This window comes from Syngnathus scovelli, chromosome 9, assembly GCF_024217435.2.
Source record: "Syngnathus scovelli strain Florida chromosome 9, RoL_Ssco_1.2, whole genome shotgun sequence".
Taxonomy (NCBI): Eukaryota; Metazoa; Chordata; class Actinopteri; order Syngnathiformes; family Syngnathidae; genus Syngnathus; species Syngnathus scovelli.
Window position 1 is genome coordinate 13417501 of NC_090855.1, and position 122500 is coordinate 13540000.

Consider the following 122500-nt stretch of genomic DNA (forward strand, 5'->3'; position numbering starts at 1 on the left):
GGGCGGTGGTGCCACCTGCTGACGGTGCTTGGTCAACGTGTTTGTCTGACTCTGACTTGTCAGATTGTTGTTAATGTGCGTCTTGGGTTCCCCCCCTCCCGCCCGTCTTCCTGCTCTGGCTTGGGGTTCTGTTTTTGGGACGTCGGGAGTCGTCCCTTGGGGGGGGTTCTGTCACGTCCCTGCGTCACCGGACTCCCAGCCAAGCCCCAATGAAGGAATTGCCAGCACCTGCTACAGCTCGTTAGGTCCACTACTTAACCTCTATGCATTCTGCCAGTGGTTGTCAGTTCGTCTCCTTACCCTGCCCGTGACACCACTGCCTTTTGGTCCCCTGAACGATCTCTGTTGCCAACTGTTTCCGTAAACTGATCGACCACGCCTGATCGCCGCCTATCTTGACAACCTGCCTGCCTCCGACTACGACTACGCGCTGTGCTCTGCTGCTCAGCCACGCCAGACCGCAAGTCCAATGTTCCACTTCCCCTTTCCCCCTTTTCAATAAAGGATCGTGTGCACTTGGTTGTCCTGTCTCTGATCCGTGACAGGTTCAGAAAATGGATGGATGGGTGGATGGATATGTGTGTGTGTGTATATATACATATATGTGTATATATATATGTGTGTATGTATATATATATATATATATATATATATATATGCACACACGCAGGCAGACATACCGAAAGACCGACACACACACACACACACACACACCTTTCCTGGTCCACATTCAGCACCTTGCATAGTCAATCCAGTTAATAAAACCTTTTTTTTGGAGTCCTGAGATTTCCAACTTTGTGTGTTATTTTCTTATCGCATCCTTCTCTAATGACTTGAAATATGGAACATGGAACTAATCCCAGAACAAGTCTAATTCCCACAAACACACCAGCATCTATTCTCTTTCATCCCTCTCATTTCCAAATCGACATGCAAGACGATTTGAGTAAATGAGTATGGATGCTTTAAGGTACGTGTCAAACTGGAAGCCTGCGAGCCCGATCTGTAGGGCAATTTTTTTTTTTATGTGACCTACTAAAGCAAATCAACAGCGTCAACGTTATGGTTCGTGCGAAATGGATTTGTACTTTTCATTTTGTCTGAAAATCTGTACTAACATTGTGATTTCTCTTTTTTTTTTTTTTTTACAGATCATGCACGTTTTTTTTCTTCTTCACCAAACCCTTCTTAACATTAACTGAACAAAGGTGTTTGCCATCATATCCTTGATTTCTGATTTCAAGTTCTATTTCTTACTAAAAATATGTTTCATAATGAAAAGTGGGACCATTATATAATTAGGTGATAATTTTTCTACAATTTTCCTCGAACTAAAATGTGGCCTGCCATGAAAAAGAATTTGACACTCCTGCAAGGGGGTAAAATAGACAACTCTGCTATACAAATGAGAGCCATGTTAGCAAGCGTGTTGCATTTTGGGACATCATGTGCACAATATTAGGACTGCGCGACAAATCGCAGGTGCTTGCACGGGTCACATGAGCGGCAGCTTCGGAGTGACAAACACGAAGGATGACCATATGGGACGACAGCATGTCACTTAAGCAAACATTCTTTTGCTGGGCATCACTGCCACATGCGGGTCATGCCACCTTCCCGCTTCTTACCCTTTTGTTGCTGCAATGTGTCAAGGAAAGAAGTAGCTAGCCAAGTGGTAATGTTTTAACATTACGTCCTAATATTACGAGTTCAAAGCACATAGAAGAGAATAATGTCAAGTTAGGAAGAAAAAAGGTTCTGTCAGCAGAAATGTAAACCATTCTCACCTGTGCCGGGCCGTCCCATGATGATGTCCTTGCGCGGCGCTGGGTGAAGGCTCTCCACGGGCAGGATCAGGGGTAGCAGTGCTGTGGGCGAAGGGTGGCAAGGGACGGGGTGCTGCACCTCGCCCTCAAAGCCCCGGGCCTGCCCTCCTTCTCTGGAGCAGTCCGCGCTGCACGGAACAGGTCCGGCGACCGTCGTGCCGACAGCGACAGATAGGGCCGCCAGCGGGGCGACGTCCGATGTGGGCAGAGAGGACGGCGACGGGGAGACTAGTAGCAAGGTTTGGGTCAGACTTCGCAGAAGGACGGTACCACTGGGGACTGGGGCTGCTGCAGCGTTGATGGGGACAGGAACCTGGAGGCCAGAAATCGGTTGGGGCGCGAAGGTGGTTATGCTGTTGTCTTTAGGTACAGGAGGCTGCACCCCTCCGTCTTTTTCGCCCATTTTTCCTAAGGGGCACTCAATGAATTTTGTCAGTGGAACGTCAGGGTTCCTCACAATGACAGGCGAGTCCCGCAAATTCTGATGGGACACAGGCACCACGCGACGAGGCCCTCCGTCGGGGGTCAGAGGGGACGGAGGCGCCGGCGACACGAGGAGAGGAGGAGGGGAGGCAGCAGTGGAGGACGGAGGCCTGCTGGAGGAGGGGGTGGTGGACCCCTTCGGCCTCGAAAAGGTGGGCGTGTGGGAATGTGACGCCGGTGTCTGCGGGGACAGCACTCTGAAAGAGTTGTTGAGGTCGCTCTGCTCCAGCTCTGTCTTGGGCGTGTAATTGTGGTGGTGCAGGGGGAGGGGTGGAGCAGGGGGTGCGTCTGTCTTTCGTTTACTGGGGCTCATAGGGACCGTAAACGTCAGGTTGCTGTGGAATGACGGCTGGATGCTCGAAGAGTGTCTCTCCCGTTCTCCTCCCCCTGCTGGGGTGGTCGCCTTGCCGCCCCCTCCTCCCCCCGTGCCGCTTGGTTGTCTGTGCCTGTGCCGGTGTTGAAGAACCGGGGAGGCGGTGATCGGGGAGAAGTTTGCCGGCCTGAAGCCAAACAGTGGGGAGGGCGAGGGAGAGGGGGCAGGGGAGAACGGGGACTGGTTGGAGATGGGCGAAAAGGATGGGGTGCCTGAGCGGGAGCTTCCTAGCGACACCAGCATGGTGGCCGCCTCGCACTCGTCAAAGTCGAAGCGTGCCGACAGGTCGTGGGGGAGGAACAAGCGGGGTCTGGAGTCTCCCCGGCTGCTCGTCTCACTGCTTTCCCTTGACGTGTCATCCCACTCAAATTCACTGCCAGCTCTCCCCCGCAGGTCAGACGGCGTCACGGTCCCTGAGCCGACGCCGCCTCTGGCCCTGTCCGCTCCCCCGGCGGCTTCGATCTCCTTGGTCCTCATGGACAGGTGTCTGGAGCAATAGCCGCGACGCTGAGACTCCTTCATGCAGCCCTCCCTGGAGCACAGCCGCCGCCACTGCTTGCCGTTGAACTTTTTCCGGATACCGTTCTGGGTGCACACAACGTCGCCCTTCTTGTATTTCTGAGCCAATGAGAGGGGCGTCCTGGAGCGAGAAGAAGTAGTGGAGGAACCCCCCACGGACAAGGGTGTTAGGGTCTGACTGGGTGTGATCTTGGATGGAGGTAGATTTGGCACAGTGTTCATTTCGGAACTGAGTAAGGCAGGTGAAGGAGGAGGCTGGGGGTTTGCTAGGTTGGCGAAATCCGGGGGCCCAAAACCCCTCACCACAGAGAGGTGGGTCGAGGATGATTGGTAGCTACTGGACTTGGAAATTATATTTCTGTGGTGTGACGTGGCAGGGCTCATCTTGGGCACAGCAGACATGTTTAGACGACATACCTCAACATCTTCCTCTGGGATGTTGATGTGTTTGGGTCTCTCTATGTCTGAGTAGATTGTGCTGGCCCCCATATTAGCAGTTATGGTGGAGGGATGCAAATTTCCGTAGGGATGCCCGGCGGCGAGCCCTTGATGAGACAAGCCATGGGTCAGCCTTGCTCCCCCTCCCAGTACACCCATTCCACTACTCAACTGGCAAACCTCTCTCTCCACCTCCATCTCCTCCCTCCACTCTCGTTCTTGTCTTTCCCGGTCCCGCTCCCTCTCCCGCACACCCCCACCCTCCAAGTGCGGGACATCCCAGGGAGGGGTGAGGAGTCTCAGACTTTGTCGGGAAACCCACACGGTCTGAGCTTTACTTTTATCTCCCTGTTGACGGCCAGTGCCGTTGCCCAGCGTCTCTCCGTCTTCACTCAGAACCACCTGGTAAGGGAACGAGACACCGGGGTGCGGGTCCACCAGAGAGACAACCCCCTCTCTGTACAGCAGTGGCCCCCCCTCATCTCCCCCAAAGGGCACACACACTTTTGTACTAACAGCTACAGTCGAGATGCCAGGTGGGGGCGCATCCAAAACTAATTCCACAACGCTCGCGGATCCTGATGCTGTCATCATGGTTCCGCCTTCAAAAGGATATTTAACAATGGTGTTCTTTCCTTGGAGCTGGACTTGGACGCTACGCCCACTTACCTCCCTTACCACACCAGGTGTGAACACCGGGGACAGGGAGCACAAGTCTTTCTCCTGCCCTGTCGCGCCGACACCAGCTTCGACAGAGTTCCTTATTTGTCGAGCCAAGACTCTCTGGTTTTTCAAACCTTTGTCAAGTTCTTCAGCAAGTGCTTCACCAAGTTCACCGGTATCGCCGGCCCCCTTGGGCAGCGAGTTCAGAAAGGGAGCAGGGGTCTTTGGGTTGCTCGGTCCATTTGCCTCCGTCACGTCGAGATCAGCCGAGTGCTCGCTGGCTGTGTCGGTGGAGGAGGAGCGCACTGAGTTGGGGGCGGCCTCTGGTTCATTCACCCCCACCTGGGGCTCTTTTTCTACGGGGGCTAGTACTGGCCTGAGAGCCCCGCCATCTTCTGTGCCTTTACTGACAACTTGTTGAACTGAAGACTGATTATCTGAGCACGCATTACTTCTGCTATTGGCCATGGTAATGTTACTCTTTATAGGAGCATCTGTTTTGATGTTCATGATATGGCTAACATTGGTACAATTCTTTAGATGATTAAGAGTCAGATTCACACGGTCACCGATTTTGTTGCCTGTGGGTGCATGGCTGGAGGTAGGAAGGGTGGCGGGAAGAGTGGCGTTGTTGGCAAAGTGCTCATAAGTGTATTTCTTCTTGGGAACGCGAGCTTTGAAAGTGGCCGTTTTTCTGCTTGACACCGAGGCTGGGCCTGGGTTGTGGTTGGCGGTCAGAGAGGTAGGGAATGCCGCTGAGCCTGCCGACGCACTTTGGCACTCCGTCAAATTTTGTGCCGTCTTTGCCGCGTCCTTATCGGACAGTTTCCTCGATCCGATCGACTCGCCCCTCCCGGGTGTATGCTTGTCTGCGATCAGCTCCTTGTGAAGGTCGCCCGCCGTGGGTGGGCTCTGCTTGGAGAAAGTGCTGGGTGTGTTCTGTGGGCTTTTGCAGAGTGACTCCCGCTTGATTCTTTTGGGGTCTGTCTCTTGAGGAGGCTTAGCGCTTGCTTTCCTTCGCCCTCCTCGGCCTCGGGATGACGAAGGGGATCGCCCCCGTTGCTTTTTGAATGGACTCATTTCTATTTAGATACAGATTTCCTTTTCTTTTTCACGCTCTCCTTTAAGGCACTTCTGTCTTGCTGTCTTCTCTGTACTGAATATCTAAAAGGAAAGAAAGAGACACACACGGTCATTTACTAGCTTAATGCATTCATCTGTTTTTCAATTGCATATTTTCCGGGCTAACCTGGATATACCCTGGAATCACAGGCTAAATACAAACACTCACAGACTCACACTCAGAGAATTTACTATTGTGGCCTCAATTCAACAGACCTCGCCAGATGCATGTTTTTCGGAAGAAAATGGAGTAGGTGCAGCTGACGTATGCGAAAAGCCACTCAGTCGATATTTGAAGATTTGAAACGTCAACTTTGAGGTAAACCACACGCACGCACCACTGTGCCGCTCTAACTTCAATCCAAAATGTAATAATTGGCTTGGTTGAACATTTGACATTTACTGCATTGCAGTCTGTCGCCTTGTGATGAGGATTTATGAAATTCACTCATCAAAGCTTCCCTGTGCCATATGCACTCTTTTTTTGGGGACGGGGGTAAAGAGAGAAAGAAAGAGAAATAAGGAAAATCCCTTTTTTGATACCTTTTTATGGGCACAACCCTCCTCCATGTGGAACTACTGAAATACAAACTTGACAAATATATAGACTCTACATTTGTGGCAGTAAACTTTTAGTAAATGTTCCTGGCTAAAAAAGTGTTGACTCACAAACACATATAAGACACCCGCGCTCGCACAAACACACACGCGTAAACTCCAAGTCTCCTAGTACAGGTCGCCAGATCTCCCCCGAGCGACTTTCACCCGCAACGGAGAGTTTTACTCAGGCTAGGCTCCAACCTGCGTCTTCAAACTAAACGTCGCAACAACAAACGGTCTACTTTGCCTTGCGAAAGCGGCCTGTGGCGGCGGGCCCCGCTGAGGTCACCCAACAGCACAAGTGTGTGAGGGAGAGCGAGAGGTGGTGGCGTGCGAGGCGGATGTTTGTTAAGAGCCTTCTGGAGGAGTCGCTGGGAATTTCCACAGCCTCTCTCACTCGCTCTCCGACACACACTTTTCTCCAGCCATCTTCCTACACCAACATTTCAGCACAGGGGAAGCCAATGTGGAATTATGCTGAGAAAAATGGGAGGAATGTCTATTTATTTCATTATTTCTCTTTAAGTCTGGCACAGGACGCTCCACGACAAATACAAACTGTGCAAACACACAAGCACATGTTGTCCTTCCGCGTAATCATGTTTAAATGCACGCCTCTTTCCAATTATAACACGCAACAAATTACACAAAGTTACACACATTTGCATGACGTGACCTTGCGGTCAAAGATAACGTCAAATAAAACACAGCAAGAACTAATCCCGTTTCTCATAAGAGAGCAGCAAAAGGACTTGTTTCTTTGACTCACTTGCACATTTTTCAGCTATTGTCATCACAATTGTATCTTTTCCTCATTTCCATATGTAAGTATTGAAATACTCTTCATGCACAATCCCCTGGGCACATTTAGCCGTTCCTTGAATGCGACAAAAGGTCAAAGTCACAAACACAAGTCGGCCACAATAACAACATTCAAAAATGACTTCAGCAATTCCGCATTTAAGTTAATGAAATTCATATTTATTATATTTAAGATATGTTTTAGACAACACCTTGTTAATTTTCTTCATTAGAAATTTGGAGTAGGCTGGAACGAATTAATTGTATTTCACTTTATTTCAATGGGGAAAACTAATTTGATACAAATAAAAAGGTTTTATCACGTAAAAAATTTATATATCAATAAATGATCATTTGTGGTGACTTTATTCTTGTAAAATTATATTTTCCCCCTTTGTTATGGTTCAGATTTTTGCTCCCCCAATAGTCCTCTACACGTGGATTTAGGTCTGGGTTCTCACTGTGAGGGCATTCTTCTGTTCATTTTTGCAACGGTGAAAGGTGACGTCCGTTTTTAGCTTCATGCCATTTTGCAGACTTATTTTGCATACCGTTTTGTTTGAATATAGTATCTCCCTCCAATTTGTTGCTTTTCAAATTGGTGCGGCACACAAGTTGAAAACCTTGCGAACATTATGTTATTTATTTCCATGCGAGCTATTGACAGAGGTGAAAACACATGATCAGCCTCCACCCATTGCTACACACCGATATGACTTGAGGCAAATTAGAAAAACAAAAGAGAAAAGCAGGAAGGAGACGCCAGCTCTCGGCTGACCAACCGCTCGGCCGAATCGCTGCTTGATCTTCGCTCGGAAAAATCTGCTCGGTGGTGCTTGTGGCGCCGTGTGTGCGTGCGCGCGTGTTCTTACTCTGTTAGTACACAAAGGAGTTTACGGCCATCTTGACCCTTCTCTTTATTTTCACTGGAAAGTATTTAGATTTAGTTATGCTGTAGCAGTCCGTCGAGTTATAAACCGTCGAGTTGTCCTAACATTTTTTTTTCTTGAGTCATCTCATTGTGTTGTTTAAAACTGAAAAAGAGACTTTTTAAAAGCCTTTCTCCTAACATTGACTTTAGTCTCGTAATATGGTATTTTTATTGACAAAATGCAGCAGATTTGCATAATGTCCATGACCAGATATTTTTCTATCCAAAATTTGACATTTTTTTTCACTAACAAAGTTCCAAGATTTTACATTAAGATTTTAAGATGCAGATGATTTTTTTTGTCTCTTTTTTACTTGTCTTGCAGACTTGAGTCTCTTAAGATTGATATTTGTGTTTTTCCACTCTTTTCATTACATGCAAAAATGTCCACTTGAAGCCTCATTACATGATTTTGTTTTATGCTGGTGAACTTCTTCCGAGACTTAGATTAAAACAGCGTGTGTACAGTTTTTAATGATGTGTCAGTATGAACCTGGAACAGATTAATTCAAGGCTATAAAGACTGAAATGACTTGCACTATAAAAACATCAACAACCTCACATTTTTATCACAAATGCTAAGGTCAACTCTTCTCCGCTTCTTTTAACAAATGTCCGTCCTTTTTCTCCAACGCTTATCCTTCCATTTGTACGTCATCTAAGCGAAGCCTGATCAAGGTGTTAGCCGGAGAGCTGGAACTTTTCAGTGATGAGACAGACAAATGGTGGGCTTGTCGTCGCCTTGCTGTTCGACAGGACAAACAACGTCACCTCGGCGTCCTCCAAACACGTCAAACTTTACACACACATTGAAAACGCTTTCGGTCTCTCTCTTTGCGCAATTTACAGTGCACTCGTGCACGCGTTAAAATCTCCCTTGTCTCTCTCACGCACAGAGACACATGCAAGCATGCACTCACACGTTTACTGAGAAGCATCAAATAGGACATTTTTGGTTTAATCCGTACACGAGATGAAAATTTATTAGTAAGAGTTCAAATGTAGAATTTAACAGAATTGTTTTCATTAACACAAGACATGGTGTGCGCACGATATTTATATCTGCCCTACTTTGACGCCCGAACACCGATACTCGTACTGGTGTGGGGGGAAAAAAAGTGGTATTGAACAACCCTACCAAAAATTGGATCAATACCATTTCGGATCAAAGCAGTCATTTTGTGGCAAATGCCACTGTGAATTGCCCTATTGAGTATTTTGGACCGAAGGGCGATTGGGTGCACGTCCACCATAACAGGACACATTATAGTGTTGCTTGGAGATGATTTGCCTTGAAAAATGGGGTGCCAAGCCCGTCTGTAGCTTCTTGCAGATTTTTTAGAATTTTGCTCTTAGAAGATGTGTGGGGACAGCTTTTTCCTTTAAGTGGGTCACGATGCAAGGCGCAAGCTGGCGTGATGAAATATGACACGGTGAATGATCGTTTTGATGCATTATGAGTATTTTGGGGCATGACAGGCCGCATTTAAATGCTCTCAGGGGTCCGTCTAAAACCCACGGGCCGTAGGTTCCTCTATGAGATTCTGGTTTCTATTGAATCCATGTCCTTTTGGGCATGACTGTACTTGCCATCGTGGACATCAATGTCCCTGCCGGAATCAAATTTTAAAAATGTCTAAAAAGCTGCATGATTGAGATGATTGCAATGTAAGCTGTGATGGTGGTGATGCAGTGCAAGAAAAGACCGTAGCTAGAGTACTACTATCATGTCTGACTCAAAGGCCAGCTCGTAAACAACACCTAAAAAAATTAAAAGTCAAGTGACGTTGTTTTAGGGGATAGCTACAGGACAGTCAAAATTCCCACCTCTAAAACACAAAATTCACTGGCTATAGTGTTATTAAACTTTGCAAAAAATGTCAGCAAGCTAAAGGAAAGCTACTCGGTTGTAAAGCCTTCGTAGTACGCACGACTTACTACACACAACAACGACGACGGCAGCGAAGGCGGCCACGCTAAAACCGTCCAAATGCCTGTATTCCTCACGTCTATGCTGCCGTTCCTCGTTCATAAAAGAAAAATGATGTAAAGAAATAAGTGGACAAAATGTCCTGTCGTGGCGGGTTTTACTTCGGACCGCAGTGCCGCGAAAAGAGGTCGACGTGCTTTTTGGACTCGACCCCAACACGGAAAAGGTGGTAAAAAAAAAAAAAAAGTAGCGAAAATCCACTACCACGTTGTAGTAAAGCCGTAGTCGTGTTCTATTGTGTGCCGGTTGTCATTCGTGGTGCGACATTTCGGGAAAGTTTAAAGCTTGTTGTTTAGTGTGTGTGCGTGTGCACAACAGCCCTCCGCCTCCTCCCTCGTCCTGCCCGCTGAGCGGTTCGTTTCTCGTGCAGAACCATAACAACAACCCGGTCGTTATCCTCCCGTAAAGAAAGCGTTTAAGTCGCCTGAGCTTCGCAGCCTCCCCTCCGCTAACTTAGTTAGGACTCACCCGTGCGGAGCCTTTTCCTCTTCAGCAGGGAAGGGAGAAAAAAAGATTTACGGTCTTATTTGGAGGAAGAGGTTGCCCGCACGGCACCTGCGATCATTCCCTTGGCTGTCGGCTCGGAGGACACTGAAGTCCTCGGGATGAGTTACTTTTCTCTCCTGTCAAACATCACCAAGGTCCCTGCACTGAAACTCCAACAAGGATACGCAAAAGTATCGCTCGTCTCTTTTCCACTACAGTCACAAAATGGTGAATGAACCACTAACAGCTGGGGGCAGCAGCCAATCAGAGGTCGCTGACAGGTACAGTAGCCAATCGGCGGCGGTGCCCCGAGAAGGGGGGGCGCGGTATGCTGTCAAGGTCCACTTTACGGACGGAGGGAGCCGGCCAATAGCGGCGGAGATGCTCAGACAAACCGGCGTCCCGTCCCAAACTTTACAGTTACCAATGAGAGCGCTGGGAACCATAGGAACAGCATGAGGGAGGGCTGAGAGGCGGGACTATGCAGAGGAGAGCCAATAAAAAAGCACAAACGCTACCTCCCTTTGTGAGTATGATTTACCATAATTGGCAGCGGCATACGAGGACAATAATTCTTTAAATCAAATGTGCAATACTTACGGGTATTCTACACGGTATAAAACGCTTCCGTGTTTTATACTCTATAAATTGGAGCTAAACGCAGCTGTGTTACTTCAGGCTATGACTTTTTACCCTTCCCTCTCTTTTTACTCTCTCAGCAACAGAGCCCCGCTTTCACCGCCGCTCCAGCCAATCATAACGCGGCACAAGCTCCCGGTTCTGCCACTCGCCCCGCCTACTCCACTCAAAGTGAACAAGGCCGAGCCTGGTGACGTCACCACAATAGTAGGCGATTGGCCAACCGCAAGACGTTCTCCTGGCCAATGGAGGCTTGCGAGGGTGACGTCACCAAGAGTGTTGCCACCAGCTGGTCGGAGGGGGCGTGGCCTACGTACACTCAGTTAACCTCTTGTTTGTAAATTGTTGGACGATGATTGACACATTGGGAGACGACGCCTTTTTAATAATAATTTTATTTAATATTTTTTGTTGTTGTAGTAAGAAAGACAAGAACACGACGAAGAGAAAAGCAGACGTTACACAATCGCCTTTTTTTGTGTAGTAGCGATACCCAGACTGGGACAGACAATAGCGCCCCCTCCAGTGCCAAAACAGTCATAAGGTAACAAATCAAAATTCATGAAAATAATCAAAATTTCTTCAGAGGTGGCAAAAATATTCACACTCAATGTTTCTTTGGATGTACAGATACATGTGTAGAAAACAGTTTTGTAAAAAAAGTACTGATTCAAGTCCATTAAGTAAAAGTTAAAAAGTGTAAAATAAAAATATGTATACCAGTCTATCTATGCATCCATCTATCCATCCATCTATCGATTAACACTGCTTATTTTAAGATTTTAACTTAAGAAGACGTGACTTATTTCCATTACTCGTAGGCGAGGCTGTCTGCTAGCGTTTAAATGTTGTTTTGGGGCAACATCTACTGGCCATCTAGCAAAATTGCACATAGTTGGAATCACTCGCTTTCGTTGGTTGTGTGCCCTTTGTTGATTGATTGTGTACAGAAGCCTGGCACGAGTTATTCTCAGGGATCAGTTTACTCAATAAATTGTAACGCACAACATTTTCTGTCTTTACCTTCATCGTTACACACTTATCTCTTCGTGGTTACACACTTATCTCAAGAGTGTACAATCTAAATAGTAGTCCTTAATGGAATGAATGCCATTTAACATAAAAAAAGAGTCGAAAAATAAAAATATCTTCCTCATTTTGCGTGTCCGTCTTTGTTAAACCTTCTTTACATTTCTTCAAAACGTCAGTCCCCCACCAATTGTCTCATCTCGTTAGCAAGCCCCCGACCTAACCCTCACTAGGAGACTGAACTTGGACCTTCACCCCTCACCCCGCTGACCTCACTCTTGGTTGTTAATCAAACACCAAAGACACTTTCCCCCTATATCCCCTTTTTTATTTGAGGAAAATGTGCCTCAAAAGTCGTGCGCGCGCGCGCGCGCGCGCGCGCGCGTGTGTGTGTGAGTGTGTTTAATGCTCACTGAGTCATGGATATGATCACATAATTAGGTACAGCGGTAAATAAGTGTTTAAAATTCCAAATATATCTATGAAACGCCGCTAGGTGCCAGTATCGCTCTGCATAAACCTTCACCCTCTCTATTACTAGTTTTAATTGAAGCCTTCTTTCAATCATACATAAAGCACAGTGGTTAAATACTTTGTATACGTTCTAGCAATACACATAAAAGGCCACTTGGTGACAGTATTGCTGGATTTTTTTTCTTTATCAAATCATTCCCATTAGCATGTAACTTGAAAACTTCACCTGTACAATTCAAAGAGGTCTTCACAGTTTGAGCCTGGGTTGAATTAATTCCCTTTAAATGATTTCCTAAGAGATATCACGTTGTTTATGTTTAGTACCTTTAACCTGAGCTTTAGGCTGACAATCAAGTTAATGAAGGAATGAAGGAAGATAGTGTGCTCAGTGTAGTGGTAGTGTCCGCCCTGAGACTGTAAGGTTGTGGGTTCAAACCCCGGCCGGGTCATATTAAAGACTATAAAAATGGGACCCATTCCCTCCCTGCTTGGTATTCAGCATTAAGAGTTGGAATTGGGGGGTAAGATCACCAAATGATTCCCGAGCGTAGCATCGCTGCTGCTCATGCTCATCTCTCCCCCAAGGGGATGGATCAAAATCACACGGGGATGGGTTAAATGCAGAAGACAAATTTCACCACACCCAGATGTGTGTGTGACGACGATCATTGGGACTTTAACTTTAAGTGTCCCCGTACTTCACGCTGTGGTGCCACCTCTTCACGGTTAAAGATTTAGAAGAAGCACCTGTGGTAAAACTCTTTTCATTATGGAAAAACATTTGCGCGCTTATCCCGTAATCTTGATATCCAGTTTAAAGTCCGTGGACTACTTCAACACACCGGCACAATGACTGTTTCACGCTGGAATTATTGTCCACTACTAGTGCCACATTTGTCAGACTAATATGCAATTAAACTTTACTGGCAAACTAAGACACTGCATTATTAACATGGCTAAACCCAAATAGTGGGCATGTGTCACACACCCTTATTAGTGAGGCATAGCAACTTTATATAGCGCATTTCATACACAAGGAAGCAAACTTAAATGTTCTTCACATACTTATAAATACGACAACATTTACAAAAGCATTCACAAAAGAAACCTAAGGACATTTAAATGTATGTCTTACAGGGCAGTGAGGACAAAGAGCAGTACTTGCGCTACTCGTGACTTTCTACGAGTTGACGTCTAGTGGTTGACTATTAGTACTTGTAATACGTGGATGACAACTTAGCATTTTGCAAAACTTAAAAGCTCAAGAGGAGACGACAGAGTTTAATTAAAGCATAATAAAGTGGGTGCAGAAAAGGTACGGCCAGCCACGTGGAGCGGAACAGTTGCTCCTTGTGTGCTCGCCGCATTCTTGTAACGTTACACCGCTCAGCTGCTCCCTACATCAGCTCCACCTTCACATCCATGACAGAACGTTCATTTCACTGCCTTCTTGCATGCCTCCGCTGTACCAACAACATCGCCATGACCATAAACGTGACCAGTACAGTAATCATGCACACATGGCTGAGTTCAAGTATTAAGGTCTGGAGCTTATGTTAGATACCAGCAAAATACACATTTTGTCACACCCGTAATATATATAATAGCCTGATGAGGTCAGCAGAGAAGAAAACTAAAACGTGAGTAGCAGACTGTCAAACAAAACCTCAAGGTTGTGGTTATCAGGTTGCAAGTGTGCACAGATGTTGCTTTTCTCTGTAAGCTGCAGGAAGTGGCGGCAAACAAAGCTTGTGTGCTCTAGTATAGGGGCACACGCACCCCCCCCCCCCCCCCACACACACACACACACAAACACACACACGCACACATCACCCGAGCATAGTTTATGTTCGAAGCAGGGCTGCAAACCTTTCAACCACATAGTATCTTGCAAACATAAGCTATTGACTAGAACATTTCCTCACCCTAACCCGAACACTTGTGACCTTGCTTTTTTCATCCCTCCCCAACTCATCCCTCACTTGTTAAATATCTTTCCTCCTCTTCTTTTACCTCCTCCTCCTCTTTCCCTCCACGCATGTCACAGTAGGTGGATGATTAGGTAGGATGATGCTGGAGTGTGTGCATTCTAGTGTGACAGCACGCGCACAGCCACCTCCACGTTGACTCACGCACCAACCATGGCCATCATGTGATCCTATCACCACGGCGACTCGGGTAGGTAGATCTGGCCTTGTCTCCTCCAAAATCAAGCGGCACTAAAATGTTTACTTTGGTTTTGTGGACAGAAGGAGCAGAATTCAGTATTCTGACTAGCAACAAGTGGTCCCATGCACTTTTTTTTCCTAGAGTAAATGTCATGAAAAGAAATAATAAATAATAAAAGTTTACTGTCAAACCAAACATAAAGGCAAGAGAATTATACAGTGTGCATTTAAAGCAACCATGTAGCCTCCATCACCGGAATGCTAACATACATAGGGAAACTTCATGAGCACACAGGCTAACAGCTAGCATCTAAGTGGCAAACTTTAAGCAGTGGATGTCTGAACACAAATGATGCTGCAACACACCAAAACAATATTCACACATACAAGTATATATATATATAGAATGCGGGAACAATGGCAACTTCAATACCCACAGTCAACACTATCGGCCAAGCAACTAGTAGCTCAATGTTCCAATATCCATAAACGGCACCTGCTATCACACCTCGAGATTGATGAGATACAACACAAATGCCATAGCGAAGGCCAACCAGAGCACCAGGTCAGAGACGAGTTAAATCCATGTAAAAGCCCAGAGGTTGGGTACGAAACCCCAATAAGCACAATCAAGCTGAACGAGGCAGCAACTGACCTGAAGAACAAGATCACGGTGAGAATGAATGCTCGGGAACCTAGATACACAATGCAGAGGCTAAGTGAAGTACCCTCAGAAAGTCTCCTAGAAGATGTGAATGCAGCATTGACAACAATTCCTACGGCTACCATCACTGAAACCAATGAGCTGATATACACCTCAGCAGCAGTGATCCTAGAAATGCTTGGCTACAAGAAGAATGACCATATGTGACCACAACAGTGCCCACCATGGAAGAGAAGGCTGGAGGCCAAAATCAAGATAGCACGGAGAGAAGTGAGCCAAATGACAGAGGCCCAGAAAGGTGCAATGAAAAAGCAAGTTCCCAAGAAATACAGCCATATGCCCATACCTGAAGCACTCGAAACTGCCAAACAAAGACTCCAAGCCTTGGCCAGCCGCCTAAAGAGGTACACAAGAGAGAATGAAGCCAGACGAATAAACAGGTTGTTCACAACACAACCAGCGAAAGTGTACGCTCAGTGGCAGGGGAATAATAGCAGAGCAGACCCACCAAGGCTGGAAACTGAACAGTACTGGAAGGATATATGGGAGCGGGAGGCATCACATAAGAAGGATGCACAGTGGCTGGTGGCTCTGAGAAAGGACCACAGCAAGCTCCCTGAACAGAACCCAGTAACCATCACAGTGGCAGACATCCAGAGAAGAGTCTCAGGAATGAAAAACTGGACAGCACCAGGCCCTGACATGATCCACAGCTACTGGCTCAAGAAACTTACAACTCTCCATGAGCGCCTGGCAGCACAAATGAACCAGCTGCTAAGGGATGGGACTCACCCTGAATGGCTAACCCAAGGGCGTACGATCCTGATCCAGAAGGATCCATCAAAGGGTACAGTCCCATCCAACTACCGGCCAATCACCTGCCTCTCCACAACATGGAAGCTGATGTCGGGCAAAATATCAGATAAGATCAGCAGGCACATGGATCAATACATGAGCACTGCTCAGAAAGGGATTGGTAAAAATACCAGAGGAGCAAAACATCAACTCCTGGTGGATAGAACAGTCACCCAAGACTGCAGAACTAGACGTACCAACCTGAGCACTGCCTGGATTGATTACAAGAAAGCATATGACTCAATGCCACATACTTGGATCACTGAATGCTTGAGGCTGTACAACATCAATGGGACTCTGAGAACCTTCATCGCCAACTCGATGAAACAGTGGAAAACCACACTTGAAGCCAATGGCAAGCCACTTGCACACGTGACCATCAAATGTGGTATATACCAAGGAGACGCTCTGTCCCCAATGCTGTTCTGTATAGGACTGAACCCCCTCAGCCAAATAATCAACAAGATGGATACCAACTCAGGAATGGGGCCACCATCAGCCACCTCCTCTACATGGATGACATAAAGCTGTACGCTAAGAAAGAGCGGGACATTGACTCCCTGATCCACACTACCAGGATCTACAGCTCTGACATCGGAATGTCATTCGGACTTGAGAAATGTGGCCGCACGGTGACTAAAAGAGGAAAGGTAATCCACACAGAGGGGGTCTCACTCCCAGAAGGAACAATAGCAGACATTGAGGACAGCTACAAATACCTTGGAATTCCACAGGCAAATGGCAACCTTGACGAGGAAACAAGGAAAGCAGCCACAGCCAAATACCTCCATCGAGTAAGGCAAGTCCTAAGAAGTCAGCTCAATGGCAAGAACAAGTCCCTAGCCATTAACAGCTACGCCCTACCAGTAATCAGGTACCCTGCAGGAATCATACGGTGGCCAAAGGAAGATATACAGACCACAGATATCAAGACACGGAAGCTCCTAACCATGCATGGAGGGTTCCATCCCAAGTCCAGCACCCTGAGACTGTACACTAGCCGTAAAGAAGGAGGCCGAGGACTGGTCATTGGAGCACTAGGGGCAGTAATCCCCAAACTGGAGGAGTGGCTGAAACAGATCCCAGGAAAAACATCTGACATCTCAGTCCAGAAAAGTGCAGTACTAGGAACAGCAAAGATACTGCGTAGAACCCTCAAGCTCCCAGGCCTCTGGTAGAGGACCCGAGCTTGAAGGGAAAAAGAGACCACCCACGGGGGGTGAGGAAAAGTTTTTTTTTTTTTTATATATAAGTAGCACAAAAATGATTTTGAATTATATTTCATTTTGTCACCGTATGTTTTCATCAAGTATAATAAGTATCAAGTATAATAATATAATAACTGATAATATCCTCATTGAAAAAACTCATTACAAATCATTTTGTATCTCGAGACACCGCAGTATTTGAACATCTCCTGTGGTCAGACACCAGGGTTGCGGCTTGATTCAAATCCACAAACATGTCTTCTATGTACCACTTTGTGAGGAAGGCAACGACAGGTCAAAGGGTGAGTCAGCGGCAAACACACAAACACAACTTTGAAACACATTCACTCGTGTTCCGGGGGAGGGAAACCAGATCTGTCTAGTGGCACTTTATCAGCGTCTCTCATTGGCACCAATCTAATACGCACACAGCCATCCTAGTTAAAGCAACAGCTGGCACACTGATGTCTGCTACCAGTGACACACTGAGGCCTGATTCTTAACAATTTGCACCTTTCCTTGGCTCCTTCCAGTACCGGTAAACACATCCGTGTTCAATTGCGCCTGTCCCGATTTGAGACTTTCATTTATATAAGAAATGAATTCATCTGACCCCATAAAGGTTCCACCGTTTTAAAGACTAAAGTTCTGTTGGATATTACGACGGCTAAGGGTGGCAGCCACACTGTGGTCGAGCTCCTCCATCGCGCCGAGGTGACGGTTTACATGCTGGAACAAAGCCACGACTGATTATGACACATAACTATGCCACCCACGGCGCCCGTGCCTGTGCGCAAAGGCAGCGCACATCAGACGCGGCGGTGTAACACATGCTCTGTGTCCGCCCGCCCCAGCCTCCGCTACGCTGGCATGTGAAGCGTGACGCATAGCTGAGACACCTACAGGCCGGCTGTCTTGAACTGCGATGATGATGGTGGGGAAAGAGGTTGCCGGCAAACAACAACATTTGGATTATTACGACATTCAAGTGATCAGAAAAGTCTTGTTTATTCATGAAAAATGATTTGGAGGAGGGGTGAGGCTTGGCTTAGGTTTGTGGGACTTCAAGTTGGGAGTTTACCGCAGCGTTAGCAAGTAAGTTAAGGACGGGTAGTTTTGAGAGGTCAGGAAAGGAGTGCTCAGAAATTCAATTGAATGGTTCGAGCTGTTATGCTTGGGCCTCAGTGGGTTTGGGAGGTAGGCTCAAGGTTATGGTTGGTTGGTTGGTTGGTTGGTTGGTTGGTTGGTTGGTTGGTTGGTTGGTTGGTTGGTTGGTTGGTTGGTTGGTTGGTTGGTTGGTTGGTTGGTTGGTTGGTTGGTTGGTTGGTTGCGTTAGGTTCAAGCTTATGTGTATTACTGGGTTAAGAGATAGCCTTAACGTATTTGGGTGTTTGGGTTATGTTGTCCGGTTTCAGGTAACAAGGTTAGGGAGCTAAGGTTCTAAATGGGTGGCTTTCTGGTAGCTAGGGTTTTGTAACAAGTTCAACAACACCGAATTGTGTTGGGTTGGTTAGCGTTAGCATCGGACTGCTCGGTCGGCGCAAGCACGGCTGCACGCTTGCGGTTCAACGAGTGCACATCTGCTGCGTCCTCGTCATGCATGTAACTTCATGTTGGTCGCTGGTGTCATGCGGCAGCAGGGACATGTGTCACACACTTGGCGTCTGTTCGCATTCTCACACACGCTGTCGCAGCTTCGAGAGGGCTCGGATGTAACTCGCTCATATACTGACGGGTGCCTGTTACTTGATAGGGCGAGGCTGACCGCATACACAGGCTATGTACTATGTATATACTATATGGGAGTCTAAGCGAGGATTGGCTGTGACACACTAACACATATGGACAAGAAAACACTGCACTTAGCATGCTGCAAGAAAAGACAAGCAGCATTTATGGAACAGTTCTGCTTGTTACCAAGGAATTAGCATTACATAGCAGTCGATTATTGTGGAGGATATGTTACCATTCCATCCTCGATAGGTGAAAGTCCGCAAGATTATAATATATTCTAACATTTTACCCCAATTGATTTGCGTCAAAATGACCTGAAAATGAAAATAGAATTGTCTTCTAATGCTGATACACCACAGAGATGAGCGTGTTAAAAACAATGGCAAATTTGAAGCAGATGTGTATAAGAAAACAGATTATAAAAAAGAGCAATGGTACAAGCAATGGTACAAGCAATGGTACAAGTGGCGGGATGTATCGGAATTAGGGCCCAGAGACGATTGGAAGAAGAAGCCGCGCTCGGTGCCAGCAGGCGAGGAAGACTTTGTTCCTGGGTGTGATGCAGCAGATAGTGTCAACACTCACGCTGAGCTCAATATAGCAACTGTCACCCGGCCAGCATTCCGTTCTCCCCCTTTTCCATGCCGACACTTCCTGGTTCACCTTCCCCGACACATTTCCCCCATGAGCCGAGCCGAGCGAGTCTCTACGCCACGGTCCCGTCCATCAATGTCACGTCGCTAAGGGGGGGTTAAGAACTGATCCCCTCCCTGCCCCCCCCCCCCCCTGTCAGCGGGCCAAGATGTTTAATATAACGTGTCCACCCGCTCTCACGTTACCCGCCACTTACTTTAGCCGCCTTTGCGAAAGGCTTTTTTAGCCTCTGTACCTTCTTGAATAGCTCCCTCATTGCCATGGTGATTGGAAAGAGAGAGAATGCGGTTTGTCTGTCTGTCTGGAAATAGTAAGTCACGATATTTTTTTTTTTTTGAGTGGCCTCGAATCCGACAAAAGCAAGCACAGTTAATTTGCACTTGTCGTCTCAGAAGCTGTAAAGTTTAGCGTGCTCCCCGTGCCGACCTCGGCGCTCTACTAGGTGGAACTTGTCCATCAATGTCAACCACCCACGCCATGTGCCTCCATCCTCATGTTTGGGAGGGAGGGTAAAGATTAGGGTTCGGCTGGTAGTATTACGGGGTCCTGGAGTTAGCGTTGGTCATCGATAGTGAGCTGCAGGTCAGTATCCAAATTAGGGAAGGAGTGGTTAGAGTTCGGTTCTCGAGGTAAGGTGTCAGACTGTGGTTCAGAAATTTAAAATTACAGTAAAACTAGGTTACTAAGATGCGTTAGGATTAAGTTCTTAGGGTTCTAAATGACGGGATGTAGGTTCTGGGCTTTGGCAGTTATAGTGAGTTGTAAAAAAATTTTGTGCCTTGGAGTTCTTGAATAACTTTCTCATCGCCATGGTGATCCGACAGAGAGAGAGGGAGTGCGATTCATCTGTCAGACACGACGGCTTCTGAAGCGGACAAAAATCAACTGCCGCTAATTTGCACTGGCGGTGTAAGCAGCCGCAACGTTTAACAACACTTTCCCAACCGACGCCTGACTGCCCTCTACTAGGTGGACCTCCTCCTGCCGCCAACCTCGCTCGTCCTCCAGTGTCAGCCCCTCTGCCACCAGGCCCTCCACATCCACCACGGCCACAATGGCAGTCTCTGTGATAATCCCATTACTCATGTGTGAATACCAGCTGGGGAAGAGCGGGAGGCGGCCTCGGGGAGGAGCGGGAGGCGGCCTCGGGGAGGAGCGGGGGCAGCAGGGAGAGTGCGGACAGAGGATGACTGTGTGTGGAGGCCTTTCGGGCTCAACTAGATGCTTGGACACTGAAATATAAACAAGATGGAAGAAGAACAGCGATGCTAATTACCTCTGCCAAGTTGATTCTTTTTTTGGGAGAGAATTAGGGAAATAACTCAAACTCTTTTTGACAAGGGTACACATTTTTGTGAAACATTTTTGGGGTCGCCGTTATGCCAGTTGGTGATTTTATGGTACAGTTTCTGACTCTGTTTTGTTCTTCAGCCCATTTATTTTGGGTGCATTTTCACTATTGACCACTAGAGGGTATACTCATTTGTTTGATCTGAATTAAGACTTTAGCTGGGCCTACTGTTTGCTTATTGAATGACAAATCCGCTTTAATCCTGCTTTTTACACCTGAAGAAAGGTTGATTTTATAATGGACAACTTTGGCCATTGTTATTGATGTAGAAGTTAAGTTTGTTAGTTTAAATGTGCTCGTATTACTTTAAAAGCGTGCGTAGTGTTGTAATAATATAAAAACATGGCAATTGGGTATTTTTGTATCGTGGCTTTGACTTGTTTGAATGTAAACCCCGCAATGGAGGTTGGATACACAAGTTAATTGGACCTTCTACCATCTAGCGGAACAGCCTATCATTGTTGTGCTTGTCACTATAGGTCACTGATATAGATTGATGCACAAATTACATTATTTGTATGAATAAATCATTTTCACTGCTTCTTGCTATTAGATGTCATACGTATATTTGTTCTTGCTTGTAGGTTTGTGCCATTCTTGTTGAATGTCTTCATCTATTGAATCTGGGGAGGTTTGTGAAAAAGAGAAAGGGAGGGTGAGGATGACATGAGGTCTTCTCTGTCTTCAGGCGATTGGACGTGAGCGAGCTTGAAAATAAACAAGTTCTCAGATGACAAAGCCACCATTGACTCTCTCCTGCTCCTTCTTGTGCCCCCCCCCCCCACACTCCAGTCGTGGTTTCACCAAGGCTGAAGGGCGGGGGGTCATTAACCGCCAACTCGCCACACTTGTTATCCCCTCAGCTGCTACCCAAACTCTCTGTCCCTCAACACTTTCTTTTCAGTACAAAACGTCTTTACTTGTATAATACATTTGCAAATTGAGGGAATTCTGGGTGTTTTTATAAAGTTTCTAGGGGACTATTTTTTTTTCTCAGTTCATTTTGTTAGGAGAGGCCAGTTTCAAAAGGGAAAGTATCTCAAGGCCCGAGTCGTCAGCATCAGTGCACGTTGCACTTGTGCTGTTTCCTGCCTCGGCTCTGCTAACACAAACACATTGTGATGATGTGTGTGTTGCCTGCGGTGCGGCTGCATCGTGTAGTCTACTGCACCCGACGGCCACGCTAATTGCACCTACTCTGAGCCATCTGTGTTGTAAGGATGGTTCTGACCTTCTGTGTTGTTCTCTTGTAGGCAATAGGACGTCCTTCCTTCGAGGAGGGAGGCGAGCTCTGAGCCGGACCCCCGTTTACATGTGTCATCGGATGCCGGGACATGGTTGTGAAGTTTTGTGTAAAAGGCAAAGGTGGAAGTGAGTCAAAAATACAAAATTCCCATAAACTGACAGCTGATATAGAAGTATGTGAAATGTGCATCTGATTTGAATCATACAAATGGGATCTTTTTTTTTTTATTTAAATACTTATAATCTTGTTCAAAACATATCTAAGATATGACGCAAATGTAATGAGAAAAACAATCTTGAGGAATATGTCATTTTTGGTGACACCGATGATAATTCTGTTCCATTTGCACATTGGATTTGAACTTCTTTTTGGATTATTATTATTTTTTGGGCTGGCGGTGCGGGAGTGTCACGAGTCGGACCATTAAATCGCTCTGAGTCGGAGCGCTGAGTGAAGTGGATGACGCGCTTGGCAGGCAGATTGTATCACAAGGCGCGCCCTTGTCCCGCCTGTGTCATCCCGTCTCGCTCTTTTCATGCAGCCGCCACCCGTTCCTAATCGGCATGACAGGCAGACGCTGGCTGCAGAAAGACGCAGCCAATGAAAAGGAGCCGAAAATACTTTGTCAGATAATCACACTTGAGGCGGGTGCCGATCAACCCTGAGTATCTTGGGATTCTACACCGCTGTTGCACAAACAGGCTTTTAAAAAAAAAAACGGATCCCAAGGAAATGACTCAATAAACATCATACGGTAAAGCCCCATTCATTGGAGGCGAGACTATCTTATTTACACGTGTTCAACACAGGTGTGTAACGACTAATATTAGTGACGTATTGTGAAGCCGGGAGAAGAGCTGAACCTCCAGTACAGTATGATCACACTTTTTAAGCACGTATTTTAAGTTAAACAACCTGCGAGTATTAAATGTATAGAATATACATGCATTGTAAAGTCTGTGTACTTTTAAGAAGCGGTGCCCGGTGGGGTGGAGTGGGACATATACCGTATTTTCCTGACTATAAGTCACAGTTTTTTTCATAGTTTGGTCGGGGTTTCGACCTATACTCAGGAGTGACTTATATGTGAAATGATTAACATTACTTGATCATTGACACATTACTTACTTCACACAATGAGTGAGTGTTTATGAGTAGTTATATAGGCCTGTGGAATAATTGGAACTGCATCTGACGATGAGTCTGACATCAGCACTGCATGTACTTCTGGAATCAGCAGCGGCGTTGTTTATAAGTGACACAGAGGACGAAGATTTCGATGGATTTAATGATTTGGAGTGACACGGATGGTTAGATAAACTTGATATTTATGTTATAGTTATTTGAATAACTGTTAACATGTTACGTCAGGCACGTCCTCAGTTCTTTGTTTGTGTTTATGTAACATTAGCACACCGTATCATTTAGCCTGTTGTTGCCTATTCATGTCTGTTCTCGGTGTTGTATTTTGTCAAATAAAGTTCCCCCCCAAAAAAAGAGTTGGTGCGACTCATATGCTTTTTTTTCTTCTTTATTATGCATTTTATGGTTGGTGCAACTTGTACTCGGAGCGACTTATAGTCCGTAAAATACAATATATACGGTCGCCGGCGCTACTATACCATTAGCTTCAATGTGACTTTCGTTGACTAGAAGAAAAAAAAAATCACCCATCGTCACTCAACATCAATCCTAACAGGGTAACACACATCTGTGCAAGCGGGTTGAGAGCAAATGTGAGCGGCTAAAGGAGGACGTGGGGGAGGAGGTGGAAGAACAGGGAGACAGCTTGTTTATCAGCGTTCAGAATGTTCTGTGCTTGAAATGTTACCTGAAAATGTCATCGACTTCCGCACACACGCACACAAATGCACACGCGCGCACTTAATAGTTCCATCACCGTGACTTACTTCAGCATATCCTCGTGTTCCCTTTTTTTGTTTAATTTCCTCTCCCGGGTATAAACTCTTTAGAACATGTGAATACACAATATGGACAAAAGTATTGGGACACATGTCGCCAACCAGTGGTACGTTTAGTGCTTGGGCCTTCAGTGAGAGTCTCTCTGGATGACTCCAATGCTTCAGACGTAGCTGAAACTATCAATACTATATAAAAATGCAATACAACAACCATGTGGCGCAGAGCACGTTTCCAGCGCCAGTCAGAGACTAGACAAGCGAGCGGGGAAGAAAAAATCCTATTTGTAAATCTCACTGCAGGGGCGCTAGTTGATTTTACTAGCAGCATCATGCTGTCAACAGGGGCCACAGGGCAAGTGCTGCACTCCATGAGGAGGCCCGCACGCACTTCACCTCTTGCGCAGGACGCCCACCCTTCAGCGTTTAATAAAAAAGTTTTTTTTTTTTTTTTTTTTTGCAGTGGCAGGATGGACCCAAGTGCTCCATGAAACATTTGCTTGACGTATCTCTCAAAGTGCGTCCTTCAAGGCCTAGGGGATTTACATATCATGTACTCTTTGGTGGTACACGTACCCTTAGGGGGAACACGTGACATGAAAAAAAGAGCAATTAAGGTAACGCGATGCCCTCACAGGTGGGCAAGGTAAGCCGCAGTTGCCGATGCAATTTATACTATTTATTGAAATAAATACTGACAGTATATTTAAGTTATATTTTCTTAATTATTTTTGAAAAATCATTATTTTAAAAGCATAATCACACCAGTCATTGTTTAAGATACAAACTTATATTACTCATTTAAAAAGTAGCTTCTGAATTGATTAATTGAAATACACGATTTTTACCTTTAAACCTGTGTAAACAAATAATGTATTAAGTATATTGGTAAGTAAGTAATTGGATTATTTTAATTTAGTTATATTCCCAACTAATAATTCAACTCAAACATCCTGGTACGTTAGAGTCCACTCGCACAGTCCCAAACCGGAGGCATGATGACGTCAAGGCGAGGTCCAACATCGCATGTGACGTCATTACGTTGGTGCGCTTGGCCTCGTGTCCATGGCAACGGCATCCGCGTTTGACGCCCATTGCGCCACCTAGGGAGAGAAAACGAGAGAGAGAGAGAGAGAGAGAGAGAGAGAGAGAGAGAGAGAGAGAGAGAGAGAGAGAGAGAGAGAGAGAGAGATTAGCCACGTTACGTAGCCCTCAGCCAGGTTACGTAGCCTTCCGCCCTCGGCATCCCCTCCCTCCCCGGCTCCTAGTCAGTGTAGGCGGGCTTCGCGCAGAAGGCGAAACACGACACCCAGAGGACAGAACGAGGCGAGAGGGTAGAAGAAAAAGACAAGAGGGGGCGGGACGGACGAGTAGGAAGAACAAGTAGAGTACCTCGAGTGGCGTGAGCGCTGGAGAAGCGGGCGGGCAACAGACGTGGGGGTGGGGGGGCGAGTCCGACTAGTGAGACGTCCCAGCACGGAGAAGTCACGTCAAAGCTCGGAGGAGACATGTCGAACGGCGACGAAGATGCGGCCGAGGCGGAGTAAGCACTCGCCGGAGAGTTCGCCAAACAGGTTCCTGGAAGAGTGAAAGCGCTTCTCAGCTCGCCCTGACCCCTTTTGTTGGCTTGTCGAGTCTGAGACGAACTTTAAGAAGCAGCGACGAGCACTACCGGACTTTAGGCACTTAGCTCACCGGACAGCGAGACCCCTCGGTCGGGCTTGGAGGGAGAGGCCAAGTTCTCCCCCACAGAGCGGGGTGAGGAAGTGGCCGAGAAAAGCGCACTCCAGTCGGCGGAGTTTGGTCAACTTTTACGGACAAAATGAAGACCCCCGGAGACAATGGCAAGTGCACTTTTTCCACTCTTACCGTTTGTTTATGTAAGTCGACTTCCCCTCCATGTTATATTGTGACCCTATACAATTCTAAAATGTTACAAAAATCCACAAATTCCAGCAGATAAAACTTATAACAATCTGCCATTTTCCTCTTTCTCGTCTACACTTTGCAACTTCTTTTGTCTGTTTTGATCATTAAACATGCTGCATGACAAACAACAATTTCCCAGCACGTGACAGCTTGCTTTTTGTCTAGAACGTTACTACACTTTTACTACAGTATTTACTGCTGTACCGTTTTGGCAAGACGCGGAAGTGGATCGTGTTGTCTCCTGCTGGTGCTTGAATTGCTTCACGTATCGAGGCTAATATTGACCAAGTGAGCGCAATAGGGCTTGCCTATAGTCAGCTGAGCTTTCCAGTATGTTAGCTGTATGTTGGAGTGCACGTGTTGCTCTAATTCCTGAAATGCCCAAACAAATGCGACCTACCCCCTTCACAAAGTCCACGAGCAGACGTGAGCATTTGTGCCACTCGTTATTACGAGTTTATTACGCTCATCAATTTGGCCCCATCCCGCTAAATTGACAAAGTCCTTTCAGGTTGAGGCAGATCACTTACGACAAACATTTTCGGGGCGGCAGCGCGTGCATACTTAACACATTTTTCTCTGGAGTAGTGGGACCACTTTCTGCTCCCTTCCCCCCCGCCACCATGTCCCCTTATGACTCCCCCTGCACCCATGATTTGCCCCCCCCCAACCCTCCACATTCCTACACACGCACCCACACACGCACGCACACACACTGGAGCAAGACGAGGCTATCGGGGCATCCTCATGGTGAACTTGTAGACCTTTTATTACAAGGAACTCCTTTAGTGTGGCCTTCTGGGAAGCTATTAAATATTGATTGTGTTTAGAGGTCTGATGTGTACAGCGGACGTGTGTGTATGTGTGTGTTGTACCATACACTTAAAGCAAAGAAAAAAGTCTTTTTAGATCAGGGAATCATCATGTGCATCAGGAAAACATCAGGAAGGTGTTTTTGCAGAATGATCGGCCTGTGTTTGTTGAGATTTTATGTGTCATAAGTACTAGTGGTATCGATACTTGGTGTATGACTTAAATTAAAAGTTAAAAAAAAAGTTAAAAACTTAATTCAAGATTCAATTAAAAAACTCTGATACAAAAAGCCTATTTGCAGATCAGAATAAAGATGCATTGCAACCCCGGAAGGCGTTATTCCTTTTTTGTTCCTCAAGAAATTGTTTGCACTGTGATATCTCGTGTCATCTCATGTCAATTTTTCATATCTTTAGGTCGCTTAATTCAGGGGTCCCCAACCCACGGTACCGGTCCGCGGATCAGCCACACAGGAAACATTTTTTTTTTTTCGATGATCAATTCATTCCGGTCAAGATGCTCGTCCCGGTCACGTGACATGTTTTCCCAGTCAAGCCCGCAAAACTAGCAAAAATGAGTAAGAATTTATTTTGAAAAATATAAGAAATTTGGCAATTCTCTCCCAATTACATCCGTCGCTGTGTCTCTTGATAAGCTCATCTCGGTCACGTGACATGTCACCCCAGTCGAGCCCACTAGGCAAGCAAAAATGAGCAAGAAACAGAGAAGTTTTGAAAGCTTCTTCGGAAAGGGAAAAAAGCCCAATGAGGAGACTGAAGAAGAAGAGGCTACCACTTCTAAGAAAAGGAACGCTGCATTTAAAAGAACATTTCTGGAGTCCTACTTAAAATATGGATTTATCGCCAAGCCCCGCCAAGCCCACTCTGCATAATATGTGGCGACAGGCTAGCTAACGAGGCAATGAAGCCTTCAAAACTGCTTCGGCACATGGAGACCAAGCATCCTGCATTAAAAGACAAACCTTAACCACTTCGGGTGTCATTGTTTCCGATCACGCCTAGATGGGACCGGCTCGTTTCTGAGAAACAAGCCCGGTGCTCCCAATAATTCAACGTAATGGTGAGTTTTATTTTTATGTGGTTTATATTTGTTTTTATGCCAGTCGTATCATTTTATTTCATCGTATTTATATATTCATTATAAATGTATTATTTATTTCTATAAATGTATTATTTATTTCTATAAAGGCCGCTCCGCAAAAATATTTCTGACGCGTAACCAGTCCGTGGCGCAAAAAAGGTTGGGGACCACTGGCTTAATTGATGAATCTCGCGTGGGTGCGTCTTGGAGGCATTGGCAAACAACAAAGCCCTTTGTTGCGGCCTTTATTGAACGATTTCATCCAATCTGCTCCCGCTGATCTTCGCTGTTGCCCGCGTTTGAATAAGAAGGCTAGTTTTAACCCATGACCTCGGCCTTCTCTCGTCGAAAATGATGCTTCTTGCGTGAAGCGTTGCAAATCCGACTTCATGCGTGAAGACCTAACATATGAAACGACGGGGTTGCAAACTGCACATCATGAACTCCTCAAGGCAGTGGAAGTAAATAATCCATAAAGCATCCAAGTAATAAACGTGTTGCTTGACCCTGGCCGACAAAACGGACGTGGCTCCTGGTAGCAAAGCGGTTCCCCACCTACATGCCTTTAAAAGCCGCCTACTGTATTTGTTGGGCCTCCTGCCTGTTTTCCTCCTCCTCCCTCATCTCTCTCACTCACGGGACCAGTGTTGGTCTTTCGGATGGCATGGTCACCGGACCCCCGGCTCCGGAGTAACCATTGTGTGCCCGGGACAATGGCGGGAGCTGGGGCGGCCCCCGAGGCGATTGTGAGAGGACTCGCGGGGGCCGGGGACCTTTCATTGTCCTCGCCTGCATGGCGAGCGGAGTGTGTGGCCAAGAGGGCGCATCCTTGACTGATTCCCGTCGTTCTACGATTAACGGCACCTCAGGTGGAGCGTTAAGGCAAGGCTTGTTGATCATGTGTACGTATTGCTGACCACGACAAAAACAAAGAAACTCGGCCAGCCATTATCCAGATATAGTTTTATTGCCCGATTTACGGGACGGGAAGCCCTGCCGCGATCCGACTCGGCCAACGCGGCTAAAATAGATGGAGTCTTGGGAAAAAAAACACTTATCTTGTGTTTGATCAGCAGCCAGCAACACGCAAAACCTCCTCGGGGGGTCATCTTGTGTTTTTATCTCCTCTTATTGTACACAAAAGCATGTGTTTTATGGAATTGGAAGACAAACGCCTGCAAGCGCTACTTTCAATAACGGTTTTTCATCAAAGTTTGGTCTTGCGAGTCAGTTACGCTCGCCCAAGTACAAGGGCGCTTTACAAAACAAAGATACTATCATCTTCACCGCTCACCGAAGAAAAGATAAAAAAAAAATCCCTGTTGCCTTCACGAGACATTTAGCAATTCAACGCAAAGCCAGATGAACTCGATTGACACTCCAAACGATGGTCAATGGGAAACGTACTCTTGCAAGAATGTGACGAGTAGCGAGGTGACAAAGTCAAGCGACGCAAAATGGAAACGCAAAGCAGTTGATCTTTTCATGCTTAGAAGATTTGGCTGACATATTTTATCCGGAACATTTACGAATGATGACATGATGATGTTTGAAGGTGTCTAAAAATAGCTCACCAGTGAAAAAAAACAGCAAGGCCGGCAGTTTTTCCTTTTGCGGCGCGTGGGCCAATTCAGCTGCGAGTCACTGACAGTGTTTTCTTTCCCCATGATTGTCCAGTTCAAGATGCCCATTTTGATAAGCAACACTTTTCATTGGGCAAAAACGCACTTTACATGTAAAAAACATGTACAAAACCAAGTTTGAAACAAAACCTGTGTGTTCTAGCAATTCGACAAATGACTTCCGAAAGAGAGAATGGGGGCCCGTGGGGGTCAGCGTGGGGGGGTTGGGTGGTTGTGAAAATGTCTGTATTTAGCCAGGAATGTGGCCAAAGGGAACAATGTGCTCAGCCAGTCGACACTAATGGATCTCCCTGCTATTAGTTGTCCTTGACCATCGGGACCACTGTGGGGGGGAGGAGGGGTACACACTCAATGACCAACAAGGTGGCGTCACCCTTGACAGAAGCCACATTAAGATCCCATCTTGCTATTGAAGTCTTATCTTCTCATGTTTCTCGTGCCTCCAAAGCAAAACATTTTGCGCATCACAGCTGAAAGTGTCCTCGGGCCTGCGCCGCCATTGATTGCAAGCGCAGAGCGTCCTCTATATTGGCCGCTAATCGGCCGACAGCATGGGACGCTGCTGTTGACAAATAACTTTTGGCCAACACACACAGTAATAGCGCACACATGTCCACAGTCCCGTTTGCTTTGTTTTTTTGGTTGCAGTTCTCGGGCCTACCACATTCCCGCTTGGAAGGTTAATAGTTGCCTGGTCTTGCATCAAGCATGAGGGGAAACGCAACGGTCGGAGTGTCCGCCGGCCGTTCCAGGACCCACTCGCAGTTGAATCACGGGAGGCGTGCGTTTGTGTTCCAGCTGCCTCCCAGAGACGAGAGCAGCTCGCTCGACTGTGTTCTCCGAAACGGGCGGCGTCCCTCCCGTGTGGCATCTCCACAACGCCAACGAGAATTGGGAGATGCCGTTGTCCGCACTATCAACTTTCCACCAGCAGGTCGACGAATTTGACTGTTGTTTGCAAAATAAAAAATGTTGCATGCAGAAAGTTATTCTTCAGTCTGCAACATTTCTGGGCTACGCGCAGCAAGATGAACCCGCAGCCGCCTACCCGTGTGCGTTTGCGCGTTGGCGTGTAACGTGACACGGGGCCTTTTACGTTGTCGCGGAGGTGACTGTGGTGGCTTGTTTTTGTAAACGTAGATGGGGTGTGGACACAAAGGAGGCCGTGCTTTTCTGGCTGGGCAGCTGGGACATGCGCCAGGCAGTGCGTGTGAAAGCTAGCACAACGTATGTGTGTGTGTGTGTGTGTGTGTGTGTGTGTGTGTGTGTGTGTGTGTGTGTGTGTGTGTGTGTGTGTGTGTGTGTGTGTGTGTGTGTGTGTGCGTGTGTTTGTCACAGGTGAGCAAGGGGCCACTGAAAGCGATCTGGGCAATATCACACAGCTATGTAGCACAGCGTAGCCCTGCGATGATGAGTGCTTTTATTGTGTATAGCAACAAGACAATCATCTGGCCCGAAGACTTCATGACAATCAACAAAGATGGTGTTTGTCACACCATCTCCAATGACATCACAGCCCCCCGGGTGCTCCCAATCCTGCCCCAGTAGCCAGAGCCGCTGCACCGCCGCTGCGCCACCGCTGTTGTAATGTATACTCCTAATCCTCTTGGATTATGCCCAATAATCCCGGTCACGCCGAGGCCGCGGCTCGACGGCGAGGCCCAACGGCGAGGCCCGAACGATCACGTGCAATCCAAGCAGTTTGGCACCCTTGAGAAGATAAAAGAGAAGCTGCTTGCTGGGAAATGAGATTTAAAGGCCTCTATGATGGGACAGTTTGGAAAGCGGCCAAAAATAAAAGCAACAATTTTCTTTGGCTTTGTTTTGTTGACAGGCTTTTTATACGGCAGACAACTTCTGGCCAATAATTGGACGGCTAAAAAAACTTTACTTAAGATGACGATCCAACCGAGCCACTGTTGGCCATCACGGCTGCGAGTGGCGCTCCTAACCCGTCTCTCACCCCTCAAGTACACCCCCTGCAAAAGACAGCGCTGTCGGAATCGTTTCCCTGGCTATTTTTATCTGGGAAACTGCCTCTGTGCTGGCTCGCCAAAAAAGAAGAAAGGGGAAGGGGGGGGGCATGTGTGTGCGTGCTTGCGTGTAGGACAAATATCTCTCGATGTAATTTTGGCCGATGGGACATCACTAAAAGAACGCTCACATAGTGGCAAGACTTTGTGTGTATTTGTGTGCTTGGCTGTCGGGGTAACAAAATGCTGTCCGGCGCCAAGTTCAACTTTCTCTCCTGTCAGCCTCACTTTTCTTTGTCCGCCGACCCCCACCCTCCCTCTCCGCCGCGCGCAAGGAATGCGAGCTCACGTTTGTACTTTTCTCAGCTTTCCGTCTGAACCTCCGTGTTCAGACCCGTCCCCTCCCTCGGTTGGAGCTCGGGGCTGAACGTGTTCTCAAAGGCGCCACCGCTATGTCAAAGGTAACAACAAAAAGATTACGAGCGAGCCAGCGGGCGGCTTTTGCAAATGAAAGCCGGGCCATTTGTGCGAGTTCAGGTGCAGATGCCATGCGTAAAAATGCCGTTGGGCCGGCCGGACTGCTCCTGTTCTAAAACTGTATTTATAGCCACATTTCCACACGCGTCAGGGTCCGCTGGATTGCACGTTGCCTTGGTATGATTTGGAACGCTAAACTCTGATCTGGCTTGATGAACCTGATCTGAGTTTCCACTGCAGGGAGGCGAAACGGCCACAACTGCGTCATCGGCGGCTCTAACTGAAAGCAGACGGTTCTCTTTCATGCATCGCTCGATGTGGCCTACTAATTGATTTACGACGGTCGATTCCTCTCAACGAGTTTGCTGTCAGAACAACGTCCACGCCACAACCATTCCAGTTCGCAACGGTCAAATAATGGTGTGGAAATAGGAGTTCAGAGCCTTCCTGGTAAATTGGTCAGCCGGAATTTTTTTTAAATATTTGCACTATATTTGTTCAACTATTCAGAGCCACACATCTACTCTAAGACAATTTGTTGAATGTCAAAGCAAGTCTTGCTGGGAATGTGCCAAGACTTAATCCGGCGACCCTCCGACTCGCTGTGGCTGACGGAGCCGACAGAGCCGTTGGGGTGCGCGAGCTGCAGTTCTGGAAGCCAGTCTGCTGCATTTGTGCGTGCTAATCTTGGGATGGGAGTGAAACCTTTTTAAGCATCGAATGACCTTCCCGTCCCACCATCCTCCGTAGCCACCCGCGTGTCACCAATCCGCGCGGGAATCCCCCAGTGGCGGCTCCTCTTGCATCAACCTCCTCCTCTTCCCGGTGCTCTCCCCTCCCTCTGGAGGGGGGAGCGCCCCCTCTTGTTGCATGTCTGGTCTCGTCCACAAGCGCTGATTTACACGCTCGTTGATGTCTGTTAATGTTGGCCCGTCACTCGCAACAAAGGATGCAGCCGTAGACCGACAAGTAGAGTTCCAAAACTGTTGTTTGGTTAGTACAGAGCGCCGCTATTTAATAATGCTGGCACGTCTCGCAATTGTGATCAATGTTTTATTTTTTGGGATAAAATATTGTTCAAAAACACTTTTTGGCCACACGTTTGTTCCTTGGTTTTCCCTCAAATACAAAACTTTACAGTAGCAGTTTGTCATTACTGCCAATTAAACATGCAACTATGTACTTGTTTTGTTCGTCCACTTTGACGTAAATATAGCACAGAATGCGAGGTGTGAAATAAAACAGAGGCAGGACAACTGAAGTCCTATGTTATCGTACTATCGCTTAGGCTTAGGTTCGGAGCATTTTTATTTTTAATGATTTTGAGTCCATAATGTACTGGCACCTATGTATATCGGTATCGCCGCATGCCTAGCACGGCTAGCATGCCCAGCACTGCTAGCATGCCTTTGCCCTTCATATTCCTTGTCAGTGACGTTTATACACAACAGAGATTTGGGTTAAAGAGTTAAAAAAAAAAAAATAATCCAGGCAGCGTCAAGGGACGTTGGCAGCCTCTCGAACTCAAAGGTAAAGCCTGAGGCCACTCGATGTTGTGGACCTCCAGCTGGTAGCCGCTCCGCATGCCTCTGAATCTTTTTACAAGGCAGCCCTCCTCCAAATGCTGGTTTTGTTTTTGTTGACGCCTTTTGCTTTTCAGGTGTGCGTTAATGCGTTAGCATATTTGCGTGCGTGCCGGCCTAAGACAAGCTGAATAATGCATCAGATCATTGCAAAGGTATTTATAGGAAAGCAGAGCGAATAAAGTTTAACGAGCGTGCTGGCCATCGGCGGCGAGCATCGTGTCGGCAAGCTAACAGACACACAAATGTACGAGCCTTGTACAAACATCTCTGGGAGTCTGGACATAACTGCTAAGTCACTCGCTGCCACGGCCTTTGCGGAAATGTTGATTACAGCACATGGTTTGATGAGACCAACGGTAACTAAGCATACAGAATTCATTCTCCATTTTTTTGCATTCCTTAAGTGTAAAAAAAACTTGTCTAAAAATAATGAGCTTTCACTTTTGAATGTACACTTTGCTGGACGCATAGGGCAGGTATTCGTTTGCCACGCCGCCTCTGTCCAGTAGCGCTGACCTGCAACACAATTGTTTTGACCACTTCCATTTTTAGCATCAAATGCGGCCTGATGAATTACGTAACTGCCCGACAGTCGCAGACGGCGCGCACACACACACAGTGCAGGCTAAGCGAACTCACGCGCAAAGTCACTTAGATGTCAGGTCGTCATTTCATCAAGCGAACAGAGCGAGTGTTTTATGCCCTGATCAGTTGCAAGGGAGGCAGCAGGAGTGCTGGAAAAAGACAAACTGCCACAACAGGTGTCTCACATTTAGCTTGGAACTAATAGAGTAGATGTGCCGTCTTTCATGTTTTTTGAGGCACCTATCATACTTTCATTTTCTCAAAAGCTGAATACAGTGGTTTGTAATGCTCCCTATGGCTTTGCCACCCCTGGCATAGAGGAATACAAATTAAGATTAGACTAGATTGTTAGATATAGGAAGAACATTTTTGCGTCAACTTCAACAAATTCTTGTTATAGACCAGCAACACACACACAAAAAAAAAAAAAAGGGAGAAAAATATTTTGCTGGCAGTGTGAAAGGCGAGAGGCACGGCGTCTAAGGACATGGCAACAAATTGAGCAGGATCAAGCATCTTCATAAGAGGCCGTTGACGTGTTGACAAACACTCCATTAGTAAAATCCGTGTCGGGCGCCGCTCATTAATAAAAAGGAGCAATCGCGGCGTAATTGACTAAATGCACAATTACAAGGAAAAGCTTTCACGCTTCGACTACATAGTGGGAGCGATAAACGGCACGGCGCAGTTTGTGTACACGTCGTCGTGGAAACAAGTGCTAAACGCAGCGCGTTGTGTTCTTTCAGAGAACAAGGAAATAAATGAGCCCTCGCGTACAATTGAGTGAGTCACACCGGCCGGCATGAAGGTGTGTGGGATCTTTGCTTTTCACCATATTAGAAACACTGCCAATCAAGTTTATACTGGAAGCTAAAGCATGCTCCACTAACAAAAGCTCCCGACGAACAAATAGAAAGAAAGTCTCGTGCCGCTTTTGCCCGAGCAATGATGCCAGGAGAAGAAGCCTGCAAACGCAACCTGTTGCCTGTTTCCCCCGGAGCGCTTGAAGATTAAAATGGCTCTCGCTTGCGTCATCATTTGATGAGCTGTGTTCAGACTACCTACAGGCTGCATCCAATAAAATCGGACACGTGTCGACTGCCGGAGCGACGCCGGTGTCACATTTGTTCCAAAGTCTGCACATTACACATCAAACACGCACAAGCGAGGTCGTGCCACATGTTGGTCGGGTAATTGCTCCGCTCTGCTCTGTGTGTACACGCTGGACTATTACATAAGAGCCCCCGACAGAGGGGTTGAAAGTTCATTTCTCGCTATCTCCTCTCCCTCCATTTTTGCCAGTCAAGCTTTTATCTCCGTCAACTTCCTTCCTCTCGTTCGCTTCCTGCCGAACCTCTTATCGGCTCACACCTGTGCTTTTTTTTTTTAGAATACATATGGTAACCATTTTGTAGGGTTCCTCTACCTTGTCGCGATTCATGGCAAATGTTCAAAGGATTTTGCATTTTCTTGTCGTCGTCGCTCGCGATATGGCAGTTCACGTTTTTGCTATTTCTCCCAACGTCACAGATACTACAGTACAAGTGGACAAAAGTATTATGTACCTCATGTGCAGATATGTTCGTGTTAAATGCATGGAACCTTCGACTATATACTGTATGGAAGTATTAAACAAAATGTGCGGCCATTGTTGATCTGGTCTGGCAGGTCGATAAGAGCGTTGTGACGGGGCACGGTACCCGAAGGGACAGCCCTCACTTGTCTGCTCCCTCCATTGAGTGTCTTTTGCGCAACGGTTATGTCACGCTCAGCCTTTCTATCGGGTTCTTTCTCTCGCTCACTTGCTTGCTCCGTTGAGCTCTTGCATAACACCCAGCTTTATTTTCCTCCATTGGACGATTTTAATCTTGCTCATGAGTCAGAGCGGTGCTGACCTGCCGCTACTTATTGAGCTCGGGGTGGGACAACTGGTTGATAAAGATACTGAAGGTAATCAATGATTGAAAAGAAAGTATTTTTACGGTCAAGTGTCACAATTTGAGTCGTCTCAAGATTAAAATAAACGCATTTATCTTGCATGTTATCTTGCAATAATGTACTGAATTTGATGATTTTACTGAATACAATACACTCTCAGCTAAATTATGACTAAGATAAATATTTCATATAACATATGACGGTGCGCTAGCTTAAAAATACGGTTTGATGAGTTATTAGTTTGGCATAAAATTGACACGCCGTCTTGTCACATGGCAGTCAGTCGAATTGTGTTTTCCAATCTGTAGTGCACTTAAAACTATTGGGGCAAGTTACGGTGAGCGTGCCTTCTGTCATGTATAGAAAAATTGTCATTGTTCTTCCTGGCACGACATGGCTTGGGCGTGGAAAGCTGAACAAAGAAATTATTTGCGGCAAATAAATAATTGAGCCAATTAAAAGTAATTGAGTCATTGGGCCGGCACTCCTGATGGATGATTATGGTCTTTTGCTGCAGCACAGCGGTTGGGAATCGGCGTTCTTTGACACGCTTCCAATTTGAATTCTCGTCTCAAATGGAAATCTCGGCCTGTTTCTGCCTCACCTTTGTGGTTTCAGTGAAGCTCTTCAGTTGGTCCTGGCAGAGAAGATCCGCTCTCAGACCGCATATGCCACACGCGACTGCACGAGAGAGCAATTCACCACATTTTGTTGTATTCAAAGGGATCTAAGCTGTGACGGCCGTGGCAGTTCTTTGACAAAATCTGTCAGGGCATCCACGGCAATCAAGATCCTGTCGTGGTAGCCTTTTTGTCAACGGTAACTTGAAATGTGATTCCGTGGCATCCGAGAACGGGATGTTAACCTAGCAATAAACTTGTGGAGTGAATCAACAGTCAGCTAGCGCACGTTCCAAACGCAGTTGCTTGGTGTGTGTGTGTGCGCCAAACACTGACGCCTTCATTCATGCCTCCGATTTCCTCTCAAAGGTTTCACACACACACGCACGCACGCACGCACGCACGCACGCACGCACGCACGCACACACACACACACACACACACACACACACACACACAAGCGAGTGTTGTGGCTGACACGCTGGAGGGCTGGCAGCGATGTCTGTGCGAGGTGAGTATTGCGTAAGGCCGATCAACACTACTTAAGCTCGTCCCCCTAAAGCTGCTTAACGACGCGGCTGAGCAAGGGAACGCGGTGACAGGCGGTGACACCGAGTGTTTAAGACGGACGCATAAACACGCGGCACTCTGGCCCTTTGTGGCGCTTGGCGTGCACTCGGAAATGCGTCCACTTGAGTATTCTGCTGTATGGTAGCGACAGGTAAGCTGAAGATACTCGGCACTCATCAAGACAACCAATATGGTGCACATTTGTTTTTTAGCCATCATTTTGAGAACGTTTTGATAACAGTGCCCAGAGACGTGATTGCAGTGTAAAGTCATGCAGATGCAAACCAAGAATAGAGCTCCTAGTGGCTCAGTAAGATGCTGTCATGAGTATTTTTTAAGACTAGACGCTTGCGTCTGTCTACGTGTGTTGCTCCGCAATTTGTGTTCAAATATCCATGGCTCAATTGTAAAGCCAGTCAGTACTAACACATCGGTACTAGCACGTTAATGGCGACTTGCATTGTGTTTAGAATTGCCAAACACGATGCTAATTGTTAGCTCATCAATGTCATTTTAAATTTTATGTTTGCATTAAGCTCGCTATGCCCAGCTGGACAAAGTCAAGTCCAAAATTTCACTTTTCACTTGGATGAAACTTTGACTTTTTCAATTAATTATCTATGACGCAAGTCGACGTGCTGCTAAGTTTCTCGCTTTTTCAGCGTGACCTTTTGTCATTTCTCTCCTTTCAGCTCCCACCCCGCACCACATGCTCACATAAAATGTACAGACACACACCTTTCCCAACAGATGTGGCCGGAGCCTTCTCCCTCTCCTAAAATTAGCTGCAATAAAAGAATGGCAGGAAAGTGCACTAACACTAGTGATGGACAGAAGCTTGAGAACTGGAGGAAGGAACAGGTTGATGGGACTGGTGGAAATAGCCTGTGTGTATTTTGGGCACTGTTGACACATGCTGCTGACGCACAGGAAGCACGGCGGGCACAGACGCGACTCCCCATTTATTGCCTATTGTTTGTCAAAAAAAAAACCCAAAACATCTCATTTGAGTGCCACCATGCCTGTGAAGCGCTTCATCGGGTTCGATATCATCATTTGAGCCAACATACAAGTCACAACGAGGCAGTTCGACAGGCGTCACAATCATACGTTCTCGTAGACATTTTTTTTTTTAAACAATTTCCAAGCTTGTGGCTTGCTCTGACTTTTATTGACCAACAGCCACGTGGCCTGTTTTCTTCCTCCACCACGGTGGTGACGTAAAGCTCCTGCCAGAAAGTCATTTTTCTAATTGTGTTTCTATTAGCGCCATTAATGCCGCACGCCCGTCGACGCCTCCTCTTCCCCCAAGCGTTGGGACAACAGCACTGGTGGATGTCCCAAGGGTCCCGGAGTGCAAAGGCCCCGTTTTAACTTGGCCACATCTGTCCCGCTTGATGATGGCCGGGAGCATCGCAACAAGTCTTATCGCCACCTTGTTTTCCATCATTGTTTTGTCACATGCTTGTGTTTTTTTTTGTTGTTGAAAGAAACACTCCAGGCTCCCCAGGCCCCAACTGTTCTGCTCACAATAGTGCAAGGCTCATAACAAGAAGCACATGCACAAGCCAAGCATGTCATGCGTCCTACAGCTGTCCGGAATGTCGTCATCTGATTTTTGCAACAAGACGGAAAAAAGTGGGTGATTAGGCGGAAAGACATATTCATTAATTGAAGACGGCACAGGTGTTGCTAGCACACCTCACGTGTGGGCAAGGAGAGCCACGCTCGCCGATGCACTTACTGACCGCAACAAACGCACAAATGGAAAACAAGGACACGCTCAAGGTGTCGCTGTCGGCCGCAAAGACGTTCACATTTAATCCACTGGGCCATGCCCCTTCAAGGTACACATACAACATAGATGTATGCTCAAGACTGCAGTCTGATATCCATGCACTTCAAAGGCCATTTTGTGTCCACTTGCTCTAGTCTGAGAACAGCTCTAACTTGCTAAGAAAGCTTTCCCGTTGGCCCCGCTTCACGCTCCCGTTCAAGAGCGCTTCGCTGCGACATCCAAGGAAAAAAGACAATTTTCACAGTATTGTGGAAACTGACGCATTGGATCTATTAGCGAGTGAAGTTATTTCTGCAAATTTGCACTAATGTCTCGCCACTTAGTGGACGCCACAGGTCACGTGCAAAAGATGTGAAAAGAACACACGCTGCAAATAAATTAGACTTCCCGAGAGGCAATGCACGTGAATCACAGCTGGAGCGCTCAACCAAACGCTACATTTCGTTTATGATGCGGAAGGACCTTGTGGGCTTGATGCCAGAGAAAGCGGCGTGATAAACTTCTCAAGACGCTGCAGAGAAAAGCCCAGATGTTTGTTGGCAACGCTGGAAGTTAACGGCTGATCGGTTGGTAATGAACAAAAAATAAACAAGCGGGCCTTTCCGGGGGCTAGCTTCCCAAAATTAATCATGTAAATTGCTGAGTTGCATAAATGCAAGGGGGTGGGTCGGCCCGTCTTCCAAATAAGTGGGCAATTTGGCATAGAAATGATTGATGGAGAGCGAGACGCATGCATCTGTTGAAGCAGACGGTGTTTTTTTGGCGTGACAGCAGCAACTGAAAAGAATTAAAAGAACGAGAACAAGAAAAACGAGTCGCTGGCTGGCAACGCTTACAAACAAAACGCTTTCAAACGTCAATTTGCGTCAGCACTGACTCAGGGCACCAATGCGTTTGAAATTTCGCTCTTGACGACGCAAACTCTCCCCCGTTTGCTTGGCTTGGCGCTCTCGACCGGCGCGGTCTGGTCTCCTAGCAACCGGACACTTAAGGCCTAAAAATAAAGCCCTCTCTTGCCAAAGAAACGCACTGAACAACAATAACAAAATAAACGCTAAAGACCATTCGTACCCGTGGGAGCGGCATTTCACAAAGCGGATGGGAAAGGCAACAGGTCGTTGTCAGGAGACAGTTCTGCGCTACATACGCGTACATACTACAGTGCGTGCGTGTGTGTGCGTGCATGTTCACTCTCCTCGATGCTGGCGCTGCTCAAGGCAAACAAGTCTGAGCGAGTGTGCAACAAGCTAGCAACAAGGTTGCTGTCTAGCAGTTTGAACGGAGGCGAGCTCGACAAGGCCTCTTGCTTTCTCTTTCAGCACGCTGGACTCTTTTTTTTTTTTTTTTCCTCTGACCGACCCGATTTTCCAAAACGTAACATGATTAAACAAGACAACCGAATCACAGGCGCAGTCTGGCGCCTGAAGACGAGGCGGGTGAAATGCCGCTAGACCTTTGGAGGATGTTAGTGAAGTAACACAAAAAGGAGCAAGAGTGGACAGATCAAATCCCAGGGCCCAATGAATATGGAGGCAAAAATGCAAAAAAACATTGCCAGGATTTGTCTGAATCTAATTCGTTCCGTGGTTACGTTCGCTCAAAACATTCATATTTAAAATCTTTTCCCTTAATATTTGAATAGGGAATCCATTAATCTGCTCCACCGCCCCCCCCATATTTGCAAAGAAATTGCATTTAATGAGGAAAGATAGTCCATAATATAGTAAATATAGTCCATAATACTGCACTTCATAAAAGCACACGACTGGCATAATTTAATACAATTAAAAATAATGAAACTGTCATTCAGTTAACTGATGAGAGCAAGTCATGTCCAGACAAGTACAATAAAATTAGCGACGAGCTCGGTGCTTTTAAGCAATCGTGTATTGTCTGGACTTGGTGATTGCGCTCGCTTTGTCATCACACTGATTTGAGCAAATGCGTTACGACTCGGGAAACGGATGTGCCGCTGTACTGCAGTGGCTCACTTCCCGTCCATCTGGTAGCAGCGGCGCATTCCAGGAAGCCTCGGAGCCTCCCCCAAACTTGGTTTAGCCCGCACGTTAACCTTTGTCGGTACCTAACCTCCAGCATCATCTAATTGACATCTGCTGCTCACGGAAATGATTAAAATAATCTGTTCTGTCACCATACAAGCAATTTTCAGCTAAATACTGAACTGCTATGAACGTAAAGATTTGTGTACTACAATTTAATAGTGATGAATCAACATTGAGATGTCACATATCAAATGTACAGCACGGCCACCATTTATAATTCAAATCGGGCGATTTTGATTTGATTTAAATAAGCTGCTGCTGTTATCACTTTTGTCAACGTGATGAGTCCAAATGGATCAAAATGACAGCAGTGCGGAGTGCTCAGCAGCGTCCTTACGTGCTCCTCCGCAGTCGGGGCACGGTGGCGAGTGTAGGCAGCGTGTTGTTGAACCAGAGGTGAAGTGTTAACGGGCAGCTCTCAAGCTGCTGGTTGGAGAAGTGTATTAACACCCGGACGCCAGCTCGGTAGAGCCACTCAAAGCGAGGGAGCCGGGGGGGAATTATGGCGCCTGTGTCTTGTAACGTGCTCCTGTTAGGCCTTAACAGCGTCGCCCTAAAACTAACTTGGAAGGAAATTAGAAGCCCGGCACAAAGAAAGAACAATTTTTTTTTAGTAGGCACTCTTGAAATAGCTTCATTTTGCTTGATTCCGTCATTTTTGAAGACTTAGCTATGCATCAAGTCAAGTGGAGTGTTTGTGAAATCGTTTCTCATTTCTGTGGCCGTCAGTCACACTTGACTCAATATGAGAGAAAACCAAATTGTGCTTCCGATGTTACAAGTCGGCAAAATGGGACGATACTGCAGCCGTTGTGCCTCGAGAGCAAAAAAGGCTCTTGTGCCAATGACACAATATTGTTATGTTCTTCTTAACACACTCGGGGGAGCGCATTGGCACACAAACACGCACTCCCACCAGGCTTGTTTAGGAGCATGATTATGCGCCTAAAAAAAGTAGTGGTCCGATGCACCTGAGTGCCGTCTCAGGTGTGATGCCGCGGGGACACAGAGCGTGTTTGCTCGCATATTTTTTTTCTTCTGTCCGCTTGTGCTCTTTTTAGCTGTATCGTTCCCGTGTGAAAACACCAGCCCGTGTGTGTGCGTGTGTGCGTGCGGGTGTGTGTACTGTATGCGTGTGTACGTGTTGCGAGTTGTGCCTTTAGTCTTCCCAGGAGGTCGCGGCCACTGCGTCGCCACCCATTTTAATCTCACCGGTGAGATCGTGCATCAAAACAGCTGTTTAAATATTCACTCATTTTGACTGCACTCGTTAAGCGTTCATAATGGTTTTTCCTGGTCGAGTTTTAACATTTCAGACACATCAGAAGGGAAATCTTCACACTGTTCTTTCAGTGTGTGACTAAAACAGCAAACGTGAGGAAAATAAATCACAACCCGCTTTAAATGATAGTCACGCAATGCAGGACAATCCAAAGTTGGGCCTTTGAAAATGCTCAAAGTAGGTTTGACTGATCGGTACGTGTGTAATCGATGTAATCAGCTCCATTGACAGGTAAAAATTCAGATCACCTAATTAATTGACCACGTCATTAAAAAATATGTAGAATGAATCAAATAACTTATTTTTGGGTCCCTTGACACTTACAAGTTGAGTTACAGACGATATGATTGTCAATACAAGGTCATACAGGTCGAGCAATTGCCTCATTTCATTTCCAGAGGTTGTGAACGTTTGTCATTGTCTTTGTTTTATGTTGTAATGCATTTAAAAAACAGGAAAGTATCTTCCGATTTGTGCTGATTTTGAAATCGTCCAATTTAAAGGGCAGGAACGATTAATTGGTCAAGCTCGATTGTGTGAGAATCGAGTGTTTTCTGACTTTGATCACAAGGGAGAGAAAATGGCCAAATTTGTCCCAATTGTCGATTCCAAAGTGAACTTGGCAGGCTTTGAAACAAGTGTGTCAAACAACGGCTACTCCAAGTGCAGTTCCCAGTCGGACACAAGGGCTGAATGTTCGGGAAGAGACGATCCTTTTTAGGCCTTTTTTCTCTGCCTTTTAATTCCCGCCGGCTGGAAGTGTCACTGTCCAGAGAGCGACCACATCTTACAGCGTTGCCATCCTAAATCTTCCGTCCTTCTCCTCCCTTCCCTCTTTTGCTCATCCTCCTCAGAACAAAAACGCCACTGTGTGTGCATGAAGCTATTTTTGTCCCTTCCCAGGCCACAAAGACTTGTGTTCTCTATGGGCTGCTGGCTCTTCTGGGGCAGCCAGTAAAAGGCTATAGATGTGGATGACCTCGAGGAACGGCTGAGCGGCTTCCATGTTTTTACTTCCCGATGTGCGTTGAACTGGACCCACTCCCCTTTTATCTGAATTATTTAAAAATAGACATGCTATACGGTATATCATTCCAAGTTTTGTAGAATTTCAAAAAGTCCGATAGAAACTAGCATTGGTGGAAAAAAAATCCCTTTGATTGGCTTTTTTGAAAAATGCACCTCTAAAGTTGCATGACAGTCGTGAGTTGTAACCAATGCTAATTCACTCGATGAGACCTCAGCAGATTTCTCCACAGTTGTTGTTACTTTACAGTCACAACACTGTGTGAAATTGAAAAAAGTAGTTCTCCAAAAAATGACTTGAGTATTGAGTGAAAAGACAACTGCTGAGTAACTTTGGATTATTAATTAAAACCCAAACAAGTATTGTATGTTGCGTCAAAGCGACTCTTCCAAGTCCAATGACTTGCGTCAATGCAGCGCACCTTTGCTTGGAATGCTCTCGGTGGGGTGGGTGGAGTCGGGGCGCCGAGGTATTGACGTCGATGAGCTCAGACGACCTCGGCACGGCAAGTGCTGGCGAGCCCACCTTGGCAGCAATGAAAACGAAGGCTACGGGCTACGAGCGCGTCTGGCACTTTTGAATGCTTTTTAGCGACTCGCTGAACCGGCGGTGACCTTCGGCGTCTTCACGCGCCGTAGTTAAGCAAGCACCCGTTGCGTAACAGCGTCGTGAATTTCTCAGTTGATTTGCCCCCGGGTTTCTCATGTCTGCTGGCCTATCGCTCTCTCCTCTTTTTCCCAACAGCATTTTGACACTTTAGCATCTGTGTTCCGGACCGTCTTTGAATGACCTGCCGGGAGTCTTTATGTACATGGCATCATTCTGTCACAAGGCCGTTCAAGGTGCCTAGCATAAAACAGGCCAAGTTGCAAATATTTTACCTGTAATCGAATAGCCAATTAAAACTTTTTTCAAGCGTCTCTCAAAACTATTTTGCCGTTACTGTTGGAACAGACAAAGCGTTCAAAAGGCCTTTATGGCCTTCGCAGAGGATTTAGCTACAGGCATGTAAAAATACGCAAAATCAATTCACTGTTTGGGAAGAATGTAATATTGTCGCACAGAATCTTCATGTTCGGATTTCAGAAAGTGGTTCAAAAGATGTTCATGTTTTTGACTTGCTCGCATGTATTTTTTTCACATACTATATGGGACGCGTATGAGCTAAGAGGACGAGGCGAGAGCTAGTGACCTAACCCCCCTCGTCTTGTCTTTGACCTCTTCTCTGCCTCTTTCAGCCGCCTCCTTTTCTCCCGGGGGGAGATACCAGATAGCCATTACACTATACGTGCACAATCTGCATCAATAATGCAGAAGCGAGTGTGTGCGCAGCCCTGACGAAAGGGCCGAGTCTAATCTCTGCCCTGGGACGGGCGGAGAGTGCAAGAGCATTACGAGGGGCAGGTGGTCGAAAGTGATGCAAAAGGGGGGTAAAGAGTGGGAGGCAGGGAGCACTCCAAGGGTAGATGAGATGGGGCGAGCAGCGGAACAGGCAGAGAATAGAGAAAAAAATAGTGGGGTGGGCAACAGCGGGGGAGGGACATTTGGGAAAAAAAGTGGGAAGAGTGTGGGACAATGGTGGAGGTGGGGGCGGTGAGTGAGGGGGATTAAGGGAGCGATGAGATCATAGCTCGTCTGCTAGTCTGTTGTCATCCAGGTCAGAATGCACCCCCCCCGCGCGCGCGACCACCACCAACCCCCACCCGAATCCTGCTCTCCCGGAGTGCGGATGCCTCTCTTCCTCAGTGGGGGGGGGGAGTTAGAAAAGGAGAAAGTTGGGAATTCAAATGTGAGCTGGCAATTGTCACCGCACAACTTCTGGCTCAGGATGCAAGAGCTCGCTCACGAAATGTGGACAGACATGCATGAGATCGAATGTTGCGGTCATAAAAGCTTTATTAAGCCGACGGCAGAAACCTGCAAGTCAGCATTCGAGAACGTTGCTCATTTCTCCCTCTCAACCTGATTGGAAATTGGAGCGGCAAGCCCTCCACTTGAGTGTCCGGCAACATCGGGCGAGAGACATCAGCGCTTTAAAACTGTGACTGTCTGAAGAAAGTATGCCAGCGACGCAAATTAAAAGACTCCGCATGAACGTGAGTAAAGAAGTGCTCCAAAGCGCCGCGCTTCTGTTTACATTGCGTAAGCGCCCAAAAATGAGATTCACAAGAGCCACTAACATGATTGCGTTACGCAAGCCACCAAATGGTTCTGGGCGCAGATTATCCGAGCCATCCATCTCGCCTCGGGCTGCTAAATCCAGTGACATGTATAATCTGACGAATAGGGCCTGCTCGTCTCACCGTTTCCAACCCAACTTGCAAAACGGCCGTGTTTCTGCAATCTGACTCTTGTCCGTCTGAGCAGCAGGTGTTTGGAGATGAGAGATGAACGGTTTGTTTTTTCTCCGCTCGTAGGAAAGGGTGAGTGGCAGGAACAAGGCGCAGGAGGCCGAGTGCCCCGCAATGGCCGCTAACACAACTTTGAGCACAGTGCGCTCACTGTGCTTCCTGTGAGGAGCAGGCGGTGGCTGTTAACACAGAAATGGGCTTTGTACAAAGACCCGAGTTGGTCATCCGAGCGTCATGGGCCTCAGGTGCTCGAGCGCTTTGAGAGCTTTGAAGGTGCCAGGGCTGGAAGCAACTAAAAGATTCAGTTTGCTGATCGCCATAGTTTGAATAGCACAACGTGTGATGACTTTGCAATCCAAGAACAAGAAAATGCGTTAAAACGCAGACCTCTGTCAAGGTGGCGCTCTTGTGGGTTGCCTTGCAACAAAAGACTTCTGACAGTAGACAGTAGCTTAGGCCAGGTATGGGCAAACTACGGCCCGCGGGCCACATCCGGCCCACGGGACCGTTTAATCCGGCCCGCCAACCCTAAATAAATTGGATTATTAAAAAAAAAAATTTCTGTCATTTTGCCTGCAATGACTGCGTTTCCCCAGTAGATGGGGAACCACTCGCCTGCGCATTTACTACCAGAAGCCGTGTCAGAAAGCTCGGTGCACACTCACAAGTGCGTATACGTACTCAGTAGTACGGAAATGGCGCACTCGCGCTCTATTTGTATCAGTGCCGAATTTAGAGCGTGGACTGTGACGACAGCATTCTTGTAATTTGCGCGCCGAGCTGCCGGATACAGTTTTACGCTAAAGCCACCGACAAACCTTCCCCTGGAATCCTTCCATTAAAAGTCGCCCAAGGAAAAGCAAGGTGGACACTGAGTGCCGAGTGTTTAAAAAGAGTGGCCAATTTGGCTCGAGGTACGCAACGTGACGTTCAGCCACATGAACATCAACATCAACCCGTCACAGATCTAGGTAAACGGACCAACACCTCGGATCTCTCCTAAGAATTGCCACAACAAATTTTACTCCAGACTATGACACACTAGCAAAAAAAGGGAGACCAACAACACTGTTCCCACTGAAAATGAAGGGGAGGGTTTCAAGTTTGTTGTAAAAAAATGCATTTTGAATATGATCTGTACAAATAGCAGGGATTGAAACTAGCGACCATTCTCATTTTCAAACAATGCAGGATGCTCAAGGACATTGATGCACCACCTGTTTGTGACTAATCTTAACCTGTAAAGTTCTTAAGGCTTACTTTAAGGAAGTGTTTCCCGTTTCCTCACCTCTGTTACCAGGTGTTTGTGAGTTAAAACTCTGCTCTGATTTTCAGATACCCCTCACCGTGTTGCCGTTTTGATTACTTTATTTGGATGTATGCTTTCACCGATTCTTCAAGATGATATATTTGGTCAGAATGTTTGCCGTTTGATGTGATCTCATAAGATAAACATACATCTTTCATTAATCTGACCTGCAGGCACTGAAGTGATGGAGACTGTTATTCATAATAACAGTGTCGTATTTTATAAGAATCACCGATAGCAGTTTTTTAGGGATTTTTTTTTTTAATGCTGTTAATAAATGCATTTGTTTTCAAAAAACTTTTTTTTTGAATATCCATGCTTTACTACCTACTAAAGGCCCAAACCTTTTATGCAATGACCTTTACAGGTCGTTTATATTACTTCACACAAACACTACATCCATCTGCTCCTGGTTCGGCCCCCCCGGTCAAAATTTAGAATCCAATTCGGCCCGCAAGTCAAAAAGTTTGCCCGCCCCTGGCTTAGGCTTTTTTTTAGAATGCTAAAAAAAAACTTGCAAAGAAAAATGAAGTGACTGTAAGCTGACAAATTGGAAACCACAATTGACAGCAAGGTCCCAACGACAGGAAATCTCGGTGTGGCCCAGGAAGAACGCGCCACGATGTTTTGTGACGTCACGGCTGGCTCCATGTCGAGAATATTCTACTTGATCAAGGGGTGAATCGCTCAAACCAAATTGATCTTCTGATTCTCAATTTTGTCGCTCCTGCTTTTGGCCACGACAGGTTTCGCTTTCCCGGACTGGGCCTACAAGCCCGAGTCGAGCCCGGGCTCGCGGCAGATCCAGCTGTGGCACTTCATCCTGGAGCTGCTGAGGAAGGAGGAGTACCACGACGTCATCGCCTGGCAGGGCGACTACGGCGAGTTTGTCATCAAGGACCCCGACGAGGTGGCCCGCCTCTGGGGGGCCAGGAAGTGCAAACCCCAAATGAACTACGACAAACTCAGTAGGGCACTCAGGTAAAATATTCTTGTCTTTGCCAGTTCCAACGACCAACCTACGAGGAGAATCAATAGCGTACACTTTGGCACTCTTTGGCGCCAGACATTCCGTCCGTCATGTCTGTTTCCATCTAAATAGCAACGAGCCAACCCTGGCCATGTGCCCTCACGCTCACTATCGACCCGTAGCGGGTCGGTGCCCCTTGTGCCAAGTAAAACACTCACTGCCTTCTGTTTAGACTTTTAATTTGCCACCGTGAGGCCGAGATTGTTGGTGCCTTGCGCATTTGTAGCGCTAATGTGGTGGTTCCACGTTGTTCGTCTTGTAAGATTGATATTTGTATTGATCGATTACTGAGGTGAGAGACGAGGTCTCAAGATGTTGATCAATGTTCAATTCTTGTTCAACTCTTCTTCCTGGGAATGACCTCGAGTCAACTCGTTCGTATCCAAACTTAGACTAAATCCCTTTAAAAAAAGCTACGTGTTCCAACACAAATAGAGGTTGGAGGCTTTACTTTGTTTGAAATAGAAGGGGCTTTCGATGACTTGCTATTTAGCTTTGAGATTACAAGCCACGCAAAGTCATGAGTCGTCATTTAGCATTAGACAGACAGAAAGAATGCGTACTCGGACCGTCATGCCGATTATTTTTAGCACATCCGCGTCCATCCTCTGGAGCTGTGACAAATTGCAAGCTTAAGCTCAGCCAAGTGCTTAAATATAGCCAGTCTTAGCATCCGCCCGTCTCTTTTCTCCATTCTTGTTTGTTCCTCTGAGGATGGATGAATAGAGGTAAGTCACCTTTCAGCCACAATCAAGCGGGTGGGTGTGGCCACCTGACGTGACACCCGATCTGTCCTCAGAGCCTGGCCGGCCGAGCGGATGCGCATCAGTAGGAATGTGGCGCCCTGAAAGATTAAAAGGCAACGCGCGCACACGTGTGCTTGTTAGCGCGGCGGCGTGATGTCTGTCGGCGGCCCGGCCGGCCGTCGTATGGAAGAAAGCTGCCGTCTTGCTATTGGCATGTGGCAATTAGCGTCCTCACACCTTCAAGTGTTTTCAAGGGTTCCTTTTCATCATTGCGCACCTTTTGCTTTTCATACCATGCCTGCCTGCTGAACACATGCCGGAATATCTTTTCCCACACTTTTGCTTTTGATTGGCTTTTATTGCTGTGGGCAGCTGATCATTTCAACTAAGGACGGCTGTAGTACCGCTATTAAGAATTTTTAGAATGGAACCAAAGTCCACCGTAAACAGTAAAGCACCTGCCCCTCATTTTCCTCCCTCCCGCTTTGTACAGTTCCCAGCCCCCTCGGTTTTCCCATCTAACGGTCAGTAGCGGCGCATGGGTTCTCTACGCGCCAATCAGAGGTCAGAGGGGCCCGCACACCTAACGCACACAGCTGGAAAAGATTAACAAGGCAAGGCATCTGCACAAGCGCGCCATTGTGGCAGCCGGCTGGCTCACGTCTGCGTCATTGTCAAGTGGAATCGAGCGGCCGCCACTTGATAAAAAAACTAAACATGCAAAAGTGGAATCAAGTAAAATAGAAAATGGTGAGTGTAACCCCCAAACGAGATACATTTTCCTGTAAGAAATCGTGTCAAGTAGCATCGAAACGTTTTTGGGGAGGGAAAAAATGTATCCCTTATCTTCAGCAAGCCAATTTTTCAAGATGACTCACTCTGCTTTTGCAACTTTTGAAGTTGGCACTTTACGAAAAGACGTCGCAACAGAAGCGTGCGTCCACGTCAGCCCAGCGACTGCGTCCGCGCAATGGGCTACAGGAAACGCACCCACTCCAACTCATCCGGCCAGTTGCGGGTCACGAGGCCAATGTGGCAGCAAAGTTCAAGGCTGGCGGCCTTGCATGCACGTGCACGCGCGCATGTGAGCTCCCCATTGTGTGTGTGCGCTGCATTATCCTGACTGAATATGGCTTTTATGCGCTCACTTACACACACGCTAGAGTACATGTTAGCATTTGCAGGACATGTGATCAGCATAATCTAACCATCACCAAGAGAAACAGAGAGACAGAGAGAGAGAGTAAAGGTCAGGGGTTCGAGGCCCAGCGCAGGCAAGTTTTGATCCTCAGTGTGGAGTTTGCAATGTTGTCCCTATGTGACATTGTATGTCTATCATGTCTTTATTTTTATTTTGGAGGAATCAAATACTGTTTAAATGAAGTATTAGTCTAACCAACAAATTGCATATTCTTGCCAGGATTTGCACCTGGTATCCACCACCCCAAAGAATGAGTGTATTACTATTACACCACAATAGTTATGTTTTTTTGTTGGGTTTATTTTATTTATTTTTTGAGTTTCAACAGCTATTATACTTAACGTTTCCCCCTTTAGTTTAGTTCAACTTAAAATAATTCATAAGTAAAAATCACTTTTTAAATAGCATATATGTCATAAACAATTATAAACAATCAAATAATTTAAATAAACCCAGTAAACCTAACTTAAAAAAAACATAATAACTCTTTTGATGTAGTATATAAATAATGAATATTATACAGGGTCCGGCAAAACGATCTGACACATTTGTTGGGTTAATAAAATGCAAAAAGATTAAAGAAACAAAAAAGTTTTTTTATTTTTAAAAAGTACATACGTATAATGCCGTTTTGTTTGTTTCATTTCATCTCATTTTCGTTTCGTCTTCAAATGTTATTTTGGTCTTACCGCTGCCACATTTTCTGGAGTTCTGGCGGTGCGAGGTCAACCGGTTGATTTTCGTTTCACTGCTGATCCACTGGCTCTGAAGTTAGTAACCCATAACAAGATTGTGTTTCGAGCAGGTACAGGATCATGTCTACCAAGTCTGAAGCGCAAACGAAACACCCGTTGTGTTGCAGTTACAGATTCGTTCTTGATAAACGTTTCCACAATGAAAGCGCGATGCTCACCGGTCCAATTCATGTTAGCAACATATTAACATTATTCAAAAACGAAACAAAAATGAAATGAAACGAAACAAAACAATATAGCATTATATGTACTTTTCGGAACTAAAAAAAAAAAACATTTTTGTTTCTTTAATTCATTTGCATTTCATTAAACCTACAAATGTGTCAGATCATTTTGCCAGACCCTGTATTAATATGAATAAACAAATAGTAACTTAAAACAAATATAGCACTGGCTGCTTGGTGGCGCACTGGGTAGCAAGTCCGCCTCACAGTTAGGAAGGTGCGGGTTCGATTCCACCTCCTGCGTGGAGTTTGCATGTTCTCCCCGGGCCTGCGTGGGTTTTCTCTGGGCACTCCGGTTTCCTCCCACATCCCAAAAACATGCTTGGTAGGCCGATTGAGCACTCCAAATTGTCCCTAGGTGTGAGTGTGAGTGCAAATGGTTGTTTGTCTCTGTGTGCCCTGTGATTGGCTGGCAAAGGGTTCAGGGTGTCCCCCGCCTACTGCCTGATGACGGCTGGGATAGGCTCCAGCACACCCGCGACCCCCGTGGGGACTAAGCGGTTCAGAAAATGGATGGAGGAAGTATAGCAGTTTGATAAACACAAATAATTATTTTTAGAAAGCATCACAGAGAGAAAAACTCAACAATCAGTCAATACAAATTCTATACAGAGTAGAAACCAACACAAGTATTGAACACAAACACTTGCAAAGAGCTTTTCTACTGAAAGCTCTGTCCAGACGCAGTTGTGAATCTCCAGTTGCTTTGCTTTTTGGCTTCCCACACAACTTACTATAGTGGTACACCTCTTTCCTCTGTCGTTTCTTTTGTGGCTTACCTCTTCGATCTCGCTCTTGGTCCGCAAGGTTTGCTTTCTGTAGCCTCCATTGATGGAAACTGTTGAGGGGATCTGGTGCTTCTGGACCTGCCTGGTGGGGAAGCCCTTGCTATGGTGAGTGTGGTAGAGGTGGTCTCTTCGAAAAATGTGCTGGGGGTGCCTGGTGAGTGGAGAGGACCAGCCCTGGAATTGCAAGAAGGTGCCTCGTGGTGGCAAACCAACCTGGGAGGGTCCATGAGGGCCGGTGGGGGACCAGGTCTGGGAGGATGCAGGGGGATGTCATGAGTTACCTCATGTTAGACGCATTTGGAGGGGATCTTTCTTCAGTTATGTCCAGGTTGCAGACACTTTGATCAGGAAGCGGTGTCAGAGGACATTGTTTAATGTTGTCCAGCGTTGATCTCCATCTTCTGGCTTCAGGCTTCTGTCCACATGGAAATTTGTATTTTCCCTGAACAAACAGGGACGTTACACTAGCCCAGTAGGAATCCTGTTGCACAAATATGGTTATTAAACGCACTGAACAGTCGTGAAGTGACCCCCCCACACACTGCACACACACACACACACACACACACACACACACACACACACACACAAACAAACAAACAAACACACACGCACGCACGCACACACACACAAACAAACAAACACACACACACACACACGCACACACACAACACACACGGAATACACGGGCACATAACTATTATGTGGATTTTTACAGTCTGTAAAAGTTTCTAAAACAGGTTTGAAATGTGGGTGGTGATCTGCTGGTCCGGTTCGTATACACCTGCCTTAGAGTTTAGAGCGCACTACCTTCTGCATGTTAGCTAAGAGCTACGTTCGACGTTTGTGTCACGTTGCAATTCTGCATGTAATCTATCGTTTGGACGACGTCGCGAGTATTCTAAAACATACAAACATACAATGTAAGTCCGCTTACTTTTAATACTTTTGTAGTTTGGACTGAAGAGGGAGCAACAGCAATGTGTAAATACTCTTATTAATTTATCCAAACATAGTTGCTCCATCAGAGCACAGATACGGCACACAGCTTGGTAACTTTTCCATTACACATAAGGCACAGCTCGTTAACGTCATGACACATAGATACAAAACATTCAGTAGATAACAAGACATTCAGGTGATAACAGAACAAATGTCTGCCTTATGAGGATATGTTTTTCATCCTTTTCCCCTCCCTTTTCTTCTCTTCCGTATTCTTGCTTGCAGAAAGTATAAAACCTTCTGAGCTGGAGTCTGACGTTGTTGTTTTCATCTGCTGAAGTGCATTGTGTACTGACTGCCGTAGAACAATCCAAGATCTTGCAAATAAAGAACCACCTATTACTCCACATCTTTGTTTTCCTTGCTCAACGACGGACATCTTGAACAAATGCAACAGTACTTATGGAGATGGCGACGAGCCGCTAGTAAACGTAAGTGCTGCAACGAGATAAGCTATCTCGCTTGCCGTCATCCACAGTGCGTGGGTCTGGGCCATCTGATTGGTTTCCTTTACCCCCGGTCTCCCATCCTTGTTCTGTTAGGAACTTGTTAGGAATTGTTAAGAACTGCTTAGGATGTGGTCAGGACTTACTGAGGTTTGTTAGGACTTGGTTAGCAAGTGTTAGGAATCATTTTGGCAGTCCATTCAAGGGCAAGGAAACACCCAAGGCTATGGCTACAAACACCCTTCACTCACACACAGCACGTGACACCACACACACAGCAAGCCAGCATCGCCCCTTATTTCAGGTGAAACACTCAATGTTCGTTGATGAGACAAAAGGCTCACGCGTTCATCTTGCGCACATACCTGAGTTTGGCGTGCGTACGAAAGCAGCATAAAATGAGTTGGCCTGCTCTTGTAATCGGGACTTTCTGTTACAGTTGGAGCAACAATGGGCAAAGGCCGAGCCGGTGCATACGCTCGCTCACTGGCCGGTGGCTTCCACAAGGCCTTTTGTGTGTGTGCGTTTGTGGTGTGCTCAGGCGCGTGTTGCTGGAAAAGGGAACTTTGCTGAAGAGGTATGCTGCCATGTTTAAAAACCGGAGCAGAACTGAGAGGCAGCGATCGGCCCTCAGCGCAAGCCCAACCACTTTGAGGAAACGAGCAGTTGTGAGTCAGGCAGTTATTCTGAAATATCACTGAAGGTGCAACACCCTTCACCGGATGCCGATCAGCCTCTGATTTGTTTGGACTGACAAACTAAGTTCCCATTCAATAAATTTTGAAATCATTTTAACTCTTGATAACAGGACTGGAAGTTCAACATGAACTGTGGTTTGTTACGTGTAAAAAAGAACGAAAAAGGGAAAATGCCGCATCTGCCAGAGCTGACTTTAGGCCAGAATTTTGGTGACAATCACAATCAAGACATTTTTTCGGATGACGTTTGGGTCTGGGGCCAAGAACACCTGTGGATCCATCCCGATGGATCGGGGCGGCGACTCGAGCGGCAAGCACGCCAAGAATCTCTTTCTTCTCTTTTGAAGTGAGTTCAAATGCTCTTCAAAGAGCGTCTGCCCGCATGATGGCGCGGGGGGGGGGGGGGGGTGTTCAGGAAGCCAGCGATTGACCACGTGCTCGCTACGCAGCCTCGGGCGCTGCAGCTTCAAATAAGTCATCTCGCTCCGATGCAACCGAGATGGCGAAGACACTGCCTTTTGGATTGTGTTCCCCCACCATAGCAGCGTTTTTGGGGGTAGGGGCAAACTAGGAAAAAGCTCTCTTGCTACTAAACATTGCATAATTCACAGATGGTGTTGTTATCGTACATTATAGCGTCATGCACCCATCATGTTCAAATCACTAATTCATGCAATTACAAAAATGCTCACTTATGACGCTATAAATTGATGAAAAGGGTTGGCGGCCTGTTAGCCACATCAAAGTCTACATTGACGCCGGCACCTTTCTGACCGCACAAAACGCTTTTCAGACTTCACGACCGGTTTCATTGTCTTTCCAAACTGCAATAAATAAAACCATAAGAGGACTGAGCACTTTGGTTGATGACTGATGCACTTCCTTGTGCACCCAAGTACTGGCTGCGCTGATCTATTTTGAACAAAACAAGGGTCCCCGATTTCAAGATTTTCACTCATTCAGAAATCCAAACTTTAAATGTTGAGGCAACTTAATGCCTCATGACTCCCACCAACCAGCAGAAGAGGCGGAGTTTTACCGCACACTCAAGTGTGGGCGAGCGAATCGATGGGTTGTAGCATGCATTTGGTCGGGCTTGAATAAGTGACAGACTGAAGATGGTGTCATGATAGATGCGACGCCGGGCTGTCATTAGCTCACCTGCGTCGCCCGAAGGCTGGACTGAACTGAGCCAGACGTGTTGCTCTGACACAGCAAAGGGGGCAGATGTGCAGCGCCGCACGCAGCGCTGCACGGAGGCTTCACTCAAAGCCGTCCCCGTCAAAAAGCTTACATAAAGAAGACGGAGAAAGCAAGCGGTGTTACATAAAGAGATGGAGCTGAACAAAGGTTAATAAAAATGCCCGCAGTGGCCACGGGAGAGGGAAAGCTCGCAGATCACAGGGGGAAAGAAAAACAACAACAGTGAATGGAGGTTACGTAAACAAAGAAAGATGGGCCAAATTATGAGTGGCTTTGCTTGGGCGTTACATAAAGAGCTGACTCCATGCCGCAACACGAAGAGCAGAATGTTTGCATCCCACGAGCAACACGCACACGCCTCAGAGGGCCTCAGGCTGCGTCCGTCCACTGCTTCTCATCAATCTGTTGCCATTGCACCCTGTTGTCTGCGCTGCCTTCCCTTTTGCGGGTGTCACGCAACACTCGCTCATATGCACGCTTATTAAAGCCTGCGTTTGATTGTGTGCTGTGCAAGACAAAGATTGTCTTTCGCTGGCAGGTGGGGAGAGAGGAAATGCAAGCGGATGAAAATTCAACAAAAGCCACCGCTACATGCTCAATAACAGCATCCGTACGGTCCATTTCCTGAATCGACAAACTCGCGCGTGTCCATGAAGACACTGCCCGATGAATTGTTGAACAACGCAAAGGTCAACTCAAGTCTTATTCGTTGCTTACTGATTTCCTTGAAAATTCTTGACAGGCTGTAGTAAAATCATTTGGAGTAGAACAAGTTGGAATCACTTTACAACTTTGTTTTCCTAGCAGCTGCGTCTTTGGATGCACCAAATGTATGCTCAGGCCTCATTTCAGTTGAAGGCTGGCTAAGCTGCTCCCAAATATTCGGTGCCATGCTTTTCCAGTGCGTGCGCAGGTCAATGTGGTCCTTTTTGCGACTCTTCCTGGGATATTTGGTTCCACTGGCTGTGTCTATATAATTGGAGTGTGTCCTGACGATTGTTCTTGATAAATTGTACGTTGGTATGTGGTATGGAGGCCGCTTGACTGCAACTTAGGACCAAGAAATAAACAAACCTGGTGCACGCACTGTTGTGTTGTAATCTGGCCTTGAAGCACCACTTTGCATTGCTACCCTTGTTGTATTTCCACCAAAATGTTGCTTAACTATCCTTGTAAAAATTGCTTTCCAATGACTTTGAAATTCTTTTGTTCAACATGTATTGGTGTTCCTACTGCCCTATGTTGATACTTTGGTAGCTTTACTGCGGCTAATCTTGCATGTGCTGCCGTTTGACACCAGATACTACTACAACAAGCGAATCCTGCACAAGACCAAAGGCAAGCGATTCACCTACAAATTCAACTTCAACAAGCTGGTGTTGGTCAACTATCCCTTCATCGATATGGGCTCCACCGGTAAGCCTGGAAAGCCGAGCGCTGTGCGCTTGTTTACGTGCCTCCTAATCACACAATATGACGGCGTGATAATAACGGATTAGACGAGAAAGCTCTGTTGTTTTTTTAATATCCTCATCTCGGTTGTCTCCAGGAAATGGCGTCCCTCAGAGCGCCCCGCCCGTGCCCTCTGGTGCAGGGACCCACTTCCGGTTCCCTCCCTCCACGCCCTCAGAGGTTCTTTCCCCGAACGAAGACCTGCGCAGCCCCGGAGGCTTGTACAGCTCGGTGGCCCGCCGGGTGGCCCGCGGCTCCGTCAGCGACTGCAGCGACGGAACCTCCGTCAATTCGGAGATAGATGACAGCGGTCCGGGCGGCGGGGAGGACAGGCTGGAGCGGAGTTGCGGCTACAGGAGCATCATCCACCCCCGCATCTCTCACGAGTCTCTGTTCCGCATCTACGGAGGAGCTGGCAATCCTGGCGCTCACCCGGCCTCCCGTGGCCCCGCCGGGCACCGTATCCACCCGGAGTCTTTGTCCCCCTTCCCCGTATCGCCCCTGCCCGGGCCGGGAGCGGCGGGCCTCCTGGCCCCGCCCCTGTCCCCGGCTCTCAACATGACTCCCGTATCGCACCTCCCTTACACTCCCTCGCCCACTCTCTCACCCATGTTGGGCTCCCACTTCTCCTTCAACCCCGAGGACATGAAACGCTACCTTCAGGCTCACACCCAGTCGGTGTACAACTACGGGCTGAGTCCCCGGGCTTTCCTGCAGTACCCCAACATCGTCATCCCACAGCCTCACCGGCCGTCCGCCGACAAGGTGGACCCGGGCAGCGACCGAGGAGCAGCCGAGCGAGAACGGGGAGGTGAGCGGCACCACCACCACGCCTCACTGTCTCACTCGGCCCAGCACCACCCGCACCCACCTCACTCGGCCCACCCGCACCCCCATTCTCACCCCTTGCACCACACGCTCCACCTGGGCGAGGACGCGTCCCCTTTCAAGTTCAAGCTGCAGCCGCCGCCGCTGGGCCGCAAGCAGAGAGACAGCCAGGGACAAGGCAAAGCCCGGCAGAGCTCGCTGTCGTCCGGCTCAGGCTCCATGTCATCCACGTCCGGCCTGGGCTCCTCGCTGTCCTTTGGCAGTGACCTGAGCTCAGCTAGCGGCTCGGGCCTCATCTCTGCCTCATCCTCAACGCAGTCCCTCAACAGTGCAGGCCTTCCTAAAATCAAGGTAAGAGGCCTTTGCTTGATTTAGTTGTACAACACACCACCAACCCATCCCCACACTTCAAAGACCTCGTACATAGTATGTCTTCCATAAAATTAAATCACTTTTGACAGAATGTCATCTTGTCACGCTGCAACTGATAGTTCATGATTACAATGTATTGTGTTCAGAGAACCTTGAATATTGTGTTGCCTCTTTTTACAGGTGGAGCCAATTTCAGACGTCGAATCAGAAGAGGAGGTGGAGGTTACTGACATTAGTGATGAAGACCTCGACGAGCGAAGCGAATACTTTGAGCTGTTTGCACAGCGCCTCTCCGGAGCCACAAACCACCGCCGCCACCTCCAACAGCAGCAGCTCATCTCAAATGGCTTGGCCACCCACCCGCCCCTTCCCGACGAAGATCTTGACGAAGACGTGTTCAAAGCACCCGCTCCTCCCCCGCCCAGCCTCATGCCCTTTTTGGCCTCGCAACGTGGGCCGCCCGCCCTCAAGATGGAGCCCGGCGAGCCGGTGGACGCCAGCCCTCCCCCGCACGCGCCGCCTCAGACCAAGTGCATCCCCCTCAAGCTGCGCTTCAAGAGGCGCTGGAGCGAAGACCAGCGCCTGGAGGCCTCACAGGAGGAGTCCGACGACAAGAAAGTCCGGCCTCAGGAGCAAAGGGACCGTCGAGGCAACGGCCAGATGGACACGGAGGAGGAAGGGCCCGGGCACGGGGACAGCCCCCCTCTGTCGACGTACCAGAGGTCCATAGCGCCGCCCTTGCCAGTGCATGGGCGGGCCAGCGCCGAGCTGCATCGTGCCACGGCGCAGCTGTCCCTGGAAAACAAAGACTGCTGATGGGATTGGATGCCGGAGGTGTGCAAATGGTTCCTCTGTACGCCCCAAAGCCTCTGTGCCCGGCCACTCCAAACACTGCCTTACTCTGACAGAGGCCCCACCGACAAGTTCGCTATTACGATTCTTCTGGGACATATTATTTGGGAGTAGGTACTTCCAAAAGCGCAGGAACACTGACTGTCAGGCCACGTTTCCACCCAGCGGTTTTGTTCCGTGGTATGCCTAATAAAAGCCGATAGGTGGGACGGCCAAACCGACACGCATATCATACCGGAAAAGCCATTTTGTCCCTTTGTGTTAGGGATGAATACCTCTCACATTCAAACTGGTTCCTTTCCAATTCCCGTTATGCCAACGGTTGGCCGCCGTAAGGCTTTTAAGATTGCGCGGTATCCTTGTGGTTAGCGCGTCACTGTTTGATTGCCCTGTGATTGACGTGATGGGGGAGAACGCAGCAGAAAACCGACAAATAGGTGCTAATGCAGAGAAAAAGCGGACATACGGAAAAGAAACGTCGGGTGGAAACGGGCCGTGCGTGGACTGCAGTCAGACACACTCGTGGGATGTTACCAAGGCCAGTCACACTCCAAAGCGCAGCTCCCACCTCTTGTCACATGTTCTTCAGGGCTTTTTCCTCTCCCAACCTGCTCACTGTAAATAGGCGCCGATGACAAGTGCCTGCATTTACTGCCTCTCTTGGCAGGATAATGAGGAAAAGAAGGGCAAAGGGTTTTTTTCGGGAGCGCATGGTGTCGTGGTTCTTCAAAACGGCCCGCTCGCGTCAGGGAAGCCGGTCGCCAAAAACAGAACGGGCGTCCATCCTCTCAGAAATCCCTTGTGTCCTGCCTGACCTTCCTTCTTCTGCTTACAGTCCACTCTCGGAGAATAGCTTAACACCTACCCCAGCCAGCCTACACGTTGACGACCAACGACGACTTTGCTCGACACACTTCACCAGCCTGAGCTCCTCTAAAAATCAAAAAACATACACAAATTATTAGCACGAGTGCTCAACTCAGCACGCGCGCACACACACAAACACTGACATGCTCTCACAAACTAGAGCAGTGGTTCTTAACCTGGGTTCGATCGGTGGTTCGGTCTCGGGGGTTCGGCAAAGCCTCCATTGCGGAGGTCTGATCGCACCTGATGTATCGTGTAAATTCGTGATGACGCATTTCTGAACTGGTCTCGCAAAACAGCAGAAGTCACACTGATTTGCAGGTATGTAATTTGTTGTGAGTTCATGCATTGTGTTAGTTTTGTTCTTTGAACATGCTTGGCTCATTTTGTGCTCCAGTCTTCAATTTAAAAAAAGAAAATCTTATTTTTCACTAAAGAGGGGTTCGGTGAAACGAATATGAAACTGGTGCGGTTCGGTACCTCCAAAAAGGTTAAGAACCACTGGACTAGAGAGAGAATTAGATTAGGGCAATTCATGAAACTATTTATCTTGTTTTCTTCAATTATCAGTAATTTTTTCAACACTTCAAGGTGAGAGCAAGATCATTTGGTGTTGGATTATTAGTGAAACGCTTGATCTTGTTGCTACTTGCAGTCAGTCCCTTTCAACTTTGTGTTCTTCAGCATCGCCTCTAATGTCCTGTTCCCATGACTGTGCTGGTGTGTGGGACTAAACCAAGTTTACGTTGAATTACTTAATCATGTTTCGACTTTTACTTTATTTTTCGGCCACACCTGTCATTGGGGTCTACATCACCTTTGCAGCTAAGTGTGTGGTACCGCTCAGGGTGAAAAGACAGCAAGTGAAGTGTTGAGGAGGTTAATTATTAGCATCTGACGCATGTCCTCAAATGCCCCCTCTCCTCAATCAAGATGCACGTGTGCGGGATCAGACGGATCCATAAGAGCTCCAGGCAGCGCTGTGATTGAATTCCTCTGGCGTACTCTGTGTCTGCACGAGAGCATGTTACACGCACACATACAGTACATGCACACACAAGTTGTAAGTAACCGCTGCCGCCTTACGCTTGACTTTTCCTAACCCAAAGCATCTTTTCCTCGCTTTTAAACAAAACAATAAATAACGCAGCACAAACATTCTCAATCAAGAGGATTAAAGTTTATTTTTCTGATGTTAATATTGTTCCTAAAGTCCCCTCCACTTGTAATTATTATTATTATTCCATAGCTTTTTTGCCCTGTACATCAGAAGCCTCTTTTACTGTTATGAGATTTAACTGTATTATAACTCAAATGAGTCCAATCTTACCTATTTTATCTCTTTTTTTCACCCCATCCCCTAAAGTCATTTGTATTTTATAGTTTTTACCTCGGGGGAGGTTGTGTTGAGGACAAAAAAAAACCCGTTTGGACTATTGTTAGTGTAAATGTTACCAACTTGTTACGTAACACTTCTGACACGGAGATAAGATGAGCTGAGTTGATCCCGTGATGTAATGTCATCATCCTCACTACCCTCCCCCCCCCTTCCCTGTGGCTTTTTTTTCGCTGCCTCCCCAAAAAATTGTAATTACGATGTAATCAGGGTTAATTAAAACCAGTTAAAAGACAAAACAAAAGCTCATGTGTGTATTTGTTTGTCTTACTTGAATGCAAATAGTGGTCTTCAGTTTTAATTACCAGCTTGTTTGTCAATAACAAAGTTTAATTTTTGAGCAACCCACTTTTCAATTTGATAGACTTGTAAACTGAAGTTAACACATAATTTACTGTACTGAAGTTACTTTCCTGAATACGGTTCTCTCTGAATATTGATAAGGGTTACAGAACATTTGTGGAGTTAATAGAACCATGAAAATAAGATTTATCTCACTATACTTTTGCTGAGGTGTCTTAAGTACAATTAAATCAAAAATGCCAAATATCTATCTTAGATTCAATTTGATTAATTTAGCTTTGCCATAAATGTTAAGTAATTCATACAACTAATGAAAAAACTTTAATATTTTTAAATTAGATTTGCAGAATTAAAAGAATTTTTTTTTTTACCTATTTTAAGTCTTCTAGCGCTCTCTGGTGGTCCGATTGTGGCCCTACAGCTTTTGGTGCGGTCTGAAGAAGCAGAAGGCAAGAGTCGGCGGGCAGCAGGGGTCATCTGTACAGTTTTTGTTTCCTGTTTTTATTTGCATGAATTAAACACGTTCAGTTACAAAAATGACTTAAAATGAACAACACTGTACAATGAACAAGCAGAGTTAGTCTTTTTTTGTTGTTTTTCTTTTCAAGATAAACACTCAAATTCGCTACTACAAGGGTTTGGGCTGACATGATAGAAGACACAATAGGATGTTGTGGGGGCGATGTCATCCACCCATCCATCTACACACATCAATTGACAGGGGCAATTAAAGCTACATGAACGAGGAAGTTGGCAAATGACCACTCCCAGAGAAACCCCTCGCAAACACTCACACGGAAATCGGGGTCAAAGGGGGTGGAGGATGGGGTGTGGCTAACTTTGGCAGAAAAAAGATGAGAACTCAAGAATCAGAACAGCTACAAAGATATCAAGAGAAACTTCATTATCATCGTCATCAAGATCATCATAATTCAGATGATGACAAATAGTCAAAAATATACATTTCATCATTATCTTCATTAGCATCATTATTATTTTCCTTTGGATAGCAGAGGTTGTAAATGAGTGGCAGGTCGCCAGGTGAGACGTTTTGAGAGAAAAATCAATAAAGTCGGAGCTCTTTGGTTTGATACTTTAAAATCTGGGACTCGTTTAGGGATGTGCGTTTGTGAAAAAGCTGTGGACAAAAGCTGCACTGAGAGAAAACAGAAAAAGAAAAGCCATGACAGAAGTCAGAGAGAAACCGCAACGTGTAAATTAGCTAATCTCGCTTTCTCCCAGCACTTTCATTCCTTTTCATTGCCTGAAACACTTTTAATCATATTAAGCATCTACTTTTTCAAGGAAGGGTCCAAGATTTTACAGGATTAAAATTTAAAGAAACCATTATTTTAACATAAGAGCAGTAGCAATAGGTTGAAGCTAACCTGAAACAAAAGAAATTCAGCAACAGTCTAAATTGTAAAAATAAAAATAAAATGGGGGTGGAGGGGAAAGTATTTAATCTGGGACTGAAACTGCCGGAGTCCGGCGGAGGCGAAGCGGCGTCAAATAGACGTCTGAAAGCGGGAGCGCCGCGTTCTCTGGGGCGGGGCGTAGACTTTGGTATCATTCACTAAGGGGTTATCCTCACCCCGAGGTGGCCCGAAGTCCACCTCCACGCCCGACGGTGATTCTGCGGAGGACGCGTCACCTGGCGACCGTTCGGCTGCCCTTCCCCGGTTCCCCGGGTCGCTTTCTGATTCGGAAAGCTACGGAAGCTGCAAATCGCAGCCGTGTCTGAAAGGATGGAAGCGTCCCGGTTAAGAGAAGAGGGCGGCCTTCAAAACTCAAGGCGGACACCAATGGTGCAAAGGGATTTTTCAAGGGAGGAGGTGCCCGGGCTCGCACGAGTTGCTGACGAGAGCCTGGATCAGTCCAAGCCCCTCTCACACCGAGCAGAAATTAACAAAACTTGAAAATACATTTTTGGCGACAGAACACTTTTTGATTGGGGGGACGCAAGTGCTGGTAGGTAGTATCAGAGCAAGGAGCGAAAAAGGATCGGATGCAGGATTACAGGCGCTTTGGGCAATGCCGAAACAAAGGCTAACGCTGACCATGCACGTATTCCAGCAATTGCGTCTGTCAAGTATCGCATACGACACTGGCCTCCGAATCTAATTGGGAGATGCTTGAGAGCATTCGGATCGTGTCTTTGCTGGCTGCGGAGTAAAACGCAATTTGCAGTACTGCCACCTCCGGGACTGGAGTACGACTTCACTCATTTCAGCAAACTTCCGATTTTAAGAAAGGGGAATGCCCTACTACCAACACTCACTCTTATGCTAAAAACAATTTACAATTGTCCATTTTTTTTATTTTTTTTTTAATATCGGAGCCTCCGATGCGCCGGTTTTTCAGGATCCCAGTGTGAAAGAGGCACGTGATCACGTCGGACTCTTAAACTTGCACCAGCGCAACATGCTGTTCGCCTGGCCAGACTCACCTCCCACCACTCATCCCTGTGCACGTTTTGTTTAAAGCATTCATCTATTTGGTTTATCATCGAAGAATATGAGGTATATGATGAACTATCTCTCTTTGAGATCCAACACTGGATGAAGGAAAACAACAAAAGTTCAACAAAGCAAAAGGAAAGGTTATAGGACGAAACTGAGTAACAAACATTATTTAAAAAAAGCTTCCTTTCTCGTGTTTTGCTTCTTTTTGGTCACGCAGCAGTAAAGCTTTCAAAGTTTCTCCCTGTGGAGAAAAATGTTTTAACGCGTCTAAGTCAACTTTTTGCTCAGCTGTAGAAAAAGATTAATCATTTACGGGGGGGGGGGGGGGGGGGGGGGAGGGAGGTGGTCCTTGGTTTACGACAATGACCGAAAGCTTTACGCTGTGGTTAATAACAAAATTTAATACTAACACCGTAATGGCAAACGACAGAGAAGATTTCAATGAAAAACACTTGGAGGCCATCACTATAAAACAAGCGTAAAACACAAAGCACGGGGATGACTGCGCAAATTCTTGTGCCGCGTGACTTCGTTCAGTACGTGGAAAGCTTGTGCGCCGGAACCGTCGTAAACCGAGGACCACCAGCGATAGCAACATCAAGGGAAAGCAAGCGTGTCCTCGTAACCTTGGTGGGGTTATTTGGTTTCGAGAAGAACGTTGAGGGGAGGGGCACAACATCACATCCACCCCAGAATATTCAAACAAAATAAATTAACAAATAAATAGCAACTTAAACCTACCCTGAATAAATAGTACAATCAAAAGTCTAACTTTAAAATTAAAAAAAAGAGAGATAGTTTAAATTTTTGGTCTAAAATCAAGTCAATGTTTTCAGGATCTCTTTTTTTCAATACATTGGCAATAAGTAAGCAGTCGTAGAACATAGATATTTTTTTTGGTACTACAAAAATCTATAGAAGCACTAACAGATACATTCCGTCTAAAGAGTCCACGTGGACTAAAGGTTTCACCTTTGAGGCGTCAACCTCCACGTCGAAGCCCAGTCGTCTTTGGGTAAACGCCCGCCTGCCACTTTGGGGGTGAAAGCGAGCCTGCAAAGTGGTGACAAAGACCATCTTCAATTGGGTGCCCACCAACAGCCCAAACACAAAATTGCTCCATTTTGCCAGACTGTCACTTGATGTCAATATGGTTTGTTTGCTTTTTGGAAAAATCTGGAAGCAAAATATTCAGGTTTTTTTTCCCCACCCATCCACTTGATAAAAATTTCTAGCACGTCTAAAAAAACTAAATGAAAAGAAGGAGCTTTTTGTGGTAAGCGAGTGGGGAGAGCACTAAAAGGTACAGAACAATAAAAGGGCATGGCAGCGACCCAACAAACGAAGGATTTCTTTGAGAAGATTCACTTCAATGAGATTGTTTGCGTTTGCTTCCGTGCGCTGGGCTGGAGAGGGAGGCCGAGGTGGGGGGGGGGGACCCTGCCTGGCCGCCAGACTTTGGGCGCTCCACCTGGCTGTGCTATACACTTTGAGGGCAGCGGCCCAAAGACCCCCCACCACCACCACTACCTCCCTCCAGACACATTTTGGTTGGTGATTTTTGGTTTGCTTCGCTCAGTCCTCGAGTCGTTTGTCTCTTTTTGGTTTGGGTTTATTTTTGGTATCCTTTTCGGAAAGGTGTGATGTCACAGATGTTTGTCCCACCCTTTGCCTGCTTAGCGGTCCATTGGGCTAAACGGACCCAACTTCCCCCACAGACGATTCAACAAACCTGACTCATCTCGTTTGTTATTTGACAGGGAAACTTTCCTTGTAGGGATTTCAAGTTGCGCCGATGACCCCAGTCGTGAACGGTTTGTGGCAGGCGGGGGATGAATATCTGGTCTCGCTTTGAACCCGCCGCCGACCCGTCAGGGTGTCAAGTGTCTTGGACGAGACTCTTCAAGAAGACCTCCTTGAGGCCTTGGTAAAAATGCTTTGGTTTTCATTTTGAGTGTTTAATGGCAGTGGGACGTGGACGGATGGCGGTGGCAGACGACGACATGGACAAAACACGCAAAGTTGATTGATGAAAGGGCGGCGGCAGCATCCGATTGCGGCTCCCCATCTGAGAGGTGCCTTGGTTCTTACGTTTGGAGCGTGCCACTGGTGGTGGTAGTGAAGATGATGGTGATGGTGGTGGTGAGCTACATGTAAATGCGCAACAAGGTAACTGCAGCATCTTCATGAAATGGATGACATGGAATGCAAGCGTTGCAGTGGAGTCCTGGTCCTGGATAGCTTGACAATTTATTTACATGTCCGTGGAATAAAGCTTTTCTCTCCGTACTTTTTGGTATTTGAGATTTTGGTATGGTTGTCACTTTTTGTGTGTTCCTGTTCCTCCTCCTCCTCCTCCTCCTTGGGTATATTTTTGGTTTCAAACACTCCTGTTTCGCTTTCCTCATTCGACACGCAAAATAAATACTTTTGAAAGTCCTCCTTCGTCTTCTTTTGTCATTTTTAGTTTAGACACCGGTTGGCAGGCCTCGTTGCTCATCTTCTCTTGCTCAGAGTCTCGAGGTGCCATGCTGATGCTGACGAAACAAACAAACCAAAAAAAAAAAAAAAAAGATTTTTGGTTTTGGTCTTCCCCTTCCTGCACCCTCCCTTCACTCCTCTTCCATTCTGTGGGGGTTTTTGGCATTGGAAAGCGCGGGAGGGAAGGACAAAGAGGGCCGGGAGAAGAAGAAGAGTGCAAGAGAGAGGAAGAGCTAGCTTTGGTGTGAAAGGCTAGAGTTGCCCGCTTCCTTGCTTCTTTCTGATTGCCCGGCCGCCCGCCCGCCCGCCGCTGTCACTCCATCTTGGGGCTGTGTGCCATTTCGCTGGATGAGCAGGAGGAGGCGGGGCTGGAGCAGGGCGAGCAGAGGGTCGGGCTGATGCTGCTGGCCGAGGGGGCGAAGGGAGAAGGGCGCGAGGCCGCGTTCAGCAGGCCGGCACCCAAGCTCTGGCCCATGTGGAGGAGCGCCGGGTGGTTGAGGAAGAGCGAGGCAGCCAGCCCGCTGCCCTGGCCGCCCGACGCCCCCAGCATCATCTTGCCACCGCCCTCAAGACTGGAAAGGGGCAGCTGGCAACCACTGGCTGCCAGGGCTGAGGGGCACACACACAGCAGAACATGTTTAGAAAAATACATGCCCTTGCGTGTTGAAAATGTATTCCACTTTGAAGCAGATCACGCTCCCCTCTCAATAATTTGCAAACGCGGCTCGTGCTCAAAATCAAACAGCAAGCTCGTGCTCGGACTGTTTGATGATGATGATGATGATGCAGGGGGGAAGGAATCACATGAGCAAGACAAACACGCACGCACGCAAACATACGTTCACACGACAACAACTCGATGGATTTTGATTGGAAATGCTACAAAGGAGCATTAGGGCCACACTGAAAACAAAATCAGGACCCATCATCTTACCAGGCAAGCCAGCAATAAAATTCAACATTTGAATTTCAGAAAAAATTATACATCGGAGAAAAAGCTGTATAATTTCGACAAATTTTGAACAGATTGATGTGAAAAGAATTGCATACATAACATAACTTTAAAAATATTTTTTTAAGACGATGTGGGGGATAATCGATGGACTAATTGATGGGCTGATGGATTGTAAAAATATTCCTTTGTGACAGGCCTAATAGTTTGGATGATGAAAGCTGTGCTGCGTCGCTAAACGTTTTTGTTTTTTGCAGCCATATAACAATTTCTTTTCATGGCCGTAAAACACGTCAGTAAAACAGAGCAAGTGCGCTGAGGTCTGAAAGGAACCCGAATTCTATTCTGGCAAGCACACACCTTGAATAGTGGCCAGGGGATTGTTAGCGAGGAGGGCTTGGTTCATCCCAGTGTTAACACCCATCACAGTGTTCCTGTTGTGATGCACGCAGGCGTGAAGCACACATCAAGACAGGCATCCAGGCAGAAGAGAAAAGATGAAGAGGCAAGGTTAGCAGAAAAGCATAATGTAAAGAGGAAACTTTCTTGTTGGCTTGTGTGTGTGTATACTGTACGCTCTACATCTATCCCTCACGCTCAAAGGTCAGACCAAGCAGTGAACTTATCGACATGAATAGCATCAATTTCCGATGTCGCTTAGGGTGTGTTCAGACCAGAAATGTCCTTTAGTCCGCTTGTTTGGTCCGGACCAAAAGCGGACTTAATTTTTTTCGTTTGATGCGGTTCCTATTCAGACTGTACATTTTACAAGTGAAGTATATTTTGCAATTACCAGGGCGACACACGGAGGAAAACATGCGAGTCCTACGTGCTGCATTCCTCCTCTGCACATGTGTGCTGTTGGTTCAGATCTACGCTGTTTGTATTCACACCTGAAGCAAACCGCACCAGAGTTCGTTTGGAAGCGAAAAAGTGGGCCTTGGTCCGTTCTTTAATCCGCACCAGGATTCACACCTGCACAAACGGTCCGGACCAGCATTCCAATCGAACCCTGGTCCGTTTAAAGCAGACCAAACATTCAGGTCTGAATACACCCTTAGAATTGCGAATCAATGGGAAAAAAAGGTCTCAGGTTCACATGGGAAGGTTCGCTGTACATGCACGTTCACAAAGACTTTTGCTCATGTGTGAAAATGAAACCAAAAGGAACAAAGGGCTTTTTGTTTGGTTCAGCGCAGAACAAGTTCAACAAGCGTCAGACACTCGAGCTGCAGTGCCGTGCGTCAAGAGCAAAGCAAAAGCTGCCTCCTCAATTCTTGCGAGAACAGCCTCTTCGCGCAACTCACCTCAAGTTGGTGGCAAAGTCGCTGATGTAGCTTGACACCTCGCCGTTCTTCTTGCCCACACGCCACAAGCTGTGGACACACACACAGCGTGAGAATGCACAGCTTGGACCAACAAGTTGCGTTTGTTGGCTTACCTGGCATTGAGATTGATGGCGCTGTGGCTGGGGGTGGCTGGGCTGGCCGTGCTGCGCGGAGGAGCCGGAGGAGGCGTGACCGGGGAGGGGGTGGAGCTAGAGGTGAGGCTGGAGGTCAGGGGGCAGACAGGGGACACGGCGGTGGCCGTCGCACTTCCAAGACCGCTCGCGGCTTGGGAAAGCTGGTTGCTCATCTGTCAGTCGCGCAAGACATATTTTGATCTCTTATTCATTGCTGAGGAAAATAGGTGGGGACACATCATGAATCCATGCTTTAAAGCAGGGGTGAGCAATTCCGGTCCTCGAGGGCCGGTGTCCTGCATGTTTTCTATGTCACCCTGTTGCAACACACCTGATTCAAATGTTCAGATAATTTGCAAGGTCTGCAGAAGCTGGATAACAATCCTGATCATTTGAATCAGGTGTGTTGCAGCAGGGAGACCTATAAAACATGCAGGACACCGGCCCTCGAGGACCCGAATTGCCCACCCCTGCTTTAACGCTTTGTAAATTCATCTGAAAGCGCACACTTAAGTGCAAGCGGATGTCCAGCCGTCCTACAAGGTGCCTTTAGAGGGCAGTAATGCCTGTCGCAGGTCGTACCATGTGGGGGCTGTAGCAGGCAGGCTTGTGGGCGGACGGGGCGCTGGCAGGGTGGCTGGGCAGGGGTGGGGTGGAGCTGCTGGGGTTGATGCGCTTCTCTTTCTGCCGGCGGTTGCAGAACCACACACGGATCACCTCCTTCTCCATGTTGAGCTGCTCGGCGATCAGCAGGATCTCCTCTGAGGTAGGCTTCTGGTTCTGCAACGGCAGTTTAGCTCGCTCAGACCAAATTGCAATCTTACTTCACAAATTCAAACTGAAAAAGTTCCGGATGAATAGGCCGCAGAGTTTCAGAGCCCGGATTTTTCCCTCTCTCCAGGTATCCACGAAACATGACGGAATTGAAATGCGAGTCCATTTCTGTAAAAGGCGTCATCGGGCGTCTTACCGTCAAGAAGGCGCGCTCCAGGGCAACGCGTACGTTGGTCTCAATGCTGGTTCTCTTCTTCCTGCGGCGGCCGGGCATGCCATCGAAGCCCAGCGAGGGCGATGACAGCGAGCTGGGGCTGGGAAGGGTGCTGTCAATGGACATGGTCTCTGGAAGGGGGGGGGCGGATACAGTCACAATCCCGTCGCTCACCATCATCTTCATCATGCAGGCACTATGAAAGAGGAACCTGCGTCGTTGAGCCACTTCTCCAGCAGCGGCTTCAGCTTGCACATGTTCTTGAAGCTCAGGTTGAGGGCCTCGAAGCGGGAGATGGTGGTCTGGCTGAAATCATTGCCATACAACTTCCCCATGGCCAGGCCCACATCGCCCTGCGCGGATGGCCGCCACGTTGAGTCCACACGACGAACATGCTGTGGTGACGACGTCGGGACTCCTTACCTGCGTGAAGCCCAGCTTGATGCGCCTCTGTTTGAAGGTGCGAGCAAACTGCTCCAGCTCCTCCAGGTCACTGGGCTCCTCGGGGTGAGAGGGCACGGCGGCTGCCGAGCTCAAGCTGCCACTCGCCTCCAGGCTCTTGTCTCGCTGAAAGAGGACACAAGATTTCAAAGCTTTTCATATCCTCGTCCTCATTTGGGTCAAAGGCGTGCTGAAGCCCAAGTGCTCTTCCATGGCGCCACCCAATGCGAGGTCCCTAAATGATTTTCTGTCTCCTACCTGTGCTTGCAGTCCTATTCGACTCTGAGCAGACAGCAGGCTCCCATGGTTGGCTTGAGGTAGCGGAATAAGATTTGGTGTCGACAGGAGTCCTGAAATAAATAAACATCAAAGTAAAGTTTTTGGAAAACCTTTGAGAAGGAAATATTTTGCCGCCGCTTGCGCTACCTTGCTGGCTCTGCTGCGCTTGCGGGAGGAGAAACGAGCCAGGCGACGGTAGCGAGTGGCCCGGCACCAACACCAGCTGCTGGAGCTGCAGCAACTGCTGGATGTCCTGAGGAAGGCCAGAGCACAAGGTGCGATAAGAAGTCAGCGGCAGGAGTTGAGAGAAAGGGGATCCCGGGTGGAACGAGGAATTGTCATGCAAGGGATCTCAAACTTTGGACAGGAAACATTCTACAATTCCTCACGTCAATTCAACAGAAGTATCCCTAAAATACATTATAGCCAGTCAGTACCTGGGCGGTGAGCTGGATTGGCTGAGAGAGGGCAAGCTGGGGCGGAGGAGGTGGGGCAGGGACGTTTTGGGTAGTGTGTTCCTGTGTGCTCTGTCCCAGCGCCTGCTGGCCTGTTTGTCCCGTCTCATGCTGCAGGTGCTGCTGCTGCTGATGCTTGTGGGCCTGCTGATTGGCTGCAGCGGCCTGAGCTTGCTGTGTGGCCTGAGCGGCAGCGTGAGCAGCGTGGGCAGCGTGGGCAGCGTGAGCAGCATTGGACTGCTGCACGGCGGCGGCCAGCAGCTGAGCCTGGGCCTGCTGCAACAGGAGCTGCTGCTGCGCCGGCAACAGAGCTGTGAGCTGCGAGCGGCGCCATATTGGGAGAGCAAGCGTTATGAAGTCTCAAGCCAAAGCAAAAGCAAAGAGTGAGCACAAGAGAGGCGCTGCGAGTCGACTGATGCATTGTAGGCACTGTATCCTGCCTGATATGGTGAACTTGACATTTTGTTCAAATATATAGGACTGTCTCAGAAAATTAGAATATTGTGATAAAGTTCTTTATTTTCTGTAATGCAATTAAAAAAACAAAAATGTCATACATTCTGGATTCATTACATTTCAACTGAAATATTGCAAGCCTTTTATTATTTTAATATTGCTGACTATGGCTTACAGCTTAAGAAAATTCAAAAATCCTATCTCAAAAAATTTGAATATTTCCTCAGACCAAGTAAAAAAAAGTATCTATAACAGCAAAAAAAAAAAATCTAATATTTGAAAATGTCCATTAATGGACTCAGTACTTGGTTGGGAATCCTTTTGCACGGATTATTGCATCAATGCGGCGTGGCATGGAGGCAATCAGCCCGTGGCATTGCTGAGGTGTTATGGATGGCCAGGATGCTTCAACAGCAGCCTTTAGCTCATTTGCATTGTTGGGTCTGGTGTCTTTCAGCTTCTTCTTCACAATACCCCACAAATTCTCTATGGGGTTCAGGTCAGGGGAATTGGCAGGCCAATCGAGGACAGTAATGCCATGGTCAGTACACCATTTACTGGTGGTTTTGGCACTGTGGGCAAGTGCCAGATCATGCTGGAAAATGAAATCATCATCTCCATAGAGCTTCTCAGCAGACGGAAGCATGCAGTGCTCTAAAATCTCTTGGCACACAGCTGCGTTTACTCTGGACTTGATGAAACACAGCGGACCAAAACCAGCAGCTGACATGGCTCCCCAAACCATCGCTGACTGTGGGAACTTCACAGTGGATTTCAAGCAACTTGGATTTTGCTCCTGTCCAGCCTTTCCCCAGACTCTGGCGCCTTGACTTCCAAATGAAATACAAAACTTGCTTTCGTCTGAAAAGAGGACTTTGGACCACTCTGCAACTGTCTAGTGCTTCTTTTCCATAGCCCAAGTCAGACGCTTCAGAAGTGGCTTGACCATGGGAATACGGCATTGTAGCCCATTTCCCGGACATGTCTGTGAACAGTGGCTTTTGATGCCTGGACTCCAGCTTCAGTCCACTGTCTTTGAAGCTCCCCCAAATTCTGGAAGCGACTCTTCTTCACAATGCTGTTAAGGCTGCGGTCATCTCTCTTGGTTGTGCACCGTTTCCTGCCACATTTCCCCCTTCCAACAGAATTTTTGTGGATGTGCTTTGAAACTGCACTCTGTCAACAGCTTGCTCTTTGAGAAATTTATTTTTGTGTCTTACCCTCCTAATGGAGGGTGTCAATGATGGTCCCCTGGACAGCAGTCAGATCAGCAGTCTTCCCCATACTTGTCATTTAGTTTACTGAACCAAGTGTTTTTCAAGGCTCAGGAAACCCTTGCAGGTGTTTTGAGTTAATTAGACGATTCAAGTGATTAGTTGAATACCCTACTAGTATACTTTTTCATGATATTCTAATATTTTGAGATAGGATGCTTGAGTTTTCTTAAGCTGTATGCCATAATCAGCAATATTAAAATAATAAAAGCCTTGCAATATTTCAGTTGATTTGTAATGAATCCAGAATGTATGACATTTTTGTTTTTTTAATTGTATTACAGAAAATAAAGAACTTTATCACAATATTCAATTTTCTGAGACAGTCCTGTATGTAGCGAGTGGCGCACCAATTGGCCTATATTTGCTCTTTTCAAACTAATGATATTATAGCTTTGCTTGTTTTTATAAGCAAATTAGCACAATAAGAAAAACAAAGTGCGTGCGTGCGTGTGCGTGTGTGTGTATGTGCGCATGCGTGCGTGTCTCACCCCTGCCAGCTGGGAGCCAGTAAGCATGAGTTGTGTATGTTGCAGTGTTGTCTGGGAGGGGGAGGGGGTGGGCCCGTGAGGGGGAGGCAGTGCAGGAGACATCTGACCACACTCTTCCATCTTATTCTAGAAGAAACAAGAGGACGACAGGAAGGAGAAAAGTGAGCAGGTGACCCCGCTGGTGGGGAGAACACACCATTGCGAGGTCCGCACGAGAGCAAGCGTCATGCCAACAACTACAGTGGAGCCTCGGTTTTCCAACGTCCCGGTTCTCGAACAAATCGGTATTCGAACAAAAAATTCAATATTTTTTTGGTTTCGGATGTCGGACGAAATTCGGTTGTCGAACCTTGCGAGATGAGCCGAGAGGACCCGCATGCCAACTGACTCCGTTCGTTATTACGTTCTCGTTACTCTGAGGATAGCATCAACTCTAATCATGCCTCCAAAGGAAGCAAGTGGGTGCAGTAAAGCCATCCTAAAACACAAAGACGCTCCTACAGCAATGCGACACTGAGCGCCCGGCGCGCTGCGGTTGCGCGATCGGACCAAATTAAGCTCCCTGTGCACTGAGGTGCACTTAAATTTTGGAAAGTACATTAGGACTTTAAAAATATTTTCTAAGTTTCAGCGACGGCTCGGCTCTGTCACAATAATGCAACCAGCGTGGTGCAGTTGCTCGGTCAGCGACGCACTACGGTTGCGCGTTTGGCGGTGTGCTGCAGTTGCGCGATTGGACAAAAATGCCCAAATGAAAAAATGCTTATGAAAGGCGTTCTTTTTTGGGCTTGGAACGGATTAATTTTTATTCCATTATTTGTAATGGGAAAATGTGATTCGGAATTCGAACGATTAACTTCTCGAACAGCCTTCTGGAACGGATTGTGTTCGAAAACCGAGGCTCCACTGTACTTTCATTGCATTTTAATTCAAGAAACAACATTTACCAAGTGCTTTTTACTTTTGAAGCTACTTTGTGACGATATTTAGTGGCACAATGTATGAATTCTTAAATCATATTTTCCTGCTGAAATGAACGGAAATGTTAACCACTAAAACATTTAATATACTATTTTGGCAATTCAACGGGATTTTTCCTGCTCACTTCGGTGTACGCATTATGGCCACAAGGGGGCAGTAGAATACATACAGACGAAGATTTAATAATGACACGACAGTCTCAACAGAGACGCAATAAAAAAAAAAAAAAATCAGAGACGCAATCATATTTTACAGTGGACTTAGTTTGGCACTTGAGGACTCTTCTATTCTTGTTTTTCTTTTTTTCTGCATGATTTGAGGGGCATTTTGTACGACGCAACGGTGGCGGCTTTGTTTGCGATCCTTCCAGGATGGAGCATGTCCCAACTGGGAAAGACAAGACTATGCTCGGCCACTCGTTTGCATCTCTTCACCACCGGCATATGCAAATATGGGTATTTTGAAACACTTTATTTAGACATTAGTCTTAGTGGCTTGCTTGTTTACTTAGGGCAGGGACACAAAAGGAGCAAGTCAGAAATCACCCGCTTGCTGTCAAGCTATTTTCTGTGCGACGCTAAGACACAAAAGATGAGTAAACATGAAGACATGGGCATGCACACAGGCCGGTAGAATAGTCACTTACCTTGCTGCTACTCAGGCTGGGTGAAAGGGAAAAGGGATTGACCTTTATTGACTGAGCCTTGATGGAGAGAAAAAGGACAGAATTGGAGGATTGGCTGAAGAAGTGATTTTTCATATCCAAGGAGAACAAACATAAATGTGGCCAGAACTGGACCCAAAAGTGCCTTTTTGGATTTGGAAGCAGAGACTCATCATCAAAGCGACCGGGATGTTGCCGTGATGCAAATAAATCAACTTGAGGTCGGCCTCGTACGGATAGCTTGGGCTAGCCTGATCGGCACGAGCCTCATCATACTGATGTTGGCGGGACCGTGGAATGGCGCTGGAGGAACACGGAGTGCAGGTTGGCCCCGAAAGTCTGACAGATTAACTTGGACGTACCTGGTGATTGGAGTCGGAGACGTTGCGCTCGGAATCTGCACGGAAAGAAAGAGGGCTAAAACACGGCTACGACACACTGAGTGAAGTTTTCAAAGTGGGCGATGCATTAAAAGGAAACAAGAAGCTAACGCAGGTGCATTTTACACGACTGACAAAATTGCAAAGAATTTAAATTGTGCTCATTCAAATACAGATTGGAAAATATACATTTGAGAAAATGCATAACAAAATAAAGACAATGTGTTCTACTCATGCCTGTGTGTGTGTACGTGTGCAATTGTCACCTGTGCTGTCCAGCGGTGAGTCAACTCCAAGTTTGTCAGGCTCAGCCGGCCTTGGCATCCTGCTATCTGCAAGACACAAAGACACGTGTTGACGAGAAAGAGAGGAGCCTTGAGGTGAAGGTTGGGAGTGCCGTCAGACCACAGTGCACCCCCCCCCCCCTACACACACACACACACACAGACACTGTACAGGCAGCGTAGGTGAGTCGCTTGCTTGCTTGTATCCATTCATACTTTCCAATTGAAGCAAGTAGGCCGGGCTCAGGCTAAATTTAAGTCGAGATGTTTTGACCGTGGGCGCCTTTGGAAGCTCTAAAGGTCTCTCGCGTGTCATTAGTCGCCAGTCCTGGTGCAACGCTTCACATTTTTCTGCTCTTTTTTTGACTCATTTTTTTTCCTGGCCAATGAACCGCAAGATGAAGTCGGCTTGCGGTTATTTGTGAGGCCTTCTCGCGAGCCACTTCCCTTTTGTGAAAATATGCAAATCTGCCCCCACCACCAACTAATTGTGTCATGCCACCTGCAGAATCGACTCACTGCAGACACACTCTGCTCGTTTTTTTGAAGCAATAGCGTGCAAGATGATGTTTGACACAATGGATTGGTGGAAAGAAGAATGCTAGAAAACCGCCATCATGTGGACAGACAGTGGACAGAAGTCCCGTCCGATATTGATACATAGATGACAAACGTGCAGTACATCAAGATGCACTGGCGTTCTCTCACTTCCCCACGTTACTTCCCCATTATAAGATTAGCGGTGTGTGTTACTTACCGGTAACATTAGCATGTTCAAACATTCCACGCACACATGACAAAGAAGAGTGCTGCCTTTTGATGTGAAAACCTTTTCAAATATGGGTTTCTTTGCCCTGTGACGCACTCCAATCTCGCAACATTTGGCGCTGTGTAGTCCAACGTGATGTAGAATCAGGAACAATCAATAAGAAGACTGTTATAATAAAATTCTTCAAGATAAAATTCAAAGATTGTACAATGTAGCTGCACAAATGAAAAATGAAGTCTTGAAGTCTGGTGAATTTCGACTTGGTTGTGTTACTTTGATTCGCATCACCGTCGGGGGTCAATTTATCCAGCTCACACAGGGAATTGTTAATAACATGAAAAGACAGCACTGAGGGAGGGACAACAGAGACATTTTGGAGATAATTGGCCGGGCGGACTAACGAGCGCGCTCGACCTCCGGCTGATCCACACAAGGTTAAGCCTCGCATTTTAAACAAGAGTTATCGGACAAAATTTAACCGGGACATGATGCGGTGTTGCCGATACGCCAAATGATTGGCTAACTTTAGCTCTGTCAGCTGAGCATGAAGACAAATAAAAAAAAGGCAAGATGTGATCCACTCGAAACAAGCGCTGACCTTTCCTGTCCACCTTAACTCCGCCGCCCATTGGCAGACAGGCAGGCAAGCAGGCAGGCCAGCCCTTGCTCTCCAATTAGACTCGCACACACACACATTGCCATCGTGCACGCGCATCATTGGTTGCCCGGTCAAGTAGCGCACACTCACCTGGCAACCACATAGTTGCGACGAACAAGTCCTTACAATCTTAAGCAATTGCTGGCGCCTCACTCAAAAAGTTACCAAAGAATATGTCACTGCAACACGCACGTACACGCGCACGCAGGACGGCCTCTCTCTCTTCTCATTCTCACTAAGCCACGCCTCCTTCATCACCACATCCTGCAACGCGACAGGAAGTGAGGTTCAAAAGAGTGGGAAGTGGGCCCAAAGGTAAGGCAGGAAGATGGCAGTGAAAGATGAAAAAGTGAGAAAAAGGAGGGAGGGAGCTCCGTTAGGTGACTATGTGACAGAGAGGAAGGGGCAGAAGTGAGCTGGCTGGTTGGCTGACTTACTGACTGACTGCGGTGGAAAGTGACAGTGCAGCTGGAAAGAGCCGCTCACACGCTGACACACGTGCAATTGTACAACACACACATGCACACACACACACAACGTGGAGGAAATTTTCAACGACACCCACTGCTTCTAAAAACAGAATTATGCTGGAGGTGGATGTTTTTTTTCTTCCCCAAGCAGAAATAATTATGACAAGATCGACACACTTACAACCAGGAACCAATTGAGTGGTGCAGAGGACCAACTGCAACAGGATAAACTCCCACATAGAGAATATGGAGAGCACACAATTGTTTGTTTTCACTTTGCTCCACTGTGACGGGAGGTTCGAGCGGCCACAAGGTTGCACTATTGAGCCGCAAATGGATGCGGCCAACGACCTCTCTTGGTCACTCAAAATGGCCACTAGCCAAGAAATGATGTTTAATCCAGTTTCATTTTATTTTTCAAAAGATACTTTTGACTTTGACACACGAAATGTGACGAGATGACAAAAAACATGTTGGTTGGCATAATGGTGGCTGTTTTGGTTAGCAAAATCTATAACAGAAGGGGCAGAAGGGGGTCATTATTTGAGAAAATGTCATATTAACAACACTGAAATTTGCTGCAAAAATCGCATTTTGTTCAGTTTTGCATCCACCAGTCTAATAAGTCGGCACCATTATGTGAGAAAATACAGCTGTGTTGAAATTGAAATTTAGTGTGAATGCTGGGGGGGGGGGGTTGCTCATCAATTTCCATCAGTTTTGTCAACACGATTGACGTCAAGTGAGATTTCCATGCCAGCGATGTTGGGCGCCAGATGCATTTGTGTGATCGTACGTGACAAACGGCGGGTGTTTTTGTATGTAATGTGTGCGGACGCTCGCTGACAGACAGGGAGGGGGGAGTATCTGGGGTTCAGAGGTTGTCTGGGCAGCCCTGGCTTTGGCCGTGACCTTTGTCCACGGTCCAGTTTATCCACATAACAAGTTGTGTGTGTGCGTGCGTGCGTGCGTGCGTGCGTGTGTGTGTGTGTGTGTGTGTGTGTGTGTGTGTGTGTGTGTTAAAGTCCCAAAAGTCCCAATGATCATCGTCACACACACATCTGGGTGTGGTGAAATTTGTCCTCTGCATTTAACCCATCCCCATGTGATTTTGATCCATCCCCTGGGGGAGAGGGGAGCAGTGAGCAGCAGCGGTGCCGCGCTCGGGAATCATTTGGTGATCTAACCCCCTAATTCCAACCCTTAATGCTGAGTGCCAAGCAGGGAGGCAATGGGTCCCATTTTTATAGTCTTTGGTATGACTGTGTGTGCGCATGCATGCGTACTGGCACCGTTGGTTAAGAAAAAGAGAAGAACTATAGCAAATGGCCATTTGTGCTACAGTTGACAGCACCCTGGGGGGAGGGCTCAGCCTTGGTTACCATGGAGACCAGTCCTAGCAACACTACAGCCAGCTAGGCCACTTAGATGGCTCAGGTCTCAATTGACGCGTGGTCAGACATTGACAGACCCCCCATTGACAATCCTTCCTGATTTGAATGCGCCTTCGAATTTAGAACGCTAAGGACGCTTCACATCATAAAGAAAAACACATTTCACTTACAGCCCTCGCTTGGAGAGCTTCAATTTGGACCGGCCTAATTGTGATTCAAACACACACTATTAAGATGTGATCTCGTGATTACTTTAAGTTGTGTTGATACAACACACACTCGCACGCACGCACACGATGCAATAGTGTGACCCCCAGGGAGGAAGATGGGGGTGGCTGAGGCCTCTCGAGCGCCATCAATCACCAGACTGTCGCAAGGAGGAGCAGGGGTGCGCGTGTGTGTGTGTGTGTGTGTGTGTGGGGGGGGGGGGGGGGGGTTAGGGTTACAAAGAGCAGGAGAATCGTAAAAAGAAGGGGAGTTGAACACACGATGGAAGCCAAGGTGGCGATAGACAGAAGAAGAAAAGGAAGGTGCGTACGCAATGGCTCATTGTCGGGCCTACTGCGAGCTCTTAAGAGGAGTCTACCGGCCTTCTCTCGCTCTGGCGCAGCCTTCCCATTTCCGCACGCACAGTTAATTCATCTAATCCATCACATTGGTGCTCTTGGATGGAGCCGCCAAGTCCTCTACATCATCCGAGTAGCAAGACTGCAAGGTTAGAGATTAAAAATCCAGTTCGGTGTTTTGGTGGCATGCAGGTGGGCAAGGGTGTCGTGGTAGGTTTAGAAACAAGCTGAGAGACAAGCTTGTTGTGGCGGAAAACATCTCACCTACATGTCGGATGCGACCCTCGTGCCACCTCCCCACAGCGCAATACACCGAGGTCGGGGGTGGGAAAAAAATCAAATCGCACCAGTGAGGGACAAGCGACTTCGAGGTTCACTTGCACTCTCGGCCATTAGCTTCTGTCACCACAATGGTGGACAACCCCAGGTGGGCCTGTGGGAAAATGTCAAGTCGGCTGAAGTTTAAAAAGGAGAAGAAGCATAGAAGGAGGTTGGTTCCAAACATATAGTCATGGCAGCATAATATCAGTTGCAGTAATCTAAATGATTTTTTATTCCAAACGGATGTTCTCCTCTCTCATTACTCTGAAGCGATTTACAACAGAAGAAAGATATAAGAATCCCGATCTGCCGAAAGAGGTCTGAACTAAAAAGTCTGAACATTGGGCTTCTGGGAGTTTGCTGTGCTTTGTGGCCAAGCGTCCCAGCTTTCTTTTGTGGCGACCTTGCCCTTTTCTTCTTCTCATTCAAACTTTCTCTTCTCCTCGCTCTGTCTTCTTCTCTCGACCATGTTGGTCAGCAGCAGCAGCTGTGACATCAGCGGCCACTCTCCTCGCCTCCAATTGGACATTCGGCCATGTTGCCAGGCAACAGCAGTGAAAGGTCTCAGTGTGAGCGTGCACGCCTCTGCTGTGTGTGTGTGTGTGTGTGTGTGTGTGTGTGTGTGTGTGTGTGTGTGTGTGTGCGTGCGCACGTGTGTGTGTGTGTGTGTGTGCGTGTGTGCATACGTGTGTGTGTGTCTGTTTATAGCAAGTGAAAGGTGCACGAGCCATTTTCCACGCCTTGCCCTTTATCTGTGCATGAGCAATGATCAGCGGGCATCCCGAGCTTTAGCTTCGTTCAAAGCATGCAGATGATTGGCCGGTTGCTTGCAAGAGTCTTGTTCATAAAAAAAAATAAAAAAAAGAATCAAACCAGTCTGTCTGCAATGTCTCCACAAATAAATATGTTCTCATTGTGTGTGTGTGTGTGTGTGTGTGTGCGTAAGCCCCCGGGAGTGGGTGGTTATTGTATCTGACACAGCGGCTCTTTCTCGCGCCTCATATTTCTGGGCCGATCGATTCCTCTGACTCCCGACAAGACAATAATCGCACCTCCCTCTCTCACTCCATCACTACCATTATTACTGACCTCCCCGGGGAGCCGGCAGGGTGGGGGCGAGGGGAGGCAGGGAGGAAGGGTGAGGGATGGGAGGGAGACACCGAGTTGACAAAATGAGCCTATGATGATGAAAAAGTAAGAGGGGACAATGTCGAAAGGGAGACGGGACGAACAAAAGGGGACGCAAGAGACGAATGGAGAGAGGCGAGGCAAGGCTAAAGTGCGAAGGACGGTAAGCAAGGTGGGAAAGATGCACTTTGCAACAAGGAACTATACGGGACAATCGTCCATCCGTCTGTCCACCCGTTTCTTTGGGAGGGATCCCAGGCCAACTGGGAGACATAGGGGGGGATGGGAAACAAAGCCAGGCTCCAATACTGCACTGTTCTTCTCGGCCAGGAAGTGTCGGATGCTCAGAGTATCATGTCACAGGGAAGCGGCCACACACTCCGGAGATGTTCTCGATCGCGTCCGATGGAAAAAATATGCTCACGGGCAGTCACATAATCGACCTGAAATGGGCGATTGTTTATCACTGGCTCAACTGATGAATTTATCCTCAACCCAGACTTTTTTTGAATCTCAATTGTGAGCGACCTGAAACTCTGAAAACTGAGTTCATGCCAAATTTCCGTTGAATGCGCTGCACAACCGATAGTAATGAGGGGAGGTGGCCGATTTGCCGATTAGAGGTTGTCATATAATGTTGCCAATCTGTGTTGCGCATGCGTTAGAGCAATACAGTAATTTGATGTCGCATGGATCTCACTAATTCCCGCAGAGTTTATGCACGGAGCAGATAGACCGCTCCTGAGTGAATGTGAGAGAACGCCATTAAAAAGGGATGCAAACATCGAGAGCCCCCTTTGTCATCATTTACATCAGACAAAATACGGCCGCGGGCCATATCCGGCCCTTTGTGCGTCTCTGTCCTGCCCGCAATCATAAATTACATTTGATTACAACGTATTAAAAAAAAAAATCTGTCGTACATGCAATACAACTGTCCGGCTTTTATTTTGAAAGGCGTCGCACTTCGTGTAGCGTGCGTGCATGTGAGCTGTGCGTGTAGGTGAACAGCGCAAAGTAATGCTGCCCTCAAAATGTGTGCTGACGCGAAGAAAAGAAAAGTTGACAAGGAGTGCCGTGTTTTTAACAAGACATGGACTGCCAAGTATTTCTTTACAGCACTGAAAGGTAAAGCCGTGTGCCTGGTTTGTGGCACACAGGTCGCTGTGTTTAAAGAATATAATTTGAGTCGCCACTACACGACAAAGCATGAGGAAAAATACAGAAATCTGTCTAATAAAGAGCGCGCAACAGAGGCTGATGCATTGCTAGCAAAACTGCAAGCCCAACAAGGACTTTTTATCAAACTTCACACCCACAGAGATGCAACGGTCAGGACAAGTTTTGTCATTTCCCGCAAAATTGCCAGAAAAAGTAAGCGGTTACTGACGGAGAGTTTATTAAGGAGTGCTTATTGAACTTTGTTGCACTGATATGCCCGGAGAAAAAGAGCGTATTTGAGAATGTGTCACTCTCCCGACGTACCGTAACAAGGCGGGTTGAGGACACATTGATATGTTTCTATAAATGTGTTGTAATTCACAGTTTGAGGAAAAGTTAAAGAAGTTAAGAATAAATTGTTCTGATTAATGATTTTTTTTATTTGACCTATACACCACAATTTCACATAGTCTAATATAAATATTAACAGAATAATTGTATTCTTCTAATTACCAGTACCAAATTCAAAGTCAGCTTTATTGTCAATTTCTCCACATGCCAAAGACACACAAAGAAACCGAAATTTCGTTCCCCCCTATCCCACGGTGACAAGACATGGCTCACAACAGACAAACAAGTACAACAAAAGCGTGCTGAATAAATAATGAATAAATAACACAACAAATAAATAAATAAGAGGAGCAGAAAAAAAAGGAGCAAGTGCGCGTACAGCAGACATTCCCGAAAATAGCGCAACAGTGCCGCACGCTACGCAGAAGGGGGTAGCGAGTTCAGGGCCCTAACAGCCTGGAGAAAGAAGCTGTTGGCGAGTCTGGTGGTGCGGGAGCGCAGGCTTCTGTACCTCTTCCCAGAGGGCAGAAGGTCAAACAAAGAGTGAGCCGGGTGACTCACATCTCTGGCAATCGAGGTTGCCTTGCGGGCTATTTAAAATAATAATTTAGTGCATATTACAATTACAATGGAATAAAGTTGAGCAGGTATCTGAGCTTTCCCTTTGATAACCTGCGTGGCCTGACTGGAAGCAGAGCTTTGTGAGGTTTAGGACCGCTCAACAGGTGCAAGTGAGCAGCTTGATTTACGCCATGGGCAATGAGTTCGACGAGTATTTTGTGCCGCGAAGGAATGTTATACACAAACGTGCATGCTTCCACCAGCGTACACAACGGCCGGGTGAGAAGGCGGAAACATTCATTGGGGTTCTATACGAACTGTCTGAACATTGTGACTTCGGTGCGTCCCGTGAGGAGAACATTTGCCAGATTTGCCACGAAATGAAGAGAACACAACAAAAGGAGCCACACCGCTTCCCGAGCGACCTTGGAAGAGGTGAGCTATGGACCTTTGTGAATTTAACCGACAACACGACCTGGTCGTTTCGGATTACTCCTCGAGATTCATCGAGATATTGCATCTGCCATCTACAACAAGTGCGCAAGTGGTGGAAAAGCTGAAATCAGTTTTTGCTACGTTTGCCATCCCAAGTGTGGTGGAGAGTAACAATGGTCCTCAGTTTGCAAGTGCTGAACTCCAAGAGTTCGCTAGGCAACTTAATTTTCAACACTTCACATCCAGTCCTCAAGGCAATGGACATGCAGAAAGGGCAGTGCAGACGGCTAAAAGGATCCTAAAACGGGAGGACCCCGTCATGGCGCTGATGTGTTACAGAGCGTAGCTCTGTTCCACCACAGCCTATAGGCTCCTAGCGGAGCTGCTGATGGGGAGGAGAATCAGAACTCTACTGTCAACTCTGGAGGCGAGCCTCAAACCAAAGTGGCCCAGCAGGACGGCTGTGGAGGAAACGGACGAGAAAGACAGGCTAAACAGGCACACTATTTCAACCATCGCCATGGAGCCAGGACCTTGCCCGTTCAGCAGCCGGGAGATCGAGTCCTTTCCAAGCTGGATCACGAGAAGTCATGGTGTCTGCAGGCCGTGGTTTCACATGAGAGTGCTTCGCCCAGATCTTTCATTATCCGGACGCTGCATGGGACTGAGCTTAGGCGGAACCTACAGCCGGGATCAGCTTCCCAGTCCGTTCCGGCAGAGCAGAAAGAGTGCCCAACGGCAGGCGCATTCTTTCTCTTCCTCTTTCTGCTCCACTCTACCAACACTGACACGGGCGACACTGCTGCTTTGTGTCGGAGTGGGCCTTCCCAACCCACTCAAACGGTGACCCGTTTGGACGAGTGTGCAAACCAGTCGACAGGCTGGACCTGTGACGGTTAAAGGACACATGGCCTTTGGGGGGGAAAAATGAAAGTGAAGAAAGGGGTATGCCGCGGTTCGCACAAGATTTTTTACTGTTGACATACTACATATGTCGTTTCATGTGCAGCCGGAATTCATGCTGTTGATATTTTGCGAGTTGACTCAATTTCATTGATATAGTACTTTTGTAGAAGAGTGATGCTGTTTTCTGTGCATAATGGTCTTTGTTTTGTTATGACTGACATAACATAAAAAATGGGGAAATGCCATATAATGTTGCCAATCTGTGTTGCGCATGCATTAAAGCAGGGATCTCAAAGTCCAGTCCTCGGGGGCCGCATTCCTACATGTTTTCCAAGTTTCCCTCGTTAAACACACCTGATTCAATTATCAGGCTGCTGCAGAACGTGAGGATGAACTGATCATTTGAATCAGGTGTGTTTAACAAGGAAAACTTGGAAAACATGTAGGAATGCAGCCCCCGAGGACTGGACTTTGAGACCCCTGCATTAGAGCAATACGGTAATTTGATGCCGCGTTGATCTCTCTAAGTCCCGTGGGGTTTATGCACGGAGCAGATAGACCGCTCCTTAGTGAACGCCATTAAAAATCATTTACAGAGGTGAGAGATGGAAAGTCTGAGATATGGAACACTTGCGCACATTACATATATGAAGCTGGCACTCAGATATATTAAATTGACAATTGTTGATTGGCAGGCGGGCGGACTCCCGCACTGCTATTCAAGTGCAGAAGAATGAAAGGCACAAATTCACGAACAGTGTCGGGGGGCGCGCGTGCACGCGCACAACACACGCAGCGGTGGCCTTTTACGAGCCGCATCGCATTGCATATGGATTGCAATTACGCTAATTGGCTCTCAATTCCCGGCCGGGACTTGTGTTTGACCATCTTGCCTCGTCCTCGCCAATATTCTGCGTCGCCGTGTGCATCTTCCTACGCTTCCTTTTCATACTTTCCTATCACAGGCTACTTTTGCTCTCACATAGTTGGGGCACAGGGGAATCTACGCATACTTTATTCATGCTGCATTTACTATGGCAAGATACAAGTCATGCAGGAATACAGTGCAGTTTTTTTTTTTTTTTTTTTGGCGCAAGAAGGAGGTGAGAAAGTGGGTGATGGAGGTGCTGCTGGTTATTGTGGTAGAGGAAGAGGAGGACGAGGAGGAGGGTTAGGAAATTGGTCTGGCTAGCGGAACAGCTTTTCACCTCTCTCGCTCTCTCTCTCTCTCTCGCTCTCTCCCTCCTTTTCACTCCCCCTCCATTCTGCTTTGTATTCTGCAGAGATGACAGGGGGGAAGCTTTATTGCTCCGAGTTTGTATCGATCGGGGCCCCTCGGAGGGGGGAGGCCGCAGGACGAGCTGAACGGGGCCTTTCTCAACGACGGCGAGCTTCGCAACAAAAGCCAGCCCAGCCCACCCCCCTACACACACACGCCTGCGCACGCACTCCTCCCGCCGATTCCTCTTCTCACTTGCTCGTTCGCTCAGAAATTCTAATTCATTGCTCTTATTCTCAAAGGTTAGCAGAAAAAAAGAGCGAGAGAGAGAGAGAGAGGAGGATGTCTGGATTCTCGCTCCGAGTGAGGAGCTGGGATCTGATAAGCCACAACACACAAACATGAGGAATAAAGGGGGGGGGGGCTTTTAAGCGCCTCCCAGTTGAACCTGGAGGGGTGAATAAACTCCTCTTGCTCGCTCAAGGTTACAAATGTGCGCAATGAAAGCACAATCTCAGCATGGAAACGTCACTTGTGACGAGTAAAGCCGTTCAAACGGCGGTGGCCCTTCCTTCTCGCATTCCTGAGGAGGAGAGCTTCGGTGAAAACCTACATTCAAACAAAATGGCAGACAACCTGATGTCTGCTCTTTCTGATTTGCCTCATGACGTGCCAGGATTTAGTTTCAGCTATTTCGAGAGATTTGGTTTCCATTTGATGATCGTTTGATGAACAGGAGGTGGGGCCATGACCCCACGCCAAAGCCAACTGACCAAACACTTGACTCGTGTCGCATGCACGCACGCACGCACGCACGCACGCACGCACGCACGCACGCACGCACGCACGCACGCACGCACGCACGCACGCACACACACACACACACACACACACACACACACAAAGCAATGGTGTTTATCCGTTAATGGCATGCACAGCACTGCAGCCAAGGAGGAGAACAGATTGTCCATCAGGGGGCGAGAGGGTGGGGGCCGATGACAGGGTTCAAGTCCACGACCAGAGGGCGAGAGTAAGGTTAGGGGGTTGACGGTTCAACTCCCAAGAGGGATGGAGGGGGGAACGGGAGAGGAGCCCTTCTGTCTCCCGGCGGAGGAGAACCCCAATAATACACGCAGAGCCCTCACCCCCACCCATCACTGCCCGCCCAACTGTCAGTCCCCTTCGAGTGCTTGGGTAAACCTTTGTTCCTTAAACAAACACGCATGTGCAACGCGGGCAATCACACAGATAACGACACTCTATCGCCGACAAACATGAGAAGGCCTGGCTGGGTGAGACGGAATTTTCCGCCTTACTTCCAATTTTCTGCCTTCAGAAGTAATATCGGAGTCAAAAAAGGCATGCCTCAAAGGGTCAGCAGTGGGCGGTCACAAATTCTGTGCTGGCCTAAAACACTATCGGAAGTACCGGCCGACATTACAGGCTAAATTGAATGTGTGTGCTTGATGAAATTGTATTCATTCACAGTTTTGTTTCTTTTAAGGCTAAATCTAACTTTATTGCAATTTTCTACCCTTTTGCATAAGAGAAGAAAAACAGCGGAGAAATGTTGTCGTTGGCTGGCTAAAAGGGGATAATGTTTGTTATCTGCGGTCTATCCTGCTTTGCTGGATAAAAGGCAAAGGCGGATGAATCATCATCCGTGAGTGCAATTCTGCAGGATTTCGCTTTGAAAAAGTCTCCAGATAACAACGGTCTGTCACCCAGCTAGCAGAATCCTTTTTTTACAGAGCCCATCAATGCCATCATTTCGTACACGCCGCGTAGAAGATGGTATAAGTTTGGCCTCCGGTTTAGATTTTGACTCCTTGATTGACCAATACCGATAAGGCCTGTTGATGACATCATTGCACGGCTTTGGGTGTGAAAATGGCTTCAACCAAGTCTGACATTTCTTCAACCAGGTCAAGGTCACCAGCCATTCTTCCTGCTTTCCTCGCTATCTGAGGACGACTGGGGAAATGCGAGACGCTGATCTAACTTGCTCCTCCATCTTCATAGCAACGAATGCGACGCACTTGTGACAAAGATCGTTATTACTGAGTGAAGATGAGGAGTTGGCATGCGAAGAAAATCGAGAGCCATGCTAATTGCTAAGCTAATATGAAAGGCAGAGTAGCCAAACACAAAAGAAAAGTGCTTACATGAAACATCACACACAACGGGAGTTTGGCTGAAATTGCATAATGGAGGCCAGAATTCAAATACTCATGGAATAGATGGTAAGAATGTCTCAAAAGAAAACAATACGCCTCCGCGGCAACCACACGTATCCGAAATGAAGTTATGGCTCTGATATCACTTCTGGAGGTGGGAAATTGCCAGGTCCACTTTGTCTCTTTCTCTAACCTGTACGCCAGCAATGTCTAGAAAATTTGCAGGGTCTGTCTTTGAAAAGCGCTGTGGTAAAAAAATAAATCAACAAAGCAAAGACAACGCGGTACTTTTAGTTAGAGCAATTTTGCAGATTATCTGCGTGCATTAGGCATCAGATGACACACTTGCACCTTTTCCCCTCCAACCACGTCGGCACCGACGAGGAATGTGGGGGACAAAGTCGACCAGGCAATTTTCCACATTCGGCGAGATGTTTGAAACTGAAACTATATAAAAAAAAAAAAATTAAAAAAAGCCCAAGCTGATAACGCCAGGTCTTCTATTACCAATTGGCAATTTTGCGAGGTCTCGGCGTGAAAGAGGCTACCGTGACCCAAAAAGAAGTCCTCACCCTAGCGCCGAGTTGAACCGCAAATGATTGGCAGTCGCCCTCCCTCAAATTTGTTCATACAAGAGTAAATCATTCCATTGTGAGCGACATCGCGGCTGATAAGTACTTGGTTGGCTCTTTCCATCTCACTTTACTCACCTTGTGGAAAAGACCAAACATCACTTGCAACACGTGTGAATACGGGATACGAGATATTTGTGTAAACACACCACACACGCGCACACACGGGCTCTTTTTTCTTCATATATATCAGCATTGATATTGCTTGGGCGGTTTAACTCGTAGCTCCAGATTGGCTTGAGCGATAGCGTATACATCAGAGACTAACAAAGACACATGCGCACACGCAATACCTGGAGGCCCTTGTGGGCCCGATGCATTATTAAACACACAGGATTACACGTGTACACACGCAATCTGACTTTTCAGTGCAATCAGGCGTGGGGTTTACTCGAGTCGCTTCTTGAAACTCTTTCATTTACTGCTGCTCACAATTTGGTCTTTTACAGGAATTAGGCAAATTTGTCATCTCCTCCAGTAGTTCCTCAACCAGAACTTTGTAAGAGTTTAGGATCGCACGATTGCTTTTTGTTTTCTAAAGCGTTTGATCATGTGACCTAAGAGTAATGCAGCGTTAGGACGTCTGCCTCAGTTTCCTAACCAAGCCCCGCAGCATGAACTGATGCAGCCCAATCACACCAGAGGCCAAACGTCTTCTAAGTCAACCACAACCGTCCGGCTAGAGGTGGGGGGAATTTCCAATTCTTAGATTAATTGCGATTCGGCCGTGGAAGAATCGAGAACGATTCGCAAACATCCAAATTCCGATTACCGTATTTTTCGGACTAAATGTCGCTCCGGAGTATAAGTCGCACCATCCATAAAATGCAAGCGAAAGTGAAAGTGAAAAAAAAAACATATATAAGTCGCACCGAATTATATATCGCACTTTTGGGGCAAATTTGTCAAAATCCAATACCAAGAACAGACATGAACCAGCACCAACAGGCTAAACGATACGGTATGCTAACGTGACATGTACACAAACAAGGAGCTGAGAAGGGGCCTGACGTAACATTCAGAGTTATTCAAATAACTATTACATAAATAACACATTTATCAAACCATCTGTGTCACTTCAATTCATTAAATCCATCGATCATCCTTTATGTAAACGATGCCTCGTATGTACCACGCCGCTGACGTCGGACTCGTCGTGAGTTGGAGTTCTAAATATTCCACAGACCCATATAACGATATATAAAGTATATTTCAAATAACTATCATATAAACAACAATATTATGAAACCATCTGTGTCACTCCAAATCATTAAATCCAGCGATCAAATTTCTCGTCCTTTGTCAACAACGGCGCGCGTGCGCCGGTGACGTCAGTCTCGTTGTTTATTCCACAGATCTAGTATATAACTATATTGTTGCGTTAACAAAGTACCAGGAAAGACGTGGGTTTGGTAAACGGCTCTTTATTTAACAAAACGAGTTCAACGAGCCAACAACTACTGAACTGTAATGATAAAAACATATACAAGTTGCTACACGAAATAAAATATATCAAATAACTATAACATAAATAGCTCACCGCCACACGGCCCCAAGCACCGGCGTGGACTTCCAGGCGTGTGGCGGCGTGGACTTCCAGCCACGGAGGTGGCTGGGACCTCCGTAGAGTAGGACCGGGCGTGCGTAGGAGCAGTGTCCGACCCCCATCCACCGTCCCCGGACAGCCAGCTGCAGAGCGCCGGCCCCGACTTCCAGCCACGGAGGTGGAAGAGAGCTCCATAGAATAGGACCGGGTGTGCGTAAAAGCCATGTCCGAGCCTCATCCACCGTCCCCGGACAGCCACCCGGCCGAACGCCGGCCCCCGACTTCCATCCATAGAGGTGAAAGAGAGCTCCGTAGAGTAGGTCCGGGCGTGCGTAATAGCCATAATAGTTTTTCAAACCTTCTGTGTCACTCCAAATCATTCAACCCTTCAAACTCTTCGTCCTCCGTGTCACTTGCAAACAAAGCCGCTAATGACGGCAGTAGTACATGGGGAATCGTCATCTTCGTCATCTCGTGATCGAATCCTTTGTCCTTTATGTAAACAACCGCCGCGCCGCTGACGTCACTTGCAGTTCAAATTACAGTAATCCCTTGCTACATTGCGGTTCGTTTATCGCGGTTTCACTTTTTTTATTTTTTTTTATTTTGTAAATTTGTGAAATAATTCACATATACGTCGCTCCTCAGTATAAGTCGCCCCCCCACCCAAACTATGAAAAAAAAAAAAACACGACTTATAGTCCGAAAAATACAGTATTTAAATATGCCAAGTAAAGCGGAACTAAAATACAGTAAGTCCATTCTCCGAGACGCAATGCGGAACGGACCGAGAGCACAGTGGCACACTCAGCACACTTCCGCAGTACACTCCTCCAGAAAAAAAAAAAAAAAACACGGCTGAGCCTGAGATATTCAACCCACTTCGCCAAGAGATCCAACCTGCTCCTAAAAATTTAAAAGCAGACGTGTGGAATCATTTTGGATTCTACAATGTTGATGGAGGAAATGAATTGCACAAAAGCTACGTTGTAGGCAAGATTTGTCATGCTAAAATAAAATACTTTGGCAACACAACGAATATGAGAAGTCACACAGCACCATTCCACCCTACAGAGGAGGTGGGAAAGCCGGCTGCTGCTGTTGCTGCTAGCAGCCAGAGAACAATTGAGGACACTCTGAGTAAGCTGCCAAACACATCGCAAAAGGCCAAGCAAATTACGAAAGGCATTGCGGAATTCATTGCAATGGGTTTGCAACCGTACTCGGTTGTAGAGAATCTGAGATTTCGGAGAATGATGGAAGCAACGGAGCCAAGGTACATCATCCCATCCCGACGCTATTTCACCGACACAGCCGTCCCGGCACTCTACAAGCAGACTAAAGCAGAAATAACATCATCGCTGTTGAATGCAGACCGAGTCGCCGTTACATGTGATGCGTGGACGTCTGTAGCCACAGTCATTTATTACGCTAACTGCGCATTTCAAAACCGATGAGTGAGAGTTGAAAGCACACGTGCTTCAAACAAGAGCAATGCATGAAAGCCACACGGGTGCTAATATGGCTGAGCTCATGCATTTCGACTTGTATTCCGGAGCGACTTTTAGTCCGAAAAATACGGTACATAAATTAAAAATGCATCAATAATGGTTTTATAATCGAATCGTAGCCTCTGAATCATAATCGTAATCGAATCGTGAAGTGCCTCAAGATTCCCACCCCTACGTCCTGCTTCGATCGATTCAGAGAATGAGAGGATCAATGAGAACATTCATCATATTTGAGGCGAGGTGTTTGTTCGTCTTTGGTGGACAGTGACAGCTGCCATGTGGGCGGCGGGAATCAGCCAAACCGCAACTAAACCGCAACACGAGCAGTGAGCATGTTTACATGTGTAGGGCAGTCGGGCCAGTCCCAGACTCTCACGCTAATCGATGAACGAGGGAGGAAAGGGAGGTGTGTGTGTGTGTGTGTGTGTGTGTGTGGGGGGGGGGGGGGGGTCTGTAAAGAAAGCAGGTTATCTCCCGTCATTAGCGGAGGGGGAATTTCCATCCGCGAGGGCGGGGCAGAGGAGGAAAAGACCGGGGTTCATTGATAAAAAGGGAGGGCTAGGGGAGAAGAGGAGAGACGCTGTTTGGCATGGGCAGAGAGCAGACAATTATCTGTATTGATTAGAGCAGCCCTGCGCTGTGAAGACTGAGAAAACTATGACTGGATCAATAGCGGGGCAGGGGAGGGTTGGGGGGGCGGAGTTAGAGGAGAGACAGACCAATAGGAAGAAAGCGGTGACAAAGACGAAATACGCGTATTGCAACAACGAAAGAAACAGAAACGGCCCATGTGGTGCTGAACGCAATATTGGGGAAGGTGCCAACGAAACGTTCGCGAAAGCTAGTACGAAATGACGTCAGTCTTCATCATTCAGTTGTCTGCGACATTGAAAAGGACCGCCGAGCGCCGTACTATATGATAACTATCTTCACAGTTCAACTGATCCACGCTATGCGTTTGTGCTGTTTCGGGTCGAGCTGGGCTCTGGATGGATGGAACAACAACAACAAAAAACTAAGCGAGTGTGTCTCTCTTCATCCATACGTAATCCATCTCAATTTTTCATTGCCACTTCCACACAGAAAGAGAACAAACATGCATCATTAGCAAAGTCTGACTACAATGAGTGTGCGCGCTCTCCCAGTTGAAAGTGACATTTCTGGAAATCGGCTACCCGGGCAACCTCATGGCAGGCAGACAAAGGCACAGCGCGCCCGGCGCACGTGTCATATTGTGTGCATGTTGTGTGTTGGATATTACACAACGATCGACTCGAGCCAATGGAACAGATGTAGAGTGTCAAAACAAACTAAACTTGAAACTAAGATCATAACTGAAGTGAATCTGTAGGACGACTTGGTCTTTGTGGCACAGTACACCTGGAAATGGCCAATGTGACCCTAAAACAGTCGCTTCGGACCAAAACGGCAGACCTTCTGTGCCTGCTTTCCTATGGTTTTGTCAACGTTTTTTTTATTTTCTATTCAAAAACGTCTCAAGTTAGTTTGGTAGCCAAACTCTCTCTGAGACTTAAGACTGTTGATGAAGGGCTGATCAAAACTGAAATCGGAAGGGCAAGTCATTTTCTTCCCTCATAGGTCTCCCATTGGGGAAAGATGGGACGAAAAAGGGCGTTCCTTCACAGCCACATTGCATGCAGTCCTCCCTCACACGGATGCTGCGACCTCTCAAGGACTCCAGGAGATTTAGCACATCGGCTCCAGTTAACAACAACGCCAACAAAAAAAGGGAGCCATAAGCGGAGTTGTCGGCTTTCAGTTAACACAGTGAGATTATATTGACAGCTGAAAACATGTCGATGGCCAAGAAAAGCTCTTAAAGTGAAGCCTCGGCTCTTAACGGGCAGAGGCAGGAGGAGGTCATCAATGGACAAGACGCTCGAAGATCAATTTGGGGGGGCTTGACCTCAGTAAGGGTCCTTTCACAACGCAGGAACTTGCATATGCACGCACACAATGTTTTTTTTTTTTTTTATGTTTTTTTTTGAATGATCACAATCAAATTTGGACAAATTGCCCAGGCCCAGGTGAAATGTCACAGTTGGCAACTGAAGCGCCACTGGTTGCTTCTTCACACAATTAGCACACAATTCTGAACGTCACTTTTCAGAACTCTTTAGTACATATGGAAATATTTTGACATCAAGATGCTTCCTAAAGCAGCTCAGCCGCAGTTACGTGAGTGTCACGATAAGCATATCAAAGGTTCGGCTCGGGTATGCACTATGGAGTTGTACGTATGCATAACATGATCAATATCAGCCGCTGAATAAAACATGCTGTCGGCTTTTGACGGGCCGATTTGAAATGGAGATGCTATGCTAATAAAAGGGCCGCAGCCCAGATTGGCCCTGCTACCTCGGCACGTAGCGGCTGCTCGCTCTTGCTCACCTGCGCTCTCCATAATGCATGAGATGCTCGCTCGCATATGTAGCTTACCACGCGCAAGAACAAGGCCTGAGCCAGCTCGCCCGCATATGATCGTTACAAACATGGAGCTCAACAATGAGCGTGTGACGGCAGGAGAGCAAAACTACTCACTGGTACTTGGGTGGTGAACACAATACAGAGACCAGGGGAGGGGTGGTCTGCACACATTCCGCATGTAACCGAGTGTGAAATCTAAAAAGCGCGTTATATTGTACGTGCGCGTGGCGTTTGTTTCTTATTTCTAAAATAGGGCCACGTCGGAAAGTTGGGCTATTAACGGTGCGGGTAATTACGAGGCGGGTTGGACTAAGATTGATATTCCGTTGTGATGATAGGCCAATGGCATGATATGCATTTACAGGGGCACTATGTCTGTTTTATAAGACAGCTGAATTTACTTAGTGCGTCTCTTGTTCTATCTCACTGGCCCAGCTGGTCTTTAACCTTGGCCTCTGGTGCTTCTGCCCGTTGCAATAAAGTCACCCATCCTCCTCCTGCTGCTGCTGCATCTCCTCTTCTTCCGACTGTCTCTCTGTCCCCTGGCACCGCTGTTGTCCACTCTTGCACTCATTCATAGTAAACACTATTGATTTTCAGCAGGGAAAAATAAAAAAAAAAGTCAGGCAGGGAGGGGGGGGCAAAGCATGAATTTTAATGCAGCTATCTGTCCCCTTCTTCGTCTCTTCCTATCCCACCGCCACCCCTTCTTTCCTGAGGGGAGGATAAAGAGATGGGGATCGTGTGTGTGTGTGTGTGTGTGTGTGTGTGTATGTGTGCGCGCGTGCGTGCGTGTGTGTGTGTGTGTGTGTGTGAGGTGCAGGGATGGATAGAAGGATGGATGGTGAGATGGGGGGGTGCGGAAGTTTGCATTTCTCATTTCCCAGCTGTGCTTCTCTCATACAACCAGCCCCCTACCTCAACTACTCGACTCCTTCTCCGTGTCCCCCCTTCTGCTGCCAGTCATCTTGGCACCACTTTACACTCTTAAACCGGTGTTTCTCCATTATTGAGTACACACGCATTTCTAAAGACCCTGGAAAAGTGAAACGTGTAAATGTGGCATGGCTTTTTTCCAGGTCGTAGTTGATTGAGAGTTCGGTACCAACGGCTGCAGCATCAGAGAGCAAATTTGGCTTTGAGTTGTCGTCGCGAACAACACTCGTCTCTGTAGTGTGTCAAATTTACACGACAGCCTGAGTGATACATTATTTTAAAGCCAATGCCAATTCTAATATTTGGCATAATGAAATTCTGATTCTCAATTTTTTTATGCACGTACGCACGTACACACACACACACACACACACACACACATACACGCGCACGCACACACACACACACACACGCAAACGCGCACACACACACACACACACACACACACACACACACACACACACAAACACACACACACACACACACACACAGAGTCTTGGCCTTTTCCTGGCTGTCTCACTCTTCGACTTGCGCGTATTGATTTTGCTATAAGCACTGTCCCGGTTGCGACAGGTTAGCGCAGACGGAAAAAAGCGGACTTCATCAAGCGGCGTTAAACACGGGAGCCACGTCCTCAATTATCACTCCACCACGCAAAAGATGGCGCAAGACAGAGAACGAGGTAACGAAGGTAATGACACAAAAGTGGAAAAACGTTACAGGTTTAACAAAAATACGCTTTTTTTTTTCTCAAAAATAATCAACAAAATAGAACAAAATCCTGGTTAGGCACAGCTCTCCAGTAGTAGTTTTTGGTTTTTACCCATCATTCAGGCTTGAAAAATAATATATGATAATAATAATAATATTAATAACATACTTTCTAAACACACTGAACATTTATTTTGTACACTAACAAACCGCAAGCACAAAATGTCTGGAAAATCTGCGTTGATGTGTGTGCCTTTAAGAGGCAGGGCTTGATGGGCTGGCGCTTGGTCGTCATGAGGTGAGCAGCTTTACTCTGCTGAAAAATGAATTGGAAATTGCAATTTCTCGAAACATCACACTCATTAACACGCTCATTAGGAGATTTTTTTGGTTTTTTTAAAGGTGAGAGCATTTGGACTTTACCTTCTTCAGCTGTGTGTGTGTGTGTGTGTGTGTGTGTGTGTGTGTGTGTGTGTGTGTGTGTGTGTGTGTGTGTGTGTGTGTACTTGTTTTTATTAGTATGGGGGGTCCGAAGACAGGGAGCCCACCAACAAAGTGGGGCCCTGTGTCGTTGTGGGGTCCAAAATCATGGACCCCACTCGGGAAACCACTCTAAAACAGCTTGAAATGCTCTAACAACATGCCTCACGAATTTTTTTCACTTACCCCTCATGGTCGCAATGTTGAGAATTGTGTGTGTGAAGTGTGTGTGCTCAGTAGCGGCCCCCCGACCATGGCAAGTGGTATTGCAAGTATACACACTACCGGAAGTGTGTGTGATTCAACCAATCAGGGCACCTCGTGATCCGAGTGTTGATTAAGAAAATAAAATGCTATTTCCTGTAGATTTAAACCAGGTAATTATTATTTTAGTAACCATAGCAGCTAAAATAATACTGTAAACATAAAATTCCTGCATTACAATTGCAATTTATCTACGTTATTTAATATTCATTACACTTGCTTTATAAAAATACGCTCATTCTATTAGGCTTATTTTAAAAACTGTCTCGTGCATTTTTCATGTTCTAAACATAAAAATAAAGGTATAAATAAATAGTAATTTATTCTTTACCATCAGTTTACATATTAGTTAAATCAGCATCTCGTGCATTTTTCATGTTCTAAACATAAAAATAAAGGTATAAATAAATAGTAATTTATTCTTTACCATCAGTTTACATATTAGTTAAATCAGCAGGTATTGCATGTGTTAGCTTCATGCGGCTAAAACCACCAGCTTAACGTCACTTCGCCACGTGTGACGCCGCCAGACTGAGACTGCTCCGCGACGAAGACACGCTGCTCATAACGAAACACAACATACACGGTGAGTAAATCAACTGCATGTAAATACTAAGTACAAGAAACTGATGTAGAAATGCTTTTTGTCCAGACCCCGAGGGGTTTATATGCAATGATTATGGCTTCGGATTCGGTATATTGTCACTCGGATGGCGTAACGTTTTCCCCTCAGACAGTCCGGCTTTTTAACTTGTTATTCATCTTAGCTTGCAGTGGTTTTAAAAACAATGGTGTAAAAGAGAACGACAGAATGTATAATTGCTCCTTGTTATATTCAGGATGATTTCGATGTGCTAATGTTTCATAATTGCTAAGCCCAGAACCGGACTCTGGCCGTAATTGCCGAAACCACTTCAAAACTCGTCAAACACGTGTGTGCTCAGTGTTATGATATATCTGCATGTCTTCTGTATTTCTCGGTGGTTTTCTATCAGAATGCTTTCTTTAAATAACACAAGCATTCTGACGCAAATAAAACTATCCGGAAACTAGCTTATTGGCTAATTAGCTACCGCTAATCAGGATGCTACGTTCACTTTTCAAACACAAACATAATAAAAACGAGTTGGTAGCTCCTGAAAAGTATAACGAGTTATACTGGTAAAACTATTGAAATAACTTTTCTTTGGATGCAGCACCTGGTTGGAACTGTGACTAGTTAAAAGTAACAAAGCTCAGCTTCAAACCGACAAACATTTTCATTAATATATCAGTATTTTCTGAAAAATATTCTTTCTTTAATCACTCTTGTTCTGTTAGTTCTCAGGCCAGGCTTATTCCTTCAGTCTTTATACAGTGGATGATTACAAATCTTTTAAAATTAATATAGAGTGCTTGTTAAAGTTCTCTCTGCCATGTTTTGAATTATTTTTTAGAGCCAGAAATGTCCAAAAGGAAAGCAAGAAAAAAGCCTGCTGATGAAGCAGCCTTTTACATTTAATCCTCAAAGGACAAACCTGGACTAGTGGAAAGATTTATTGATGATCAAAAAGGTAATAAACTCATTTTTAGACCATTTATCCATTAAGTATATATTTATTTATTTTATAAAACAACACAAAAAACAATCAAATTCAGATTGGTTGTTGTATTTCTGTTTATAAGCGAGAACTTAGTATTAAAATTGTAAGATAACACCACAATTATTTGGTTAAAGGTGTATCTTAAAGAAATATTTTCTCATAACCAATGGTTTTATATAAAATGTCCTTGCAGGAAGAGGCGTGTTTGCTACCCAGCACTTTGAACAAGGAGAGTTCATCTTATAATACAGGGGTCAACTTCTGTCAGCAGAAACATGCCAAACAAGCAAGTACTCTGAAAAGGAGAGTACATTTCTCTTTGACTTTGAATGGCAGAATCATTACTGGTGGTATGTATATCCAAATATTTTCGATACAATAATTATGAACTCTAGAAAGAGACTGGAATAAAATACCCTAAATTAGTGAGTCACTCAGAAGCAATATTTCAATAACACATCAGGATTGTGGCATTAACAATTTTTTTTATTTAGTGCTATGATGTTCAAAAAGACATTGTTTCCCTCTCAACTTTTCTTTTGAAATGTTGCAAGTTTTTATTTCTGTAAGCCAACTTTTATTTTACTAAAAAACTAGTTATATGATACAAAATGTTTGATTTCTGTTTTTTCTTTCCTAGTATTGATGCATCAACAGAGGATGGCTCTCTTGGAAGATTAGTGAATGACAACCACAAGTCTCCAAACTGCACCATGAAAAAAATAGTAAATGACGAGCCCCATTTGTGCCTTTTTGCCATCAAAAACATAGAAATGGGAACTGAAATCAATTACAACTATGGTGATTCTAAATGGCCATGGCGTGAAAAAGTAAGTCAGTAAGATCAAGTATGCAAGTTGGAATATTAATTTGTTATTAAAAAAAAGGAAGATTTTTGTCTCTTTTATTTGAATTACTCTCAGTATGATGTTGGTAAGTTATTTGTGGTTTTGATTCCAGGTGACAGGCTCTCAGGCTCCTGTTGACGGTGCGCTGCCTGAACCAGCCAGAACTTGGCAGGACTCTGGCCCTGATGATAACATCAAACAAGATGCCAGCCAACAGGTAACATTCAGTTAGACTTTGTTGTAAGAAATAAACTTTGTAGACCTTTTCTTGTTCTCTTAGTTTACAGCTTTTAGTTGGAAAGCTGTTCTTTAGTCAGAAGGTACCTTAAACAGCATTCAGCCAACCATTGGATCACATGGTTTTAGTGGTTCTCCTCATAGAGCCCAAACGAACCAGTGGCACACACACCTATAGAAGGATTGTTGAAACATGCGCCCATGGGTGTCCAACCAAGCCAATCATTCACACACACATAACAGATTTCTGATGGCTACTTGTGGGGCCCTCCATATGGATCTAAAGTTGTCTTGGTTATTCCAACCAAGCCAATCATTCACACACACACAATAACAGATTTCTGATGGCTACTTGTGGGGCTCTCCGTATGGATCGAAAGTTGTCTCATGTTTTTAGATCATATTTTGGTTATGGACATTATGGAGGCTGATTATATTACAGCTATAGTTCCACACATCCTCAACAGCAAAACGACTAAAGTGTCATGCTGAAGGATGCTCCACTACATCCATAAAGATGCTGTTATAGGACCTGATTAGACATCAGGTCTGACTGGAACACTTTAGTTAGAAAAGCTTGTTTGGTTTTGGGGACTAACTTCACATGATTTAACTATACAGGTCTTGAGTCTGTCATTTGTGGTGTCTGTATGATGTTGGTAAGTTATTTGTGGTTTTAATTCCAGGTGACAGGCTCTCAGGCTCCTGTTGACGGTGCTCTGCCTGAACCAGCCAGAACTTGGCAGGACTCTGTCCCTGATGATAACATCAAACAAGATGCCAGCCAACAGGTAACATTCAGTTAGACTTTGTTGTAAGAAATCAACTTTGTAGACCTTTTCTTGTTCTCTTAGTTTACAGCTTTTAGTTGGAAAGCTGTTCTTTAGTCAGAAGGTACCTTAAACAGCATTCAGCCAACCATTGGATCACACGGTTTTAGTGGTTCTCCTCATAGAGCCCAAACGAACCAGTGGCACACACACCTATAGAAGGATTGTTGAAACATGCGCCCATGGGTGTCCAACCAAGCCAATCATTCACACACACATAACAGATTTCTGATGGCTACTTGTGGGGCCCTCCGTATGGATCTAAAGTTGTCTTGGTTATTCCAACCAAGCCAATCATTCACACACACACAATAACAGATTTCTGATGGCTACTTGTGGGGCCCTCCGTATGGATCAAAGGTTGCCTCATGTTTTTAGATCATATTTTGGTTATGGACATTATGGAGGCTGATTATATTACAGCTATAGTTCCACACATCCTCAACAGCTAAACGGCTAAAGTGTCATGCTGAAGGATGCTCCACTACATCCATAAAGATGCTGTTATAGGACCTGATTAGACATCAGGTCTGACTGGAACACTTTAGTTAGAAAAGCTTGTTTGGTTTTGGGGACTAACTTCACATGATTTAACTATACAGGTCTTGAGTCTGTCATTTGTGGTGTCTGTATGATGTTGGTAAGTTATTTGTGGTTTTAATTCCAGGTGACAGGCTCTCAGGCTCCTGTTGACGGTGCTCTGCCTGAACCAGCCAGAACTTGGCAGGACTCTGACCCTGATGATAACATCAAACAAGATGCCAGCCAACAGGTAACATTCAGTTAGACTTTGTTGTAAGAAATCAACTTTGTAGACCTTTTCTTGTTCTCTTAGTTTACAGCTTTTAGTTGGAAAGCTGTTCTTTAGTCAGAAGGTACCTTAAACAGCATTCAGCCAACCATTGGATCACATGGTTTTAGTGATTCTCCTCATAGAGCCCAAACGAACCAGTGGCACACACACCTATAGAAGGATTGTTGAAACATGCGCCCATGGGTGTCCAACCAAGCCAATCATTCACACACACATAACAGATTTCTGATGGCTACTTGTGGGGCCCTCCGTATGGATCTAAAGTTGTCTTGGTTATTCCAACCAAGCCAATCATTCACACACACACAATAACAGATTTCTGATGGCTACTTGTGGGGCCCTCCGTATGGATCGAAAGTTGTCTTGGTTATTCCAACCAAGCCAATCATTCACACACACATAATAACAGATTTCTCATGGCTACTTGTGGGGCCCTCCGTATGGATCGAAAGTTGTTTTGGTTGTTCCAACCAAGCCAATCATTCACACACACATAATAACAGATTTCTGACAGCTACTTGTGGGGCCCTCCGTATTGACCGAAGGTTGTCTCATGTTTTTAGATCATATTTTGGTTATGGACATTATGGAGGCTGATTATATTACAGCTATAGTTCCACACATCCTCAACAGCAAAACGGCTAAAGTGTCATGCTGAAGGATGCTCCACTACATCCATAAAGATGCTGTTATAGGACCTGATTAGACATCAGGGCTGACTGGAACACTTTAGTTAGAAAAGCTTGTTTGGTTTTGGGGACTAACTTCACATGATTTAACTATACAGGTCTTGAGTCTGTCATTTGTGGTGTCTGTATGATGTTGGTAAGTTATTTGTGGTTTTAATTCCAGGTGACAGGCTCTCAGGCTCCTGTTGACGGTGCGCTGCCTGAACCAGCCAGAACTTGGCAGGACTCTGACCCTGATGATAACATCAAACAAGATGCCAGCCAACAGGTAACATTCAGTTAGACTTTGTTGTAAGAAATAAACTTTGTAGACCTTTTCTTGTTCTCTTAGTTTACAGCTTTTAGTTGGAAAGCTGTTCTTTAGTCAGAAGGTACCTTAAACAGCATTCAGCCAACCATTGGATCACACGGTTTTAGTGGTTCTCCTCATAGAGCCCAAACGAACCAGTGGCACACACACCTATACATGGATATTTGAAACATGCGCCCATGGGTGTCCAACCAAGCCAATCATTCACACACACATAACCGATTTCTGATGGCTACTTGTGGGGCCCTCCGTATGGATCGAAAGTTGTCTTGGTTATTCCAACCAAGCCAATCATTCACACACACATAACAGATTTCTCATGGCTACTTGTGGGGCCCTCCGTATGGATCGAAAGTTGTCTTGGTTATTCCAACCAAGCCAATCATTCACACACACATAATAACAGATTTCTGACGGCTACTTGTGGGGCCCTCCGTATTGACCGAAGGTTGTCTCATGTTTTTAGATCATATTTTGGTTATGGACATTATGGAGGCTGATTATATTACAGCTATAGTTCCACACATCCTCAACAGCAAAACGGCTAAAGTGTCATGCTGAAGGATGCTCCACTACATCCATAAAGATGCTGTTATAGGACCTGATTAGACATCAGGGCTGACTGGAACACTTTAGTTAGAAAAGCTTGTTTGGTTTTGGGGACTAACTTCACATGATTTAACTATACAGGTCTTGAGTCTGTCATTTGTGGTGTCTGTATGATGTTGGTAAGTTATTTGTGGTTTTAATTCCAGGTGACAGGCTCTCAGGCTCCTGTTGACGGTGCGCTGCCTGAACCAGCCAGAACTTGGCAGGACTCTGACCCTGATGATAACATCAAACAAGATGCCAGCCAACAGGTAACATTCAGTTAGACTTTGTTGTAAGAAATAAACTTTGTAGACCTTTTCTTGTTCTCTTAGTTTACAGCTTTTAGTTGGAAAGCTGTTCTTTAGTCAGAAGGTACCTTAAACAGCATTCAGCCAACCATTGGATCACACGGTTTTAGTGGTTCTCCTCATAGAGCCCAAACGAACCAGTGGCACACACACCTATAGATGAATATTTGAAACATGCGCCCATGGGTGTCCAACCAAGCCAATCATTCACACACACATAAAAGATTTCTGATGGCTACTTGTGGGGCCCTCCGCATGGATCGAAAGTTGTCTTGGTTATTCCAACCAAGCCAATCATTCACACACACATAATAACAGATTTCTGATGGCTACTTGTGGGGCCCTCCGTATGGATCTAAAGTTGTCTTGGTTATTCCAACCAAGCCAATCATTCACACACACATAATAACAGATTTCTGATAGCTACTTGTGGGGCCCTCCGTATGGATCGAAGGTTGTCTCATGTTTTTAGATCATATTTCGGTTATGGACATTATGGAGGCTGATTATATTACAGCTATAGTTCCACACATCCTCAACAGTTAAACGGCTAAAGTGTCATGCTCAAGGATGCTCCACTACATCCATAAAGATGCTGTTATAGGACCTGATTAGACATCCAGAACTGACTGGAACACTTTAGTTAGAAAAGCTTGTTTGGTTTTGGGGACTAACTTCACATGATTTAACTATACAGGTCTTGAGTCTGTCATTTGTGGTGTCTGTATGATGTTGGTAAGTTATTTGTGGTTTTAATTCCAGGTGACAGGCTCTCAGGCTCCTGTTGATGGTGCGCTGCCTGAATCAGCCAGAACTTGGCAGGACTCTGACCCTGATGATAACATCAAACAAGATGCCAGCCAACAGGTAACATTCAGTTAGACTTTGTTGTAAGAAATAAACTTTGTAGACCTTTTCTTGTTCTCTTAGTTTACAGCTTTTAGTTGGAAAGCTGTTCTTTAGTCAGAAGGTACCTTAAACAGCATTCAGCCAACCATTGGATCACACGGTTTTAGTGGTTCTCCTCATAGAGCCCAAACGAACCAGTGGCACACACACCTATAGATGGATTGTTGAAACATGCGCCCATGGGTGTCCAACCAAGCCAATCATTCACACACACAACAGATTTGTGATGGCTACTTGTGGGGCCCTCCGTATGGATCTAAAGTTGTCTTGGTTATTCCAACCAAGCCAATCATTCACACTCACATAATAACAGATTTCTGAAATATGGTTTCTTGTGGCTTCTTTGTTGTAAATTTTGGAGTCTTTTCCATGTTTTATATGTAAAATTTCCTGTGATATAAGGTTTTGGCATATTTCAGAGGATGTGTACAGCACCGGTCGTCTACCAGTTAAGATATTGGACAGAAATTTTAATTATTTTGAGCAAAGAAATTCTAGTCTTTATATTAATACAGCATATAAGAGTAGCTTGCAGAAACTAACAACACATTTCTTTTAATTCCCTCCATAGAGCTATCAATTATCAAAGGAGTTTCTCAAAGTGGACTACTCAGACAGTGATGATACTGACAATGATTCCCAAAAGGACTGCTCTGTACCTCTGCAAATCAATCTGCTCAAAACAAGAGTATATTAAATTTGACCAAGCATTCTTATACAGGTGCAGTTAATTTTTGTTTTAGAATATTGCTATACTGTGTTTTTTTTCTGTACTTAAAAATCATCATTTCAGATGGGCTGATCCCAGAAGTGATAGAAGTGACCTCTTGTACCTCCGCATCTCGTGGCCCAAGTAATGAAAAGTCTGCCAAAAAGGGAGGTGAGTTTAGAGTAATCCTTTTCAATATATAACTTTATCACAGTTGCTTTTAAATTGCCCAATTGTTACTACTGTATCAGTATCTAATTATCCTCACATATGCTGCTTACTAAGATTTAGATGACCCAAGCAAGATATATTAAACACCACTTGACTTTTTTTCTTAGACATGTAAGGTCTAAACTTTTGAATTTTGTCATAAAATGAAAATTGACCCATCCTTTCTCATGTGAGTTACAGGTCATTGCTAACCTTGATTATATGTGAGATGTTTGTTTACATCTATTTTTAAATAGAGGTAATGTATACATGACACATTTACCTCAAAAGAGAGAAAGAAAAATTGCTCTAGATTAACCTATTAGTGAATATGCAAATTCACACATTGTCACACCAAGGCAGATACCATTCTTATACAGCTTGCATTTAATTTTTTACACACTATATATTTCCAAATTTACTTTTATCATCTTTGTTTGTCCATGTGTAGCACGTTATCAAAGCAAATTCCCCATACATGTAAAACACTGTCTGAAAAAAGTTTTTTTTTTTGATTTTGCAACAACTTGTATCTGTTCTTAATGGTTTTGTCAGAGAAATGGTGCATCCCAATGTGCTGCCATGGTGGAGTTTGACTGCCTGTGCAACCTCTGTAGGGTCCAGGAATTGCTTCATCTACCAGCAGTGACATTCTGGTCAAATGCAAAACTGCTTAAAAGTAATCAAGAAAATGAGAGACCTCTTTCCCCCACCACCAAAACTGGGGGCATTCTAATGTTACCCTTTTGTGCATCTATTTTTAATTTTGTTAATATCAAAACAGCTGACACTGAAGACCACCTAGCAACTTAAATGACCGGATTAATATCTCAGATATTAACTGATTTACTTATGTCTATTGTAGGCTCATCACTGTTGACAAAGATAGTTGACGTTATAAAATATCTCATTTGAATTATATTGTCGGATAATTGTCCATAAAGTGAATGTATTCTTTATGCAATTTTGTTCTAATTAAGTTGTAAACTAAAAAGTGCTCTTCCTATGCCCTTAGGTAACGGAAAAGTTGTGAAAAGAAGCTGGACCCCAGAGGAATGTGCTGCAGTAAATAAACATTCAAGGAAGTATATATTGACAAATCAGGTTCCTGGTAAGCTTGACTGCGAGAGATGCATTGCTGCAGAACCACAAGCACCGAGCTGTTAAGTACTTTGTCAAAAAGAGAATAACCACCATGAGGAGAAAATATGAGTGAAACAGCTTCCCTTAACAGAGATAGAAACACATGGCTGGTCTCGTTTCACCATTTGTTCACTATTTGTGATTTTTTTTATGCTCCACTTCTCCTGTTCGTAAATGTTAGATTAAATAAGTTCCTTTATTCATTGGCTACATTTGTAATGTGTCCATTTAAAATTTTGACTCGACAATTATTACTTGTAAATCCTGTGTACTTTATAGTTAGCTAAAATGCAGAATTTAAATATTTTAAAATGTACCAATATGACTGAACAAATTGAAGAATATTAAGACTGTGACCAAGGAAAATGGACCAGAATCTGAATAAAGACTTCAGAATGTATTTTAGAATGCACATTTCAATGTATATCTAGTATATTTAGCCAGATGAAAGTATTAATAACACTAACAAAATTTTTAGGTTTTCTCAAATGATTAAGTCCACACAAATGCATGTTTGGGTTAGATTAGGGTTGGGGTTGAACTTGATAGATCCTCTTTATAAAGGCAGACCTAACAAGTCTTAAATCTTAACAGCAAGCTCCATAACTGGCTAAAAAAATAATGTGTGTATAGGTAGATCTCTTAAGGTTGAAATATTAAAAGCGATCCCCATAACTGACTAAAAATCTCATGTGTGTAAAGGTGGACCCCGCAAAGCCGGAATGTTAGAAACAGGCCCCAGATATGACTGAAAAACTGACATGAAAAAAAAAGTTTCAAATTGTGTTTATTGAAAGTGATTTTTAGTAACAAGATTTTTTTTGGGAGTTGCCTGATTTTTTTCATAGTTCTTGGACCACTAGAAAGGGTGGACCCCAGAACTCGGTAAATTAAGTTGGGTCCTGCAGAGGGAGGTTAACAAGGATGTGTGTGTGTGTGTGTGTGTGTGTGTGTGTGTGTGTGTGTGTGTGTGTGTGTGTGTGTGTGTGTGTGTGCGTGTGTGTGAGCGCGCGCGCGTTTTTTCATCTGGGCTTAATCTCCCGCTCCCGATTCAGAGTGTACACTGAGCCGCCTAATGGGATGTGACTGGGGCTGCGGCTAGCGCGCCGCTAATGAGCGCGCCGCCACAGCCGGGGAATCAAAGCACTTCTTCATCAACGCTCCTAATTATTGTAAACCTCGTTAGCACGCCAGCAAGCTATAGCGTCTGCTCTCGTTAACAATGTGTGTCCAAATAGAAACAGGGCAGAAGCTATTTTAGGTACGGAGATATTTTCACTGATATTTTTGCAGACAATTATGCAATCTGCATTTTTGGCAAAAGTAAAAAGAGAGTAGCCTCGTAGCAACAATTCAGCCGAAATTGGCCAATTTGACCAATCTTGGCAATGACCCAAAGAAGGCAAGTCGAGTGACAAAAAAGGAAGCTTGATCTTAATATAGAACCGATTTTATCCAGGATATAATAAAGAACTCCACCAAATTTTGTCAAGTGATTCTATGTGCAGGGCGGCTCGGTAGCGCACTGGATAGCACGTCCGCCTCACAGTTTGGAGCGTGTGGGTTCGAGTCCACCTCCGGCCCTCCCTGTGTGGAGTTTGCATGTTCTCCCCGTGTCCGCATGAGTTTTCTCCGGGCACTCTGGTTTCCTCCCACATCCCCAAAAACATGCTTTGTCGGCCAATTGAGCACTCCAAATTGCCCCGAGGTGTGAGTGTGAGTGCGGATGGTTGTAGGTCTCTGTGTGCCCTGCGATTGGCTGGCAACCAGTTCAGGGTGTTCCCCGCCTACTGCCCGATGACGGCTGGGATAGGCTCCAGCACGCCCGCGACCCCTGTGGGGACAAAGCGGTAAAGAAAATGGATGAATGGATGGATGTATGTGCAATATTCTATTTGCGCCGGTAGGCCGCCTTGCGAAAGGGGTGGAGCCAAGCAACTTCAATTCTATTTCCATGAGAAAAGCAATTGATGGACTTTGTGCCATTAGCAGCGAGCACGGTGCCAGCGACGTGCCACTAATGTTGCAGCAGGTGTGTGGACAGCGGGTTTCCATGTAGCTCCCTCCGTTTGTTTGGATTCCCACTCCTCCATCTTTAGCTTTGATCCAAGCACTTCCTTTCAGACACCACCTTCTGCTGCCTCCCCCACCCGCCCCCTTATAATTTGACTGATGATTACACATGTCACTCAAGGCAGCATGTGGCCAATTAGGCGGAGGGGTGACAGCGAGGGGAGGGTGGCGGGCGTCGCAGTAAATTTAGGTTTGCAACTTTTGCGTCACCACGCCTGCACTCAAGTCGGCTTTTTAGCTCTTAGGGAGAGACAAACAAATATTAGTTCTTGGACCATTTTCCTTGAAGAGACTGGCGAGAAGAAGCCGCCGTGGCCTTGTCTCACACTCTCTGGGCCACTTGGTCGTCTGTCTGCCATGTTCCCGGGTAATCACCGGCTCATTTAAAGTCACTTTTGTACACTACCTCTGACTGGTGCCACGGCAAACTAGGCTTTTATGGGCCTTAATGCGTCTTACAGACACTTTGGCAAGCAGACGGTGACTGCGGAAGACGCGAGGAGGCTACGGAGGAGGGAGGGAGGGAGGGGGCAGGACGTGCGAGGCCAACAGCCACGGCAACTTAACCAGCCTGAAAAAAGGGCCAACCGAATAGGATGAAAGAGGGAGGAAGAGGGGGAGGTGCTACGGTGAAATGGACAGAACATGCGCGCGTCAAAAGTGGGGAGAGAGAGGTCACTAAGTCACTCCATCAACTGCACCCCCCCCCCTTCTCTTGTCCCTCTTTACAAGCACACAAAGGGACAGAGGGGTGCAGCCCTTGTACAAAAAAGGGAGGGTTGTCCACCTCCCCTATTATTTGTACATAAATGTAACGTGTCAATATGGTGTTGGTGGGTTGGGTGAAATGGTGAAAGAAAAGTTGTGAAGCACCGAAAACAATTGTCAACAACATAGTTGCACTCCTACAATAGCTAACGATTTTGATGTATACAATTTCATTTTTGCCAATGGCAAAGTCCTTTCTGTCTGACACAGATAAGTTTCTAAAGAGTCAATCTGTCACAGTATAGCGCCAACTACCGCTGATGAGGACTTCCTGTCACATGTTTTCTTTTTGCCTCAATTATCCATGTCTAGTATGGGCAGGCTCCGCGAGTACGAGATACCTTCAAATATGGTCTAATACCTGCTATGGGCAGAATTTGTTTTCAGCATTCAAACTAAATTGGCAACATTTGCATTTTTACAAAGTTCTCCAAAAATCAACCGTCGCGTAAATGTAAAGGAAAACTAACGGCTCGGCTTTTTTTAAAATTTCTCGTCAAACTGGGTACCACTGCTGCGTCTCGCAGATCAGCGCGGGTACTAGGCCAAATCGTGCCTTCTCGATTTTGGGTACAAAAACGTGCGCAGTCATGTCTATTGAGGACACACATTTGGTTATCCTATGCAGAGTCAGTTAAGATCTTAAAAATGTTTCGGGACGCACTCCGATGAAGCCGCATCTTTTTTCTAAGTGAGGGCGGTGACGGCCGACAAAAGGCCGTGACGGAGACCGAACAAGAGAATAAGCAGGCAAGAAGGTGGTCGAGTACAGCAGATTAATTTCAGAACAGAGGCCTCCTGCCGCAAAAGAGGATGGAGAGCAGGAAGGATCGAGGGGATAAAGAAACGGATTGAATGACCAGCGCAAGGAGATTAAACCTGTATTCAACCCTCTCAAAAGGCCTGAGCTGCTTTTGGCAGTTATTTGTGTGTGTGTGTGTGTGTGTGTGTGTGTGTGTGTGTGTGTGTGTGTGTGTGTATGTGTGTGTGCGTGTGTGCGTGTGTGCGTGTGTGTGTGTGTGTGTGTGTGTGTGTGTGTGTGGTGTGTGCGTGTGCGTGTGTGCACGCGTACGCGCGTGCGTGCTTGTGTGCACAATGTGCGTCTCAAGAGAGGACATGTTAGCTGGCTTCGCTACGATGGCCAAGCATGACTCTCATCCACCATCGGCGTGAAGGACAGCGGTGGAAAGCAGAGGTTAATAGAACGCCTTCATTACCATAAATCTTATCAGCTAAATGAAATGGGGTTGGGGGGCTGCTGGCGAAGGACCCTTGATTTAGCCGTCCGCTCTGCCGGGCTAAGGGGAGACACCCAATCAAACCTCTGCGTTTTATTGGTCTTTTTTATTAGCTAAATGTACTTGCACATGAGCAAGATGCCAGAGGTGACAGCCTGCTGCAATCAACAACTAAAAAAAAAGACATGAGGCCAGTAAAGCTGATTGTTGGCACGTTTATGAGCACGCTGTCTTTTGTTAGCAACAACCGAATCAAGTCCCACAGACGGGAAGAATGTGGATGCTGCTGAAACTCGTATACAGCAAGACAATCACTAGATGGGAAAAAATGGACATGCTCGTTTGTGTGCAGATGATCAAATTTCCTCCTCAATTTATTTTGCTAAGTAAGAATCTGGGCCAAACTCAAATTCTGGAACTTGGAGCTCGAAACAAAACCATCCAAAACCTACCCCGCTGCAATTAGGTCGAGAAGAAAGAGACAGAAGTTTGTCATATGTCAAAAATGTTGGGAAAGGCAAGACCGTGGACAAGCAAAATGCTACAAGGAAATATTGTACCATGAAAAAAAACTTCCTCGCTGTTCGTCCATAAAAGTAGCGTCAAGCATTTGTTGTGGCGTGATCATGCAAACCAGAAAGCAAAGCCTTCCCGCGGTGGCGGAAAAAAGCGGCAAAATCAACTACAGGACTGGTCAATAAGCAGCAGGAGCTCACAACCTGTTTTTGCAGCCGCTGATTGCCAGGGGCGAAGACCACTCAAGATCCTGATCGGGCCGGTGCGTCCACGCACACGCGCACGCACAATATGACGTGCCCCCGGCAGAGGTCAAGGACGCTCCAGTTCTCTGTACGTCCACGTCATCTGGACGAGTGAAGACGAGAGACGGCGAGGGAAAGAAACGCTATCAATCAATATGTGCAATGGAGCCGGCCGGGCGCTTTGAATGTGTTGACTCCTGCTGATGTGTTGATTAACTGCTAGCAACTACACATGCGCACACACGCACGCAGAGTCCATTTGGGGCCCTGTGTGCGCTCTCCAGGTGAGAGGTCTGATGAAGTGGGCTATGATTAGGACTAATGGCGGCCCGTATTTCAATGAATGACGCTAACAAAACCGTTGCAATGTTTGCCCAATTGGGATGCTGCACGGATCTCTTTGCCACTGTCAAGTATTTGTGCAAAAGGTCAGCGCTTGCTAATGGTTATTCATATGCGCGTGGTTGATGTGGTTGAAGAAACTCGATAATGGCGTCTGGGGCTAATGAGCCGCGGGACCTCATCACCATGAATACTACATTAGCCACACACTGTGGCGCAATCATTCCACTTCCACATACCTATGTCCCACCATGCGTACACACGCCCAAGTGAACGCAAACAGCGCGGCAGCAAGAGCGAGTAACTGTCCCCCGACACAGCACCACACGTGAATCAATTCAATCAACAGGTTGTCAATTACATATCAACACACAGGCGCCATACTGTGCGGGCAGAGGCGGATCTTATTTTTTTGGGACTAATCGGCTGATCAATTGGTTATTGGCATTTGATTCTGCCAAATCTCCTAATCAATATGGACCTCAAACAAATAAAAATAATATCCAATCAATCCAGCCAGGCTTAGGAATAATTATACATGCATCAAAGAAAGAAAGAAAGAAAGAAAGAAAGAAAGAAAGAAAGAAAGAAAGAAAGAAAGAAAGAAAGAAAGAAAGAAAGAAAGAAAGAAAGAAAGAAAGAAAGAAAGAAAGAAAGAAAATCATCATATAAGCCCTTGAAAATGAAATGAATCCCAGCCACCAACAATGTACTAAGACCATACAAGAGTCAAATGATGTGAACGCAAACAGTGGCACAAATAATTTCCAAATCTCTCTGCTGCCAATGATAGAGCCACTTTCAAGCAAGGGGCAAATTCCAGACACCAGACTACATATTTGATGCCGAGGGTATTTTCCTAAATGTTAATGTGACCCCACCCCCTTCCCCTAAAATGTTTCAATCTTAATGTGTGTCCAAATGTATGCTCGAGCACATCTTCCAAACGTTAAGATGGACGCTGGGCAGGCAGAAGCTCAAGTCCACATCAGCAAGTCTGGCCTCAAGCAGTGCATCGATATCGCAATGTACACAAAGAGCAGAACCAAAAGCTCGTTAACCACCAGAGCGTTCCGCCGTCGCTCCGCTCCCATAGTCATATTCCACAATCTAATTCTACCAGGGAGAGAATCGTATTGTGACAGCGAGCGAATCTGGGGTGAGCGAGGGCAGAGGGGTGGGGGGGCCTACGCAGAAGGAGAGAGGTAGCTTAATGCAATAAAGCATGTAGTATTGACATCTTTCTCGTGTCTATTGATTCGCCATTATGTCGCTAACAAACCCAGGTTGACATTTTGTCATTTGCAATCATGTTAACACTGCAACTGGCATGAACCCCCCACCCACCCTGACGGAGTTCATTGGCCACGTGGGCCATCCGTCGTACACAAATAGCCGCTAAAGTGGGCACAGGTGCATCACAGAGAAATGGAATTGATCCTCTGTCCAAACGTGGGGAAGGGACACAAAGTCCTCCGAGGGCCGGACTACATTTCGGAAGGACAAGGTTGCGACAAATGGACATGCTGAGCATTTGTGGGTGGCATGTTTTTGGACAGACGGGTGAGACTGAATTGCAAAGCCTTTTCGCCAAAGCAGGACCTCACTCTAAACATCTCTGTCCATCCTTAAAACGTTTCTTAAGAGACATTTCTCTTGTTTCTTTGTTGGCAGCTATGGCTGCTGTTAAACCAAATTCAGCTGAGGGAAGACGGCGACAAATGGGAAGAGCCACTTTTGGCCGACGAACGAGTCACTTGGTGTGCGTTCCCAAATTGGCATAGCTCGCACGCCACCGTTATCCTGCCGTCGACGTGTCACTTGGCCCGCTTGTTCCAATGGCGGGCCAGACGGAACGCTTCACCCGGCAATTCTCTCTCCAGCTCAAAGCAAGTTTTCCGCCCTTCCTCGTTTTTCGCCTTGTCACACGCTCGTACTTTCTCCCGCTCCTCTCCTCTCTTGGCCCGCATATTTTTTATCTGCTTCTGACATTCTCAATTTTTCAGCAGCAAAACTCCTCCTCCTCGGCTGGTTATTGCTCCTTTCGCCTGATCGTGGATGCCCCCCCCATGCCCCAGCCATGCAGCCACGAGGCCCCGGCGGGCGATCTCATCACTGTCACATGCGGGAACGGCAGTGATGCCCGCTGCGCTGCCGAACAAATATGCTTGAAGTGATTTGGAAATGAGAAGCGGGGTTCGGCGCCGGAGGCAGGGTTCGGCTGGGTGCCCTTTAAGAGCCCAGCATCTCTGGCTAACATTTATTTGACACCACGCGACTATAAAAGTGTATGTTACACGTGGGCATGTTAACGCAGTTAGTAAAGTCCAAATTATGGTAATATGGTATGGTAAATCTAGGTCATGCAAATCCAAAGATAAAATTGGATATTAAGCAGACGGGCCTCCTTGTGGCACTTAATGACCCGCTCTTACGCCACTGTGCAAACGAGTTCTTCCTTGAAATATGCAACAACCCGTGGCCATAAATACAAAGAAGCAAATGAAAAACCGCGAGGAGAGCGCTTAGTGAGCTTTTCTTGCGCCTCGTCACAGCATGTTCTTATGCTCCTGCTACTGGACCGGACAGTTACCATGAAACAATCAAACAAAAATCCAGCAAGTACGGCTGTGACTGAGCTTGTCTACACAGTATTCTTAGCCTGCTGCACAAACTACAGTAAATTGTCAGAACTACTGAAAATATTGGTGTAAAATTCAGTTATGGGACAAATATACAAAAACACAAAGTACGGCAGTAACTGAGCGTGCCTTCTGCCACCTGAGCACGTATTATGACTGCATCCTTCATCACCTCAAAATATCCTGATTATGGTAAAAAACTTTATATCTCATCAATATAAAACAATCACTGGAGAGTAGCAAGTACGGCAGTAACCGAGTGTGCCTTCTTGTGCCGCATGATGACATATTCTAGCACCCTTTGGAACCTCGGAATGTTTGATGTCTGGACCATCGTAAACCGAGGACGACCAGTTACGCTAACACTAAGGTGAGGGATGCGCAACCTTCAGCGTGCGGGCCAAAGACGGTCATCGGAGCATTAGATCCGGCCCAACCATCAATTCTTTACAAGCGACAGCTTCCCTTTTCCAACATCCTCGTTCGGGGTCACAGGTAAGCCGGAGGCACATAATGGGAGGAGGCGTGGTGCATTTGAGGCGAGCCGCATACTGACATGGAACTCTCATAAACGAACCATTGGATCATTTACAGACCATTTATCAGTCAAAAATGTTCAGAATGCATTCAAACGTTTTTGGCATACTACATTGAAAAAAAGAAAGAAGGAAAGAAACTTTAGCATCGCTAGTTGAGGGACACGCTCTGTGACTTCTTCCCCCAAGTGTGCCTTTCATGGAGCTCCAGCCTACAAACACCAGCATACCACCAGCCTGACTCCAGCCCTCCAGCTCTCATCCCCGGCGCGGCATCCGGGTAGGTGAGCAATGATGCCGTCAGCCATCGAGCCGAAAAGTCGACTACAGCTTGCACACAACGTTACCAGAGTTACATGAAACACATCAGAAGAGGCAAAGAAGACATTTGCTCCTCTGCCTTACTCCTCCGCGTTCCCCTTTCCTATCTCCCCCTCGCGCTCGCTTCCAGCGGCCCGAGGAATCGATCTCCGCGAGGATCGATAAGTTGGCATGAATATTCCCTGCCTGCCGAGTCTAGTCGGGGAGAGACGCGGAGGCTGAGGCAGTGGAGGAGAGGGAAAGGACGGAAACGCTTCTCCGGGAGAGGCGAACGGAAGGAAATAAGAAAGGAAGGAAGGAAGAGCCACCGAGGCGGGGCGCAGGTCTCTCAACCGCGGGGAGGGCTGAGCTGGCTCGCCGTTAAGGGAAACAAGTGAACACGTCTTACCGGAGTTGGAGCGGAGAGCCAGGGAGGACTTGAGACGCCAGGCGCTGAGGTCAGGAGCAGCTCTCTGAAAGACGAACGGCACCGGCAAGGGAACAAACATGATCTTCCTCCGGCTTCTTTCTTTGGCTTTGGGCGCGAATGAGGAGGAGCCGGGGCGAGCTCGGTCCCCGCCGGAGTCTCGGCGCTTGTTCTTCGGGAGGCGGTTCGGCGTGGACAGCTCGCCGCTTGGTGCGCACACATGTAGCCCCCGCCCCCGGTTCGGCACTTTTATTGAGTTTAACTGGCGCGAATGTGCATAGAACTTGTTACGACCCCACACAGACCGATTGACGAGTGGAAAAGTTCGGTCGAGAAGACGAGGACTGCTCTTTCTGGGGGACGAAATAAGCCAAGATGGAGGCCCCTGGAGGTGAATACCGTCACGCTAATATTACCAACAAAAAAAACGTGAACAGTCGCTAGCGTGCTTAAGGGGTCTGCTTTGACTATTAGCTTGAATACAGACGAAAGACGGCACTAAAACAGCATTCGAGAGGGGAATAATTACAACTGGGGGGAAATGTCTTATTGTGTATATTTATATTTGGTTTGGAGCTATTTTTGGAGTATATACATTTGCATCAAAAATACATTCGGTAATAGCTAGCTTGCTTTAAAAAAAGACGAACGCACGAGTTGGTTAATTAAAAGGCACGCACGCACGCGCGCGCACACACACACAGCCGCGCGCTCGTACCCGAATCTCCGCCCCACTTCTCCTGTAATTAAAACGCAATCAATCGATAGATAAACAAACAACGGGCAGATCGACCCGAGGGAAAAACAACTTACACTTCGTCCATCCGCCTGTGTGTATGTCTCTTTCGAGTATTATTTGTTTAGTTTTTTTTCTCTTTTTGTTTCTTTTTTGGGAAGCCCCCCCCCCCCCCCGTATGTAGCAGCCAGCTCACCCGACCCGCCTCCCTTGCACGATTGTAGCGATCTGCCACACCAGGCTGCCTGCAACATTGAGGCAGCTCAGGAGCCGCTACTACTCACACATCACCACCCACCACCACCACCCCATACCCTCCTCCACACCCCCACCCACCATCGCCCCTCCCCTCCATCTCCCTCGTTTTCACTAGCGCTGCAAAAGGTATCCTGTATCGATTTTTGCACCCGACCCCCCCCCCCCCCCCCCCCCTCTACGACTCTTAATAATACAGGCTATAATGATGCCAGCCCTGTTCAGTGCATTTGGAAAGGGTAAAAAAGAGGATAGGCTAGCCCGGATCAGGGAATTCATGGTGATGCTTAAGGGCTAAAGCCACAGCATGCGGCGCAATTAATTCATCTCATCGCCGCTGCTGTATATAATAAGCCACCAGAGAGGCAGGCTGGGAGACATTGTGTCAGTGGATGCAACATTGATGATGATGATGATGATGATGATGATTATTTGTTTGGCACATTTATGAGTTAAGGTGGAAAGGTACATGGATGGGCCACAGGCCGAAGGTTTGCCAACCTTTATTTAATGTTGCAAATGCATCATTATTTGTAATAAAGAGATGTAGGTTAAACCAATTTGAATCACCATAAAAGTGCGTTAGATAATGAATGCATTAAAAAAAGATTCATATATACACTACATCTGTTTGTGTTGACTGTATGTATAGATTTTATAAATTATTTTTTATTTGAATTTTTAAGTTGAAATAAAAGACATTCCTCCAATCATGTCAGATTATTTTTTTAAATAAAAGTTCTGACCTGTATTTTATTGACAAATTGATTATATATTTAACATATCCACAAAATTGGATTTTATTATTTTCTATTATATATTTTACCATTATAAAATCTTTGGTAATATTTAAAAAAAAACAAAAATCGGCTAATTTTAGATATTTCATTCTTTATTTATTTTGAAATTAATCGGCTGATTAATCGGTAATCATAATTTCATCCGGCCAAACTACCTCCAAAAAATCTGTGTCGGTCGAACGCCCCAAAAATGCTGTTCCCCGATGGAGGTTACCACCCGAATCGTCTTCCCTTGCATCGGCAGCCTCCTCGTTCCCTCCTTCTGCCCTCGCCCGCCACCTTACATGCCATCAATTACTGGCCAGCATCAGTCAACGCCAGGCGCTTACACGGCAGATTATTGTCCGTATAGATTTTTAAATAGAAAAATCTATACTTTAAACATGGCAGTCAATACAGGGAGAATCAATAGGAATGAGGCAGCACGCTGCGACCCGAACCCCGTGAGTGCCTGTCCGGTCCAACGGTGTCCTTCCCGCAGGCATCCGATTTCTACCTTCAACGACGCTGCGGGGTGAAAATGGCACACTTTTCACAAAAATATCGTGGAGGAGGACGCTACGAAAAGAAGAGCGAGCGAGCCCGCGCTCGCCGCATTTCCTCATCAGGGCCGCTGCGGATGCGCTGCGAGCTAAAGCGGCCTTAATGAAGAAAAATGTCCCGCAGTGGACAAGCGGGCTTGATGGCGGCTCTGCCCGAGCGTCATGTATGACAGATGACACCCAATGAGGACGGGGGGGTGGGGGGGTATTGGAAGTGACCAGTTGTCCTTCAAAGACCCCCTTTTTCATCCACAGAGGGAGTGTGAGCACCCCATTTCCATCCCTCCCTCCTTCGTGCACTCCTTCCAGACAAAAGCAATTATTTCTAGGAGAATGTAGTGGCTTGTGTGTGAGGGAGGGAGGGCAAGATTGGGGGAAGGGGGCACGCAAGCGGTTCGGGAGGTGTTGCGGTCCACACCTTTACAGCATCCACCCACACCATGAGAACATTTTGCTACGTTTGACTTTGGGTGAATGTAAATAAACAGCGGCGGGGGTGACAGGTGGCTGCTGCCTTGTTGGAATAAAAAGGCCCTATTTTCCCGCAGAAAATATTCTTACATTTTCGAGATTCTGTTCAGGGTAATTGGCGCTCCAGACACAGCAGATAGGGAATAGGGAGCAGGCCACCCGCCTTGCTCTTCCATATGTGAATCAGACACATATATGAGCTGCCGATTTCTTTTTCCGGGGGTTGTCAAACTAAAACAAGGACCTTCACGTGTCTTGGCAACACATCCAAACTTGGAAATAAAGCCTCCACGTGCCTTGATGTTGTCCAGCAAAATTGCTGCCAAAAGGGCCCCCACAGCGTTTTTTGCCCCAACAGAGGTTTCTGCTCCCTGGGGAACGTGCAAGACCCAAGGGCCCGTGCACAGACCAACTGACAGTCAGACCCAGCGAGTGAGCGAGCAACAACGGCTGCCGTCACCGGGGACCGAAGCAACGGCCAAAGCCTCAATACGGTGCAAGCGAGGCCTGCCGCAAATAGACCAGCGCACCTTTGCTAGCGCTAATGGACGAAATGGTGGCTCGCCGGCGATTACAGATGATTACGGTAAAATGAGCCGGAAGCGCCCGTCTACAAAGCATAACGAGCGGCACCGTGGGTTCCAGAGCACCGTCTCATCCCGACTTCACACAAAATAAACAATTTCAGTCAACGGAAAGGATCGTGCTTGTCTTCTCTCAATACAATGGGCATGCTAAACTCTGTGCCGCTGACTGATTTGGATTGGAGTCACAATCGCCGTCAGGTTGCTTTTCAGACCCCCCGCCCCCCCCACACACACACACAGAAACTTGAGTCATTGTAGTAAACGTAGATTTAATTCATTATTATTCAACCATGAAAGCTCACTGCAAATGATGATTTATCCTTTTAGCTCTTTTGTTTTAGCAACCTAAGTTTGCTAACATGTATGGTTCCTAGTGAGAATATGGAAGCTCATATAAAAGTTAAATGCAAGTTCACCACACGCCGTTTTGTCCTCAGCCAGCGAACGGTGGCTCTTTAAGTGCTTTTTTTACGTTATAGGACCACAAAATAAAACAACGCTATTCACGGAGGGCAATTTGTCGAGCGCCTCTGCGTGTTTATGCTGCATGTGCAGCAGGTCAGAGTGTGGCATGAAATATTTATCCAATCAGAAGGAGGTTGAAGTGTCCTCAGGCTACCCATTAGTTATAAACAAGGCCTTGTACCAAAATCACGTGCGCTCGCCTGCCCCGCTTGCATTTGACTACGCGGGAAACCTAGAGCTCAAGTCGACACCATTGCCGTCACCACATGTCAGTGGCGCGCTCGCTCGTTGAACGGTCGCGTCACACTGACAAATGAGGCGGCGGAATTAAATTGTCGCTCATCAATAACACCACCGCTCGTCAATCGATAGCTGGGGAGGCCTAACCCCATTACAATGGACCTCCCCCACTGTCATATTCTGGTTGCATGCACAACAAGAACGCAGTACGGTGCAATTCTCACACAGACACGTGGCGACATGATATATACGTTTGTCAAGACGATACAGTTATGAAGCATGACCTCTTATCAACTTTGTCAGCGGTTGATCGTCTCACTGCTCTGTATGCAGCGGGTCCCCGTAAGTGTTACCAAGCCTAGGACAAACCAGTCATCGACTCAGGAGTGGAACTAGATGGTGGCCAGGGTAGGTGGCCACCCCGGGTCACTCTCAGGCCACCTTACATGAAGGGGAAAACTTGGAGTCCTGTGACTTTTCCTTCCATTTTCACATGGAATTCAAGACACCTTGTATTCAGGTATGCCAACCTTGGCCACCTGGGGACACTATAGAGGCCAATTCATGCTTCACACTTGCTTTCCTACTTGGATGCAGCAACCAATCATGATGCAGTGGGGTGTTTCCCACCAAGAGCTTTAGTGGGGTTCATTTCATCTTTCTTCTAACAGGATAAAAAAAAGTAAAATTACTCATATTGTCCATCTACACTGTACCCTTTTTGTTCAAATATTTTTCTTCTGGACACTGTCGCCAAACAGCAATCGTATCTCAAATCAGTGCCGTCAAGATGAAGTAAAACGAAATATTCAGCTGACGGTGCCGCGTCCTGAAGCGTAGAAAGCGATTCGTGAGATCAAATCTGGTTTTGCTCGATCGCGACCGTGACGTCTGGAACGGCCAATCACATCGCCTCCCTAACAAATCATGGCGAGACATCATATGTACGCACGCTTTGTCGCTCCTTTACAAACATTTGACCCCGCTAAATGGGAGGCAGTCTTCTATCTGTTTTTCTGTTCTTTTATTAGTTTTTATTAACTTTGCCTCTCTTCTGTCAGCACTCTCAATAATCAATGCTGATATATTGCCAATATCCACCTAAGTCCCCTGTGCCATCTTTCACAACAGCTCCCTTATTGAGGATGGGGGTAGCGTTTGTCCCAATAATAATGATATTTATTATAGATATTTATTATCGGGCTCGGTGGCAGATGCACATAAACACACACACATCCGCACAGGCACAGTCTCACCGGAGCTCTTTAATTTACACTGGTAATATCTGGCCATTATTCGCCCGTCCAGATAGTCTAAGGTTATCAGCGCACGGCAGCCATAAGCGTCCACACATTCACTCCATTTGTGCCTGGTAACGTGTGTTTACGCCTGTGTGTATGAGAGCTGAGGGGGGGGCTCAAGATTCAAGTCAGGGGTGCGTGTGTGGAGGGAGGGTGGGGACGAGAGTGGACAATGCGCTTGGCCTCCACACAGACACAGTAGTGCACGGCAACCCCCCCAGGCCTCATCTACAGCCCCCCCCCCCTATCTCCCTCCAGACGGTAATCCACCCCAGTGCTCCTCATCCTTTCACGTATTGATTTCTTCTCCTGCGCCGCGGTTACATGTCGCACCCACGTCTGCTCACGACCCCTCCCACCATGCCTCACCCTTTAACCCCCCCCCCCCCCCACACACACACACACACACTCCACCCTCCAACAAGCAAGCGTACTACACAACAACTAAAAAAAAAAGAGAGGGGGAAGGTGGCTTGTCCAGGAGAAGGGGCTAAAAAAGTGGGCTGATAAAGCACTGCAGTATTTCAGCAAAGCAAGCAGGATGGAAACAAACAGGGCAGAGAGACGAAGAGACAGATGTGGAGGAAAGGGGGGTGCTGGGAGTATAGGAAATAAAATAAATAAATAAATAATATCTGCCCTCGAGGGGTTGCAGAGGATATTGTGGAAATTATCAGAGTGCGACACGCGCTGGAAGTCCGAAGCAAAACATTTATTTCGAATTTGTCTTTGACAGAGAAATTCATCACACGGCCGCCGCCGCCGCCGCTGCCGCCGCTACCGTCACTACCGTTGCCTGCATTCGCTCCACATTGCACCTGCCCAACAAGCCATTCTTTAATTGGGGATTGGTGTGGTGGGCTTTTAATTAATGATGATGAGGAATTAAGGATGAATGAGGCCGAGAGAAGGTGAGCGGGTCGAGGCAAAGCCGGACGCCTCGGATCCGTCCCAAGGACAAGCTACGTTGATGTTCGTAACACTGTTTGCGTGAACTGACTTCCTTTCAAAATTGTTCAAGCACCAAGTGCAATAACAGGACCGAACATTAGCAGCTTAGAAGCCTGCTGTTCGGTCAGGAAAAGCCAGATTGGGTGATTTCTGCACGAGGTGCTCCTGGGCTGCCCATAAAACAGTCAATACGTCGTAAAAGTGGGCGATACACATGACAGAAAAACAAAGAGAGAGAGATTAAAAATCCAAATGAGGATTAATTCACTTCAAAACTGATTATTTAACACCTTCAAACTTCACATCAATTCGTTGAAGATGGAGTCCCAAATGACCTCGTGACCGTGAATTGAACTTGAAGCCTCTTGCGTTTTTGTTCTACTGCCTCCATCGCATTCTGCTGCATTGCATTGCTGTCACAATCAGGCGCACTTGGACTAAGACCATTTTTGTGACAGGAGTGTTTCTTTAAGCGGTCAAATTTTAAATTCATCCTCACATGGCCGGATGACTGGCCCTTGACATCCTCCGCTTGGTTCATCACAGCAAAATTTGCTACGGCCAACCTTGGCGAGCGCCGCACGTCTGTAGCGACATTTAATCAAATGTTTAAAATGATTATTTTATGCTTTTGTCATGTTAATCCATAAATATTGATCAAAAAGCGCCGCAGATGATGTACGGTGTGCGGCGCACCCTTTTATTGCGTTATTTGTGGCATCGATGGCTTCTATAGCGGAGAGGCGTTTGAAGCGCCATTGAGAGGTGAATTAAAAGCGAGGCGAGGCGCTTTACATGGCGCCTTTCATACGCAAGATAACTCGATACGCGTCAACGTGTGCAACGTTTCAACGGATTTGCAGACAAGAGAGTACATTCACTTTCCCTTTTCTTTGCTGGATGAACAAATTTTTGTGTAACATGTTTTTTTGGAGGGAAATCAAGGGCAACAGGATGGAACGGGAAGGCGTATTGTTTTTTTCATCTGGCTTTCCGAGTCTTTACACTTGGGGCTGACTTCACTTCTGTTGGCAGCTTCTCCCATTTGCCTGCAGCATAACAGCTAAATGCTGCTTCCCCGTCTCTGGACTCAACTAACTCATCGAGCCAAACCAGTGGACATATACTATATTGTCTTAGATTCCATATAAATTGCTTTCATGTATTCAGGACCTAAACGGGGTCAATTCCAACTCCAACACGTTTGCCACCCCTGTGAGGACAAGCTGAATGAATGTTAAAAATCTCTACTTAAAAATCTCTACTCATAGAACGGGGCAGATGATGGCTTGCATCAGAGTCACTTTCCTTGCATCTCAAGGCACCGCTGTATTTGTAACCCATGATTTAGGAGCCAATTGGGATTTTCATATCGAGGCATTTGTAATCATTTTGGTCAATTATTCCTGGAGGTTTACCATTTGCTGTCGTGCTCAGTTGCTATCCCCTGGTGAATAGCGTATTTGATATGGCCTCCATGCTGCAGCCAGCACAGACAGGAGCCAAGAGCAGCTTGTGCGTCTCAGCAAGTGTTTGAAAAAGGCAACCGATGGGTTTGTCGCTCGTGCTCCCTTCTCCTCGTTCTCATCTGCGGGGCCATTTAAAAGCACTCATCTTAAGTGGCTGTTCGCAGAAGAGTGTGTAATGCCGGCGTGGGGCCACCCGACGCACGATCCATTTGGGGGCGGGGGCAGTGGCGCTCCACTGCACAATCGTCAAACAGTAGCGGGCAGCAAATGACTTGGGGAAAAGGTTAGGGAAATTTGGTCAGCGCAGGAAATATAAT

The 122500-nt window shown here is 46.5% G+C and overlaps 3 protein-coding genes and 5 long non-coding RNA genes across 15 annotated transcripts in view; 5 read left to right on the forward strand and 3 right to left on the reverse strand.

The window, feature by feature from the left end:
* The window catches only part of cicb (capicua transcriptional repressor b), a 28040-nt gene extending 17576 nt beyond the window's left edge, over positions 1-10464 (reverse strand). For both annotated transcript variants that reach the window (XM_049731392.2, XM_049731391.2), the window contains exons 1-2: positions 10215-10464; positions 1788-5466 (exon numbers count right to left, since the gene is read on the reverse strand). In XM_049731392.2, coding sequence (XP_049587349.1) covers positions 1788-5382 — 3595 coding nt within the window. In that variant the 5' untranslated portion in view covers positions 5383-5466; positions 10215-10464. The remainder of the gene's footprint in view (positions 1-1787; positions 5467-10214) is intronic.
* Positions 10465-23769: 13305 nt separating this feature from the next.
* Positions 23770-25697, reverse strand: LOC125975861 (uncharacterized). The gene is made up of 2 exons (XR_007484076.1): positions 25566-25697; positions 23770-25276 (listed from the first exon to the last, which is right to left on the reverse strand). It is a non-coding gene; the product is annotated as an uncharacterized lncRNA (long non-coding RNA).
* erfl3 (Ets2 repressor factor like 3) lies at positions 25611-60651 on the forward strand. The gene is made up of 5 exons (XM_049731548.2): positions 25611-26017; positions 47985-48219; positions 56632-56747; positions 56881-57962; positions 58164-60651. The coding sequence occupies exons 1-5, from the start codon at positions 25996-25998 to the stop codon at positions 58797-58799; spliced, it is 2091 nt and encodes a 696-aa protein (XP_049587505.1). The 5' UTR covers positions 25611-25995; the 3' UTR covers positions 58800-60651.
* On the reverse strand, positions 59528-115431 carry pou2f2b (POU class 2 homeobox 2b). 6 transcript variants are annotated; one of them, XM_049731516.2, is made up of 17 exons: positions 114349-115431; positions 75437-75502; positions 75153-75187; positions 74773-74829; positions 73146-73271; positions 70907-71242; positions 70617-70722; positions 70449-70540; positions 70173-70316; positions 69961-70102; positions 69732-69880; positions 69344-69541; positions 68741-68934; positions 68607-68675; positions 67660-67733; positions 64839-64919; positions 59528-61896 (listed from the first exon to the last, which is right to left on the reverse strand). In XM_049731516.2, exons 1-16 carry the CDS (start codon positions 114446-114448, stop codon positions 64849-64851), a joined length of 1959 nt encoding a protein of 652 aa, XP_049587473.1. In that variant the 5' UTR covers positions 114449-115431; the 3' UTR covers positions 59528-61896; positions 64839-64848. The 6 variants fall into 6 exon arrangements, with proteins under 6 accessions (XP_049587473.1, XP_049587472.1, XP_049587470.1 ...); XM_049731515.2 differs by having other exon boundaries at positions 61882-64919; positions 114349-115430; XM_049731513.2 differs by having other exon boundaries at positions 61882-66956; positions 114349-115430.
* On the forward strand, positions 69397-70578 carry LOC125975856 (uncharacterized). Its single transcript, XR_007484070.1, has 3 exons — positions 69397-69527; positions 69663-69876; positions 69943-70578. It is a non-coding gene; the product is annotated as an uncharacterized lncRNA (long non-coding RNA).
* Positions 95795-99546, forward strand: LOC137840656 (uncharacterized). 2 transcript variants are annotated; one of them, XR_011087496.1, is made up of 6 exons: positions 95795-96684; positions 97535-97651; positions 97875-98031; positions 98322-98511; positions 98642-98746; positions 99453-99546. It is a non-coding gene; the product is annotated as an uncharacterized lncRNA (long non-coding RNA). The 2 variants fall into 2 exon arrangements; XR_011087495.1 differs by lacking the exons at positions 98642-98746; positions 99453-99546 and having other exon boundaries at positions 98322-98630.
* LOC137840658 (uncharacterized) lies at positions 100267-102465 on the forward strand. Its single transcript, XR_011087498.1, has 3 exons — positions 100267-100368; positions 101263-101367; positions 102165-102465. It is a non-coding gene; the product is annotated as an uncharacterized lncRNA (long non-coding RNA).
* Positions 103036-105901, forward strand: LOC137840657 (uncharacterized). The gene is made up of 2 exons (XR_011087497.1): positions 103036-103175; positions 103789-105901. It is a non-coding gene; the product is annotated as an uncharacterized lncRNA (long non-coding RNA).
* Positions 115432-122500: the final 7069 nt, after the last annotated feature.

Coding starts and splice junctions, on each gene's coding strand:
- erfl3 (XM_049731548.2), top strand. CDS start 25,996: ATGAAGACCCCCGGAGACAATG. Junction 26,018..47,984: donor GAAGACCCCCGGAGACAATG/GCAAGTGCACTT, acceptor TGGCCACGACAG/GTTTCGCTTTCCCGGACTGG. Junction 57,963..58,163: donor CAGGCCTTCCTAAAATCAAG/GTAAGAGGCCTT, acceptor CTCTTTTTACAG/GTGGAGCCAATTTCAGACGT.
- pou2f2b (XM_049731513.2), bottom strand. CDS start 114,448: ATGTTTGTTCCCTTGCCGGTGCCGTTCGTCTTTCAGAGAGCTGCTCCT. Junction 70,103..70,172: donor TCAAGCTGGGCTTCACGCAG/GTAAGGAGTCCC, acceptor CCATCCGCGCAG/GGCGATGTGGGCCTGGCCAT. Junction 69,542..69,731: donor TGGAGCGCGCCTTCTTGACG/GTAAGACGCCCG, acceptor CTGCCGTTGCAG/AACCAGAAGCCTACCTCAGA.